General features: G+C 48.4%; 1 protein-coding gene and 2 long non-coding RNA genes across 21 annotated transcripts; 1 reads left to right on the forward strand and 2 right to left on the reverse strand.

The window, feature by feature from the left end:
- Nucleotides 1–22,990: 22,990 nt before the first annotated feature.
- Nucleotides 22,991–28,622, reverse strand: LOC138849187 (uncharacterized). Its single transcript, XR_011387619.2, has 2 exons — nt 28,275–28,622; nt 22,991–24,238 (listed from the first exon to the last, which is right to left on the reverse strand). It is a non-coding gene; the product is annotated as an uncharacterized LOC138849187 (long non-coding RNA).
- Nucleotides 28,623–47,010: 18,388 nt separating this feature from the next.
- LOC149127490 (uncharacterized) lies at nt 47,011–103,448 on the forward strand. Of its 18 annotated transcripts, XR_016230914.1 has the most exons (6): nt 47,011–47,262; nt 49,038–49,107; nt 53,480–53,682; nt 60,389–60,469; nt 79,428–79,716; nt 81,617–91,110. It is a non-coding gene; the product is annotated as an uncharacterized LOC149127490 (long non-coding RNA). The 18 variants fall into 18 exon arrangements; XR_016230911.1 differs by having other exon boundaries at nt 47,015–47,262; nt 79,428–91,110; XR_016230913.1 differs by lacking the exons at nt 79,428–79,716; nt 81,617–91,110 and adding an exon at nt 63,039–63,968 and having other exon boundaries at nt 47,015–47,262.
- On the reverse strand, nt 78,320–115,233 carry GYPC (glycophorin C (Gerbich blood group)). 2 transcript variants are annotated; one of them, XM_089328408.1, is made up of 4 exons: nt 115,107–115,233; nt 113,965–114,316; nt 79,542–79,592; nt 78,320–78,980 (listed from the first exon to the last, which is right to left on the reverse strand). In XM_089328408.1, the coding sequence occupies exons 2-4, from the start codon at nt 114,002–114,004 to the stop codon at nt 78,784–78,786; spliced, it is 288 nt and encodes a 95-aa protein (XP_089184534.1). In that variant the 5' UTR covers nt 114,005–114,316; nt 115,107–115,233; the 3' UTR covers nt 78,320–78,783. The 2 variants fall into 2 exon arrangements, with proteins under 2 accessions (XP_089184534.1, XP_051704033.3); XM_051848073.3 differs by lacking the exon at nt 115,107–115,233 and having other exon boundaries at nt 113,965–115,096.
- Nucleotides 115,234–143,093: the final 27,860 nt, after the last annotated feature.

Genomic DNA, 143,093 nt, shown 5'->3' on the forward strand with positions numbered 1-143,093 from the left:
GTAGGTCAGCTCAGACCTCTGGGCATGAGCAGGAGACTTCAAGCTGCAGGCCTCCTTGCCTAGGCACTGCGTGGGAGTGACGGGATTGCCTGAAGGTGTGGGAGGAACAAAGGAGCTGAGTGTCATGGCAACATCTGAGCTGATCACTCCCTGGTTGTCCTTTGCCACTTTTAGTGGTCACTGTGCTGCATGTCCCTCGCGTGGGCTCTTCGTGTCCCCTGGTGGTACCCATTGGCCCAGAGACGGCCATTGCCTCTCTACATAGTAACAACTGCCTTTAGGGAGGCATTCTTCAGTGTCTGACACTTCTGGCCACGTTAAGAGTCGTCCACTGCTGTTGCACCTGTGTGGACACTGCGATGCAGGGTGGTCCCCCAACTTGCCTGAGTGGTAGAGCTGCGAGTTGAGCTTTGGCCATATAGTTTCCTCTCTGCGCCTCTCTTCAAGGTTTGGTTTTTGTTTTTTAACTCTCCTAAAGAGGGGCAGGCATTTGACCTGGTGGTTAACATGCAGCCTTCTACAGAGTTGTGCTCTGTACCCAGTTCTACCTTCCCGCATGTGCACACCCTAAAGGCCATGGTGATAGCTCAAGTAATTGGGTCTCAGTCATCCAAATGGGAGAACTGGATTGAGCTACCAGCTCTTGGCTCTGGCCTGGCCCAGATTCCAGTTGTTTTGGGAATTTGGCGAGTGAATTAGCATCTCTGTCTCTCTCTGTCTCTTTGTCTCTCTCTTTCTCAAAAAAAGAATAACCGTCCTGTACAAGTGCTGAGTACTCCAGGACACTATAAGAGGTGCTGGGGTCCAGGATGGGCCAGCTCCTGCCTTGGATCCTGCTGGCCTGCAACAGAGGAGGCCCCAAGAGAGGCATTCTCTGGTTACCAACTCCCCACCCCCAGCTCCATGAAGACTGCCCCAGAAGAGGGAAAGAGAGAAGAGGGAGGAGGGAAGTGAGCAGGGAGGGAGGGGAGAGGCGAGGAAGGACAGGGGAGTGGGAATGAATCTCTCTTTCCCTCTTTAAAGGGGCAATCACTTGAGTAACCTTGGGTCAGGTGAGGGCAGGGATGGAGGAAAACATTTCTGGTGCTCGTTCATCCTGAAATACCTGGGTCACTCCATTGCCTCTGTGGATGCCACCAGAATTCATCTCAGAAAGAGGCAGGTGCAGGGAGATATTCCAGCTGAGTGGAGCCATCAAGATAACTGTGCTCTGAGTCAGGGCTCTGGGGTGTGTGTTGTGTGTGTGTATGCATACATGTATATGTGCTTGCATGCCTGTATGTATGTGCATGCCGGTGCATTCGTGTGTGTATGTGTGCATGTGCACACATGTGTTTGCATGCATGTTTTTATTCATGTGGTTGCATGCACACATGCATATTTGTGTGCATGTGTAAGCGCAAGCGTGCATATGTGTGTGTATGTGTGCAGGTTTGTGTGCACGTGCGTGTGTGTGTATTTTTGTGAGTGCATGCAGGTGTAGATGTGTGTGTGTGTGATTCCCCTCAGTGGCAGAGCAGCCCTGAGCTTTGCCCCCTCCTGTCTTCCAAATGCCCACCTTGCACAGGTGCAGCAGGCACCCCTTGCTTAGACTGGCTGCTTGCTGAGCCAGAGCTACCTCACCTGGTCCTCTTCCCACCTGCAGGACTAATGCTGTGAGCTTCTCTTTACAGATGAAGAAACTACGGCTTTGAGAGGTAAAGGAGCCTGTCCAGGGTCACATTTAGTTGGCTGGGCAGCCAGGCTTGGAGCCCAGACATTTTATGTAAAATTCATGGGATTCCTACTGCCTCAGACTTGTCCTAAAGATGCAGTATCAAGACCTCAAGACTGTGTGTACACATGCAACCTTAAAAGGACTGCATAGGTATAAAGGAGGGGAGCAACCCTCCTTCCTCAGGTCCTGGCTCAGAAGCCCACGCAGTGTTGTCCTGTAGGAGCTGGGGCCAGCAAGGGCAAGGACATTGTGCCTGGCTGTGCTCTGGCAGTGTAGCCTGGCTCACATCAGTGGCTGCTGTGACCCCGGGCTGTGTTTTACATCACCCAAGGGCAGGTGAGAGGGCTCGGCTGGGGGGAGTGGAGTCCCCGGTGGCTTGCAGGGGGCACTGAGCCAGGCCCTCCCTGGGCTGCTAGCGTAGGAGAGCATGGAGGGCTCATTTCACAGCTGATAAAGCTCCCCGAACAAGAGGCTCCCAGACAAATGAGAGCGCTGCTCTTCTCCTTTCCACAGTGACATTGATTTTCTGCTTTCATTGAAAGACGTGTATGCTCCAGCCTTCCCTGGCCCTGGCCACTGCCACCCTGCAGGGGAGGCTCAGGGCTTTTGTGATGAGAGATTAGACACGCCGAGATGGGCAGGAGCAGCTCAAGGACCCCTGGCCCTGTGGGCTGCCTGCTGGGAGCAGAGGGGGCTGTGTGGTGCTGATGGGAGATGCCTGTCCGGTCATCTGTGAGGTGGCTGACTCCTGATAGGGGCTGAAGCGATCTCATTTCTCCTACCTACAGCCTTCCCGTGCCATTTCCTGCTTTCCAGTGAATTCTTCTGGATCCAGCTCAACGTGGCTTGATCCAGGAGCAGTGCTCAACTCCCAGAACCTACCTATTTCCCCCGGAATTCATGCCTAAGGCCAACTCTCCCCTCCCTCCGGCTGTCTCTGTGGACTGGACTCTGCGTTCCTGGGTTCCTGGATGTTCTCACTGGGGTCCTCCCACTTTTGGCCTCAGAGACTGGGGAGCTGAGGCTGAGGTGCTGAGTCCACTAAGCTGTGATCTCCATGAGATCCCCGGCACACCTGATCCGAGTCCAGCACCAGTTTCCAGGCTGTGGCTCATGACTTACCTTGTCACAAGCCACCTTTGGCCGAATGCCTGGTGCATTTTGTTTTTCTTCCCATTGACACCCAAAGTTTCATGGGCGTAGGCACTGTGTATTTCTCCCTCCAGTGCCTTCCCCCCCAGGAATGAAACATAGACACAGACACACACACAGGCACACATACATGCAGACACACATGTGCACTCACACATACTTTCAGCGTCACCACCCAAACATGCATATACCATACACAGAACACATACACAACTCCACAGCACAGAGCGTGCACCTGCTCACCTGTGTCCATGTACAACATTGTGTGTACAGTGCCTGCACAAAGCACGCCCAGAGATGCATGCTGTGTGCACCTGCGCACCTGGGTCCCTGTGCAGTGCTGGGTGCATGGCGCCCCCCACAGACAATGCCCAGAGGTACTTGTCTACCTACACTTCTTGAGGACAAAGGTGAACTGAGGAAGCACAGCTAGAAAAGGATTTTGGCAGAAAGCGGGACTGACAGCTGCCTTGTGTGACCTGTGTTCAGCTCACTGTGACTCTCCTTGAGCCCCTTTTACCTCTGGGTCTGCCTGTGCCATGGGGCCCGGCTCTGATGTCACCACTTGCTGCTCTCAGCCTCGGTTTCTGCTTTGGTTGACTGCGGCCAGCCTGCTTTGTTGTGAGGGTTGAATGAGAGAGAAGACACCACAAGAAATGCACTTGTTGCTTCACTGTAAACAGGTGCATTTTCCTGTAGAGAGCAGTGGGGGAGGTCCACAAGGGGCAGCTGGCACACAACAAAGGATTTTGTTGGCTGCAGGATGGACAAACATGGTTAAGAAAGGGAGGGAAATGAAAATTGTGTCATTTATCACATTTCTTTCTTATTTTATAAGCTAGGATCCATATCAAAGTTTTTTGGAAGACGCAGAGAAAATACTGAGAATACATCAATTTAAAAAATTTACTAGACAGACAGATACACACACACACACACACACAGGGGAAGAAGAGAGAGAGAGAGAGAGCGAGAGAGAGAGGACTCCTATCCACTGATTCACTCAACAAATGCCTGCCATGCAGGAGCCCAGAGCTGATAATGCAATCCAGGTGTCTCACATGGGTGGCAGGAACCCAATTACTTGAGCCATCATCTGCTGCCTTCCAGGGTTTGCCCTAGTGAGAAGCTGGATCAGGAAATGAGTCGGTACCAAAACCAGGCACCCTGATGTGGGAGGCAGGCATCTTAGTTCTGGTTAAATACATGCACCAGAATAATTTATAAAAAAACATTTAAAATATATCTTACTTGAAAAGCAGAGACAGAGAGATTTTCCCTCAGATGGTAGACTCCCCAGATGGCTGCAGGAGCCAGGCCAAAGCCAGGAGCTGGGAAGTCTATCCAGTGTCCCGCCAGAAGCTGGGGCCCAAGCACTTGAACCACCATCTGCTTTGTGCCAGGATGCAAGCACAGGAAGAAAGCTGGAGCAGAAGCAGAGTAGCCAGAACTGTGCTCCTCAGTGAGAGGTGGGCCTCCCAAACAGTGGCTTAACCTGCTGCAGCACAACGCCACTCTAGGAGAATAGGATTTTTTAAGACTTATTTATTTATTTGAGAGGCAGAGTTACGGGGCGGGGGGTCTTCCATCTGCTGGTTCACTCCCCAAATGGCCCTCAATGGCAGGAGCTGGGCTGATCCAAAGCCAGGAGCCAGGGGCCTCTTTTGGGCCTCCTACATGGGTGCAAGGGCCCAAGCACTTGGGCCATCTTCCACTGCTTTCTCAGGGAGCTGAATTGGAAGAGGAGCAGCTGAGACAAGAACTGGTACCCATATGGGATGCTGGCGCCTCAGGCAGGGGCTTAGCCTGCTGTGCCACAGCACTTAGAACACTTTTAAGAACTGTCAGGGTCCCACCACCCTGTTGTGCTCATCCAGTCACTCACTCAACAAACCTTTCCTGGGTGCCTCCACTTCTGCCCGCTGGACCCAGGCCAGGATCTGGGGTCCAGCAGTGAGGCTCCTGCAGATGGGGGCTGTGGGTCCAGCTGAGAGGGAGGCAGACAAAGGTCCCAAAGACTGACCTGGAGAAATGCATCTCTGCCTGAAGACTCAAAGTCACACCGGGACTCTTGCTAGAGAGGAGTGAGGGCTCAGGGCGGGTGTGCAGGACTCCATGGGCCTCTGGAGTGTTGGATGCGTCCTTAGATTTATGGATTATGTGACACAGAGCAGAGACGTCCAAAGCAGGCTTCTGAGCCTGGCTCAGCAAGGAAGGAGAGAGCTCTGCAGATTGGAGACCCATCCCAGGAGCGGTGCAGCCATGGGCCTGGTGAGCCCGCATAGCACACGGGTGCACCAAGTCCCCACCCAGACCTCCTGCTGCTCTCTCAGGGCCACACTTGTCATGGCGGCGTAGGCTCAGGTTACACAAACACCTGCTTCCAGAAAGTACTATGCTCTCTCTCAATCTCCAGCCTCTTTGTCCATGCCAGTCCCTCCCCCAGGACACCCTCTCCACCATCCCCATCCTCCTCAGTTTTCCCCCTCCCCTTTTCCATGCTGTCCAACTCCACTGGGTCTAAGAGCTTATGTCCATGCCACATCTGTACTGAAAGTGTTGTTGGAACCTGGGTGACCCTCACTGTCTCCCCTGAGTCTAGTGTGTGTTTACTATAGGTCTGTAAAAATTTATTAAATACATAGATAGATAGATAGATAGATAGATAGAATGATTGATAAATAGGGTGCTTCCATCTGCTATTTCATTGCCCCAAATGTCTGCAACAGCCATAGCTGAATCAGGCCAAACCTGGGAGCCAGGAACTCAATCCAGGTCTCCCACGTGGGTGGCAGGCACTGAGTACTTGAGCCATCTCTGTTGCCTCCCAGGATCTGCATTAGCAGGAAGCTGGAGCCAGGAGCCAGAGTGGGGGACTGAACCCTAGCACTCTGATGTGGGACTTCTTCCATGGTGTCTTAATAGCCAAGCCACATGCCACCCCTACACTCTGAGTCTTATCATCCTGTTTAACAGTTTTGTAATCTTTTTGGCTTAAAAGATGCACATATCCAAATGTAACTAGTGAGCATCTTGAGGACAGGAGCTGAAGAGCAGTGGACAAATGGTCTTCTCTACACAGGAGAAGCTGCAGCAGACTCCCTGGCCAGCCGGTTCTCACTGACACCTGCTTATGCATTTCCAGCCACTGCAGGTACACCTGTGCTTGCTGTTCAGTGGCACCCCAGAGGGACAACAAGTGGTGTTACTTGTCAGCAGCTCTGACAAGTTCTTTTTGATTTGAGAAGCCCTGTGTGTGTGTGTGTGTGTGTGTGTGTGATTGACAGCTGGTTCTCTCTCCAGATGCCTTCAATGGCTGGGGCTGGGCCAGGCTGGGAGCTGGGAACTCAATCCAGTCTTCCCGCATAGGTGGCAGGGATCCAACTACTTGAACCATTAGTTGCTGTCTCTCAGGGTGTACCTTAGCAGGACTCTGGAGTCAGGAACTGAGACTCAAATTCAGACACTCCATGTGAGATGTGGGCATCTTAACTGGCACTTTAGCCACTAAGCCAAATGCCACCAATGCCTGAGGATTTGACAGCAAGCCTACTTTAGGGAGCATCAGGAGGCAGGTGCATGCCCTATTGGAGCCTGCACCTACTCTCGGACCTCTCCATAGTTTTCTTGTTTTTCTTTTCCTTTTTGCAAAGAACACTGACTGTGACCCACTCAATCAATTTCAGAGTCACTAATGGATGAGCTGCATTAACTGGCAGATACCTCCCTGTGTCCACCTACAGTCCTGGGCTTGGTGTCTATGACTAAGCAGCCTCTCCAGAATCTGTGGTATGTATGTGTGGGGGGCATTTCTCTACATGTGCATGCATAAGAATTTGTGAGTGTGTATGAGTGTTTCAGAGAGTGTGTTTGTGTGTTGGCTGATGAATGTAAAGGTTAATGTTTCTCTTGTGGCAGAATGGGCTAGAATCCATCCATCCATCCATACAACTATCTGTCCATCCATCCATGTGTTCATCTGTCCATCCATCCCTCCATCTAGAACTATTTGTACATTCATCCACCCACCCATCCATCCATCAATCCACACACCTATCCATTCATCCATACACCTATCCATCCATCCATCCATCCATCCATCCATCATCCATCATCCATCCAACCATCCATCCATCATTAGTTGAGCCCCTGAGATGTGCCTGGCAATGTGTTGGTCACTAGGAATCATGCAGTGCACAAGCAGAATGTCTTTAACACAGTTTGCCATCTGGGCCACTTTCCCATTCTAGGCTTATTTGTGTGGTTGGCTGAGGCTGGGGAGAGGCTGCCACCTAACGTGAGATCTGCACTTCTCCACCTCAGCACTTTGCAGCCCATCCTCAACTCCTGATGCCAGGAGGGAAGGCAGTGAGTGGACCAGAACCCCTGCCAGGAACATGGCACCCACCAGTCAGTGGCTTCATCACCAAGGGGACTGAGCACCAGAACTCATACCAACAGTCTTGGCCCCTGAGAGCCATACACACCCAGCATCACCTGCTCTGAGCTTCTCACCATTCCCCCTGTTGCTAGGTGGGCTCTTCTCCATGATGCCATCACTCTGCCATCTCTGTGTCTGCTTCCCACTTCTGTGCATCCTTGGAAGCCTCATACTGTTTCCTTCTGCTTAGATGGTCCAGCTTGTCTGGGTCCTGCCTCCAGGAAACCTTGCCTTCTCCTCCACCTCCCCTCAAGATAACTCTTTTTCTCCCTTTGCTGAACACACTTCATGGTGCATGGCTGTGCCACCTGGTAGCCACCCTGTGTCTAGGAATCTGAGGCAGCCACAGTTGTGCAAGTCCACATCCACTGGCTGGCACAGAGAATATGCTCGGTACAAACAGCTGTTCTCACCCATCGATGTCCACTGTGATGACATCAGTGCTAAGGCTGGGGCTATGGCTGCTCTCATAGGGGTGTGTGTGTGTGTGTGTGTGTGTGTGTGTTGTATTGGAGGGCAGATCACGGCCTTAGCAGACTGCAAGTCACACCATGCAATGTTGTGGCACAGTCTCAAGTCTTCGTGGATGTAGGAGTACAGGTGGGTCATCCCTGGGCCCCATCTCATCTCCAGCATGCATTTGCTGTACAAGCTCATGTGAGATAGTCAACTACCCTGCACCTAGTTTTCTCATCTGGGAAATGGATGCAATGCCTGTCCTCACAGAGATGTGTGGTGTAGGGACATTCTGCAGGTAATAAGGTGCTACATGCCAATGCTCAACAGCCACAGCCACAGCCACCAAGAGAGGCGTGCGTCTGGTCTCCTAGCTCCTCAAGTGTCCAGCAAGTCCCTTCTTGTCACCTACTCTCACCCATCCTCGCCCCGCCTTCCACACAAGTCACCAGCTCACTTGGAATTCTGTTTCTCCTTGGGCAGAAAGGACAAAGTTGATTTAAGTGCAGGCAGCTGTCAGCAGAGCAGAAGTGGGAAATGAGGGCGGGAACCATGACAAATGAAAGCCTGGCACTCGTGCAGGGGCTGCTCTGCCCTCTCATCTAAATTCCAGCAGCTCCCTTTGCACGCTCTCCTAGGGGCTCAGGGCTATAGCCTGGGCCTTAGCACAGCACTCCCCTCCCCTGCACGACTTACCTCGTGGTGTTCGTTCATCCACTCGTTTGTCCCATCATTCATTCATTTATTCACTTACAAGAACGTGTCTGGCAGTGTCCCGGGGCCACGCTGATGGCTGTCTCTGTGCTTTGGCTTGACTGGGGATGGTGACAAGCAGGCCCCACAACACCCAGGTGTTAGGGCAGTCCTGGCCGATGGAAGAGCAGAAAGGGGCACAACTCATCCACCCGCAGAGACTGGTGTGGAGAGAAGGATGGTAGCTCCTGAAAGGCCCAGAGACCGGGGACCCTGGCAGGGACCAGTGCAGAGAGGGGCAGCTAGGAGGAGGGCTCCCAGGGGTGTGTCAGGTAGATAGTGTTGGGAGGACAGAAGATCTGTCAGGGAGCAGCACTTGTGGAAGGAAAAGAGAGGAGCATGGCTGGGCAGGGCAGCCTCAGACCACGGTGTGAGATCTGCCTGCTCACTGCAGGGGTTTGCAGCAATGACTATCTGTCCTGGGTTCCCTTTGTCCTAGGTCCCTCCCCTGCTGGGTCCCACCTCTTCAGGGTCCCACCTGTCCTGGGTCCTACCTGACCTGGGGCCAACCTGTCCCGGGTCTCACCTCTTCAGGGTCCCACCTGTCCTGGGTCCTACCTGACCTGGGGCCAACCAGTCCCAGGTCTCACCTCTTCAGGGTCCCACCTGTCCTGGGTCCTACCTGACCTGGGGCCAACCTGTCCCAGGTCTCACCTCTTTAGGGTCCCACCTGTCCTGGGTCCTACCTGACCTGGGGCCAATCTGTCCCAGGGTCCCACCTGTCCTGGGTCCTACTTGTCCTGGGTCCTACTTGTCCTGAGGCCCACCTGTCCCAGGTCCTACCTGTCTTGTGTCCTGCCTGACCTAGAGTCCCTCCTGCCCTCAGATCTTGCCACGGGAAAGGGGGTGGAAGACAGGGGCTGTGTCACCTACCATTACTGTTGGATGGGTGACCTGGGATGTTGCAGTAACACACACTGATCCACCAGGCCATCTAGAGCCAAGGCCAGATCATAAGAAGGCAATTTCTAATTCACAGTGGCTGCAGGTCCTCCTAATGCCCGGGGCTTAGCTGTTCCTGTTAAACCGGCCCTGCCCATGGTGTGGAAGAATGCAAGCTGAGCATTACCCTCCCCCCAGCTGGAGATTGACAGCTGTGTGCACCCAAAACAGGATGTGAAAGCTGCAAGAGGAAACCCAGACATCACTGGCTCCAAGAGCTGGGGCAGGTGCAGCTGTCCCCCTGGGAGCTCATAGAGAGCAGAGCCTGGAAGGGGGAGCCCCGCACTCTGTGGGTCAGCCACCCCATTTTCCCTCAGTCCCCTGCCAGCCAGGAGTCCAGGTTAGGCTAAAGCAGCTGGACAGTCTGCAGGCACCCACCGTAGGGCGATGGCTCTCTCAGTCTGATAGCAGCCAGGCTGCCTGCTTGCCCGGAAAACTCTGATATCTGGGGAAGCAGAGGAGGATGAAATGTCATCCCTGGGGAGCCCCGGAAGGGGCTCGGGGTGCTGAGCCTGGGGAGCAGCAGGGCAACAGAGGAGAACAGCAGCTGAACACTACCTGCAGGTTCACTGTGCATGACAGAAGCAGATGCACTGTGCTGTCTCCAGGGTGCAAAGGGCTGGGTTGATATAGCAAGCAGACAGTGCCCACAGCAAGAAGCACTTAGAAATACAGAGTGCTACCCACAGGACCACTGATGGAAGGCACTGCCCCCTCACCGGGTTGCTAAAGGAATCCAAGGAGAGAGCCAGGGGCATTGTATGTGGGGGGCCGTATTTTGGTGGCGCGGTGGCAGGAGGAACTGGAGACCCACACCAGAAAGGCAGGGCTCTGGGTTCAGGCAGCCCTGGCCTCCAGTCCCAACCCAGCTGCAGATCCTTCGTCCTTAAAAGCGAGACGATTTCCTCCTGGGAACATTGCTTTCCAAAGCCTGGCATAGACAAGGGGGCTCTGTTAGGGGCTGAATGTACGGGCAGCCTGCAGTCCTGCAGCGCAATGCTGTCCCTGTTGTGGCTCTGTCTGGGAACTGCTTCCCCAACCAGCTGGTGGGACCCAACTCTCGGGGCCTGTCTGGGATTGGGGAAGGTTGCTCTGAGCATCTGAGCCAGGCAGGGGACCTGCGTCTTTAGCCTCCTGGGCAGTTTACTTGCTCTGCCCCATAGGATTTGTGGGGCTGCTCAGAAGCTGGCCCACCCAAGGCACCGCCCCTCCTGGTTAAAGGGAGTAAGCATTGGAGCATGCCCTGCCCCTCCGTGTGCAAACTCAGAAAGGGAGGCCCGAGTGCAAGCTCCGTGTGCAAAATCAGAAAGGGCAACACTGTGGTGGCTGGGGGTGCCCGGCAGACCACGGAGGAGATAAAACAGCTGTGGAGGCACAGACGGGGCAGAGCAGAGGCGCTGTGGGGGCCTGCTTGCCCCTGCTTTGATCAGCAGCGACACTGTGAGTTCACAGGGAAGCAGCCCCCTGGAAGCTGACACTGTCGGAGCCCCTTTAATTGGACTGTGTGGAAATCTGCCAGGGGGCTCCTTAGAACAAACGGAGTGGGGAAGTGGCTGGCAGGGGAGGAAGGAGGTCACGTTGTCAGCACTGGAGCAGCCGGCAGCCGCCCTGGCTGGTGTCCTGGGGTTACCATCAAAGCTAATTAACACAGCTCCTTGAACCGCTGTCCCAGGTGAGACCAAGGGGAGGCATGGGCTGGTGTTTAATAACCTGCCGTGGGCAGAGCTGCCGGCCCCCTGAGCCCCGCTGGACACTGCCCGCCCCCAGCTCCTTCCTTCCATCTCCCCCACCTCTGGAGCCAGGGGCTCTAGCTGTCACTCCAGGGCAGGTGCATGGGCAAACTGCCCGCTCTCCTTCATCTGTCTCTCTGCTACATCCATCAGTGACTGCATGGCAGACTCTGGGGACCGTGTGGGGATTCAGACGGGTCCCAGAGCTCACAAGGCCTGCAGGGGAGAAGCACTCCCTTAGATAGTGGCGGGAAGGGGTGCGGTAGCTGGACATACAAGGCTGGGCAAGCATGGGAACCCCCATCAAGCACAAGAAGGGGGAGCCTCATAGGAGCTCAGCTGGGGGTCTCTGTCATAGGAAGAGGAGGAGCAGGGGAACAGGGGACCTTAGAACTGCAGACTTGGGGTGCCCGAAGCCCAAGCCGAGCAGTCAACATGGGGACTGGCGGGATTTCATGTCATCCGTGCACAAGACCTTGTCTGCAGCCTGACTTCTTATTCCCAGTAACAAGTGGATAGTCACACCCAAGACCCCTCAATGACTGTTCCGCTGCCACTGACTCAGCGAGTGCGTGCATTTCGTGTGTCCTTACACTCATTACCACTCACCCGTTATTCCTTCGCTCTGAGGTTTATTGACCCACTGCCTTCCCTATCCAGTCTCCTATCTTCAGTTCACAGGAGTGACCACGGAGCATCCTCCCCGTCCAGTGAGGACCATGAGTTCTCCGGACACCAGGGGGCGCGCGTGGCACGCGCATCTCAGCGGCCGCGTCCCGGCTGCGCGGCGCATAGCAGACCGGAGCCAGTCGGCGCTCAGGGAAGCCTCGCCTTCCGGGTCCGCAGGATCACCGGGCGACGAGGAAGGGGCCGAGCCGGAGACAAGGGTGCTGCTGGGAGGGGGCAGTGGCGTGGGTGGCCTTCCCGCAGATCCCGGGGTGGCTTAACGCAGGGACTGAGAAGGGCTCCCCTCCTGTGCCTGCCTCCTGGAGCGTCGGCGCGGGGTCGCGCAGCAAATCCGTCTTGAGGCCCCGGAGAGGGGGCTGGTCCTGCCTCTCCCCCGGCGAGCCCACCGGCTCCCGCAGTGCTGCCCTCCCCGGCCGCCCTGCTCCTGGTGGCATCCGCCTACCCCCGTGGGGTGCCTCCTGACCTGCACGCGTCCCTGCTCCCGCCGCGTTCCTGAGGATGCCATGGCCCCCCACGCCACCGCTCCAACATTGCCCCCACCTCCGCACCGCCTGTCGGTGGCCCACACCCGGCCGGGCCTCATTGCAGCCCAGGGCAAAGCGGGAAGTGGTGGTGGTGGTGGGGTGGTGTCGTGGACACTCCCGTCTAAGCCTTGCAAGTGGAAAGAAAATTCCTTCTGAAGAAGTTAGTCCAAGGGACACCCCAAAGCGAGGCTGTCCTCAGAGTGCTCGGGAGATTCAGCGGTGCCTGCCGCAGGACCGATGGACCTGCGGGGGTGAGGACCAGTTAGTTTAGGGGGTGGCCAGGGTGTCTGCACTGACTAGCGGCTTAGGATGCAGGCGGTTCTTCTCACTCGCTGTTCAGGTTCATCGTGCGTGGCGGTGGTGGCGCTGCGTCCCACAGCGGCACCCCACTGCCTGCCAGGGCTGTGGTGGAGCGGAGGTCTGCAGGGGCTCACCCTGGCCTGCCTGGGACTTCTACTCACTGCTCCTCCGCCAGAGGGAGTCACCTGGCCCACCAGGAAGTGCCACCCCCACCACGTGCTGGGAACCATGGCAATCTGGAAAACTGGCCTGTGCACAGGGCAGCGTGGGGCACGGAGAAAGGGGCTTTGAGAAGATTCTGAAGTCACGTGAGCCCGTCTCACACGGCACTCCTGCCTTTGCGTTCCCCTCCTCCCACCCAGTAAGCCAAGTACCGTGACCAACTGGAGTGCCAGCATGTCATCATAAAGAACAGATCCGGGACCTAGGACACAGATTCTACTGGAGCGTGTGTGAGTGTGCATGCAGGTGTGTGCATGCATGTGTGTGTACAGTGTGAAGTGAGTGCGTGTGTGTGTATGCGTGTGTACATACAGGGGTGTATGTATGAGTGCAGACAGGTATGTGAAATGAATGAATGAGTGCTAGTGCTTGCAGGTGTGTGAAGTGAATGCATGTGTGTGTGAGTGAGTATGAGTGTGTACATGCAGGTGTGTGGATGAACATGTGTGTAAAAGTGAGTGCATGCAGGTGTGTGTGTGTGCACGTGTGTGTGTTCTTACAGGTGTGTGAAGTGAATTCATGTGTGTGTGTGTGTGCATGCAGGTGCCCATCTGTGCCCATGTGCACGTGTGAGTTTGTGTGTGTGTGTGTGTGTGTGTGTTGCTGGGAGCAGAACAAGTGTATGCAATATGTCAGGAGTTCCCCTTCCTTATGTGCAGGCTCTGCTCCAGATGTTGGACACTCATTCTCTCTTAATCCTCCCTTGGCTTTGCTAAGGTCGGCATCGATATCCGTGTGCAGACTCAAGGCGACTGACCGGCTTGCCCTCCAGCACTGGGGTCCCAGATCCAGGCTAGCAGCAGATCTTGGCCTTTGTCTGTAGCTACGACCTGCACTTCCTGTATCGTGCTGAAGTGTACCAGTTCTTGCCCTTGCTCTTGATTTCCAGGCTAAGCATTTCCAGAGTTGCTGTCTTGAATGCGGCTTTCACACAGCCTCCAGCTCTCCCCTCCGACTTTGGGAGCCCTTGAGGGAGGCTCCTTACTTCTGCTTCTCTGCCCAGACTGAGCCCCAGGCTTGCCCTCACCCCGTGGAGCTGGAGGGTTCATGATGTGAGCAGGTTTTCTTCCCCTGCTTTCATTTAGGGATGAAATCTCCTGCTCCCTCTGCAGCCTCCTGGTGCAACAGTAAGAGTCCAAGCTCTGGTGTTAGAGCTTTCTCACTTCTGGACTTACTAACTGTGTGCTATTTCCCCTCCCCTTAGCCTCAGTTTCCTGGGAGAGATGCGTACTCTGGCACGCAAGCCGTGGGAGCTGCCTGGCACAGACCCTGCATGTCCCCAGGGCACACACAAGCCAGTTCTTTTCATTTTTAGGACCACTGTTGCATGGTAACTTTCCAGGCTGCTGCTGAGGGCTGGCATGGGGAATTGGGCACTGCACATTGGCACAGCAGGTGGATACAATGGAGGGGCTGGGTTTTGCTGGCCAAATATCAGTAAGTCTTCATACGTTTCATGGATGTCTGGGATTTGGCCCTCTGCATAGGAGCAGGGGTCCATGGAGGAAAAGGAGCCAAGCCCAGAGGGAGAACAGCCCTCTCCTCTCACCTGAGGCAGGGCAGGGTAGCTCAGCAGGTGAAGGCAGGCGGAGTCCAGTGCGATCAGCAGAGCAGCTGCGATTTCAACCCACGTGGTCCTGGACCGGGAGCTCCTGGTTCTTCCCTGGCCACTTGAGGATCCCCAGGCACGGCCCTTTGCACTTGTCTTGAGCTCAAGGCTCTCACACATTTCTTATGGCCACTCAGAGCCCAGCCCCCGAAGTGCTACAGTCACCTTTGTCTGCACAGCCCAAGAGTACTCACTGGTTCCCTTTGCTTGTTTGATGGACTGAAACCCCTCCGCCTGCTTTTCATAGCCAGGTCTTCCTGTCCTAGGGAGTGCTCCACTGAAGAAGGGGCTTTGGTTCTGACCAGAGAGCCCTGCATCATAGCAAGGGGACCTGGGCATGAGCCCACTGCAGCCTGAGCTTGCTGAGAGCTCCTTTATAGTTAAAGGTGGGCAGTTCAGAGCCTGCTGGGGCATGACCTGGGTCCTTTGTGGGCATGGCCTGGGCCCTTTGTGGGTGTGGCCTGAGCCCTTTGTGGATGTGGCCTGGTGCCTTTGTGGGCAGGTGCACACAGACCATAGCTGACTGGTTCCCTTCCAAAAAGATACCCAGTGCAGAAGTGGTGCCATCCTTGAATCCCCAGTCTCTGTCACCTTCCAGTTCAAATCGCAGTGATTTATTGCTGCTCATCACACCTGGCCTCTGTGCCTTAGTTTCCTTACTGTGGTGCTTCCTGCTTTGCACGATGATCTGTGTCCTAACTGACCCCCCCACAGCCACCCCAGCCACCCTCACACTCCCCTCTCTGCAAGCTCATCAAGGGATCACTATCAATTTCTTTGCTGAACGCTTGTTTAGAAAACCTTATTAGCTGTGTCTTATCTGCCAGGCTTGGGGGCTCACCTATAGAATGAAGCCCGACCCCCTGAGGCCTCAGCACGGATCCTGCAGGCCCTAACCCCTGCCCACCCCCCAGGCTCTTCTGCCAGTCCCTGCCTCCCTGCCATGGGTTCCAGCCTTACCCAGGGTCACTTTTGACCTTTGCTCACACTATGTCCCTCATGGAAATACCTCTCCCCTCCTGCCATGGGCTGTGTGCATCACCCCAGCAACCTTGGGTAGGGATGAGGTTGGAGTCCTTGTGGCACTGTTACCATCTGGCCGTGTGCCCTCTTCTCTAACCTTGCTCCTCTGAGGTCTTGGCTGCCCTTCTGGTGGCTGTAACCTCTGGTTGCCCAACTTGTTCTTTGATGCCTCTTGACACATGCACCTGCCTTGCACCTGCTATCTGTGGAATCAGCTTTCAGCGTGATGGCTCACCCAGAACATGCAGCCCTCTGGCTTCCTGATCTCTTCCTCTCTGGGGCTCCAGGGCTGCCATTCATGCCCCTGGCTCCTCCATAGCCTCAGCTATCCACCATGGCTCCTGTCCTCCCCCATGGCTGCCCCTCAGCTGCCTTGGGAGCTTATGTTCTGCCCCTGCCTTTGCTTCCTTCAGGGCAGCAGCTCCTTTCTGCCTAACCCAGCTCAGGTTTCTGGGGGGCATCACTTGGTTTCCCAAACCCCGAGCTTCCCCATCCCCATTCTCCTGCAGCCCGTCTGGCAATGCTTCACTCCTGGGAGACCCCTGCCTGTGCTCGGCTCTCTCCCTAACTGCTTCTGTGCAGCCCTACACTGCTGGGAAAGAGACATGAATGGGACAGGTGAGTTCTGACCTCGAGTGGGGCCCTGCCCCAGGCCAGTGAGTGTGAAGGTACAGGGGATGCTGGCTAGGTTCCTATCCTCTATGACTTTCAGGCCTTTAGCCCCTTGTGACTCTGACACCAGACAGGCAAAGCAGGATGGCAGCAGAAGGTAACAGATTTGTCACAGTAGGGAAACAATAGCTCCATTGGAAAATCATGCAGTTGGGGGGTTCCATTTGCTAAGTCTCTGTGGTCCCAGAAGAGGTAGCACAAGGAAAAGCAGGCCTAGGGGGATTAAGGGAGCCACAGAGGCAGTTAACGCTAAGTGGCCCTAATGGGCCAGCAGCCGGAGGTCAAGGCACTGAGAGCCACTGTCAGAAGCTTCAGGAAGGACATGAGAGAGATGGGGGGGGGGGCGGGGAGTGATGAGCAGATAGAAGAGAAGTGGGTCAATCAATCCTCAGTACTGGAGGAGGGGGCAGAGGGGCAGGGCCAGAGGGTACAGAGACAGTAGAGAAGCCCCCGGAGAATGGAGGTACCTAGCAGTTAACAATAACCTCAGGTGGAAAACCACATCTCCCAGCTTCCCAGCCTGCAGGGGTGAATAACAAAGTATCAGCAGAAGGCATTAGCTAAGGTTTCTGGGAAAATCTTTTGCCTTTCTTCCTTAATGTTCCTTGGAACTTAGATGTGACGCCTGGAGCGCCTGCGGTCATCTTGGACCAAATAGAGGAGTGAAACCATATGCCAAGGGGTGCTGAGCAGATAGGCAGAAAGAAGCCGGGCCTTTAATTTTCAGGAAATCACCCCAGCACCTTCGGAGAGCTCAACTCTGAGACTTCATTGATAAGAAACAAGGCCAGTTGCTTTGTTGACACCAGAGTAGCTGGACTGTGTTCAGCAGTTGATGGAATGGCAGGGTGGCTGGGCTGATGGACTGTGTAGGTCAGCAGACCCTAGGGAGGGCAGTGATCTGAGGGCTGAATGAGGGCAGGGCAGCTGGAGGCCCCACGTTGTCATGGAGCAGGATGCAGAGGTGCAGGGAGCTAGACAGGCACGGTGGGAGCCTCACGTTTCCATGGCAAACACAACCACAGGCGCGCCCGTTACCTGCAAGGTGCATGTGTGGCTGTGGGCAGGTACCGCTTCTGGGAGGCTGAACATCTCTCAGAGGCCAGGCCAGCTGGAGGGCGCTTTTGTGCTGAGCAATGCCAGGGCGATTGCCTTCTGCCCTTCCCTCCCCCAGCCCTGGAAGCAGGAGAGGGGCTTCTCCTGACTCCCACTTTGGCCGTGTAACCGAGATGTCCCTCCGTCTCCTAACACGTGAACTGGGGCACACCTGCTGCCAGGGTAGTCCAGGATCATACCCAGGGAAGGCTCGTCTCCGTGCCTGCTGCTGGCTCTTCTCTGTCCCTGACCTGGCCCGGGAGGGCCAGTTGCAGACAGGTGCAAGGCCACAGGAATGATCCTGGTGGCTGTTCTATGCACAGGCTTTAGCCCTACCTCTTCTGCTTACTCTCCCAGCTACCTTGGGCCAACATTTTCACCCTCTGACCCCGGATCCACCTTTGTAAGATTGCAGTGGAATCTCAAAAATAGCTGTTCTGGGACTGGTGCCGTGGCTCACTTGGTTAATCCTCTGCCTGCGGCGCTGGTATCCCATATGGGTGCCGAGTTCTAATCCCGGTTGCTCCTCTTCCAGTCCAGCCCTCTGCTGTGGCCTGGGAGGGCAGTGGAGGATGGCCCAAGTGCTTGGGCCCTGCACTCCATGGGAGACCAGGAGGAAGCACCTGGCTCCTGGCTTCGGATCGGTACAGCACCGGCCGTGGTGGCCATTTGGGGGGTGAATCAACGGAAGGAAGACCTTTCTCTCTGTCTCTTTCTCACTGTCTAACTCTATCTGTCAAATAAATAAAAAAATAGCTGTTCTGGGCTGGCACCGTGGTGTAGCGAGTAAAGCCTCCGCCTGCAGTGCCGGCATCCCATATGGGTGCCAGTTCAAGACCCGGCTGCTTCACTTTTGATCCAGCTCTCTGCTGTGGCCTGGGAAAGCAGTAGAAGATGGCCCAAGTCCTTGGGCCCCTGCACCCACATGGGAAGACCGGGAGGAAGCTCCTGACTCCTGGCTTCAGTTGGTGGAGCTCCAGCCACTGCAGCCAATTGAGGAGTGAACGAGCGGATGGAAGACCTCTCTCTCTCTCTCTCTCTCTGACTCTCCTTCTCTCTCTGTGTAACTTGGACTTTCAAATAAATAAATAAATCTTTTTTTTTTTTTAAATAGCTGTTCCACTATTGATTGAAGCAACACAGATCACATCTGCCGCTGAGAACTGGGCTGGCTGTGGGGGCCAGAGAGACCCGCCCCATGGACTGTCACTCACTCCCAGCACAGCTTGCTCCAGGCTCCACTGAGCTCCCGACAGATGGCTGCTCCTGATAATCTGATGGTGCAAGCTCTAAAGTGGTCATTGAGGCCTTTTTCAAAGGGAACTCGTTTAATCCATTTTTGGGAAAAGACCCAGATTCTCAACACAGGAAAATACTCTGGAAATTGCCATGTATTTCCAAATGTCCCATCCTTGGGAGTTGGGAAGCAGAAAGGCACAGGGTGTGGGGCCGAGGCAAGCCTGGCTCACTGGGGAAGGAGTGGGCCGCAGAAAGGATGGTGATTTCCCTTGGCAGGGGCGGGAGGGGTCGGGTCAGTGGGACCATGTCTGGAATGTTCCAGAATGTTCCAGAATGGGGAGGAGGCATCCACAGGGTACCAGAAGTGGGGTGGGAGTTTAGAAAAACATGGCCAGGCCCTTCATGTCTTCTTCTTCTTCCAAAACAAAGGGCTGAGCAAGAGGGGAGGGCAAGATAGGGCGGGAAGCAGGTTCTCTTTCTCCTCCAGTTGCCTTGCTGACCCTGAGAGGAGAGTGGAGGCTGACTTCCTTCCGTGAAGCTGTCAGAGCACACGGAGCAAGCTTCTAGAAGGACTGGGGTCTGAGACCTCGTCTGAGCCCCGGTCTGTGTCTGCCTCAGTCCTGCCAAGTGCTGCTGTCCAGGGGAAAACACCCAGGGGGAACTTGGTGGGCGTCTCAGGTCTGTGGGCCCTGGGAAGAGCTTCAGGCTCAAGACCGGCATCCCCGGTAGGAAGACAAAGGTGTGGATAATTGAGATCCAACGGAGGGAAAGCCAGAGCCGGCAACGCAGGGGCTACCATTGCTGCAAATGCAAGAGTTTCCGTTGGAGGCTGCTGGCTCTGGGTGCTGTTTCCAGGTGCAGCTCCTCCCTCGGCACCCTCAGGGCTCCTCGTGACTCCACACTGGCTGGTTGTGTGCCCAGGGACAAGCACGGAGCGCAGCATCTGGACGCTCTCCCAGGGCCCCTGCATCAGGCAGTTAAATTCTGAGAGCTTCACCATCTACATCAGGGAGGATAGTGGATCCTGAGCACCTGGCCCGCAGGGAGAAGTGGAGAGCAGCCCCAAGGGGGACCCTAAAAACTAAAGCCCAGAGGTGCATCTGTGCCTGGGTGTGTTTGTCGGCCGTCATAGACTTTGTACTCCAGGCCTTGGCAATAGCGCGCAACATTTTACATTTAGAACATGGGGACAGGTGTTTGCTGTAGCACTAAAGACGCTGATTGGGATGCTTGTGTCCTTCATCAGAGTACCTGGGTTCGAGTCCCAGCTCCCCACTAATGCATTCTAGAGGCATCAGATAATGCCTCAAATATTTGGCTGGTGCCACCAACGTGGGAGACCTGGATGAAGTTCCTGGCTCCTGGCTGTACCTTGGCTCTGCCCCAGCTGTTGCAGGTATTGGGGGAGAGAATTTGTGGATGGAAGATCTCTGTCTCTGTCTCTTCCTCTTAAACAGGTAAAATATAATATGCTGCCTTCATCCCATTACAACTAGTCCTTCAAGCTAAAGCATTTTGGACTCTCCCTGGGAGAAGAGAGGACTCTGTAGACCAAAGGAAGCAGGGCCTGGCTGTGGGTGTCTAAGGGAAGAGGAGCCACAGCCATGTCAGGGGGAGTGGGAGACCCTGGACGGACTCCTCCTGGGGCTGGAGCAGGAAGAGGCTTGGGTGGCAACCCCTTCTTCATGCCACCTCTCGTCAGTTACAACAGAATGGACCCTGAAGTGAGATGAGTTTCTTCTAAAGCTCTGGAATGTTCCAGAATGGCAAGGCGGCATCCACAGGCTTGTGGGCTTTCTGAGAGGCTCTGGTCAGGGAGAGAAGTGCTGGGGTGGAGCCTGATGCTGGGAGGGTACTTGAGTGTGGTCTCGAGCATCCAGGCTGGGCACTGGACATTGCAGCAGCTGCCCATGGACAATGGTGGGCCGCAGATGAGGACCTGACACCCAGGTCGGTGTTTGCTGCCCTTCACAGCCCAGGTGCTACCCCATGAGACCTGCAGGAAGGAAACTCAACAGATCGGGGAAAGAATCTCATACATGTGAAGTGCAGATGAATTAATTTTCTGGAATCAGCAGAATGGGGACTTGAGATAAAAATAATGAAAAAGCATAGAAAAAGTTAGAAAATGTAAACATTTTTGTACACTCAGATTTGTACACCAAAAGAAAAAAATACCTTCCTCATTATTGGGATGACATCTGTGATGCCAGGGGAAGCTCTGTGAGCTCTGAAGTCCAGGTAAATCCAGCTTAACCTCCAACCCCCACTCCCAGTTCTACAGCCTGGCAGTTCAGTGAGCACTGTTTGAACTTCTCTGGATATCAGAAGTTCATATTTCACTCTTAGTTGTATGTGGAAGCATTTACTTAAATGAAAACAGTGTTGGCCATTAGAATTTCTTTTTTCAAATATTTTTAGATTTATTTAATTATTTGAAAAGCAGAATTAGAGAGAGAGGGGGGAAGAGAGAGAGAGAGAGAGAGAGAGAGAGAGATTGAAAGATCTATCCACTGGTTCACTCCTCAAATAGCTGCCATAGCCAAAGCCAGGAGCCTAGATCTCCATCCAGGTCTCCCATGTGGTTGCAGGGACCCAAGCACTTGGGCCATCCTCTGCTGCTTTCTCAGGTGCATTAGCAGGGAACTCGATCAGAAGTAGAGCAGCAGGGACTCAAACCCACACCCATATGGTATGGTGGCATCACAGGAGGTGGCTTAACCTGCTACACCACAGCGTCGGTCTCTGCCGTTGGAATTTTAAACATACATTTTCTACCTTTTCTATATACTTGTTCCTTTACACTGTGCACTGCTGTCATGCAGTACCTAACAATGTTTTGGTCAACAGTAGACTACACGTATGACGGTGGTCCTGTTCTGAATCTGCAGTGTTCGTACCACCTGGTATTTTTACTGTACTTCCCATGATTCCATAGTTATCTACAGTATTCAGCACAGGATTCACATGCTGTTCAGGTTTGTATCCCAGCATCAATAGGCTATACCACATAACCTAGCTACGTTGTGGGCTACACCATGTAGGTTTGTGCAAACATGCTCCCTAATGTTTGCACACCGGCAGCATTGACTAACAACACATTTTTCAGAATGTGGCAAATGAGTGCAGTGTTACCTGGAAGGATTTTGAAAAGTGCATCCCTGGGGCTGGCGTTAACCAAGGTGCAGCAGGTTAAGCCACTGCGTACAGTGCTGGCATCCCATATGAGCATTGTTTCCAGTCCTGACTATTCATCTCTGATCCAGCTCCCTGCTAATGAACTTGGGAAAACTATGGAAGATGGCCCAAGTTCTTGGTTCCATGCCACACACAGATAGAGTTTAGGGCTCAGTCCCGGCTGTTGCTGCCATTTGGGGAGTGAACCAGCGGATGGAAGATCTTTCTGTCTGCCTCTTCTCTCTCTGTAAATCTGCCTTTCAAATAAATAAAAAAATGCTAAAAATATTTGCATACAGGAGCCAGCGTTTTGGCATAGGACTTAAGCCACCCTCTACACTGCCAGCATCCCATATGGGTGCTGGTTCTCATCCTGGCTGCTGCACTTCTGATCCAGATCCCTGCTAATGCACCTGGGAAAGCAGCAGAAGATGGACCAAGTGCTTGGGCCCCTGCCTCTTGTAGGAGACCCAGAAGAAGCTCTGGGCTCTTAGCTTTGGGCTGGCCCAGCCCTGACCACTGCAGTCATCTGGGGAGTGAACCAGCAGATGGAAGATTTCTTCCTCTCTCTCTCTCTCTCTCTCTCTCTCTCTCTCTCTGTAACTCTGCCTTGCAAATAAATGGATGCATCTTGAAAAAGAATGCATCCTGTTCTTCCTAGTTCAACTAACTGAGCTGATTGAGTGCTTACTGCTCTGCTCACTGCTGGCCTGTGTTCCTGGCTGCCTGCTCTCAGATGGAACTTCTTGCTGCTTCAGCCCGGTTAAGAGTAAAGAGAGCACTGAGCCTGCAGCCCAGCTATGGCTTCAGAGCCACTGGCTCTGCCGCCGCGCTTGGGTTCAGCCCCCTCCACCCTACCCGTCCCACCCTGGCCTTACAGCCTGGTGCAGAGTGACTACTCAAATGTGATGGCTCTCATTTTAATATTATTCTTTGCAGCCCAGGAATTAGTGAGCCTGTCAGTGGGAACAAAAGAAGCCAGAGTTCTTCAGGTTTAGCAAAGCGAGAAATTATGAAAACGACCAAGAGTCTGAAATCGCTTGTGCCATGTTATCTGGCACTGGATTGACTCCCGACACTGGAAGACGAGAGGACCAGTCCATACAAAACTAACCTCCTAATGCCTTCCATTATTGTTTGATTTGGGGGTCTCCGCACATCCAACACCCACATCTGTCCTATAAGCAGAGTCCCTGTAGTGGCTCAGTACTGGTTATAATTAGAAAAAAAAAGTCCTTGGTCATCACCAGATTTTCTTTTCTTTCTTTTTAAAAAGATTTATTTATTTATTTGAGAGGCAGAGTTGCAGACGGAGAGAGGAAGAGACAGGGAGAGAGGTCTTCCATCTGTTGATTTACTCCCCAAATGGCCGCAATGGCTGGAGCTAGACTGATCTGATGGCAGCAGCTGGGAGCGTCTTCCACATTTCCTTCTTGGGTGCAGGGGCCCAAGAGCTTGGGCCATCTTCCACTGCTTTCCCAGGACATTAGCAGGGAGCTGAATCGGAAGAGGAATAGCTGGGACTCGAACCTTCACCCATATAGGATGCCGGCCCCATGGACAGAGGCTTAACCTACTATGCTAAGCATCAGCCCCCATCACCAGGTTTTCTAAGTCATCATTTGTCCCTGTTTGGATTATTTACTTTGATTCCTCTCTTGCATGTTGAGCATTTTTTGGTAAAAATCCATTTTTTAGGGAAAGGCTCCTGGATGAGGTGGTTGGCCTCTGAGCATTTTTGCTTGTGTTTGTATCCATCAACCTTAGACGGTGTGAGGCTAAAGACGAATGACTGGGCACCTAGAGGGTGTCCCGTGGATGTTGTCACCCTTGCCTCCCCCAGGACCTGCAGGCGTTGCTCCTCTGTCTTTGAACTTGCTGATGGTGTAGGAGAAACCAGAAGCTAAGTTGATTATTTTCCACCATTCCAGGCAATCTTTTCAGTGAGGAATTCTTTCTTTACCCTTACATTCCAGTGGTGATCTTAGAAGTAAGGCATTTCAGTATTATGCACTAAATGTACAAATTTCCATGATTGGGTTGTGCTTGCTTTTAACTGACAGCCTACGTTCCCCTTCTCTGTTTCAGAGACTTTCGTTTTCGGAAGACATTAGCCATTCTGTGCTTTAGGACATAGTTTGATTCCTTTTGTCTGTTTCTCCTTCCTATCATCCCTTCTGTTCTCTTTCTCTTCTCCTCCTGTGTTCTTCTTCCAATCACTTAACCCCAGGGTGCCTCAGTGTGTGCACCACAGAGTCAGGATAATATACCAATCCCACAGGGCAGCTCCCAGGGTTAAATGACTCCAAACTCAGCCAAGAGTAAGTCATACAGGTGATTGTGATTTTCATCACGATTATCATTCCTCTTTCTGGAGTGGCTAATTACAAGTACTGAAGGCCAGACAGTCACATAATTAGCTGGGTGGTCTTGGGCAAGATACGGAACCTCTCTGTGCCTTGCTCTCCTCCTTTGTAAAATGGAGATAATCTGAGGGAGCTGAAAAAGATGGTGAACAATAGAATTAAAAGATGTTTATTTTGGTACAAAAAGATTAAAATTCATGTGTCTGCATGCATCAAAACTGTCGCTCTCCCAGTATTATTATGAGGATTAATAGGCCGTATTAGTAAGGTGCTTAGAACACTGTGTGCGTGCAGGGAGTGCTGTCTGTGTTGTTAAATAAACATCCCGGGCCTCTCCTGCAGGCAAGCAATTATTTTCAGGAGTGTTTATTCTGTCTCTTGCTGTTTCTAATGTATTATTAGAACTGCAATGGTGTTGTTTGGATATTAGTTTGCTCCCATATGCCTATAACCTCTTTTTTCACTTCATTCTACTCTGTCTGTCTCTCCCTGTGCATTCTGCTAATAGCCTTTATACCCCTGTAAGTAAGGTGTTCTTTGTAACACTTGAGGAGCATTTCTTTTCAGTCCTTGAGTTACATTTTCTTCTAGGCTGGGTTCTTTGCCTCATTATTTGTGTATGCGTGATGTGTATGTGTGTTTTAAGTGTGTGTATGTTTGTGAGAAGTGTGTGTGATGTTCACATTGCGTGTGATGTGCATGTGTGTAATATATGTGTGTATGAAGTGCATTGTGTGATGTGTGATATATGTGTGACATGCATGTGAGTTGAGTATATGTGTATGACATGTCTGTGATGTGTGTGATTTGTGTGTGTGAGGTGTGTAACATACATGTGTGATGTGTATGTGGTGTGTTTGTGTGTAGTGGGTGATGTATATGTGCGTGATGTGTGTGTATGATTTGTGTATGTGTGGAGTATAAGTGTGTGATGTGTATGTGTGTGAAGTTCACATGTGATGTGCGTGTGTTTGGGTGTGATGTGTATGTATGTGTGTGCATATTATTTGTATGTGTGTGAAGTGCATATGTGTGATGTGTATGTGTGGGATACACATGCATGTGTTCTATGCATGTGTGATGTGTATGTTCATGTATGAAGTACATGCCTGTGGTGTGTGATGGACAGGTGACGTGTATGTGTGATGAGTATATGTGTGTGATTTATAGTGTGTGATACGCATATGTGGTGTAGTGTTTGTGATGTGTGTGTATTATTTGTATGTGTGTGGTGTATATGTGTATGTGAAATGTGTGCACATGACAGGTGTGTGTGTTGGGTATGTGTGATGAGTATGTGCATATGTGCATGTGTGATGTGTGTGTATTGTTTGTATGTGTGTGTGGTATATATGTGTATGTGAAATGTGTGCATGTGGCAGGTGTGTGTGTTGGGTATGTGTGATGAGTATGTGTGTGTGTGCGTGTGTGATGTGTGTGTATTGTTGGTGCAGTTGAATCTGCTCATCTTGGCCTCTGCTCAGGAGGCAGGGCCCAGACCTTCCCTCTGCCCAGTACCACGCTGACACTGCTCCATCTTCAGAGCCTCTGTTTTACTGGGTTCCTGGAGCCTGAGGGTGTGAGGCAGTGATGCGGGGAATGCAGTCTCTCTGAGAAGCCTCAGGCCAGTGGCTGCCTCAGTGGGCAAAGGGATTGATGTAGGAGCCAACACCCAAGATGGCTCCCCATTAATGTGAGGGGGTTCAGACCCCTTCTCACAGCCGTGTAGTCAACAACCACTTCTGCTTTCCCTTGGTAAGACTAGCTAAGGCCTAGAGCAGGCACCTGACCCAGCAGTGAAGACACCAGTTATTAGATGCCCCGTCCCATACCTGTGTGCCTGGGTTCCATCCCCAGTTCTGGCTCTGAATTCCAGCTTCCTGCTAATGTGCACTCTGGGAGACAGCAGTTATGGCTCAAGGACTAGGGTCCCTGCGTGCAGAGACCTGGGTTGGGTCCCTGGCTCCTGACTTTGGCTTGGCCTAGTCCCTGCTGCTATAAGCTTTTGTGGTATAAACAAAGGATAGGTTCTTGCTCCTCTCTCTCTCTGCTACTCAGAATCAATAAATCAATAAAAATTTACAAAAGCAAGGGATAAGACCTGCACCCTCTCAGGCCCAGTCCCCTTCACTGTGGGTGTCAGGGTGTTTGTGAGAATTCTCAGGACTCTACAGCCTGGCTAGTGTGGTTTTCAGGGAGGCAGATTAGAAGCATTGTTGTGGGTGGCATCTCATTTGGGGCATGCAGAACCCCAGTGTGTGTGTCACTCCTCTTTCTATTGTTTTTGGGGAGACTTTTGAGGGGGTGGAATTTAATTGATGCTTCCATGTTTTAAAAATGGCACATTACTTTTTTTAAAAATTGATTTGACAGGTAGAGCTATAGACAGTGAAAGAGAGAGACAGAGAGAAAGGTCTTCCTTCCGTTGGTTCACTCCCCAAATGGCCGCAATGGCCGGTGCCGTGCCGATCGGAAGCCAGGAGCCAGGTGATTCTTCCTGGTCTCCTAAGGGGGTGCAGGATCCCAAGCACTTGGGCCATCCTCCACTGCCCTCTCGGGCCACAGCAGAGAGCTGGACTGGAAGAAGAGCAGCTAGGACTAGAACCCAGTGCCTATATGGAGGATTAACCAAGTGAGCCATGGCGCTGGCCCCAAGGCAAATTACTCTTATTTTGCTCTTTCCAAGCTTTATGAGATACTATTCACGGCTAAAAATTGTGCACTGATGGCCTTGAGATCTGTAGGTTCCATGTCCATGGATTCAATCAATTTAAGATAGTAAATATTTGGGAAAAATCTTAAACCTGTACAGTCTTTTTCTTGTCACCATTCCCTAAATAATATAGCACAATGACTATTTGCATCTTGTCTACATAGTGTTGGGTATTGTAAATAATCTGAGGATGACAAAGTAGGCAGGAGGACATGTGCAATGTCTATATGAATGCTACACAATTTTATATAAGGGATTGAGCATCTGTAGGTTTTGGTAGCTACAAGGGTCCTTGAACCAATTCCTTATGGATACCAGAGGATGATTGTACTTTTTTGAATTGTGCAACTTGATGATTTGATCTATATCTACATTGAATGTTCAGCAGTTTCTTTAAAGATAAAGTATTTTATTTATTTTTGGGAAAGACAGACTGACAGAGAATAAGACACACGCAGAGAGAGAGAGAGAGAGAGAGAGAGAGAGAGAGAGAGATCATCCATATAATGGCTCACTCCCCAAGTGATCACAATGACCAAGACTGGACCAGGAGCCAGGAACTCCATCCAGGTCTCCCATGTGGGGGTCCAAGCCCTTGGGCCATCTTCTGCTGCTTTCCCAGGAGCATTAGAAGGAAGCAGCTGGGACTCAACTGACACTCTGATATAGGATGCTGGCGTTCCAAGCCCAACCCGCTGCCCCACGTTCAGCAATGGGTGTTAGGCAGTGGGCAGGATCCCCACCAGTGACTTAGCTGGAAACCCTGAACTGTCATCTGATTAATCTCCTTCTTTATGTGCTGTGGCCTCCCCAGCAATCTTACCAAGACTGCCGTGTTGTCAAATCTGCAGCGTAAGCCCGGAAAATGTCTCTGAAACTTGAGTAAAGGCTTTGAAATGCAGCTAATATATGCCCTTCCCTCCTCCTCCTCCTCTGACTGAAGACAGCCAAACCGTTTCCCTGAAACTGGGCGGACTCCAAAGCACTCCCAAGTTTGCAGAGAAATATAAATTCTCTCCACTGTCTTGCAGGCGTGAGGACAGCGAGGGTCAGGTTGGCTAATTTTAATTATATTCGGTTAGCACGTCTTGAAGCCCATAAATCTAAATGCCAATAAATTAATATGTCATTCTGAGGGCCTCCTGGCCATAGCATTAAATCAACTGTGCAGGGAGTGCTGTGTGCAATAGGGCAAACTCCCAGAAGCCCAAGCAGCCCAACTTCACCGTATTAATCTGTCATTAACAGGCCCCTCAAGTCCTCTTGTCCACACGCATGACCATGTGCCATGGCAGCTTGCTGAGTTCCAACTCAGACCACTGTACCCATGGCTTTGCACAAGAGCCAGCCCCAGGAGCCCCCATGAGCCTGATCTGGGTTTCTTTCTGTGTAGAATGTTAGCGTTAAGCTGAGCTAAGGTGCTTCTGCCTTAGGTGTCAAGGATTTAAAGCCCTACCTTTCGCATCCAGAGCCTTGGGTTGGAGCAGGGCTGGGATCAGGCTGTGAGGCAGGTGGTATGCTGAGTCTTGCCCTTGCCACTTCCCATTGTGGACGGGGTGCTGCCGTGCCTGCCCAGAATTACTGCAGGATGGCTCCGACAGCAGGTGGCAGTTCATGATCAGTGGCCGAGCTTTCCTGGTAGCTTGATGATGATGGTTAATTGTTCCATCCTCACCAAGAACTCCTCTGTAAAAAGAGAGTCGTTATCTGCAGACGATGACAAGGTTTTGCTCCTGAATACACTGATTCCTGTATCATCTGCTAGGAGTGCATACGGCACCCTTGTCTGCCACTGCTACCCCAGGCCAGATCCCGTGGCCCAGCTGGCACAGCAGTGTGCACCTGTTGCAGAACCTTCTCCTGTCCTGGGCTCCACTCAGAGCTAGCGGCTTGCCATAGTGATCATTCAACCTTGTGAGAGTTTGCCATCTGCCCGAGGAATATCTTGCTCCCAAAATCCGAGTCCCCACAAGGAACTGGGTGCTGCACTTTTTGTTTGGCTGAAGGAGGGACTACATGCAGGGAGACAGCCTTGGCACTGGAAGGGCCTTCTTGACATGCTCTAGACCCCTGGGCCTCTGCAAGTCTGGCTGAAGTGGAAGGACCCTGGATTTCCGTGGGATTTCTCACCCTCTTGCATGTGAGTGCTGTACCAGAGTGTCTAGCTGGTTCAGATAGCATGATGTCATCAATGCTGTGGACTTGCTTGATGATCCTTGACACTGCAGAGGAAGCTCTGAGATAAGGCCAGAGAGCTGAGAATGGCCCTCTGGTAGGACAGTGATGCATACTACTGGCCTTGCTAGCTGACAACAAACTGCTTCTGGTGGTCTTCACTTACTGATAGGGAAACAAAGCAAAGCAAATCAAAGCAAAACAAAGCAACATTTACCAGGGTTATAGCCGTGTAGCAGGCCCAGAGGATGTGTTCATCTACCTAAACCATGAGAACCCATCAGGAACAACAGCTGCAATGGGGTTGCCTCCTGGCTAAGCTTGGGATAATTTTGTGTCTTCCTCCAGGATGCATCGGTCTTCTGCACAGGCCCAGTGGCTGAGATGAATGGGGTGGTGGCAGGAATCATTGTGTCTGCCTGCTGAGAGTCCTCCTCTCTGGGTGTGGGGACTTGCTTTTTTTAAAGATTTATTTATTTACCTGAAAGTCAGAGTTACACAGAGAGAGAAAGAGAGGCAGAGAGACAGAGAGAGGTTGATCTTCCATCCACTGGTTCACTCCCCAATTGGACGCAACAGCTGGAGCTGCGCTGATCTGCAGCCAGGAGCCAGGAGCTTCTTCTGGGTCTCCCACGCAGGCACAGGAACCCATGGCCTTGGGCCATCTTCTACTGCTTTCCCAGGCCATAGCAGAGAGCTGGATCGGAAGAGGTGCAGTTGGGACTTGAACCGGTGCCCATATGGGATGCCGGCGTTTCAGGCTGGGGCTTCAACCAGCTGTGCCACAGTGTTGGCCCCCAGTAGTCTTTTCAAAGCCTGGCTATTTCCTTTTCCCCAATGCAGAGACACCTTGGTAAAAGGCCACAAATTTCTTTGGGAGAGGCACATTTCTGGTAGTCTAGTAGGGGTCCATCCTCCAGGACAGCCTGACCTCCCTTACATTCAAGTTACACCAAAGCCAAGTTCAGCCCTGTTGCAGTCATTTGTGGCTTGGCTACTGTGAGAATTGACTGATGGAGATGCTTTCTGTTTGGTGATTTGAGTCAGATCTGTCCACCAGACCTAGAATTGAGCACCCAGATCAAGTGAGAATTTGGGAGGCTGCACAGCTGTTTCTAGTCCAGGGACACCCAGATCAACCAGCCAACATCAGGTTTGCTGGAGCCGAACCCTTCGGGTTGATGCTTTGTCTTGTTACCCAATACTGTTCTCCTGGATGAGAATCTGGGTCTCTACCTCCCTTTTCAGCCTCTGCTCTCTCCTTGAACTCTGGGCTCTGACAATACTAAGGTGTGTGTCCCATCCATTCTCCTCCACTCAGGCCATTTGTCACTCCTGAGTCGTGACTGGCCCAGAACATTCCATCATTCTTTCTGAGATTTGCCTGAGTCTCTACACTTTACCTGGTGCTCCATTTCCTCATCAGCTCCCCAATTGCGGATGAGGTCCTCAGTCAGGGAGAGGGCTGTGTGTGTGTGTGTGTGTGTGTGGCTTGTCTTTGCATCTCCATATACAGGACTGGGTGCACACTCCTTTAGTGGATGTGCGATTTTTAAACTCAGATGCTCAAAGTGTCTGAAAGATGCATTTGATCAGAGACTGAAGAACCTGTCCAGGAAAGAAACGCAGATGTTCCAATGCCTTCCTGTGAGTTTAACTGAGATGTGAAGGGGCATCTTCCAGTGTCACTTGATACTCTCTAGATTTTACATATCCCATCAGCCAGGCTGGGAACTTGCTTTGCCTGCACCACTTTTCTGTGTGTGTGTGTGTGTGTGTGTGTGTGCGTGTGTATTTCGATAGTCTTTGCTGTCTATCAACATGACTCCTCATAAATTGTTCTAATTTATCAGGCATTCCACACTCACGAAGCCAGCACAGGCAGGAGAGAGGGGGCTGCAGGTGCCTGCTCTGGGCTCTGTAAAGCTGCTGTGTTCACATAGAGTGTCGAGGAGGTGCTGCTCCCTCAGCTGGGGCACGGGATCCGTGCTGGGCAGAACTTTAATTAAAGGCAAAAAATTGGCGCTTCTGGGATTCACAGCTTCTTCCAGCTCTCCACTCTGCTCTACAGCCCCTGGAACCGCTGCATGAAGCAGTGAATTATTCAACATGATGCGGCGAGTAAACACAGAGGTGGAGGTACTCACCTTAGCCCCAGAATGAGGAGGCGAGCGAAGAGACACCTCAGTGGCAGGAGGCAGAAACTCAGTGTAGAAAGGAGATTATTTACAATGCAAATGGCAGCCAGCCATATATAACCAGAAGCAAAAAAAAAAATTAGTGTCTGCTTTTCCTAGGACTTTTGTTTTTTTTTACTCTTTTATTTACCTACCTGTCCCTCATTAGGAGCTATACTTGTGGCATAAATATTTGCTTCCAGTCCAATTTTTTAAAGATTTACTTATTTTATTTGAAAGGCAGAGTTACAGAGAGGCAGAGACAGAGAGACAGAGAGGGAGAAAGAGAGAGAGAGGTCTTCTGTCTGCTGATTCACTCCCCAGATGGCCGCAATGGTTGGAGCTGTGTCGATCTAAAGCCAGGAGCCAGGAGCTTATTCTGGGTCTCCCAAGCAGGTGCAGGGGCCTAAGGACATGGGCCATCTTCTACTGCTTTCCCAGGCCATAGCAGAGAGCTGGATCAGAAATGGAGCAGCTGGGACTCGAACAGGTGCCCATATGGGATGCTGGCACTGCAGGGGGCAGCTTTACTTATTATGCCACAGCACTGGCTCCCTGTACAAATTCTTAAGATAAATTTAGAAATTTATCATTTTTAAGTTTATATACTGAATGTCACTTCACAAAATCCTTATGGTTTTTTTCGATTTATATATTGACTCAGAAATTGGACTTCTGAAATGTGTTCATCTTATGAAGTTGCTTTCTTTTTTTTTTAAACTTTTTTTTTATTTGACAGGTAGAGTTAGTCAGTGAGAGAGAGAGAGAGAGTGAAAGGTCTTCCTTCCGTTGGTTCACCCCCCAAATGGCCGCTATGGCCAGAGTTACGCTGATCCGAAGCCAGGAGCCATGTGCTTCCTCCTGGTCTCCCATGAGTGTGCAGGGGCCCAAGCACTTGGTCCATCCTCCACTGCCCTCCCGGGCCACAGCAGAGAGCTGGACTGGAAGAGGAGTAACCGGGACTAGAACCCAGTGCCCATAGGGGATGCCTGCACTGCAGGCAGAGGATTAACCAAGTGAGCCACGGTGCCGGCCCCTGAGGTTGCTTTCAATATTTAACCCTCCATCAATGTTGGAGAAATCATTTATCTTAGGCTGTTGGAGGAAAGTTGATATTATTACTTAGGAGCTTTAAAAAGGCAGGAAATTTGTTTCTGAGGTCCGTTTGATGAGGGGATATGTTAGGCTGTGGAAGGGGAGAACTGCACCCTCTCCCTCCACCTCCTCTGCTGCTCCCAGCTTTGCCTCCTCCCAGACCCCTGCTTGGTGCTGGGTTGTGATGTGAATGAGTGACGTCACCAAAGACCGGGGACAAAAGAGCCTTGCATCATGGGTGGGACCTTCTGCAGAGGGCCATTGGATATTTATGACATCATTCGTGGGCTGTACAAGAATCTCGCCTGTGGTTGCCTTGGCAGGATCCAATGATTTCACGATCCTGATACGGCCTATGGGCTGGACATTCCCCATCCCTGGGATGTTGGAGGGCTTTGGAGAACTTAGATTTCTCTGTCTCTAACTCTCCATCAGTTAACATAAACTTTCACCCCCTCCCTTTCATTCTGTGTCTGTCTGTATCTTACTACCTGTGCTTCCAAATGAATGAGGCACAAGCTTTTCTTGAGCACTTTATTTGTATCATACACAGTTGATCTCATTCTCCACTGTGTCTGCTATTGCTTTAAAGACATCATCTCTCCTGATAGGCCATGCGCTACTGGACTGCAGGAGTCAGGATTGATTGTGTTTGTATTACTTGTGTACTTACCACTAATGATAAGAAAGATGTGCTTATTTAATGAGTAAGTGAATGAATAGATAGAATCTCAGATCTTAATGTTCTGTAAAAAATGCTATTTGTTACATGTTTCTTTATTGTTAATTGCACATTACAGTTGTACATATTGGAAGTGGGTGTGTCGCCTAGTAGTTAAGATGCTGATTAAAACACCAGTGTCCCACACTGGGTGGCCTGGGTGTGATCCACAGCTCTGGCTCCTGACTCCAGCTTCCTGTCAATGGAGATCCTGGGAGGCGGTGCTGATGACTCAAGTAATTGGATTCCTGCCATCTACAAGAGAGACCTAGATTGAGTTCCTAGATTCTGGCTTCTGCCAAGCCCCGTCCTAGTTGGTGCAGGCATTTAGGGAACAAATCAGCAGATGAGGGCTCACTCTATCTGTCTCCATTTTTTATGTCTCTCAAATATATAAAATGTAAATTTTATGCATTTATAGGGTATAGTGTGATAATTCCATATGTATGTGAAAAGTGCAATGATGAAATCAGGGCAATTGGCATAGAGACTGATTTTTAACCTAACAATTGGCTCAGAGACAAAGAAGCAGAGGTAGACCTGTTAGTTTTTCAGGAGTAAGCAATGTTGCTATAACAGAGAAAGAGCCTTTTGCAGGGATTATCCACCTCTGCTGACTGCAGAAAGCATCATGTTGAGATGTGGAGAGTGAGCAAGTTTGCCTTTGCTCCTCTGGTCACAGGACATACTGGGAGCCAAGACAAGAGATCAGAGAACTAAGAGCTTGTGATAGGTCCACTGTGAGTCAGGCTCTGCAACAACCCAAAGGCCCAACTAGATGTGAATGAGAAGTCTGTATACAGTAAACGGAACTTGCAAGATGTTGGAGGGGCTGTGATGCTCCAGGAAGGAATGCAGCAATTATTTGCAATTAGAATAGATTTAACCAAGACATTAATGACCTCAGGAATAAGATGCATTCTGTGGTCAATGGGAGCTGAGCCCACAAGTTTCACAAGGTGGCTGGAAGTGATCCTGTGGCTGCAGAGACAGGGGGCCATGTCCTGAAGTCCTGGAGCTCAGAGCCAGCACGGGGGCATCAGGGCTGGCTTTCCAGCAACAGCAGCATTTGAATGAAAGGTTGAAGGGCAGGCGGTGTTAGCTGGGAATGTTAGGGAGGAGCGCATCCTGGGGGAACAGCACAAGGTGAGCCAGGCAGTGTGTGTGTGTGGGGGGGGAGGGGGGACAGACAGGGAATAGGAGAGGTAGGGAGATAGAGAAAATGACCCAAGCGAGACCTAGTCTCATTTTGTTGGAGGATGAGATGTGTATGTTCTGCCTTTAAGGAGAACTCACTGATGCACCACCTCTGGCTCTGGAAGGGATGGTTTTGGATCTACCAGGACGTAGCGCCCATAGCAGTATCTGTTGCTCACCATATCTATCACATGGTCACCACAGGCAAAGGCCCTGTTCCAGGGGCAAGGCACACAAAAGTGGACACATGGATGTCTCTCTCGTGTGGGACTGCATTTTGTCTGGGAGAAGCAGACAATGAAAACAACTCAGTGAAAGCTGTACCAGATCAGGGAGTGCTAGGTGACAAGAAGAAGTGTGAAGTGAGAGAAGAGGACAGGAGGAGTGAGGGATGGCTAGGGAGCCGCAGCTGTGAGCAGGGCAGCCGCAGAGGGACCATGGGGCTGAGGGCCGAAAGAGGTGGCACTTGTCAGGGCACATGCAACTGGCTCCAAGCCCACAGCCCCACGGGCTCCCTGAGGAGCTCACAATCTTCCACACACCATTGGGAAAACCCACTCTAAGCCCCAGAACTTGATCTCCCCCAGCGACCACAAGGAGGTCCTGTGGACACATTCCTCCCATCCTGAGCTACTCAGTGCAGAATGGCACGGTACCATTGAGCCCCATGTAGTCACACCTGTGCACTCACACCTGTGCCATGTTCTTGATGTATAATGCACCTAAGCATCTGGGGGGGGGAGAGAGAGAGAGAGAGAGAGAGAGAGAGAGAGAGAGATCTTCCATCCTTGCATCTGGTTCACTCTCAAACGGCCGTGAGCCTGGAACTCCACCTGGGTTTTCAGATGAGGAAGCTGGAGCTGAGCTAAATTCACTGTCTACCCATAGGTCATCACTTGGTAAGGAGATTCCAAAGTCAATGCTCAGTCCATGAGCAAGACTTCCTGGAATTTGGAGGTGGGACGTGGTGATCAGATTGGTGCACACCAGTCATTCTCAATGTCTGGAGAGAGACATGAGAGCTCTATTCACACTCAGGAAGATATTAAGTCCTGCATCTAGAACATTCCATAAAGCAATGATATCTCCCTTGCTGCTGTGAGAGTGCCTTGGCCAGAGGCTGGGTGACCAGGTATGAGAGGCACACAAGAAGGGCACTATGTGGGCGTTGAGTCTGGGAGGCAACTAGACCCACTCAGCTCTTCCTGTCTCAGTGAAAATTTACTTTTCAGGCCAGAATTCCTGCCAATTTCTTTTAGAAGGAATTCTAAAAGTCTCCCAAGCCCTATCCATTTTTTCTGTTTATCTGAGTGCCAGTGCACTGTGGCTATTGTACCCTAATTGATCCCCTAGTAGTCTATTTGTCTCTTTATATGTATCTTTCCCTGGCCTGAAGCCAGTGTTTTTGTCCCATCTGAAACTGTCAGTATCCCTGCCCTGTGTAGCCCTTTTCTGTCACTCTTAAAGTCTGCTGACTTCAGTGTCAGGCCCTCATGGTCTGCACCTGCTGCCCAGCCTCACCTGTCCTTCCCTCCCATGTCCTCCATACTGGCCACAGTTGCATCTGGTGCTGCCTCACCCACCACGAGGTCTCTGCACCTGCTGCTACATCACCTTGGATCTCTGTCCATTGCCTTCTTCCCCTTCCATTTCTGCCAGGTAACACCTCTCTAAATGGCGATGGTTTGAGTATTTACCCCCAGAACTCAGTGGCGTGCTCCCCACACACCCCACACACTCCAACATGAATACACTAACTGGGGCAGCCTCATGACACCGGGATCTAGCAGGGAGGATTTTGACAGATGAAGGGCTGGCCTGCCCCAGCTGACAGCAAGGCTGTCCAGGGTGAGTAGGCCAGCTTCCTCCTATGATGGCTGAAGGGCCCTGGCATGAGAGCCTTTCACCTGGGTTCCCTGTCCTTCAGTACAGGGATCTGTGACCTGTGGGGTAGGGTATGGATGGGAGGGGAAGGCACCCAGGCAGGACCACTACAGACTACAGAGCCCCAAGTGGCTGCAGGGACAACCAGAGGAAGATTTTCCTGATACTTGAGCCAGCTTCCACCCTTGCCCTGACTGCCTTCAACACTGTGAAATCATCCATTCCCTTGCTTGGTCACTGGTTACTCCTGTATTTTCCGAGCACAGTGTAGATGACCAGGAGGGAAGAACCATGTCTGTTGAGACAACTGCTCTGCAAGAAATTTTCAGTTGGATGTATCTTACTCTTTCCCTGTAAGAACAAAAATGAGAGCTTGTCCTTTCTGAGGATGGGTCAGTATTCAGCTGTCATCTACACGTTCACTGTGTGTCCAGTTCATGTTATCTACTGAGATCTGAGCTGGGTTACCCCCATCACAATCCAATCCCAGCCACCCCCCACCCCTTCTTCACAGGGGCTTTCTTACAGTGCTGAACACTTGAGGGAATTAAATAAGATACAGTAGTTCTATCCAGCTCAAGCATCTTTTATATAAAATATTTTGTAACACCACCTTTTCTATATAGGAATGAAATTCATAGAAAGCATTGCTAGGCCGGCGCCGCGGCTCACTAGGCTAATCCTCCGCCTTGCGGCGCCGGCACACCGGGTTCTAGTCCCGGTCAGGGCGCTGGATTCTGTCCCGGTTGCCCCCCTTCCAGGCCAGCTCTCTGCTGTGGCCAGGGAGTGCAGTGGAGGATGGCCCAAGTGCTTGGGCCCTGCACCCCATGGGAGACCAGGAGAAGTACCTGGCTCCTGCCATCGGATCACGGCGGCCATTGGAGGGTGAACCAACGGCAAAGGAAGACCTTTCTCTCTGTCTCTCTCTCTCTCTCTCTCTCTCTCTCTCACTATCCACTCTGCCTGCCAAAAAAAAAAAAAAAAAAAGAAAGCATTGCTTATATGTCTATAAATGCTGAAAAAGGTTAGTAAAATTATGAATGTGATAATCATAGCAAAAAGGAGAAATAACTGAAAAAGCAATGCATAGTAAATGCTACACAGTGTAATATTGTAAATGCTCAGGTCAGACTTTATTAGACTGCATAAGAGGAAGTAAGCAGATGTTTTAAGGAACTTAAATGAAATCATGTGGATGAAAAGATAATGATTTTGCTGAAGAATTTTCTGCAGGTCTGACACTTTGAGCAGGGCTGTGGAAGTGTAACTTTTACCTGGTGTGGACACTGTCTTGTTGAGCACCATGACAATCACAGGTGCAGCTCTATCCAGGTTATTTGGGCTGAAGAGGACCCAAACTCCTGGCAGAGCACTGTCACTATGACACAGACTTGTCCCAAAGGAAGAGCAATTCTTGGTAAGAAAGCAATTTCCCCCTTCAGTCACCTGATTGTTGTTTTTGAAACTTCAGTGGGGAGTGGAATGGAAGAAGTATACTTTGTGTTTATAGGATGTGAAGTTCAAGTAATGAACGTGCTTATCACCTCCGTGAATGTTAGGTTGCAAGCCTTCCACATATGACAGAAGTGCCGCTCATCATGGTGATGGCCCCAAGCACTACCCAGGGGACAATACCACCAGATGTTTAGAACTGCTGGTGGACAGCTTTGGAGGCCAGTGTGGCCTAGAGGAAAAGATGCCTGCTTCTGCTCCTGCCTCCTCCAATGGTCACACAAACAGTGGACACCATTCTGAGTGCTCAGTCTCTGCCAGTCACAGTGGGACCCACCCACCTGCGTGATTAAAGCACATCAACACCCCTAGGTTGGTTCTATTGCTCCTATTTTAAAGCCAGAGACACTGAGAGTCCCTTGTTGAGCAACCTTAACTTCCTAATGCCTTACTTTTCTAATATGTCCTAAGAGGAGAATACCATCTATGCATTTTTGGTAGAGTAGGTAAAAATGTAGCCAATGTGAAGTATTTACATTATGATGAGCTGTGGAGATCGCAGCACAGATTGATCAATGTTAACCACTAAATAATTATAGAGCAAATCCCCGTTGGGTGCAGCCAGAGGAGATGTGCAATGGTGATCAACAGGAAGCGTAACAGGACTTATATTCTCATTTTACTGCTAGGAAATGGTTCTGTTGCCCTTTGGGATTTAAAACATCGGTTATGGTTTTTTTCCCTAATTTTGATTTATTTATTTGAGATGGAGACACACACGCACACACACACACACAGAGAGAGAGAAATGGAGAGAGAGAGAAATAGGGAGGGGGAGAAATAGCATCCACTGGTCACTCCTCAGATGTATGTGTGTATATATATATATGTGTGTGTGTGTGTGTGTGTGTGTGTGAGAGAGAGAGAGAGAGAGAGAGAGAGAGAGAGAGACTTTCATCAAAGCAGAGGACCGTCTTTGCTGGAATTAAAGAAGATCCGTTGCTAGGGGATTAGGTGTGTTTGGTTTCCCTCTACTTACTACTCTCTTGGTTCCACCTAGGTAGCTAGTCCAGAAGAATCACAGCTAGAAGGGAAAGCAAACATTTTTATGAGAAGTTTTACAGCCCTCTGTTTTCTGCTTGTACAGTGCTTTTGGTTATCGGGAACCAAGCACAAGAGTTGTGGAGGACAAAGCCACCAGCAGGGAAAGCAAGCGCTCTGAACAGGGGCTTCTGGTGAGTGCCGTGTCCATCACATGGGAATCCCAGGTGCACTGTGTGTGGAACGCTCAGAGCTGTGATGCCCTGAATGAAGGGACATGCCCTTCCAGCTGCCTCTAGGACACGAGGGAATGCACAACCCAGGCAGCCCTGGCCACACCCCAGTTCCAAATCAGCCTGCATTTGAGGAGGCTTGAGGATGCCCTGGAGTGTCAGCACAGCTCCAGGGCTAACCTTAGGTGGCCAAGCTTTGCCTTTTGGATGAGAATGAGCAGCAGCCTTGTATTTTGGGGACTCAAAGGCAGGCGTATTGAGGAGGGGATGGCCATGCATAGCTGGGCTGCCTCCTAATATGGGCTTGCAGAGATTATGTGTTCTGTAGAGTGCCATGTGGTATGCAGTGACACTGTTGGGACAGTAGCCTGGGAAAGCAGGATAAGCTAATTGCACAGAGAAAATTCCATATGATCTTCATGATAAAGCTTGGGCTTCATTATTCTTTGTTATCTTAATAAGTTCTGAATTAAAGAGCCTTTGCAGGTATTGTTGCATACTGATTGCTCAGATCTTATCTTTTCCCTTGATTTAAACTCTAGAATTCCAAGGTGTCTTCATGAGGCTGAGTTGGTCTCGGTGCTTGTACTGTTGTCATCAGTGTCGCTGGGAGGGAGGGATTGCTGGGGTCCCCATCTCTTCTGTTCAGGAAACTCTCAATGAAATTCTCATTGATTGGAAGGATGCACTTTAAGTCCTCCTTTTAGGAGACATAGCCTTGGGTTTCTTCTTGGGAAGGGACTTCCCATCTAAGCCATGGGAGAAACCTTCTTAGGTAAAGTCTAGTCTAGTTAACCCAGAAAAGTAATAAAATGAAATAAAGGCATCCAGATTTGTGGGGAGCAACTGGGAGCAACTCGGACTAGACTGTTACTGGAATTAAGACTTATTCTATGCATCTGCTCTCCCACAATATGGCGCTGGGAGAGGAGGAAACAGCTTCTACACAGCTGCCTCCAGTTCAACCAATAAACAGCAGGACCTGCTCCTGATTGCAGGAGAGCAGCGTACTCGGCGTGTGGGTAGCAGAGTTGGGATTGGTGGAAGAGGACTATAAAGGAGGAGAGAGACAACATGCACCAGGAACATCTAAAAGGAACATCTAAAGGGAACACCTGAGCAGCCCCCGAGAGAGCCGGCTGGTGGTGTGCCGCTCCCCCGCGGAAGTGGGGAAAGTGGCAGGGGGAACCGCCCTTCCACGGAGGTGGAAGGGTCGGTAACCAACCTGGGAAGAACCAGCAGCAAACCTGGGAAGGGCCGAGCAGACAAAAGAACAGCGCAGGGTTTAGTGTCGTCCCTCCATGAAGAGGGGGAGCGACATAATGGTGCCGTGACTCGGATAGGAAACCTAGGCAGGGTTTAGTGTCGTTCCTCCATGAAGAGGGGGAGCGACAAGATTGGATAAGAAGAATGGAACTACCCCTTTTTTTCTTATGAAGCTAACAAATCCATCTACAAATCCTGTACTCCTCAGTGAACAAAGAACTAATAGCTGAGTTTAGCAAGTTTTCAGAAAACAGGATCAATATGCAAAAACTAATTGTACCTCTGTAGACTAGGAATAAGCAATCACAAATTGAAATAACTTCTGAATAATAATAATTTTGAATAGTACATATTAAATACCTTAGATGAACCACCAAGACCCTCTAGACATTTCCCCAGAAAATGACAAATATGTTAAAAGATTAGAACGGATCTAAACACATTTGGAGATACATGGTGTGTGTGAGTTAGAAAAAAATAGCATGATGATGTCATTTGACCCAAAGCTGATGTGCAGATTCTCTGCAATCCCTGCCAACCCTCCAGCAGCTTTACTTACTGGTTCATTTTGTAGTATTCTGTACACCCGGATATGCTGTCATCCGGGGCTCACAGGGGTTAAGCCAGTGAGTGGCAGAGCTGGGATTCGTAACCACAGACAACAAGAATCAGAGGGCTTTAGAGCTGGAAGGGGCTTTCATAGAGGACCAATTTACCTTACTCAGAGTATAAACGAGAGAAGCAAGGTCAGGAGAGAAGAAGTGGGGTCCCAAGGTCTCCCTGCAGCTAAATGGCAGCCCTCCTGACACTCAGATGAGAGCAGGAGCCAGGACCCTCGGAGGGCATTAAATGCTGAGACAGCCACTGAGCAGCTAGCCTGCCTTTACTTCTCTTTTAAAAAAAAAATGTCCCCAAATGGATTCCCTTCATGGCTTTATTTTTCTCTGGGTGGGGAATTGAAATAATAACATAAGAAAATTGTACTCTTCCTTTCTCTCCCCAAACGCCAAGAGTGAATGTGGCAGATGCATTGTCACTCCAGCTGAGATGGGCCATATTAAGCTGGAATATCGAATCATATTAAAATAGTTGAGTTTGAAAGAGGAAATAATATCATGAGCCTGGGCTAATCCCCATGCATAGAGCAAAAATGCAAAGTATGGCAATTGGAGAAGAACTGAATAGAACAGGCACCAGTCCAGTGGGCAATGACTCATAAGAGGCTTCTGAAATTTGCTGGGGACCTGGTCAGGAGATCTGCTGGGCATTTCATGGTGAGATATGATGGCCAGGCTGTTTCTGTGACATTCTCCACATCCCCCAAGGTGCATGTCATGAAAGCTTGGCAGAAGGGATGTTTTACAATGCAACTTTTAATTTTCAGATAATTGTAGATTCACATGCAGCTTAAGAAATAATATAGACAAATGCTATGTGCCTTTTCCCCAGTTTACTCCGAAGGAACATCTTGAAAAATTATAGTTCAGTGTCATAGCCAGATTGCTTACAAGGGTGCAACTGGCAGGTCTTTTTCAAATTGTCCCAGTTTTACTTGTGTGTGTGTGTGTGTGTGTGTGTGTGTATTTAGCTCTATTCAGTGTAGGCTTGGGTGTAGGTCTCTGTACCTATGACTACAATTAGCTTAAAGAGAAGCTCCATCAGCACAAGGATCTACCCTGTCGCCCTATAAAAAATTAATTGAGGGTGGGCATCATGGCTCAATAGGTTAAGCCAATGTTTGTGATGGACACATCCTTTTTAAAGTGCTAGCTCAAATTCCAGTTACTCCACTTCCGACCTGTCTGGGAAAGCAGCAGAAGATGGCCTAAGTACTTGGACCCCTGCCACCATGTAGGAGACCCATAAAGAGTTCCTGGCTCCTGGCCGCAGTCTGGCCCATCCTTGGCTGTTGTGACCATTTTGGGAGTGAATGGTGGATGGAAAATCTCTCTCCATCTGTATCTCTTTCTGTCACTCTGCCTTTCAAATAAATAAACCTTTAAAGCGGTTAATTGATATAAAATTGGCAGGAAATAAAATCAACTATTTGAAAGGGAACCATTGAGTGGCATGCAATGCCTTCACAATGTTGTGTAACCTTTACCTCCATCAATTTCTAAGCCACCTCTATCCAAAAGAAAATCCCTCACCCATCAAACAGTTTCTGCCCAGGACACTCTATCCCTAGAGCCTTACACCAGCAATGCACCTCTGTCTGCCTTTGTAGATCTATCTATTCCAGATATTGTACATAAATGGTATCATGCAATTGAAGGTCCTTTGTGCCTGGCTGCCTTCACTTACATGATGTTTTCAAAGTTTCTAAATGTTGTAGTTTCAGTGCTTCATTAATGGATACTATCAGTATCTCATTCACTTTTGTGACTGGAAAATATTCTATTGTATGTATGTGTATGCCGTGAACTCTTTACCCATTCATCAGAGGTGGATGCTCAGGCTGCTTCCATGTTTCGTCTATGTGAATAGTAGTACTATGAATGTATTTATGTGTGCACTAGCAGGAGTATTCCAATTCTTTGGATGCATAACTGGCAGTAAAATTTGGGGATTATGGGTATTTTTCATCAAAAATTTATTTTATTGAGAGAGAGAGGAAGAGAGAGAGATAAAGGTAGGCACTCCCTGGCCGGCGCCCTGGCTCACTAGGCTAATCCTCCGCTTGCGGGGCTGGCACACCGGGTTCTAGTCCCGGTCAGGGTGCCGGTTCTGTCCTGGTTGCTCCTCTTCCAGTCCAGCTCTCTGCTATGGCCTGGGAATGCAGTGGAGGAGGGCCCAAGTGCTTGGGTGCCTGCACCCGCATGGGAGACCAGGAGGAAGCACCTGGTTCCTAGCTTCGGATCAGCGCGGTGCGCCGGCTGCAGCACGAACGAAAAAAGGAAGGAAGACCTTTAAAAAAAAAAAGATAGGCGCTCCCATCTATTGGTTTACTTCCTAAATGCTGGGGCTGGGTCAGGCCAAAACTGAAAGCTGGGGACTCAGCCAGGTCTACCATGAGCATGGCAGGAACCCAGTTACTTGAGTCATCACCGCTGCCTCTCAGGATCCGAATTATCATGAAGAATCCAGGTTTCAGTCCCAGCTACCCTGACCTGGGCAAGAGCTGCCTTAACTTTTAGGCTAAACACGGGCTTCAATTACGAGTGATTTCATCCTTAACTTTTTAAGGAAAGGTGAAACTGCTTTTCACATAGGCTGAACCATTTTGTGTTCTCATCAGAAATGGGTGAGGCTTCCAAGTTTTCCACATTCTTGTTCAGACTCTGGGAGATTATTCCATCACTGATCTAGTCTCTTGTTATGTTTTGGATTACTCTGATAGCACTGCCAAGGCGAAATATCCAGACCAGGAGACTTGAACATGGAAACCCTGCTCCTACACAACTCTTCCTTCCCCTTACGTTGTTATTATCATCACAAATAGCATTTTTACATATTTTGTCCAGTAACAGATTCAAATTATTTTTTATTCAACTTTTTGCCTTCAATGTATTGTCCTTGTCTCTTAGAGACAGCATAGAATTGGGTCACAATTTGTTCTCAACATCTGCCTTTTTTTTTTTTTGAAGATTTTAATCCCTTTACATGTTAAGTCATTACGGAAAGGGCATTTACTGTGTTGCTATTTGTTTTCTGTAAGTCTGAGAAGTATTTTGCACTCATTTCCTCCTTCACTCTCTGTGCACCATGTCCCGTGGGCTTTGCCACCATATTTAAGCTGTTCATCCACCACATCAGCATGGATCTCCAGCTGAACTTCCTAAAACCAAATAACCCAGAACCAGTGCCAACTGTACATGAGATCAAAGGCAGCTTGGCCATCCAACTCTAGTAGAGTCACTTGATGACTGCAGTCATATACCTGACACAGGCAAGACAAGCGGAAGAACCCCGACGCGAGCCCAGGCCAAACAACTGACTCAGAATTTTGAGTCAAAGTGACAGCATTTTTAAAAAATTAGGCCACCGAGTTTTAGAGTTTTTGATATGCAACAAGAGATAACTGAAATATGGGAAATCTGAGCAAAACTTTAGTACTCAACATGGTGCAGTACAGGTTTGGGGAGTTTGGCAAATGTGCTCACTCAAGTGTGATCAGTGCACCTGTGCCACGTGAGCCACGTTGCATTTTTTATTCAAGGGCGGATCTGCTTCATTATCTTCTTTTCTTTTGATTTTGTGAAGTCTGCAGAATTCCTTCCTGTACCACTTGGGACAGGCTTCCAAAACCCCAGCGTGTGAACCTGCTGGGGTTAATGTGTCCACAGAGGTCCCTAAGGGCCAGTGTGTGGGTGGAATGGGGGCAAGAGTGAGGGAGTCCAATAGGAGAGCCACAGAGTTCAGCCACTGAGCTGCTGGCTCTTTCATCAGAGAGCCAACCTCTGAATGTCTAAGGACTTTTCTTACTGGTGATGTTTCTCCCTTTCTAGTTCCCCTTTTAGCTCTTATGCTCCTCTTCCAGGCATTGGCCCGGTTCCTCTAACTCATCATTTATTCATTCAACAAACAGCTATTGAGCTTTTCCCTAGGGGCAGACTTGTAGACCAAACATTCCACACACAAAGGACTTAATTTCAGCCCTGAGGAGCAAACTAATTTGATAATATGCATTTAGTAGTATCTAATTCACAGAATAGAAACATGAATGGCTATGTTGGAGACCTAGAGGAGGGGACAGTTGACTACCTCAGGAGTGCATAATGAGGACATATTCCCCATGGTTATGGCACCTGAGTGAGTGCAGAATGAAAGTAGGAACACAAAGGGGGAAGTTGTCCATCTTTCCAGGATACTCCAGTCTGATGAGGAAGGCTCACAGTAAAGGATGGAGCAGCAAGGCGGGGCTGGGGGTCCTGACCTGTAGCAGACTCTACCAGGGCTGTGGCAGGGAGCTGCAGCTTGCCGATTCTTTCTGCTAGCAACCCCATGGTGTGAACACACAGTGAACACATTCATTCTCCTGTTGATGCACACTGGGTTGCTGCATTTGGAGACACTACAGATGGTCTGTGTCGCTCCCCCTCTTCATGGAGGAACGACACTAAACCCTGCCTAGGCTTCATATCCGAGTCACGGCACCATTATGTCACTCCCCCTCTTCATGGGGGAACGACACAGGACCCTGCACTGTTCTTTCGTCTGCTCGGCCCTTCCCGGGTTTGCTGCTGGTTCTTCCCGGGTTGGCTACCGACCCTTCCACCTACGTGGAAGGGCGGTTCCCCCTATCCACTTTCCCCACTTCCGCGGGGGAGCGGCACACCACCAGCCGGCTCTCTCGGGGGCTGCTCAGATGTTCCTCAGGTGTTCCTGGTGCATGTTGTCTCTCTCCTCCTTTATAGTCCTCTTCCACCAATCCCAACTCTGCTACCCACACGCCGAGTACACTGCTCTCCTCCAATCAGGAGCAGGTCCTACAGTTCATTGGTTGAACTGGAGGCAGCTGTGTAGAAGCTGTTTCCTCCTCTCCCAGCGCCATATTGTGGGAAAGCAGATGCATAGAATAAGTCTTAATTCGAGTAACAGTCTATTCCGAGTTGCTCCCAGTTGCTCCCCACAGTCTGGAATAAACGTATTTGAATACAACACCGAGTGTGTCTATATACTCATTTCTGTTGGGAAAATACTGACCGGTGACCCAGGTATGTTCAGCCTCAGCAGATTTGGCTGAGCAGTCCTCCAAGACAAGATTTTATCTATGGCTGGCGCCGCGGCTCACTAGGCTAATCCTTCGCCTGATGCGCCTGCACCCCGGGTTCTAGTCCCAGTCGGGGTGCCGGATTCTGTCCCGGTCGCTCCTCTTCCAGTTCAGCTCTCTGCTGTGGCCCGGGAGTGCAGTGGAGGATGGCCCAAGTCCTTGGGCCTTGCACCCGCATGGGAGACAAGGAGAAGCACCTGGCTCCTGGCTTCAGATCGGCATGGTGCGCCGGCTGCAGCGGCCATTGGAGGGTGAACCAACGGTAAAGGAAGACCTTTCTCTCTGTCTCTCTCTCTCACTGTCCACTCTCCCTGTCAAAAAAAAGATTTTATATTTATGTGTAATAAGTATTCATTTTTCCCCTGAGCCACAGTGCTGTCAGAGGGCCAAGGGCATGGGACAATCTGATGAGAGTATTTCCTCTAAGAGAATTTAAAGAGCAAAAGGTTTTGAGTTATAAAAAACCCCATGTTTTTATTATTTGGCTTCCATTAAGTCATACCTGATATTGAAAGGGAAAATGTTTTGAAATATCAGGACCTGCAGGAGCTCACAGGGTTAGTCCGCATGGCTGGACCCCAGAGACTGTCCTCAGCCCAGGAACCCCATGGCTGCCCAGAAAGGATGTCCTCCAAGCTGGAACAGACTGTGAGTACGTGCAAGCACAGGTGGATGTGAAAAGAACTCAGCCCTCCCCTCCCCCCAACCCTCATCCTCATTCTGTGTCTGGGAATTCAACCAACCACAGGTAGAACATATTAGAAAAATATTGCATCAATACAGAGCATATACAAACTTTTCTCCTTGTCATTATGTCCTAAACAATATAATAGCTGCTTATATTACCTTAAGTATTATAAAGTAATTTTGGGATGATTTTAAGTATACGGGAGGATTTGTATAGGTTCTGTGCATATCCTGTGCCATTCTATATAACAGATGTAAACACCTGCAGACTGATGGCCAAAGAGGGCCCGGGAGCCAATGCCTTTCAGAAACAGAGGGACCATGGGATAATGTGTAGGGACCCTGGTGCTGCAGCTGTCCCCAGATCCTGAAGGAGCAAGGGCTGTGTGTCTCAGGAGCTGGAGCTGCAGGTGGCTGGGGACAGGTTGGTCAGGAGTCCTTTGAGCGTGATAACCCCAGGGTGCAGGCTGGGGGGTGAAATCTGGTCCAATTAAGAGGTCCAGAGGCCACACCATCTGGTAAATTCCTCATCAGTGCACCACAGGTTAAGTGCATTATTGAGAAGGTGAACAAGCTAATCAAGGCAATTGAAGTTATTTGGGTTGCAGCACGCAGGCCCATGTATAGGCAGCTCAGCCCTGGTCAGGGAGCCTTCCTGGACTGCCCCACTCCTGCTCCACAGTTTCTGGGTCTTTTCCTATGAGTGCAGTGGATGCTGTCCTGCTCCCTGCAGGTCCACTGCCGAGAGACCCATGGCCTTGAGCCGCGCATGCTTCCAAGGAAACCCGCCATCTGCTCCTAAGGTATCAGGCTGTGTGTGTGCGTGTGTGTTTCAGAGACCAATGAAAAAAAAATTTTTTTTTTTTGACAGGCAGAGTGGACAGTGAGAGAGAGAGACAGAGAGAAAGGTCTTCCTTTTTCCGTTGTTTCACCCCCCCAATAGCCGCTGTGGCCGGCGCGCTGTGGCCGGCGCACCGTGCTGATCTGAAGCCAGGAGCCAGGTGCTTCTCCTTGTCTCCCATGCGGGTGCAAGGCCCAAGGACTTGGGCCATCCTCCACTGCACTCCCGGGCCACAGCAGAGAGCTGGCCTGGAAGAGGGGCAACCGGGACAGAATCTGGAGCCCCGACCGGGACTAGAACCCGGTGTGCTGGCACCACAGGCGGAATATTAGCCCACTGAGCCACGGCACTGGCCTGCGACCAATGAAATTTTAAGAAATGGGTAGATCTGTCCGGCGCCACGGCTCAATAGGCTAATCCTCTGTCTTGCGGCGCCAGCACACCAGGTTCTAGTCCCGGTCGGGGCGCCGGATTCTGTCCCGGTTGCCCCTCTTCCAGGCCAGCTCTCTGCTGTGGCCAGAGATTGCAGTGGAGGATGGCCCATGTACTTGGGCCCTGCACCCCATGGGAGACCAGGATAAGTACCTGGCTCCTGCCATCAGATCAGTGCGGTGCACTGGCAGCAGCATGCAGGCCGCGGCAGCCATTAGAGGGTGAACCAATGGCAAAGGAAGACCTTTCTCTCTGTCTCTCTCTCTCACTGTCCACTCTGCCTGTCAAAAAGAAAAAAGAAATGGGTAGATCTAAAGAATTTTCTCCAGTTAAGTTTTTCAAATTAGGATATTTAAAAGAATCAATTATTGCTAACTATAGCTAAGCACTTCTCCAAAGAGAGGGCATTTTTGACACTGAGAGAAATAATAAAAGATAATCATTTATGTTGATGAAATAAACTAAATTTCTGGTTTCCTTCCTTCCTTCTTTCCTTTATTTTTTTTCATGATTTTCTAAGGATCAGTGGAAAGTTCACCATGGCCCAAAAGGGTTGGAGCTGTCTCGTCTTCAAACCTCCCAATCTCAGAGAATTTACCTTTCTTTGGGTACAGGATGCAGCCTGTTTGAGGCACTAGGAAGTTCTCCAGAGAGTCAACAAGATGTGTGTGAAAACACAGGTTATTCATAAAATATATGGAAAAATGGACCTAAAAGTTTAGTTTAGCACAAACATTTTTCAAATGCATGCATCATGTTTTTTTTTTTTAAAGATTTGTTTATTTATTTGAAATGCAGAGTTACAGAGAGGCAGAGAGAGAGAGAGAAAGAGAGAGAGAGAGGTCTTACATCCACTGATTTACTCCCCAAATAGCCTCAACGGCTGGCTGGAACTGAGCTGATTTGAAATCAGGAGTCAGGAGCTTCTTCCAGGCCTCCCATGTGGGTGCATTGGGCCAGCAGAGAGCTGGATCAGAAGTGGAGCAGCTAGGATTTGAACTGGTGCCCATATGGGCTGCTGGTGCTGCAGGTGGCATCTTTACCTGCTATGCCACAGCACCAGCTCCACATTAAATTTTCATAACATGCATTGTCATGAACTTTTGAAAACCTCCTGTGTATCCATGTGTCTGTCAATACACATGAACACACACATACAGATGTTGAAGAATTGGCTCATGTTATTGTGGAGATTTGATATCTGCAAGGTGGGCTAGCAGGCTGAAGTCCCAGGGACTTGAGCCTGAAGCATCTGCTGGCAGAATTCCTTCTTGCTCAAAGGAGATCCATCTTTGTTCTGTTAAGGTCATCAGTTGACTGGATGAAGCCCATCCACTTTATGGAGGACAATCTGCCTTACTCAGTGTCTACCCATGTAAGTGTTCATCTTATCCAAAAAACTACCCATGTATTTGGAAACTGTGGCCAAGCCAAGTTGACAAATGGAACTTGCTCTTACTCTGAGCCTTGTTACCTTGATTTCTGAATGCAAATGATAATCCTTTCCTTGCAGAATGCTTGAAAGGACTTCAGTCCTGGCATCGGCTTCTGTTCCTCTCCTAATTCCTGCATTCCCTTGAGGGTAGTCATCCTGGAGCTGTGTCTTCCTGCCTGTGAGCACTCCCAGAGGCCAGCTTGGAGTGAGGGTGTTCAGAAAGCCATGAATCATGACTTTGCCACAGCTCCAGTACTGGATCTGAAGTCCCTCTTCCCCACCAGAGGTCCTTGGGCTTGGGCAGTGTCCTGTTCATGTCTGCAGCCAGTGGCCAGCACACACCCTGCCTGAACAATCTTGAGTTGAGAGCTTTTAGATAGATGGGACTTTGGGAATCAGTGACCTTCCCAAGCTCAGCTCTCCTATTCCAGCCACTGCTTGTAAGCGTCTTACCTTCCTCACTGCCCAAAAGTAGGATTCAAGCTCTCTGTCCTCGGCAATTGCACGCACTTGTCCCACTCCCCTTCCTCTGGGACATGGCAGCTTTCTGTGACCTGAAAACCCTCCATTCTGACCTTCTGCCAACATCCTTCTGACTTCAGGAGGCCCATACAATCTGCCTGCCCCATGTGCAGGGGCAGGGTCTTGTGGAGGTGCATGACCTGCTTCATCTTGGGGGAACTTCCCCAGTTCTCCAGAATCTTCAGGAACCTCCTCACACTCCCAGGTGACGGTTGTGCATTGAGACACCACTTGGTTTCCTGGTATTTTGCTTTCCATCTGGCTTCTCTCTGTCACCATAAACCTTCTCATCATCTTGTGGATCAAGTGAATTCACCCATCCCATTCCTACACTTTCCCAGACATTGGCCCAACTGACCTTACTGGGAAGATGGAGGCAGACTCATCATCTGTTGGTCTCTCTATGTAGACATTGGTGGACGCCACCATCCTGTTTCTCCTCCATGTTCTTGGGTCAGCAGCCACTAGTTTGAGGCAATCTCCAATCCTTTCCCACTGACCTGAGCCTTGACTGACTTGCTGAGCATGGTGATATGAAGAAAAGAATGTCGATGGATCTATGGAGTCAGATGGGACCAATTCTCTGGAACTTTGGGCAATCCATCCACTTGTTTGAAGCCCAGAGTGCTTGTCTTCCATTTCTGTCATTTAGTGCATATTCTACTAGCAAAACATGACTCACTGGACATTCAAGCACCTGGCATGGAAAAGGTGCAGGAAATGGATCCCTCCACTGGCCAGGCCATGAGAAATGCCCAATTCTGCTCCCACTGGTGAGAAAACTATCCATAGTTTCTAGTCCCCTGTGCCTCCGCCTCTTCCCCCTACTCCAGCCATATACCCAGCCTGAGCAAGGGACAAAGCTGTCCTGCTCTTCTCTCTTATTTCATTTCTAAGCTTATTTATTTCACTCTTCTCTCTTTTTTTCTTAGTCTCAGTTAGGGTTTGCTAATTTTGTTTGTATTTTTTTAAAGCATCCCAGTCTCATTGACTTTTTTCCAATTTCTACATCATTTGTTTCTGCTGTGATCTTTGTTATTTCTTCCCCCTTTTTCTTTTTCTAGCTCTCTGAGGTAAAGTTAGAATTTAAAAATCTAGTTATATATTTGAGAGAGAGGGAAGAGAGATAGAGATAGAGATAAGATAGGTAGGTAGAGAGGAGAGAGAGTGAATTTTCCCACCCTCTAGTTCACTTCCTAAATGCTCACAATGGTCTGAGCTGGGCCAGACCCATGTCAGAAGATGGAAACTCAATCTGGGTCTCCCAAGTGAGACCCAAGTAGGGATCCAACCACTTCCGCTCCACAGTTCCTTTCGTCTTTCTTCACTCTTTCATTTCTTTTTCCTGAATGATTTCCACTGACCTGCCTTCCATTTCACCAATCCTTTCTTCTGCCTAGACAAGTCTGCTCTTGAACACTCTAGTGGACTTTTCAGCTCAGTTATCACATTTTTCAGTTCTGTGGTTTCTATCATCCCACTGGAAACTCAAGCATTGCCAAAGTGATAATTATCAATGGAGGGGGGAGAGGAGAGCTTTAGGAAATGATTAAGTCATTAGGGGTCCTCCCTTGGGAGGTACGTTATTATAGCATCATGAGTGGGCTGTGGATAATACTTTTATCTCTGTTGAAATTCTTTTGTTGTGCATGCATTGTTCTCTGGACTTTGATGGGTATCTCTCGGATAGTTATTTTTAGTTCTATGCCAAGTAAATATATAATATGGTTCCTTAGGGTCAGTTTCTGAAGATTTCTCGTCTTCCTTTGTTTGGAACACTTTTTCCTGGTTCTTTATTTTTCCTAGGCTCTCTGTGTTTTTACTTGTGCATTTAATGAATAAGCATCTCCCACACAGGGCCTGCCCAGTAGAAGACCCCACACACCAGCCTTATCTGCATTTTGGGGGACTCTATAAACTTTTTCTCTCCCCAGGGAGAAACAGACAACTGAAGCTCTGTTCTATTTGCTCTGTGCTGAGCAGAAAGGGGGAGAACTATGGTGTTTTTGAGTCCAAGCTGCTGTCTTTGTTTTTTTGCCAGGCATCTAGGCTGGAAAACCACCCATTCCAGCATGATTTTTGTACAGTTTCCTGAGCATTGCCTTGAGGTTCCAGACCCCTTGATGCACAAGGAAGGCCTTGAATGCAACTAAGCCAAGGCCATGTTCTGCTGGCATCTGTCCTTCCAGCCTGTCCTGGTTCAGCAGGTGTTTGTAGGGCCCCCTTGTAGGGATTGCATGAGGAGCTGAAGTCGGGACTTTTTCTTGTGGGAAACAGGAGTTGCTGAAGGAATTTAAGTGGAAAGGGGTATTCACAAGAGTCTCTTTCTCTCATTGGCAACAGCCCTTATAGAGTTGTTCTTACTTGTTGCTCTGATCTTTATACATTTGGGTACTGAGATTTTTGTGATGGGCAGGAAGGGGACAAGTTGGGAGGGCAGGGATTGAGTCCCTGGTGAGGAAGAAGCAGAGGAGAAGGCCAATCCTGTGGTATCTTTCAGCAGGGGGCTGGAATTGTGGTATAGTGGGTTAGGCTGCCACTTGCAATGCCAGCATCCCATGTTAAAGTGCCGGTTTGATTCCTGGCTGTTCTACTTCTGATCCAGCTTCCTGATGATGCACCTGAAAAGGAAGCAGACAATGGCATAGTTACTTGGGTCCCTGACACCCATGTGGGAAACCAGGATGGAGTTCCTGGCTCCTGGCTTCAGACTGGCCTAGTCATGGCTGTTACAGCTATCTGGGGGTGGGAACAAACAGATCTCTCTTTAGCCCTGCCTTTCTAATAAATAAATCTTTATAAATGCAAAAAAGATTAGGAGGGTGGCTCTGGAAACGTTAAAAAAAAATGTTCAGGATGCTTTAGTCTGAAAATGGCTTTAATAAGAAGGATATGTGTGATGAACCTCAGTAAAACACAAAAACACAGCTGGGGTGGCCCCACAGGTTCTTATGGACCCCAAATCTCAGGTTGTTCATTGTCTTCCTGGCTCCTGCCCACAGTGATGCCACTGTCAGTGGTGCAGGAAGATGGGTTTTGTGCTAGTGCCCTTTATCACCTCCCCAGGTGTCCATGGCTGAATTCCTATCAGTGTCATTGGCCAGGGCTGGCTCCTGTGGCCAAGGCTAAGCAGGTGGGCTGAGCTGGTAGGGGTGTGGTAACCCCAGCCTCAAAGCAGAGGGAGAGCTGAGCTTCCAGTCCAAGGCAGGGAAGGGCTGCTGGATAGATGACGTCTGCAGCATCCCACATGCCACACAATCCCCCAGGGCTCATTTTCTTTCTGTTGGCATTCCAGTGTGTCAATTTGGAAGCAGATTTTTATAGGAATGGGGATTCTAAGAGTAGTCATTCTGTATTATGGTCAGACATGGGGACCCCCCCCCAGGGGACCATGGGACCACTGAGTGTCTGTTCCATTGACAGTGAGGCCAGCTGGTTTCATGGTAGAAAGCAAGGGGACCCTGAGGGAATCAGGAGCTCAACTGCTGCTGCGGTTTGATGCAAGTTTTGTCTCCATAATAACTCATGTCAAAGCTTGGTCCTCAGTGTCACCCTATTGAAAGTGGTGGGGCTTAATGGGTGGGGCTATTGGGTCACAACTGACCTCATGCAGCAATTAATGCAAGTCTCAGGGGAGTGGATTAGTTACTGAGAAAGTGGATTGATCTGAAAGATCAAGCCAGGCCCCTTCAGTCTCTTGGCTCCTCCCCTGGCCTCTAACATCTCTCTCTCTCCCTCTCTCTTTCTCTCTCTCTCTTCCCTCCGCCTTGCTATGCCATCCAACACAAAGTCCTCTCAGAAGCTTATGCCAGCACCATGTCTTTGGATCTCCAGAACTGAAGGCTGAAGAAATCTTTCTGCTCTACCCAATGTCAGATTTGTTACACAAAACAGACAGGCAGTCACCAGGGGGCAGTCTGACGCAGATAAGGAAGAGCTAATGGTCCAAGGAAGAATCCGATTTTGAGAGACTGCTCTGTGCTGAACAGTGTGGTGAGTTCTCTGCACACATTATCCCTTGTTCTAATCTTGCCAGGTACAAATTATAACAGGGTTGCCAATAGAACCAAGATTTTCCTGTTATCACCTGTTGATCCATGGCCTCTACTGCCATCACCCTTGCAACTATTTGAATTTGCACAGATTCCTGCAATCCCAGGAGAGGATGCTCTCTCTGCAGCTTCTTCCTAGTCTAGAAGCTCAGCACGGAGCCCCATAGGTGCCATAGATTGTGATTTTCCCTCTGTCACCACCGGTATTTTCTGCCAGCGTTTGACCCATGCTCATCTGAAGCACTCCTTGTCAGGCTGCCATGAGGGGAGGCAGAGTGTGAAGGCCTCCTGAAGGCCTCAGCCCAGCATTGCTGAGTTATTACGTCTCTTTTCTGAACACGGAAATAGACCCCTCTTTGGTTAACCCAACACACAACTGATTTTACAAGACAGGAAACTCGGCCTCACAGAGGAGATGACAAGGCAGAAGTGGACACCTTCCCACCAGTGAGGTGCCTATGCAGACTGTCTCAGGGAGGACCACAGATCCCAGGGTCTGCAGTGTGGGAGGAAATTTCCAGAGACAAGGTTTGAGGGATACTCGCTTCTTGGTCTGCACTGTCTCAAAATTTTGCTCTTAAAATGTGTGTATATTCCATTATCCAGCTCTATCAGTCACTCAACTGATCATAAACAACAATGAGACCAGGCATCTCTGTTCCTCTAATCTAGAATACCTTAACTATGGCTTAACTATGGCCTTCTTTTTTCTTAAAAAAAGATATATTTATTTGTCTGGAAGGCAGGGTTACAGAAAGAGAGAGAGGAGAGACAGAGAGGGAGGGAGGGAGGGAGGGAGGGAGAGAGAGAGAGAGAAAGAAAGAAAAAGATCCTCCATTCACTGGTTCACTCCTCAATGGTCACAATGACCAGAGCTGGGCTGGTCCATAGCCAGGAGCCAGGAGACCCTTCCAGGTCTTCCACATGGGTGGCAGTGGTCCAAGCAGTTGGATCATCTTCTGCTGCTTTCCCAGGAACATTAGCAGGCAGCTGAATCAGATGTGAAGTAGCCAGGACTTGAACCAGTGCCCATATGGGATGCTGGCACTGCAGGCATATGCTTTACCCACTATGCCACAGTGCCAACCACCATAATGGCCTTCTTATGTCATTATATTGCTTCCTTCTTATTCTCTTGTTATTTCGCAGAGGTCAGCTTGTTGCCATGACGCCGAGTCCTTCATGGTCCTGAACCCTCTCCCTGAGTCTCCAGGGCCCCCAACACATTGTCAGGCCAATAGGAAGAGGAAGCCAAGGCACTTCTAGGCCCCGGCTTCTCTTGCAAACCTTTTGGTCATCTCCTAAAATGCTCTTGACTCCTGGGCGACACTCTCCTCACCTCCATGTCTTCTTTCTGGAGAGAGAATTAAAGCTTTGCCTGCATCACCACCAGCCCCATTGAAGAGTCTGCTCTTGTTTGAAGAGGCCAAAAGCTGAAGGAGGAAGGTAGACTGCCTCTTGCCTCTTTAGAGAGTGCTTGAGATTGGGAGTGAGTTTGTGTGATTTGATTCGACCGGCTCAGTTCTCTCTGGCTGAATCGAGCCAGCTGCAAACAGGCCTGTTGAAGAAGCCCCTCCTTTTACCACGTTCACCCCCTACGTTGCTCACAGACGACCCCGTCACCCCTTAGGTGTTTGGTGCTCTTCAGGCACTCAGGGGTGACTGCTCAGGCTTGAGATTCCACTGTCAGATTATCCCCGGCCTCTGCCCTCTCTTTCCGGCCGGCTGTTGTCAGGGCCCGCTGAGCTATTTATACTTTGCCGGTCAGCTGCTTTGGAACAGTGCACAGTAAGCAGTTTCACCCCTGGGCTGCTTCTGTAGAAGCTGGCAGTGTTAAGAATGCCTGAGAGGAGGTGGGCTTGCTGGAGCCCTAGTGGGCTGGCACCTGCATCTGTGGGCACCTGATCCGCCCAGCACCTCGCTAAGTCACATGTTTCCACATCTACATTTTATGGGTCCCTTGATCGAGGCATCCTGAGTCAGTGTACTAAGGAGTGGCATGATGACCAATAGCCTTGGTGTTGAGGGTATCCTTGGGTTATCCCAATTGGGTAGTAATTTAAGTTAAAATCCTATGAATGAGACTCAGGCAGTTCTATCTATGCAATGACCCAAGATAGATGCAAATAGTCCAGATGTGATGTCCACCATTTAAAAAACAAAGATTTATTTATTTGCATGGCAGAGTGAAAGAGAATGAGAGAGAGGGAGAGAACCACTACCTGGTGACTCACTCCCACCTGGTCACAACATCCAGTGTTGGGCCAGACTGAAACCAGGAACCAAGAACTCCATCTGGGTCCCCCACATGGGTAGCAGGGGCCCAAGCCATCATCTACTGTCTTCCCAGGTGCATCAGTAGGGAAATGGACTGGAAGTGGAACAAACAGGACTCAAACCAGTACTGGCATCACAAATGGCAGCTTAACCCTCTAGACCATGACATCTGCTCTACCATTTCTGTTACTCCATCTTGTCCCCACTGCCACCTCTGCCACCACCAAGCACCACCATCACCATATTCCAGCCTCAAAACTATCACTACCACCATCCCAACCCCAACAAGCAAATCACCACCCTCCCATCACCACCAGCAGCCCCCACCTTAAGCCCACTACCATTCCTACTGCCACTACTACTGGGCTGACTTCACTTCCATTGCCATCTTGGCGACTGAAGATCTGGACTGTCCCCTCCCGCAGACCACACCTGTGTGGGCTCCCTTTTTGTTCCTAAAGTTCCTGGAAGTCTCTTTAAGAACCATGCCATTTGTATGGCGTGGTGGGGGTAGCTGAGTAGATTGACTGGATGATGACAACACTGGAAGGGGTAGTTGGCTCCAGGCTGTGAAACACCCTGCCAGCTACCCCGGTGAGATCAGTGCTCCCTCAAGATCCATGAGGGCCTTGTTTCAGGATTCTCCTCACGGACACCAAAGTCAGAATGCTCAAGTGCATTGTGTAAAAAAGGTGTAGTATTTACGTGTAACCCGTGCACATCCACCTGTATACTTTATATAATATTTAGATGGCTTATAATGCCCACTATAAAGTAAATGCTATGGTACTTTTACACCATAATGTTTGAGGGATGGCAAGAAAAAAATTCCTACATGCATTTGGTGTGGATGCAAATATCATAGGCCTAACTTCAGAGAATGCAACTGGATGCAAGGCAAACAGTGCTCAGGCACCAAGAGCTGGACAGAGGCTGAGAATCTGCAAACGTCTGGAGGCTACAGCACTTCACTGGCACGGATCCAGTGCAGCAGAGAAAATTCAAGGTTTGCTTTTTGGAAACCTCTGAAATTTTTGTTTCTTAGTATATTCAATCCCTGTTTTATTGAACCCATGGAAGTGAAAATTGTAGACATGGAGGGTCCCCTGTGTGAACTTGATCTTGAGATTATCTGTGGGGCGATCGGTGGAAGTTTCTGAGCAGAAACGTACATGAAAAGCCACTGAGAGAGGCTGTTCCATGAAAGAACACTTACTGGATGCATATGATGGAGTAACATGATAACCTGAGCAGAAGGTTGGGAGGAGGCTGATGTGGTGAGGAGATGCCATCAGGGTAAGGTGGAGCCTGTCACTTGAAGATGAGAGAGCACAGAATGTCTGGAGAGAGTGGAGACAGCAGATGCAGCAACCCTGCAGTGACTACTCATGGTTTCTGTGGGCTTTACTAACCTGCTCTTGGCCTGCCACCCAGAACCAAACTTCTGAAAGCCCACCTACTTCCCAGTCTAGCTCACTGTTTTTCCTAAGGAAAATAGTGCCAAGACAATGACCAGTGGCAGCTGGCATATGGCTGCAGGTAGCAGTGACGGAGCTGGGGGAAAGTTGTGGTCAGAGAGAATGGGTGCAGCCTAAAGCAGGCAGCCCACCAAGTACTCTCAGTGTATTTTGGCCAGCAGGGATGAGAGTCTCATCTTTCTGTCTTCTTTTTTTTAATGCAGAAATACAGATTTTTATTGGATGTCTCTTAATTTTAAGTGTGGACAAATATTCTAATGTTTTAAGAATCCCAGTGCAGGACAGCACTGTGTGATCCAAATCCTACATAATGTGAGTGGATTGTGAAATTCTGTTCAAGAGAATTGGAGCAGAATGCTGCCAGTCCCCGCCCCCAAGCATCTTCAAGTGTTATCTGTGAGAGGGGAGCATGTGAGTCCCTCATATGTGGGCCAGGGGACCCTGATCTTCCACAGAGTCTAATTTAGAGAAACATTACTTTCTCCACTCAGCCCAGGGTGGGGACCAAGCCTACCAAGAAGTTGGGCAGGTCACTTGGCATCACCTTGCATTGCCCACAAACACAGGGGGATTGAGGCATATGTTTTAAAAATCCCACCAAAAGGCTCAGAGTTAGCCCAGCTTGAGTCAAATCCCCTCTTCTGGATAAGTCAACCATAACAAGGGCTTGAGTTTGGGGTGCTGTGATTGGTTCAGCTTGGGGCTGGTGCTTCTTCCTGGACCAATCAACTGAGGCTTGAGTATGAGTCTCCATGAACATGATGCATTTTGTGTCATTCTCAGCCAAGGGGAGGAGGAGGGCTTGTCCTTGGAGAGGAGAGGTGTGCCGGGATACACCTGACTGTAGGATTGTAGAAACAGAGGGACTGCTTGGAGTGCACTGAGTGCTTGTGTTCCAAGTTCAGGCATTGAAGTCCTAACTCCCAATGTGATGCTGTTTGGAGGTGGGGATTTGGGGAACTGATCAGGTTCAGATGGAGTCCTCAGGCTGGGGCCTTAAAACTGATGGGATCAGTGCCTTTACAAGAAGACAGCACAGCTCGTTCTCTCTCCCTCTCTCCCTCTCTCTCTTTTTGTCTCTCCCCATCATTGAGGACACTATAAGAAAGCAACAGGCTACAATTCTAGAAGATAGCCTTCATCAGAGGCTAGGATCTTGGCCAGCCAGTCCTGTTGTTTCCTTGTTGCTTGCTAGTGGTCACTTTGGGGGCTTTTTTGGTTTGTTTGGTTGTTTACTCTCCTGTCTCAGAGCTTTCATCTCTTCAGTGAGGCTGGTTATCTATATCTCCTGGTGCTATTGTAAGGATTAAATGAGATAATACTTTCCAAGTGTCTACTACAGATGTCCCTCCATTTGGTACACCTGTAACAATTTGAACCTACTGAAAGTGAAACACGCATTTGTTACACATAGCCTACTGCACATCATAGCTCATCTTAGCCTACCTTAAATGTGCTGAGAACACTAACACCAGCCTACAACTGTGCACTATGAGCAAGCACTGTACAGTATATTCAGCAGTGTATAAGAAAACTTACAGATCACGACCCTGTAGGGTCAATTCTTGGAAAGTAAAGTTGATTTAACACCCCCCCAACAAAATCAATGATAGAAAGTCATATATTCACAGATCAAAGGGGAAAATCATAGGTCTATATATTAGTTTCAGGAAAAGTGTTTAATAAGACTTAACATGTATTCATTACAAAAATTCTTAGCAAGCTAGAAATAGAAGGAAAATTCCTCCACTCCCTAATGCAAACGTTGCATACCAGGGTAAGAGTGACAAGCTGAAAGCATTTCATTAAGAACAGGTAAATGAAACATACATTTAACTGAAAAGTGATCCCTGTTAAATATAAGAGTGGGAATAAGAGAGAGAGGAGATGTACAATCTGAGACATGCTCAATCGGACTTGCTCCAAATGGTGGAGTTAGAAATGTGCCACGGGAATTCCAATACAATCCCATCAAGGTTGCATGTACCAATGCCATCTCACTAGTCCAAGTGATCAATTTCAGTTCACAATTGATCATACTGATAGGTCTAAGAGTCAAAGGGATCACACAAATAAGACTAGTGTCTGCTAACACTAACTGATAGAACAAAAAAGGGAGAGAACGATCCAACATGGGAAGCAGGATACACAGCAGACTCATAGAATGGCAGATGTCCTAAACAGCACTCTGGCCTCAGAATCAGCCCTTTAGGCATTTGGATCTGGCTGAAGAGCCCATGAGAGTATTTTAGGAATGGAAAGCCAAGACACTCTGGCAAAAAACAAACAAACAAACAAACAACAAAGAAACCCCAAAAACCTAAATGAAAGATCTCTGCGAGTGAGATCCCAGTAGAAAGAACGGACCATCAAAGAAGGAGGTACCTTTCTCTGAAGGGAGGAGAGAACTTCCACTTTGACTATGACCTTGTCTAAATATCTAAATAAGATGGAAGTTGGCGAACTCAAAAGGCTTCCATAGCCTTGGTAACTCATGACAAGAGCCTAGGGAGATTACTGACGCCATAAACAAGAGTGTCAAATTGTTAAGTGAACAACAGGAGTCACTGTGTACTTACTCCTCATGTAGGATCTCTGTCCTTAATGTGTTGTTCAATGTGAATTAATGCTATAACTAGTACCGAAACAGTATTTTACACTTTGTGTTCTGCGTGGGTGCAAACTGATGAAATTTTGACTTAATATATACTAAATCGATCTTCTGTATATAAAGATAATTGAAAATGAATCTTGATGTGAATGGAATGGGAGAGGGAGTGGGAGATGGGAGGGTTGTGGGTGGGAGGGAAGGTATGGGGGGGAATCCATTGTAATCCATAAACTGTACTTTGGAATTTATATTTACTAAATAAAAGTTTTTTAAAAAAAAAGAACAGGTAAATTGCCCACTGTCACCACCTTCACTGAACATCATCCTGAAGGTCTCAGCTGATGCAGAAAGGCAAAGATCAGGTAAGAAGAGCCAACCCTCAGTACTTGGAGATTCTGTGACCTGTCTAAACTGAAAATGCAGACTCTATAAATGAAATACTGAATTAATGAGAGTTCATGGGGAGCCCCGAGATCAGCAGGCTAGAGGTTCATTACCAGGGATCAGAGGTAAAAGGTAAGGGCCTTGCTGCATGACCATTCCCACTAGGTATTAGGTCAGCCCAGATGGCTGGGGATGAATAAAACTCCAAGTTTTTTTCTAGCTGCACAGTGGATAAGAGCTGTCCTGACACTGCTCCATCAAAAACGCCATGTCACTGACACACGGGTTCCCATCAAGCCTTGTAAACCTAAACAACTCTCTCCCCTGGTGTCTACCATCCCAAAGAGCCACAGGACCATTAGCACAATGACTAATACCACATTCATACCAAAGTAGAATTGAGTTAGGAAATGAAGCAAAACAAGCAAATGAAATAGATGTCAGTGGTCCTTGTTGCCATTGTAGATCCCAAACCCCAGTTGGCTTCAGTTCACCCAGGTGATTGAAGGATTTCTTACATCTAGATTTAAGAAAGGTAGAAGGCCTGTGGTTTTGTCTGAGACTATGATTGGATTTTGGTATCCAGGGTACGTGGACCTCATGCTGTGAGCTCATTGCCTATTCTCAGGAGGCCTCAGAGTGAGACTCGAGTTGATTATCTCCCAGATGTGGTCCAGCTCTCTCTGGACTGATGGTCTCTCCATGGCAAGAGAGCTTTTTAATGACTGCTCTACTTTCTTTAACAGTTACAGGGCCATTCAGAATCTCTGGTTTGTATTTTTCCTTAGTAAGGGTAAATTATATTTTTTACAAATTTGTACAATTCATCTAAGTTTTGAAGTTTATTGGTATATATTATAAAGTGTCTTCATGTTCTTGTATATCCTTTTTAATATCTAGCATTTACATTGATCTTTTCTGTTCTACACCTAAATTATTTATTCATGCCTTCTTTCATGTTTTTTCTTGATTACTTTTGCCTGAAGTTTTAAAATTGGCCTTTTTAAAGAGCCAATCTTTCTCTCTGTTGTATATGCTTGTTTTTCATTAATTTTTGTGCACCCTCCTTTCCATCTTTTTTTGGCATATTCTATTGTTCTTCTTAAGTCAGATGCTTAACCTACCAAATTATAGCCTTTCTTGTTTCTAATGTGTGCATTAATATTTAAGGCTATAAATTTCCATCTATATATAAAATTGACATTCCATTTCTTTTTGAAACTCATTCTCTTATGATCTTGCAGTTGCAAGTATTTTCTACTTTTCATTATGGATTATTCTTTGACTCATGTGTTACATAGAAGCATGTTGTTGAATATACATGCACATCAAAACTATCTTTAAGTTATTGATTTTAACTTAATTATATTATAGGCAAAGAATGGAGTTAGTAAGATACTAAGATACCAATCTTTTGAAAGTAGTTGAGGGGCCAGCCTTGTGGTGTAGTGGATAAAGCTGCTGTCTGCAGTGCTCGCATCCCATAGGGGCACTGGTTTGAGTCCTGGCTGCTCAACTTCTGATCCAGCTCTCTGCTATGACCTGGGAAAGCAGTGGAAGATGGCCCAAGACCTTAAGTCCCTGCATTCATGTGGGAGAGCTGGAAGAAGCTCCTGGCTTCTAGTTTTGGATCGGTACAGCTCCGGCTGTTGTGGCCAATTGGGGAGTGAACCAGCAGATGGAAGACCTTTCTCTCTCTCTCTGCCTCCCCTTCTCTCCTTGTGTAACTCTGACTTTCAAATAAATAAATAAATAAATAATCTTTTTAAAAAAAGTAGTTGAATCTTTCTTTTCTTCTTTTTCTTAGTATGTAGACAAATGTTTTAAAACTTATTCCATGTTATATTTGCTTTGCTCTACTGTTGGATGTTATGAATATCTATCTGTCTATCTATCTATCTATCTATCTAGGGAGGAGAATGAAGTGCTGAAGTTCCATTGCATAGCAGAAGGACTATAGACACTTTTAATGTACTGTGCATTTCTCTCTAAAACAAACCAAAAACAGGACAAAGAAAGACTAGTGTGTTTTCCAAATAGTTTATATCTCTTTTTCTCCCTCCATATCTCTATCTTTCCATCTCTCTCTCTCTCACTGACAATTGTGCCAGGCATGTTGGGTTTGTGTATTTCTCCTTATGGCTCTGTCAATTTTTTTTTTTTTTATATATTCTGAGACAACATTCTTAGAAGAAGACAAGGTTATAACTGTTTTATTGCATTTGGGGGAATTAGTATTAGCATAGTGCTTTTTTTAAAAAAAATGTTTTGCTTTTATTCATTCTGTGTTGATATATTCTAGACCCATTTCTTATAAATAGCAGGCTTACTTTTGTATTATAATTTCTGTCTTTTACATAAGAAACTTATAACATATTTGTTAAATTTCTGGTATAATCAGCTTGACATTAAATAATTTACTCTGTACTTTTTGTTTAATATTTTATATGTTGGGGCCGGCACCATGGCTTACTTGGTTAATCTTCTGTCTGTGGCGCTGGCATCCCATATGGGCACCGGTTCTAGTCCCGGCTGTTCCTCTTCCAGTCCAGCTCTGCTGTGGCCTGGGAAAGCAGTGGAGGATGGTCCAAGTGCTTGGGCCCTGCACCCGCATGGGAGACCAGGAAGAAGCACCTGGTTCCTGGCTTCGGACTGGCGAAGCGCAGGCCATTGCAGCCATTTGGGGAGTGAACCAACAGAAGGAAGACCTTTCTCTCTGTCTCTCTCTCTCACTGTCTGTAACTCTACCTGTCAAATAAATTTTAAAAAATATTTTATACGTCCAACTCCACCACTTGGGGCAAGTCAGCCTGAGCATGTCCCAAATTATACATCTCTTCCCTCTCCCATTCCCACTCCCATGTTCAACAGGGATCACATTTCAGTTAATTTTCAACACTTAAGAATAACTGTGCATCAATTACAGAACTAAACCAGTCATATTAAGTAGAACAGATAAAAAAAACTACTAAGAGGGATAATGTATTAAGTTGTTCATTAACAGTCAGGGCTATGCTGATCAAGCCACCGTTTCCCATAGTGTCCACCTCACTCCAACAGGTTTCCCTCTTGGTGTTCAGTCAGTCGTCACCGATCAGGGAGAATATATGGTATTTGTCCCTTTGGGACTGGCTTATTTCACTCAGCATAATGTGTTCCAGATTCCTCCATTTTGTTGCAAATGACTGGATTTCGAGGTGGCATGTACCAATGCCATCTCACTGTTCCAGGTGATCAGTTTCAGTTCACAGTTGGTCATGGTGGAGGGACTGGGAGTCAAAGGGAGCACATAGACAAGTCTAGTACCTGCTAACGCTAACCAATGGAGTAAATAAAGGGGAGAGTGATCCAACATGGGAAGTGAGATACTCAGCAGACTCATAGAATGGCAGATGTCCTAAATAGCACTCTGGCCTCAGAATCAGCCCTAAAGGCATTCGGAGCTGGCTGAAAAGCTCATGAGAGTATTTCAGGCATGGAAAGCCAAGACACTCTGGCAAAAGATCTCTGCGAGTGAGATCCCAGTGGAAAGAACAGGTCATCAAAGAAGGAGGTACCTTTCTCTGAAGGGAGGAGAGAACCTCCACTTTGACTATGACCTTGTCTAAACAAGATAAGAGTCGGAGAACTCAGAGGGCTTCCATAGCCTTGGAAACTCATGACTGGTGCATAGGGAGATTACTGATGCCATAGACAGGAGTGTCAATTGGTAAAGTCAACAACAGGAGTCACTGTGCACTTACTCCTCATGTAGGATCTCTATCCTTAATGTGCTGTACATTGAGATTTAATGCTATAACGAGTACTCAAACAATATATTTCACTTTGTGTTTAATGGGGTTGCAAACTGTTGAAATCCTTACTTAATGCATACTAAACTGATCCTCTGTAAAAAAAAAAAAAAAGAAATTATCAATTCCCAACTTGACTCTCACTGGGATTAAACATGACAATAGGTCTGCTCTGATTTCATCATCATTTAAAAAAAAATCATCTATTATTTTTCACTTTATGTTTCTGTGTGGGAGCAAACTGTTGAAATCCATACTTGATGTATACTAAGCTGATCTTCTGTATATTAAGATAATCGAAAATGAATCTTGATGTGAATGGAAGGGGAGAGGGAGTGGGAAAGGGGAGGGTTGTGGGTGGGAAGGACGGTATGGGGGGGAAGCCATTGTAATCCATAAGTCGTACTTTGGAAATTTATATTCATTAAATAAAAGTTTAAAAAAATAAAAAAAATAAAAAAAATATTTTATACGTTTATTTTTCTTGTCTTATTTTTTAATAAACATTTTTCTTATTCTATTTCTTGGCTCTGGTTTAGAATTTATACATTTTTTTCTATCATTTTTAACATGTATGTTTAACTTACCAATGTCAAAATTTTTAATGGATATCATTGTTATTTTCCCAAACAGTCCATGATCCAGAGACATTCTAATTTCTCTTTTTTTTACTTTTATTTAATAAATATAAATTTCCAAAGTACAGTTTATGAATTACAATGGCTTTCCCCCCCATAAGTTCTTTTTTTTTATTTAGTAAATATGAATTTACAAAGTGCAACTTTTGTATTGTTGTGCCCCCCCCCCAACCTCCCTCCCTCCCACGGCCCTCCCTTCTCCCACTCCCTCTCCCATCCCGCCCTTCATCGAGTTTCATTTTCAATTACCTTCATATACAGAAGATCAACTTAGTATACACTAAGCAAGGATTTCAACAGGCTGCACTCACACAACCGCACAAGGTATAGGGCATTGTTCGACTAGTAGTGTTGTTTTTAAGTTTCATAGTAGAACACATTAAGGACAGAGATCCTACGTGGGGAGCCTGTACTCAGTGACTCCCGTTGTTGATTTAACAATTGGCACTCTTATTTATTTATTTTGACAGGCAGAATGGACAGTGAGAGAGAGAGAGACAGAGACAAAGGTCTTCTTTTGCCGTTGGTTCACCTTCCAATGGCCGCCACGGCCGGTGCGCTGCAGCCGGCACACTGCGCTGATCCGATGGCAGGAGCCAGGTACTTATCCTGGTCTCCCATGGGGTGCAGGGCCCAAGCACTTGGGCCATCCTCCACTGCACTCCCTGGCCACAGCAGAGAGCTGGCCTGGAAGAGGGGCAACCGGGACAGAATCCGGCGCCCCGACCGGGACTAGAACCCCGTGTGCTGGCGCCACAAGGAGGAGGATTAACCTAGTGAGCCGCGGCGCTGGCCACTCTTATTTATGACATCAGCAATCACCCAAAACTCTTGCTATGAGCTGTCTAGGCTATGGAAGCCCCTTGAGTTCACCAACTCTGAACTTATTTAGTCAAGGCCATATCACAGTGGAGATTCCTTCCTCCCTTCAGAGAAAGGCGCCTCCCTCCTTGATGGCCTGTTCCTTCTGCTGGGGTCTTGTTCACCAGGATCTTTCATTTAGATTGTTTTTTCTAATTTTTTTCATTTAGATTGTTATTTCTAATTTTTCTAATTTCTCTTTTTAAATATGGTGTTGATTCCAGGATTTTAGCTTTATCATATTGTTTTTTCCTTATAAGACATAATAATTCTTGTTTCATAAATCAGTATTGGTTTAGACTTATATTTTTGTTTATCATTTCCTCTTGCCTCATACTTTCCATCTGTGACCATCTTCCTCTCTGTGAATGAATTCTAAAATAAGAATTTCCTTTAGTGAAAATTCTTTGAAAATATCATTCTTTGGTCATATTCTTAGAAGTCTGTTTGGATAACAATTCCAGTTTGACCATTTTTTTTAACTTCCTCCTTGCAAGTATTATTTCAGTTTTTATGGCTTCCTTTGTTGCTGTTGAGAAGTTATTTGTCCAAATAATCTTTGAAACGTCACAATCTAACCTGCATTTCACCTCTTGTTACTTCTGGTGCATTCTCATTGCAGTCACTGCTCAGCGGTGTCACTGCGGTGTTCTGGGGAGTGGCTGCTTTGTGTTTAGCCTGCTTGGGAATCTCTGAGATTCCCATGTTTGGTGTCTTTAATTAATTTTGGAAAATTCTTGGCTCTGTTGTCTCTCTCCATTTCCCTTTCCTTTCTAGACTGATTAGCTATGTACTAGAGAGAGAGAGAGAGAGAGAGATCTTCCATTTGTTGGTTCACTCCACAAATGGCCTTAACAGCCAGGGCTGAGCCAGGCTGAAGCCAGGAGCCAGGAACTCCAACCTGGTTACCCACGTTGGTGGCAGGGGCCTAAGTACTTGGGCCTTCCTCTGCTGCCTTTCCAGGTGCATTAGCAGGGAGCGCTATTGGACTCTAACCAGTACTCCTAAATGGAATGAAGCATTGCAGGCAGTGGCTTAACCGGCTATGCCACGCTGGATTCACTCTGCATTCTTTTAAAGATAACTGTTCTTTATTATCATCGTTGTTGTTGATGCTAAGAGGCAGAGAGACACAGAAGGATAGCTTGCTTCCATGAGTTCACTTCCCAAATGTCTGCAATGGCCGGGGGTGGACCAGGCTGAAGCCAAGAGCCAGAGAGCCTCAACTGATGTTTCTCCTGTGGGTAGCAAGAAACTAAATATTTGAGCTCTCAACTGCTGCCTCCCAGGGTGCACAGTTGCAGGAAGCTGGAATCTGGAACAGAGCTGGGACTTGAATCCATGCACTCCCATATGGGATGCAGGTAACCCAGGCAGTGTCCCAACTGCTAGGTCACCTGCCCATCTCCAACAGACTGCTTTTTTACAGCAGTGCCAATTCTTAATGAGCCTCATAGAACTGTTGATTATTTTTTTCTGATTATTAAAGGGTACCTCAAAAAATACATGGGGAATGCATATTAGAACAAAAAACTATGCATGGATTTCAAACTATTTTTGTGCACCAAATCAAATATGTTTTAATTTCATTTTACCATGAACATTTTTAAGGTACCCTAATATGTTTTTGGAAGATCATTTGAAAAAGCACTTTGTAGGAGAAAGTAGCGGAAAGCAATGACTCCTACCCGGCTGCTATGGAACCCTGGCTCCAGGGCCTAGGGCCTCTGTAGAATCGCTGGCATACCAATGGTCAGGTCTGCAGAATCCCAGGGACAAAGGACTGACAGTGCAGTGGTGCTGGGCAGACCACTGTGCCAGGAGGCAGACAACAGGATGTGGGAACCCAGGAAGGCGACTCTCAGGCGTACACGGAACTCCAGTCTTCAGCCTCCACACAGGACGGAGTCTCAGGAAGGCTTTCCTGACTCTCTTGTAAACTTTTAATGGTCTTAGCATCCTGGGAACTTCCCATTAACATTTAGGTGGACTTTTCTAACCATTTCTGTGTTTTTTTTTTTTTTTTTTAAAGCAGGCTTGAGTTTTCTAGAGGGATTACTGCATATTTTCGCTTAACACTGTATCATAAACATTTCCCGAGCTTATTAAAAAATTCTTTGTAGAATCATTTTCTTGCTGTGGAATAATTAGCTGCAGGTGGGCACTGTGGTGCTTGTAACATTCCCTGGATGGACACTTAGGCGGGTCTGTATTTTTCCTACCATAAAAAGCCCAGTTGCAAGCCCTCTTTTGATGGGAATGTGGGCCTGTATTTCAGGATATTTTTTCAGGATAGACTTTTGGAGACAGACATTCTGGACCAAAGAATGTGAACGTTTACAAGGTTCTGGGCACATTGCCAAATATAATGCCAGAGATGGAACGCTGAAGTCTGTACTCCCCAGCCAGTGTGAATCCGTTTAGCCCTTGCTGGCTTGGGTAGCCTTAAATGATCTATTTCTTAACTTGTTAAAATGTGATGCGCCTGTACATATATGAAGACACTTCAAAAAGTTTCATAGAAAATGCATATTATGAAACTACTATGCATGGATTTAATTTTTTTGCAAGAACATAAACTGATCAATTACATTTTTCCTTTAATTTTTTGAAGTGCGCTATTACAAACACACACACACACACACACACACATACATTTATACCTGCGTAGGCATCAGGGATTGTATACAATTGCATTTCTTTGATTAGCAATGCAGCTGCACATTTTTTCCTGTTAGAATCACTTTCCAATGGCAAGTGGTTAATAGCAGTTGAAATAAACAAGTTAGAGAACTTCCTTCTGCCTCCCTGGAGGACAGCTGCAGTTGGCTTGCCAAGAATTCCAGTTCAGCTTGGCTGTTTGCAATCTCCAGTCCCTTTGGAAAAATCAGACACGTTTGTGAGAGGAAAAACCTCTCCACATAAACACCCAAAAATAGATCTTTCTCATAGTATGTTTCAACTAGGGACTGGAGGAAGTGGAGATATACTCGTGGTGGAACATTGCACATCGTCTTCACACCTTTGTGTCTTATGACCTTGACTAATTCTTTTTTTTTTTTTTTAAGATTTATTTATTTATTTATTTGAGAGGCAGAGATACAGACAGAGGGAGATAGAGAGGAATCTTCCATCTGCTGGTTTACTCCCCAAATGGCCAGCATGGTCAGAGCTGGGCCAGTCTGAAGCCAGGAGCCAGGAGCTTCTTCTGGGTCTCCCACATGGGTGCAGGGGCCCAAGTACTTGGGCTACCCTCCACTGCCTTCCCAGGCCATTAGCGGGGAGCTGGATCAGAAATGGAGCATTCAGGACTCGAACTGATGCTCATATGGAATGCTGGTATTGCAGGCGGAGGCTTAGCCTACTACGCCACAGCACTGGCCCTGGTGTTTGACTAATTCTAGGAGTTCCATGTAGAAGAAAGGGGCATAGCTTGCCATTTCCTCTCTCCTAAGGAGGAGATTAAAACTCCAGGATGACAGTGCCCCAACTCTGCTCCGTGTTCTCACCTAGGAACCAACTAGGGACAGTCAAGTGCAAAGCCACTAACAAGCTCATTTCACTGTCCGGGGCGTACCTGGTGCCAGGATTGCTCAGGTGTGCAACATTGCGTATCAGCCTGGGGTTTCTCAGGGGCTCAGGGTTGCACAGGTCCCAGTATTCAAATATATGAGGGTGCTTTCAAAAATTTGTGGTCACATGGAACAAAAAAAATCCATTTCTTTTGGTGCAAAACTAAAATTGAATCCATACAGCTTTTCTTCGTAATACACATTTCCTGTAAACTGTAGGAAGATCACTCGTTTGTGGAGCCTGCTCTGGCTGGAATCTGCAGGACTCCTTTTCTTCCCCTCTCAGGAACGTGAAGGGTTCGATGTGCTTGTCTAGAGCACTTCTGGGTACTTTGCCTGACTTTGAGCACAGATAGTTTCTGTATTGCGCTCCCACATGGGTCGGGCAGGCGTTCTGATCTGAGACAGGTGTCGGAGCTGAGCCTTGCCAGAGCAGCTAGCTACGTCAGAATCTTCAGTGCCCCGTGTCTGCCCCTCCCACAGTGCACGGGCCTCAGCACCCGCTCTGCTCTCCCCCTTCTTGGCTCTCACACCCTAAGTTGCTCATCCCCCTGCTTCCCATTTGCGTTGCCAAGAGCTTTGCCGTACTCATCCTACAGAAGAGCACTCGAATCGTGGAATTTCTGACTCCCTTGGGGTTGAAGCTTTAGGTAGAGCGGGCTTCCCTTATTATCTCTGAGCCCTCCTGAATCCGCTTTTATTTCCCCTCTGGGATCCTAGCTCTGTCTTTTCATCCCAGGAGAGCTGCAGGTGTGTCCATAGGATTCTGAATTTGGTACTTTCATAAAGATTTTAGTTGCAAAGCAGGTGAGTAGGCTTCATTCACATTCTATTGTGATTGCACCAAGGGCTGCAGTGCCCTGTGCCCAGGGTGTCCCAAAACTAGTACAGGGTGAGGTGTGCTCATTGTTGTGTCAAAAGAGAATTTTCCCTCCATCCTGAGAGATCTATGCTAAGGTGCTTTCCCCTGTTCAGCCCTCAGTCATTTATTTCTCTGCTATCTTTATCCCCAACGTATTCTTTCTCATTCACCTTCAACCCTGCTTGCCAAAATGATTTTCAAATCCTGTCATTTCTGGGCCTGCTTCTGGCCCATAAATCCTTCCAAGGGATGTGGCCACCTACAAAGCAATGCCCAAGTTCCACAGGGCAGTGGCCAGGGCCCTCCTGACCTGGTTCCATGCAGTGTCTGGGCCCAGCATCCTCTGCAGTCACCTCAATGCCTGGTGCTCCAGGATTCAGAACAGCACATGTGCGATCTCCAACTTCACCTGTGTTTCTCTGCATTTGTGAAGGGGTTGCCACTGGCAGAACCCAGCTCAGGACTCTGTCCCCAGCCTCTTTTCCCTGCTCCTCCCGCAGGACTTCATGCACAGCCTTAGGTGTGCTTGCTGGAAGCCTGATAACCCAAGCCATTTTCACACATTTCCTGTTGTAGTGAGCATTGTGCGGCGTAGGGGCAAAGTTTGCTCAGCTCTGAATTCCTGGCACTGGGCCTGCTGTATGATGTTTTTGGAATGAACGGAGGTGTCCTCCTTGCCTGGGTGCTGAGATCTGGTGTCCGCCCCCCCCCCCCATTCCTCCTTCTTTGGTCCCAAGGTTTCCGTTGTAATCTTAAGAACACAGAGCAGGAGGCACAGCAGCTGGGAACCAGGGCGTCTTCTCTGGAGGGAGGGACTGTCTGATTCTGGGGTAGCTCACAGGGCCAGAGGATGCTTTATCTTGAGAGGACTGAAGAAGGAACGATTTTTTCAACCCAGAGAGAAAAAGAATTTCAGCTCTTTGGAAAAATAAAAGGGGGCCAGTGTATTTGACTCCAAGTTGAAGATTGGGAGTTCTACCTAGATTAAGCATGGAAAGTCTCTGAGGTCTGTAGTGTTGGACAGTTCTCGGTCACAGGATGATCTTAGAGGTTGAAAGTCCCTCCCATCCTCATTGTCCAATCATCCAGAGGTCATGGATCCACCCTTTGACTGGACACTCCCATAGCGGCACACCAGCTTGTCCCCGTGACGTCACACAGAGAACATCAAGCACATTCCCAGCTCAATCTCTCATACCCTAGGCAAGGGATGGAGAAGAGTCTCCTCCTTTAGATTCTCCCATGTGGCTGAAGAAGCAGATGCTTTTAATTTTCGGATGATAATGCTGGGATTTATTTATTTGAAAGGCAGAGTCACACACACACAGAGGGAGAAGGTAAAGAGAGAGCTCATTTGCTGATTCACTCCCCAAATAGCCACAACAACTGGGTTGGGCCAGGCCAAAGCCTGGAGCCAATAGCTTCCTCCAAGTCTCCCACATGGGTGGCAGAGGCCCAAATATTTGGGCCATTCCTGCTGCTTTCTCTAGGCTATCAGCAGGGAGTGAATAGGAACTGGAACAGCTGGGACATGAACTGGTTCCCATATGGGATGCCAGCATCTCAGGCAGCAGCTTTACTCACTACAGCACAATGCCAGCCCCTCTATATCAGTCTTACAGGACAGAGATGGTACCTCCCTTTGGAATAAAGGGCAGGCACATGCTTGTCCATCAGGAGAAATTCTGCTTTTCTTAGGTCAAGTTTCTATTGAGTACTTAGTCCACCATGTGGGTAAGCATCCTCTGAGACCATCTACATCACCAACATGGCACTGGGAACAAGGACGCGTGACAATGACACAATGAAGTTCATGCTGTTTGTTGGGCAGTGAGTAACAAAGTCCCATTGTCTCTTACTGGGGAGTCTCCTGTCTTCTATCAGCATCCAGGACACTGTCACAAGCCAACTTGCTCATTTGAAAGCAGGGGTGACTTCTCTGATAATATATGCTTCTTGCCAAGCTTTAGCTTATTGTTCAAACCACCACCCTAAAACTAAAATATTTTGGTTTTCATGTTGTTGATAAGGACATTGGAGTATGGAGAGTAACTCTTTCTAGGTTGCAGAGCCTGTGAGTGCCTGAAGAGATTTTTATTCAACTCTGTCCAACTGCAGAACCACTCTCTTTCTATAACATCTGTTGATGTGTTAAAATTGCAAACATTAAAATGCCTGGATATCTATTTGTGGCACCGGGCCAAGAAAAATCCTGTTGGCCCCCAAATCATCTCTGGGTGTTGTGATGATAAATGTTCAGGCGAGCAATGGAAAACAGCAGCCTCTCCTCCAAGAAGTATAAACAAGATAAAACTGTCAGTTCTTTCCATCTAAAAAGAAGAAAAAGAGGCCGGCGCCATGACACAGTAGGTTAATCTTGTCTGGCGCCAGCATCCCGTATAGGCGCTGGTTCTAGTCCCGGCTGCTCCTCTTCCAATCCAGCTCTCTGCTATGGCCTGGGAAAGCAGTAGAAGATGGCCCAAGTCCTTGGGCCCCTGCACCCACATGGGAGACCAGGAAGAAGCACCTGGCTCCTGGCTTCGGATTGGCACAGCTTCAGTCATTGCCATTTGGGAAGAGAACCAACGGAAGGAAGACCTTTCTCTCTGTCTCTTCTTACTGTCTATAACTCTACCTCTCAAATATCTTAAAATCTTAAAAAAATAAGGAAAAAATCTCTCTTCTGCTGCTTGTGGAGCAGTTCGCTCAAATTCCTGGCATGCTGCCCTTCCTTTGCTGGTTGATGGAGGAGATCCACCTCTCACCAGGCATGATGGATTGAGTCAAGTGCTCAGCATAGGCGAGAAGGGGTCTTGCTTCCATAGGTCTCCAGCTCTGGGAGCAGAATTCTCGGAGACTTGGTCAGCCTGTTAAAAACCCCCTTGTGAATTTCCATGGTGCATGTCCTGTTCATTTGATAAGTGTCTTACCTTTAGGAGACCTACCTGTTCCTTCAGTGCTCCCTAATGCCTGTGTAGCAAAGTCCAAATCTCCTAGCTCAGCTTCTGTGGCCCAGCCTTCATGTACTGTGCACCTGACTGAAGTCACCTTTCTGCTTGGAAGACTTTCCTGAGTCCTTCTCACTCTCCCAGTAGAACTGGTCCCTTCCTTGTTGCTTTCCAAATTTATCTGTGTCTCTTCTGTCTCAGCATTGATAACATTTTGGTGCTATCGACATTTGCACTTCTGTCATCTTTGCTAAGCCACGGTCTCCTTAAGGTAGCAAGTGTTATCCCCCACTCTCACATGGGTACCTAATAAATGTGTGAGGATTGCCAACTCCAAGTTCAAACGCACACACATGTATTATCTGTCTGTATCCGGGTCTGAAATGTCATTGCTAACTACAGATGGTCCCCAAAAGAATGGTTTGACTAAATGATTTTTTCGACTATATGATGCTGCAAAAGTATGTACACACAACTTTTCTGTTTTTTTTTTTTCATGTTCACTACAGTATTCAATTAATTACATGAGACACCAAGTTTTTTTTTTTTTTAAATAAAAATACGCTTTGTGTTAGATGGTTTTGCCAAATCACAGGCTAGTGTAAGTGCGCCGGGTATGTTTAAGGCAGGCCAGGGTAAACTGGGTGTTCTATGAGTTGTATGCATTAAATGCATTTGCAATGTCATTTGCAGCTTATGGTGGATTTATGGGGAGTCACTGCAAATTGAGAAGCACTCGCACCCTTATTAGGAGTACAAATCACCCAAGAGGGATTCGTGCAGGTGCTCTGCTGGGATGTAACTTAGCTAGTCACTTTATTTTGACAAGAGAGGATTGAGTGACAAGCTTCCTTGAGGTCTTGAGGTGTGGTTGAGGGGTGAATGGCTCAACAGCACTTGCTAAATTCATCTCCTTAATCATCCTGCCAAGACAGGTGGGTTGATTCTCCATTCAACCCTCTCTGCCTACCACTTGGAATGAGCTCTCATCCTAGGCTAGCTCTCTCCAGGGATGGAGGGGCAGCCTAGTACCATCTCAGCTCAGAGGCTTGGCCTGGGGCACTCTAGTTCCAGCGCTGATGAGTCACTCGAGGATCCAGAATCCTGCTGCCACCATGCTGCCCCCCAAGGTCCTCTTGCTGACCAGCCACCACTGCTGAAGAGAAGAGGGCCAGGCAGGCCTGGGCTCAATTGCTCCTCCTTTCCTTAGGAGCTATGTAACCTCCAGCAAGCTGTAACAGCTTTCTGAGCCTCGGCCTCTGCAAAGCTGAAGATTAGAGGATATCCACCAGCTAGGTTATTATGGGAGGGCTGAAGGTGTCACCTGTGGAGAGACGCTGGGATTTCCTTAAGTGCCCTGTTCCTTTCCAGCTTCTTCCAGCCCTCCTCTCTGGACCTGGTCCTTTTTTGAATTGCCTCCCTCTTCCTGTCCTCACCCTCACTCCCTCCTCCTGAAACAGTGTGTGGGAACTTCACTGGATGCATTTGTGCCTGTTGGCCCCAACCAGAGTTAGTTGCGGGCCTGCTGCATAGTTCAGTGCACAGTTTGGGGAGGAATCACAGATAAAGCAAGCCGGTCCCTGGCTTGAAGGATTGGATGCATTTGCCCAAACCAGTGTGCACTGGAACCACATGGGTGGGTGCATCATCTTAACAGGTTGCCCTAGTCTTGGGCGTGGCTGTCTCACTTCTCCAGCTTGCCTGAGATAGCTCTCTCCCTAGAGGTTCTGGACAGGATTGCCTTGAAGAGCCCAGCTGGGTAGCTTCCACATCCCCACCACTGCAAGTGCTGGGGCTGAGCTTGAGCCTGGCACCAGCTCAATAGATCATCTCCCACACTTAACTGCACAAGAAACACTCTTTTGGTTTGGACTTTTCTTTCTTTTTTTTTTGACAGGCAGAGTGGACAGTGAGAGAGAGAGACAGAGAGAAAGGTCTTCCTTTTGCCGTTGGTTCACCCTCCAATGGGCGCCGCGGCTGGCGCGCTGCGGCCGGCGCACCGCACTGATCCGATGGCAGGAGCCAGGAGACAGGTGCTTTTCCTGGTCTCCCATGGGGTGCAGGGCCCAAGCACTTGGGCCATCCTCCACTGCACTCCTGGGCCACAGCAGAGAGCTGGCCTGGAAGAGGGGCAACTGGGACAGAATCCGGCGCCCCAACCGGGACTAGAACCTGGTGTGCCGGCGCCGCTAGGCGGAGGATTAGCCCAGTGAGCCGCGGCGCCGGCCTTGGACTTTTCTTTCTTTTTAAAGGTTTGTTTATTTATTTGAAAGTCAGAGTGACAGAGAGGGAAAGACCGAGAGAGAGAGAGAGAAAGAGCTTCCACCTGCTGGTTCACTCTCCAGATGGCTGCAATGGCCAGAGCTCGGGCAGGCCAAAGCTAGTAGCTTTAGCCAGGTCTCCCTTGTGGATTCAGGGGCCCAAACATTTGGGCCATCTTCTGCTGCTTTTCCCAGGTGCTTTAGCAGGGAGATGGACAGGAAGTGGAATGGCCAGGACTTGAACCACTACCCATAAGGGATGCTGGCATCATAGGCGGTGGCTTTACCAGCTGTGCCATGAATGCTGGTCCCTCATTTGGACTTTGCTATGATCATGTTGCCAGCCGGCTGTTCTATGGATCATGGTTTGGGAAACTATGACAAGAGTTTCCCCTTAACAAGAGTTTCTGTTGCCGGAAATCAATCAGAGTGAAAATTTTAAAAGGAAATTTCTAGGAATAAATAACTGAAAAATTTTAAGTAACTTTTATTGCATTGTATCCTTTAAAATTTTTTTTTTTATTTGAGAGGCACAGTTACAGACAGAAAGGGAAAGACAGAGTGAAGAGAGGTCTTCCATCTGCTAGTTCACTCCTCCAGTGGCTGCAACGGCCAGAGCTGGGGTGATCCAAAGCTAGGAGTAGAAGCTTCTTCCAGCTCTCTATGCAGGTGCAGGGGCTCAAGCATCTGGGCCATCTTCTACTGCTTTCCCAGGTTATTAGCAGAGAGCTGGATCAGAAGTTGAGCAGCTGAGACTCAAACCGGCTCTAGCTCATCCCTTATGGGTAGTGGTTCAAGTCCTGGTTCAAGCCCAAATGGGATGCCGGCTCCGGAGGTGGAGGTTTAACCTACTACACCACAGTGCCAGCCCCACGTTGTAGTCTTGACAATTGTTTTGCTATCCATTATTGCTGCTAATCTCTTACATGCCTAATTTATAAATTAAACTTTATCACAAGCATGTGTATACAGGACAGAAACATAGTACATATATCTGAGTTATCAAAAAGTTCAAGGAAAACACACGTTATACAAAAACTACGCATGAATTTCAAAACAGTTTCCTATCAAACTAAACTTATTGTTTAATTCCACTTTCCATAGACTTTTTGAAGTCCTCTTATTATGGGTTGAGCAGAACTTGGCTCCCCAAACTCAAGCAGATGTGTAGACTGAATTCTCAGGTTAGAGGGTGACAGGTGAAGAAAGGAGATTTGATCTGATTATGGCATCTGGTGGGAGGTCCTTAGGTCACTTTGTGGTTCCCATGAGATGGTTGTGCACTGAAGCCGAGTTTGGCCTAGCTTCTCTCTGCTTCCTGGCTCACCATGTGATCTTTCCTCCACTTCTGCTCTGCCAGGCACCAGGCTAATGGGGCCTCCACACTGTAAAGCTAAAAATAAATCTCTTCTTTCCCATGAAACTCCCCCTGAGTATTTAAAAGTAATGAAAATCAGGCAAACACACCACGGCTCGTATAGGCTTCAGTACTCTCTGTGGTTGGGCATCTGCTGGGATTCTTGGACTCTGTCCTCTGGGGCTAAGAAGGGACTTGCTATTGCCCAGCCCTTCATTTTGGAGTCGAGAGGGTGGAGGGACAGTCAGCTCAGGTCACCAGGGAAATCCTGCCTTTGAGTAGCCTCTTGCCATCACCAGCTTCCACCAACTCTCTCTGCCTCTGTCTCCGTGACAGCCCCAGGACCTGTGGCTGGTGGCCATTGCTCACTGAGCTTGGAGTCCTGTGATCCTCCCAGAGTGAGTGACAGGAGACCTTTCTGCTCCCTCCCAGGGGGAGATGGTGTAGCTTCCATAACTCAGGGCTGATGGGGATCCAGAGGGGACCCTGGCACCCAGGCACAGTCCTTGGACTGCTGGTCCCTCAGTTATTAAAGAGCTGGGAATCTCAGCCAGCCTCACCGGAAGGGAGTGGTGAATCAGCTCATCCTGTTATTCGTGGCTACTGCTAAGAAAGCATTCAGAAGTGGTGCAACAAGGGTTTTTCATTAACCAAAGCATCTATACTATCTACCCAGCTCCAGTTACTGACAGTGCAAGAGAGGGCTGAACCGGTCCCATTTGTTCCAGCCCTTGGTGCTGTGATACATTATTATGGGTTGAATATCCCTGATCTAAAATCTTTGGGACCAACAGTGTTTCACATTCTGGATTTTTTTTTGATCTTAGGATATTTGTATACACAAAATGAGGTATCTTGGCAGGGTGAGAGACAAGTCTAAACATAAGTTCACTTTTGTTTCACAGGCACTTTACACACATAGCCTCATGCTAGCTCTATACAATATTTTAAGTGCACCTGCATTTTGATGGTGACCTGTAACGTGAGATCTGGTGTGACATTTTCCACTTGTGACATTGTGTCCATGCTCAGTTTCAGATTTGGAGCATTCTGGATTTCAGATTAACGATGAGAACATTGGGGTCAGGGAGGTGTAAGAAGTAGCCCCACAGTCCCAGGACCACAAAGGGGAGCCGGGAACAAGCCAGGGAGCGAGGCTCTGTGGTCTGTGCTCCTGGCACTGGGTGTCATTGTCCCTGGGACTGGAGAAGGATGGGACTCCCTCATAATTAAGATGCCACATCAAGACGGCAATGCTTCAGCCGCTGCCCTCCCTGACTGCTGGGACGACCAGTTTCTAGAGGGCTGTTTCATGTTAATGGTTGTTTCCTGCAGCTGCTGCCTGTGTGGGCAAAAGATGCCAGTCACTTCTGCCTGCCTTGTGCCAGCCAGAGACCCACTGGAGAACACACACCCCACAGAACACACAATCACACTGGGGGAAAGCAGGCTTGGTGGGGGGTGGTGGTGGTGCTGGGAGGGAGGGGCTTTTGTCTTCCCCAGAACACTTAGAGTTCATGCTGTTGGACTCTGAATGCTTGGTTACATGTCAAATTTATTTCCAATCGTTTTGAGCTGAATCGATGGGTACAAAGGTACCTCTGCACTCCGGCACCTGCTGTTCCTTGCAAATGTCAAGGACTGACAAGTGCTGCCATTAGCTCAGGTCAGTGCAAGGATGTCTCACTTCCTGGCTTTCCCCGTGCCCACCCACCCCACGTGCACCCAGGAAGGACATCCTGCACTGCCTGGGGACACCTGGCTGGCCAGATTTTCAGAGCAAAGGCTGGCCTCTACAGTGGCCCCTGTGCCCCTTGGAGAGGCCTATCCTGGCTTGAACCCTCCCTGCTCTGCCCTGGGTTGGCACCCACAGTCCTGAGGTCTGTGTTTTGGGAAGAGGCCTGCCTGGTGGGGCGGGTCACGCAGGGCAGTGCTGGTTGGTAGGGTGCATTGTCTGTCCTGCTGTGGGAAGAGGCACTGGGGAGGTGCGGTCCGGCGGCCCTCAGATGAAGTACTCCTTCCTGCTGCTATCACCGGCGTCCTGGAGGCCAGCGTCGTCCTGCAGGGCTGCGTCGGCGCTTTCAGCAAACTCTGTGCCCTTGGCCTCGTTGGTGTGGTACGTGCCTTTGTGCCGGTACATGTAGTGTAGCATGACGAGGAGGAGGCAGACCAGGACGAAGGCCACAGCAGCGATCACGCCTGCAGGAGGAGAGAAATGCAAGGGCCGGGCTGTGACAGGTGTCTGGGGGACCTGGCTCAGGAGGCGGGGGCTGGTCTCACACGACTGTAACCACAGCAACCCCAGACGGGCTGCTGGCTCTTTGCTTCCTATGTCTCTTCCTCCCTGGGGTTTGCTGCCATTCATCTAAAATGGCCCCTTCTCCTCCCCTCTTCCCCACTATCCCTCACTTTCCCCTCCTTTCGTGGATCCCTGCCCCCTGCAGCAATCCATCATTGCATCAGGCAGGTATGGGGGAGCTGCTCAAAACTGAGGGGTTCATGGGATGCAGAAATTTCATTTTTCAAACCAGAACAATCCCAGCGGAGGGGCTCCCTGGGACCAGACAAAGCTCCTCTGTCCTCCTGCCCCACCTCCTCCACCTGGACACTCTGCCCTGACTGGACTCCTCTCGTCCTTGTTCACAGTCCTCCCTGACAGTGGGAAAGCACTGGCTGCAGCCACGTCCCGCCTGAGTCCCCAGCTCTGCTTCCTTCTGGGCGTGTCCTGGCTCTAGGAGGGCCCCTGGCATGCCAGCTCACCTGCAATGATGGCAATGTCTGTCACGGAGAACGCCATCCCTGGGTCCGCCTCTGTGAGTGGGAGAGAAGAGCCTGAGGTGAGAGAGGCAGGTTCTGCACGCTCCGCAGCACCCCAGCCTGAGCCTGCACCCTCTGCACATGTGTGAGCAGCTCTGGAACCAGCAGGAACAGCGAGGTACTTGCACAGTGCCCAGGCTTGACCCAGGCTCAGCTGGGCCACTGGGTGGGTTGGGGAGCACCATACAACCACAAGGTCAGGCCCAGGCGAGCTCTCTACCATATCCCAGCACCAACGCCAGAGCCAGCACTGGTAGATGCTCACCAGGAATCTGGGGTGTGCATGCAGTTGTGCCCTCATTGTGCTTAGCACAGAACATTTGTGGAGTGTCCCTGCCTGCCTGGTGTTCCATCTGCCATCTCATGTGGTCTTCCCAGCTGTGTTTTGGATGATTGGTGCTGTTAACCCATTTCACAGGTATGACACTAGGGCTCAGAGATGTGATGGGCTCGCCCAGTGGCTGGCTGGTTCCCAGCGGGTGCTGTCACCTCTTGAAGTAGCCCCTTGACCAGCCTTTGAATCCATGCTCCTAGGGAATATTGCCCCTCCCCCAGGCACTGGCTAAATCACTGAGCCTCACGGTCTGGCTGGAGGGCCAGGATCACAAGGAGAGCAGGCACCTGCCCGTTACCTCTAGCTGCTGCCCCACAGAAGGTCATCCTCCAGGGTGCAGGGATGGGTGAGGAGCAGGATTTATCAGACCATGGAAGTATCAGTGTTAACATGGAAAATCCCACATTCCCATTACAACGGCTATGCATATTAACAGAGAGGGATAACAGTCATTTCCGCCCAGATAATCACTTTAATCACAGTGCTATGAGGTCATTCTCCCCAGCAAAGCTGCCAGATGCCTCTTGCTGATAAGAATCAGGCTGTGGGTATCAGGAGGGATGGTGGTGGGGAGCAAGAGACTCCAGAGATCCTGAGCAGGGAGCAGGAGAGAGCTGAGCTAGGGGTCTGGGGTGAGCACGGGGCCTGGAGGGGGGAAGGGGGGAAGGGGGTAAGCCAGCCACCAAGTCAGCAAGCACACAGTCAGGGCACACACACCAGGAGTCAGGCAGCGAAGGCTCACAGAGCAAAAGTGCTTCCCAGCAGCAGAGGAGCAGCAAATCCAAGTGAATGCTGGACGCTGCGATCCAGTGGGGACAAGTGCAGACCCCGGGGCTGGGCGTCAGGCACTGAAGGATAATCACCGAATGTCTGGAAGCCCAGTCCCTTCTGGGTTCCCGGGAACCGACTGCACAGCACCCTCCACTATTCACATTCTCTGTGGAGCTGGGATGGATTTTCTCCCCAGGCATTCTGTCATTGGCTGTAGCCAATCACTACCCATTCTACAAGCTCTCTGCAGGGGTGGGGAGTGAGATCACGTATGCTGCCCTGCAATGCTGGGGACACTCTGCTTCAATAACGCGGTGTAGGACAACTGCAACTGGATTCCTGGGGGCCGGCTACACGTCTCAGATGTTGAGGGACAGCTGTTACTGGGCACCAACTCTGGGGATGGAAGCCATGTTCTTCTGTAGCTACCAAGAGCATCTCTTCATTTGCATTTTCTAATGACATCAAGTCGGAGTTTTAGTCCAATTTCTGTTGCTGTAACAGAGTGCTACAGACCAAGTGCTACAAAGGTTTATTTGGCTCCCAGTCCTGAAGGATAGGAATCCCAAGAGTATGGCACTGGCATCTGGGATGGGCTAACTAATGCATTATGACACAGTGGGGGGCATCGCATGGGAAGACAGAGTGAGCATGCTAACAAAATCACTTCCCCTGTAACCCATTAATCCATGAATAGATTAATCCATCCGTGGAGGTAAAGGCCTCATCACCCCATCACCTCCCCAAAGATCCCCACCTTTCAAATACCATTGACATGTGACTTTGGGGGTGAAGTTTCCTGTGCCTGAAATTTTGGGAACAACCATTCTAACTGCTGAGAAACTTTGTATCATGCCAGGCTTTGTCTTTGCATCTCCTGGCTTCTCTCTCATGGTCTCTCCCTCTGCCTTAGGGATACCCAGGGAGCTCCCACTTCCTGTCTTTCATCGTCCATCTGGTCCAGTAAAGGAAGAATTCAGGCACAGAGGCCAGGACTCAAGGCAGTGAGTTCCCTTAAGAGCTGAGAGTGAGGATGACTTCCCACCAGGCGGAAGATTGCTTTAGCTTTAAGATCCCAAAGGGAGTCACCGGGAAGCCAGAGGGCCAGTTTCAGGATGACCAATCGTGCTGAAGGCCAGCAGCATCTACGTCTTGATAGTTTGCTCAGTGTCGTGTTAGTCACCGGAAGTACTGGATTTCAGGGAACCTACACGACAGGCTGAAAAAAATACAATTTACCAAGAGCTCTGAAACAGTGAGGGCTTTGCGAACATCTTATTTAGGGCTCAGGCTTAGGACATCTGTTGAGGGGAGCAGGAACCTCTGCAGGTATGGGACATTCTCCTTGGCTTGTGTTGGGTTTTTTTTTTTTTTCTTCCCACTCTTAGATCCTTCAATGTCCTTGTGTAAGTGCAGCATAAATCATCTGACAGCCGAAGTTCATTAACTAACTTTTCTTTTTGGTAGGAAAGGTCAAGTACATTGACCTTTCTTTGATGATTTGCTTTATTGTTCCCTGAAAGGATGTAGCATTCAGGCTCTGGGTCTTAGCACATAAGCATCCCAAGGAAATAAATGAATAACGTATGACCCATCCATCAATTTCCCCTAAGCACTTAGCCAGTCCCAGGTTTGAAAGGGAAAAAGCAGAGGGTATCTGTCCCCTGCTAGTCTGCCAACACCCTCTAGGAGGCTACTTGGAATAGTTTGTGGAAAACAGAATTAAAAGATGAGGTCATTTGGGTGCAAACATTTTGAAATTCACAGATATGAAGGGTCTTCAAAAAGTTCGTGGAAAATGTGTATTAGGAAAAAAATCTATGTATGGATTTGAAAATATTTTGTACCCAAATAAAGTTTACCTTTTATTTCTACTTTCCATGAACTTTTTTAGAGTCCTGTGTGATACAGGGTCCAGTAAACAGGTGCAGGGCTAGGACTCTGTAGAGAGGACTCAGCCATCAGAGTTGGTTCCAGGACTCTTGGATTCTGTGAGCAAGCTCACATTTCTCCCATTTAAGGCCAGGCCCCTGCCATCAGCAGCTCACAGTGTAACCAGTGGGGATAAATCCAGAAAGAGCTGTTCTCTGATGGACCCTGTGTTCCCTAGTGTTCTCAGGAAAGGCTTCCTGGAGGAGGTAGGCCTAAGCCTGGCCTGCTAGACTGCCTGGGTAGCAATGCCAGCCTGGGACAAAGATGGGCAGAAAGGGCAGGCGTGGAGGGGGTCAGTGCAGCTACTGGGGTGGGCAACAGGGCTTCCTTGGAATGGGGTCCAATTGCCACAATGCCTGATCACTGTGTGTTTTAGGCCAGGCTCCAGGCAGCTGCTGGATGAAGGCTGTGGGGGCATCCCCTGCCTGCCCCACCCCTCCCATCCCTGCAGAAAGCACATGTGTTCTCCATTGGGCTTGCAAACCCAACTCTCAGGTCAGGGAGGGACAGCGTCATCTTGACCACCCTGGTTAGGACACGCCTGCCCATCTCAAGGTCAGCATGAAGGCCATAAAGACCAGCATGGAGCACCTCGTGGGTGGTCTTCCCCAACCCAGGGCTGAGAAAGCATCATGTGAAGTTGTTACACTGCTCCAACCCGCCCAGTGAAACAGCCTGATCACATCTCTCCGTCTTGTCGTGTCATATACAACGTGACCGGTGTGCTAGTACTGAAGCCTTGTAGGCTGCCCTCCACCATCCACATCAGAACTCGGTGTTGTGGTCCAGCCCCCAGCCCCTCCCCCCCACCCCGGCAGCCAGACTCAGGCCAGGCTGTAGGCAGCTTCCTAATCAGACACTCACTTCTCAAGAGCCAGACCCGGGAGCCTGACCGAGCCTTCTCCTCCCCCTCCTGCTGTCTCTTTGCCATCTGACCTCCCTAGAAACCCCTCAGAAGCCCTGTTAGGGGGTGGCGGAGGGCACAGTGGACCCCTGCCCTTCACTCTGTGCCACAGATTGGACTAAGGGTCTGCTGCCTCCTTAATCCCCCACAAACCCCATGCAATATGCGAAGGTGACAATGTCCTCTCTAGAGAATTCTGTGTGGACAGTGTCACGTCATCCAGCTCAGACAACACCTTTATCTTGAGTTCTGTCTTCCCTGTAGGGTTTCTTGTTAATTACAGTTACTGTCACCTTCCTGGACTGGGGAGGGGGAGGCTCCCTTTTTATATATTTGTTAAAAGATTTATTTGAAAGGCAGAGTGACTGAGAGAGTGAGTGAGAGCGAAAGAGATACTTTTCCATCTGCAGGTTCATTCCCCAAATAGCCACAACAGCCAGGGCTGAGCCAGGTGGAGGCCAGGAGCCAGGAGCTCCATCCAGAGATCTCTTTGAGAATAGTGAGGCTGTATAGGGAGGCACGGGGAAGCTCAGGGATGGGCATTTGTCCCACGTCCATGTGAGCAGTGACAGCTCAGCCCCCACCCCCACCTGCCCACACACCTAGACTATCCTGGGGGGTGATGTGGCCTTTCAACCTAAGGGCTCCCTCCTGCAAGATGTGGCCGGATTACTGTGTAGACTCATTGTTATATGGGGTAAGCACCTAGTGCAGCACTTGGCACAGGAAAGGGTGTTTGATCATTTGGTTACTGCCACCATCGATTAGGCTGGGCTGGCTCAAAACAGGGCTCCATTCAATGCTCTTACACACTATTAGGCACATGTATCACCCCAGGACTCACACAATCCACTTCCCGTCATGGATCCCAGAGAAAGAGTCTGGAATGGCAGCAAACATCCACACTTGGGAAAGTGTATTACCATGCTGTTTAAAGGGGAAACTAAAAGACGAGGATGATCTCACCGTTCTACAATCGGAGTTGGTTATGTAGATTATGATGCACCCATGTGTTAGGATGTCACGCAGGCATTTAAGGTGACGCCTGGGGATTCTTAGTGACAGGAGGAGGTGCTTACAGTGTGATGACAAGTGAAAGGAACACGGCTGCACATAGCAAGGATGCCAGACAGTTCAAAAAGGAATAAAAAGAAACACACTTAAAATGTTGGGGGCAGACTTTGATGGTGAATGGGGGTTGATGGGTGGTTTCGTTTTCTTCTCGTATGATGGTACTTCCAAAAGTTCATGGAAATGTAATTAAAAATAAGTTTACTTTGGTGCAAAAGGATATTTCTAAAATCCTATGCACCGTTTTCTCACAAAATGTATTTTTTCATGAATTTTTGAGGCCCCCCTAGCACACACGAATTTCTACTGTTTTGCACCAAAGTAAGCTCATCCTTTCTGTTTTGCATGAACTTTTTTTTTGGGATTTGTCTTCTTCTGTAGTTTTCTGCCCTTTCCAAATCATCTCAGATAAACATGTGCTACTTTTACAATCAAGAAACATGGTGGCTCTATCTTTAGAATTAGCTCTCCTCTTGCGGCATCTGCAAAGTTTCAGGCTAGGAGAGCTGTGAAGGACGCTTTCCTCTGTCTCCACCCACCTGCCTCTCTCCACGCCTCCACTGAGTGCCTGCAACCCTCCAACTGTCTCCCACCAGCTGCCATGGGGTTGCTGTGAGCACGACCCCAATCACCCTCTCTGAACAACTTTGCATCTCGCGTTCACACATCCTTTGGGTAACCCATGACGGGAGGCTTCAAGCAGACATTTTCATTTCCAAGGAAGAAGTGCGTGAGTGCCAAGAGCCAGGGCAGCCGGTAGTCAGAGCCCCTCCCACCGTTGCTCTGGGATGCAGGATCGATGGAGCAGGGCGAGCTGGGGCTTGAATGCATGAGTTCTCACCCCTGCCTCTCACTTCTGCAGGGGGAAACACAGGCCAGCGCTGGCCTCTCAGGGAGCAGCGTGGAGGCTGGATTGAGACGTCGTGGGGCTTGCTTCTTGGGAGTTTCTCAGGTTTTGTTTCTGTCCCAGACAATTTCCTTGCAACCAGTGGAGCCAGCACACACAGCCTGGGCTCCTACTCAGCCGAGTGCCCAGGGGTGCCTTGCTTTGATTGTCTCTGAAGACTCCAGAGAGGTTCTCTTCACTTTCTAGACTGGATGAGAATCCTCAGGGGGAAGGCTCAGCTGTCCTGATTGCAGTCTCACGGGAATGAACCTTCCAGTGAATTCGGCAGCCTCAGCTTCTCCTCCTTCTCCATCTCCTTTTCTTTGGCTCTCTGTGCACACCTCTTACTTCCTTGTGCAGAGTGTAGCCAGTCTTCCACCCACGACTCTGCTCCAAGCTTTCGTCTCTACATTTATGCAGAAGTAGTGGGGTTTGGCAGTGACTCCCTCTGGATCCCCTGGCAGGCGCAGAACACACAGTGAGGGAGCGACATGATGAACAATGGCATGGAAGCTGCATAGGGAAGAGGTGAGGAAGCGAAGTGGGATGAAGTCAGGTTCTGAACTGGAGGAGCCCATGGAGTGAAGAGGGAGCAGGAGCTGGTAGTGGCGCAGGTTGGCTGGAGAGGAGACCTGGGAACCTGCATGAGGGCAGGTGCATGTGGCTGAGGTGGGATGGACAGTGCAGTCAGAATGGAGATGAGTCACCTGCGTGTGTGTGCTGACAGCACAGAGGAGCCATCCTTGAGAGACTGCTGCAAGATGACCACCTCGAGGAGGAGAGGATGAAGGAGGAACTGAGGGCAGCAAGAAGAGAGCCCCCTGCACTGGGATCTGGGTGTTCTGTTGTCTTCCTTTCCTTTCTCCATGTCACTCAGTCCCCTGCTGGGTCCCTGTGGTCACACAAGGGCTATAGTCATGGACCCTGAGGCCAGAGGCAGCCTGGGAAGCTGGCTGTGTGTCCCTGCACCCCCGCCTTGGTGCTGGTGACCCGTCTGCTAAGGGTGACGTGTCAGCACCTCCAGACTCTTCTAGCCCTTATTCCAGGTTTGAATCCTCTAAATCAGCTTTTGATGGTAGTTTCTTCTGAGTGCATATTGGGGGAGGGAGATGGTGACAAGGAGGCCCCCTGGGAGGTTGAGGCTCTGTACCACCCTAGCGAGACTCTAGGCCTTTGCAAACTCCTGCTCAACCTCTGAGTTCAGATCACTACCACCTCCTCCTGGAAGTCTTCCCTGACCGCTGCACAAGAATCGTGAGCTCCTCCCTCAACCTCTGCGGGGAGCAGGGAGCTTTCTCCTAAAGGGCCACAAAGTAAACAATTTTGGAGTTGCAAGCCACACACGGTTTCTGCTACATGTGCTTCCTTTTTATTAACAACTCTTCAAAAACGTCAAAGCTGTTTTGAGTCAGTTGACTACACAAAAACGGGCCAAGGCTGTAGTTCGCTGCAGAACTTGTTCACATCACCATGAAAACGCCCCGCAGTTGTCTGTGTGAAGTCACACAGAGGACCGGAACTGCATTTTAGGCCTCAGCATCTGACACAATGCAAGGCGAATAAACAGGTACTACTACATAAAACAGCCTCTGGCATGTCCAGGCTGACTCCTCTGTCCTAACTAGTGTTTTTCTCTATACACCTGCTCCTCACAGGCTGGATATAGAACCTCCCTATGCTTCTCTGTCATTCCACGTTTGTACACTAAGCTTCCAGAGACGTGCGTGGCTGTCATTTATGAACTTCCTGGTGTGCGACCATTCTCTGTAGACTCCTGGGGGGCATCGGGGTGTGAGCCAGGCATCCTCTGTGTGCCTGTATGTGCCCGTATGCCCACGTATGCACTCACACGTGCTCACATATGTGATTCAAAGTCCAGCTCACTGGGTCCTGAGCTCCCAGCGCCCCCTCACCCCCACCCATGTGCCCTGATCTCCAGCTGGGCCATGTCTACGAATTGTTACTCCTCCGGAGGACTTAATTCACTTAAACAGTCACATAATTGTATTTTCAGCATAATTAAGTACCTAATTACACGGCTAAATGGCCTCCATCGGGCTGCATGTGTAAATAATGATGATTCGGTTAGCCACGCTTTGTCACTGAGTTTCCAGGGGGCTCAGCAGCCAGCGGGTGAGCAGGACGCAGAAAGTTCATCCTCTTCCCTTCACCTGGGGTGACGGGCGGGAGCCAGGGAGCCCGTGTCTGGGGGAGACCTAGCCCCAGCCCAGCCCTTGGTAGCCATCTTTCTTCTCTTCACATCTATGAGTTTGTCTTTCGTAGATGGCACACCCAAGAGAGCTTGCTCTGTCTCTCTGTGCCCGCCTTATTTCATCTCACACCGTCTTCTCTAGGTGCACCCATGTCCTCACACATGGCAGGACTTCTGTGTTTTGAAAATTTTGTTCCTTTTTTATACAATGCACAGAAATTATACATATGTATGGAGTACCCTGTGATGTCTTGATAAATGTACACAACGTACAATGTTTAAATCAGGGTAAAAATCTATTGCCTGAAACATTTATCACTTTTCTATAGCGAAAACATTCAAAGTCTTCTCTTTCACCCTTTGTTCTTTTCAGATAAATACAGAGTATACTATCATCTGTCACCTTGCAACAGAGCACCAGAACCACTTAATCCCACGTAACAATAACTTAGTTATCAGTCTTTCCTCAACATGCCCCCGCCCTCGGCCTTTGGTAATCACTGTACCCTCAACTCCAATGACAGCAGCTTTTTAAGATTCCACAGCTGAGTGAGAGTACGTGGTATTTGTCTTCTGTGCTTGGCCCGATTCACTTAAAATAATGATCTCTCGTTCCATCCATGTGGTTGCAAAGGACAAGAGCGCATCCTTTTTGATGGCAGAGTAGTAGTCTCCTGTGTGTATTGCACCTCATTTGCTTTATCCACTCATCAGTGGGTGGACACCTGGGTTGTTCCCAGCTTTTGGCTGGTGTGACTAGTGCTGCAATAATCATGGAGTGCAGATGTCTCTTTGATAGAATGATTTTATTGCCCTTGGATTTACACCCAGAAGTGGGATTGCTGGATCATAAGGTAGTTCTATTTTTAGTTTTTTTGAGGAACCTCATACTTTCTTTTTTGCACAACAGTTGCACCAATTTGCACTTCCACCAGTGTGCAAGGCTCCCTCTTCTCCACATCTTTGCCTGGCCCTGTTATCTTTGTTTCTTTATTTTAACCATTCTAACAGGTGTGAGGCGTGTCCCAGGTGATTTTAATTTACATTTCTCTGATGATTGGTGGTGATGAGTGTTCTTCCACATTCCTACTGGCTGCTGGTGTGTCTTCACTTGAGCGATATCTATTCAAGTCCTCTGCCCATTTTTAAGATAGATTTACATGTTTTCTTTAATTAAATAGTTGGAGTTTCTTGTATACCTTGGATATTAGCTTCTTACCACCTGTATGTTTGCAAACATTTTCTCCCAGTCTGTGGGCTGTCTCTGCATTCTTGTTTCCTTTGCTGAGCAGACGCTTTTCAGTCTGATGCAATTCCACTTGTCTACTTTATGTCTCTTGTTTCTTTTGGGTTCATATCTAAATGTAAGCTAAAAGAGGATTTTAAGTGTTCTCATCTGAAATGAGTGATAAATAGTCAAGGTGATGGATATGCTCTTACTCTAATTTGGTCGTTCCACAATGTGTTCATGTGCCAAAATATCCCATGGTAACCCATAAATACAATTACTGTTTGTCAATTATTGATAAAAATGAAACAGAGGCTGGCGCTGAGGCATAGCAGGTTCAGCCACTGCCTATGACACCAGGCATCCCATATCGGCGCCAGTTCAAGTCCCGGCTGCTCCAACTCCAATCCAGTTCCCTGCTAATGTGTCTGGGAAAGCAGTGAAGGATGACCCAGGTGTTTGGATCCATGCACCCATGTGGGAGACACAGAAGAAGCTGCTGGCTCCTGGCTTCAATCAGCCCAGTTTCAACCATTATGACCTTTGAGGAGTGAACCAGCAGATGGAAAATCAATCTATTCTTTCCCCCTCCTCTACTTCCCCTCCCACTCTCGTTCCCTCTCCTGGTCCAGTCCTGATGGTTGTGGCTATTTGAGGAGTGAACCAGCACATGGAAGATCTCCCCCCCACTCCTCTCTGTAACCCTGCTTTTCAAATAAATAAATCTCTAAACAAATAAAGTAAAACAAAAGAAGATCCTGGTGGAGATGCTCTGAGTGGGGAGGGAGGGGTTAAGTGTGTCATGCCAAGCCAGAGGTCAGGGCTTCCTTGCAGATGTGCTGAGGAGGGAGCAGTGACACGGCCCCAGGCCAGCTGCTTGCACAGTCATGGGAGAAGCGTGGAGACGCAGTGGTGAAGAATGTGGAAAGGAGGGAAAGCGCGGGAGCTGGGAGAGCTGGGAGCAGGGCACCCTGTCTCCTGGTCCTTAGACAGAATGTGCCTCCTCCCCACCAGCCAGGAAGTGGTCCCCAGGGAGCTCCCAGAGCTGCAGAACAGGTGCTGAGCCTCCCACTGCTCCATGTGCAGTGGGATCTGCACCAAGAGGGTGCTCAGGCTCACAGGAGACGGTGCCTATGAAGGCCTGGGGGAGGGGGTCCATGCCAACAGGTGTCATTACTGATGCCACTGAGAGGTGACTTTCATGCCAAGGGGGCCAGGGAGATGGGTACATTTGTATCTGAAGATTGGGAATACAAAGACAAGGACACATGCACGCCTACCAACTTCTCAGTGTCAGAATCCCGGGAGCTGTGCTCCAAGGGGGTGTTGTTGATGGTGGGGTGGGGCACAAGAACTGTGAGTTTTGATGCACAGAGAATTGGCGCTGAGTCCTGGCTCCCTTGTGTCCCAGCTATACACATTGTTCTAAGACCCTCCACGCCCTCCTCTGTAGACAAGGGGACTGGGATGAATGTGGGGATGGACGTAAAGCATGGCAGATGGTTCCCAGAGGAGTAGTGCTCTTATCCTCATCCCATGTCCACAGACTTAACCAGCCTCAGATGGAAAGTGTTTAAAAATTACAGCTGTTTTGAACACCCACGTTTATCTTGTCACTACCCCTAAACAATATCTGCAGAGCATGTGCACAGGCTACACGCTACGCTAGTCTACAGAGGGCACTTCAGCATCCTTGGATTTCAGCACCACAGGGGGTCCTGGCCCCACCCAGGAGGATAAGACTGGCTCCTTCACACACATGCACACAAGCATGGCGCCTCAGGGGCCCAAAGCCTACACTGGTTCCATGGGCGGTAGGCTCAGGGGGCCAGCAGTGAGCCAAGCAGGCAGGGCCAGGGTGTGCTGGTTTATCTCCTGGAACAGTCAGGCTTCCTGTGTCCTTCCCGCTGGGAGGCTGGCTGGCCCTCTTTTGTCCTCCAAATCCTGTCTTCCGCATACCAGAGCAGGAAAGGGACTTCAGGAAGCCCAGGCCTCATTTCCTCAGTTTGCCTCTGCAGCACAGCCAGGAAGCTGTCCGCCCTGGTTCAAGTCTCCTCTCTGGGCCTGGACCACTGTCCTCCGCCCCATCCTCCCACGGCACTGACTCCTGATGAAAACGCTCCACAGCACCTCTCAATCCATCACCCCACAAGCCCCTGCTCTGTCTTCCCAGCCCCTGTCCAGGGTTGGTGATTTGTATTCACCCAACATTAATCTCCGGAAAGCAAAGAAGCCGTAAATGCATACATAACTTTGCCTCTTGTCAGCTGAACTCCTGTGACACAAATCAACTGCCATCGAAATTAAATGTTGCTTTCATAGAGAGTGACAGATGCCCTGGAGATTAATCAAAGGAAGCCAACAGACTTAGACCGTGTTCCACTTCAGACACTGGCAAGGTGCTGGGTTGCAGTGGGACAACCCATTGCCAGGAACAGCTGGACTGGCACAGCCCTACCCGGACAAACAGGATACTCTGCTCAGGTGTTCCATCGGGGGGTTAGCATCTCAAACACAAGTCTTCACAGACATAGGGTAAGCACAGACATAAGGGAGTCTTCTGTCAGACTGATGCACTAATTTCTTTTACCAACAAAAGAAGATAGACCAAGCAGAATCACCCCAAAAAGACAGTAGTCCTGGGGTTGGATGTGTTTGAACAGTCAGGATTAGGGGCTACTGTGTAAGCCAGATTGTCTAAAACAGAACAGACCTCAATAACAGTGCCCCTTTAATGAAAGAATAGTTTCATACTAAAACAAATACAGTTCTAGAATGTTCCACCTTTCAGATAACTACTTTTGAATTGTTTGGGAGACCCAAAAGCTGCGAGTTTTAAGAGAGCAGTAGGAGAAGACGTCCAGTGTACATGCCCTTTTCCTTATCTTATTACTTTGTTCACCATCACTATCATGTTCATGGTCATTAATAAGTGCTGTCGTTCACCTGCTTGAGTGAACAGTGGACCACGGATGGTTTTGAGGACCCTGCTAAGGAAAGGGAGTGAGCAGGTGAGATGGTACAGACAAGGGGAGTCTCCCAAAATCTTGAGGCGGAACAGTAAGAGCCCACAGTGTAGACAGGCACGTGGAAGTTTCAGCATGGCACGGTGAGAGGGCACCTGGTGTGAGCAGGGTGGACAATGGACAAGGAGGCCTGGGGGTGAGGTCAGGGCTGCAGGGAAGCAAACCTGACAGGGATAAGAATCTAGGTTTCTGGGCTGGGGCGTGACTGGAAATTAGTAATGGGGACCTCAGTGTGGTGGGAAAGGGAGGAGAGTTATGAATAATAGTGTACTCTGCTGCATCTCCATATGTGCGTACTACTCACTATCATAATGACATTATTCAGAATTCTAAACATGCAGGTATATTTTGTGTTTTAGATGTTTAAGTTCACATAAGAGGATTTTTTTAAAGTTTTCTTTATATTTATTTGAAAGGCAGAGTTACATGGTGGTGGAGTGAGAGGGAGGGGAGAGGGAGAGGGGAAGGAGGAAGGAGAGGGGGAGGTAGAGGGAGAGGGAGGGGAGGGGAGGAAAAGAGAGGGGGAGGGAGAAGGGTGAGAGAGGAGGAAGGGGAGGAGGAAAGGGAGGGGGAGGGAGAGAGGCAGGGAGAGGGGGAGGGAGAGGGAGGGAGAGGGGGAGGAAGAGGGCGAGGGGGAAGGGAAGGGAGAAGGGGAGGGAAAGGAGGAGGTAGAGTGGGAGGGAGAGGAGGAGGGAGAGGGAATCGATCTTCCATCCACTGGTTCACTCCCCAAAGGCCACAATGGCTGGCACTGGGCCGATTGAAGCCAGGAGCCAGGAGCTTCTTCCAGGTCTCCTACATGGATGTAGGGGCCCAAGGACTTGGGCCATCTTCTGCTGCTTTCCCAGGCACATTAGCGGGGAGCTGCATCAGATGTGGAGCAGCTGGGACTCAAACCAGAGCCCATATGGGATTCCAGCACCACAGACGGCGCCTTAACGTGCTACACCACAGTGCTGGCCTCACATGAGAGGATTTCTAAGCACTGTGGGAGGCATCTGGGAGACGGATGGAGGGATGGCTAAGAAGAAAATCTGTCAGGATTTCCCCGGGTGCCTCCTAAAGACTGAGAATGCTTCATCCAGCTGGAGGCTCTGCGGCTGGAACTTGGACTGGGGGCCCCCTGCAGGTGAGTCTTCATGGTGGATTCACTCATAGCAGCAGCCCTTGCTCCTGGTTCTGCACTCTGGCTGCACTTCAGACTCATTGGGACCATTCAAAAGCACCTGTGTCCAGGCCTCATCCTACCAGGGTTGCCAGATAAAAAGCAGTTAAGTTTGAATTTCAGCCAGACCATGAAGAAATGTTTTGGGATGAGTGTGGCCCAAACATGGCCAGTTCCTTGTCTGCTGCTCTCACCAGATAGGCAGCAGGTTTAACAGGGATAGCAAAATGAAGTTGGGAAGGTGGAATGTGCTGTCTGTAGACAGGGTGTGTGTGGGGGACGGGCAATGAGCCCCACCAGTCCCAGCTCCCAGGAAGGCTGCAGGCCACCTGCGCCTGTGCCATCAGCAAGCCTGGCTTCCAATGTGGCCCAGACACGTTTGAGGAAAGACTTGAACACCTTCCTTTTCTGAGACTCAGTAGTGAAACAGGAACAGCAGCAGCTCCTCGAAGGGGATCCTGGGTGGGCTCTGCCACGTGGGGAGCCCACGGGCCTGTCTGGTGCTCCTATGCACTGCCCTCCTCGCCGGTAGTCATCCCTGTGTTCTCAATCAGATCCTGTGGCCAGCAGATGCCCGCCCTGCTCTGGTGGCAAAAAGAAATGTCTGGGCCTCATTGCTCCTCATTGCTCTTGCTTCCAAGAGGCGAGACTGTGGGATGCTGGGGGAGCCGGCAGCTGGGGCTGTTGGCGGGGGGAGGGCAAGCCCTGCCCGCATTATCAGTGCCAGCAGGGGCAGCAGCCCAGTGCAGGCCCCAGGTCCCCTGCTAACGCCTGATAGGAGGCCGGCTAAGCTTCCGCCACCACTGAGGAGGCTTATCTGTGGGACAGGCCTGGGTGGAGGCTTCATTTCCAACAGGTTGAAGACAGGGAGGGGAAAAGGCCCCCTGAAGAAACAGAGCGCCCCCGCCTACTCAGAGCCCCTGACCTGCTGGTGCCACCCAGACACAGAGTCCCCATGGCCCTTCTCAGGACCACACACCAAACACCCCCTTCTTAGAAAACAAACAAACACAGACTGCTTACATTACCTGGGGCCTGGAACTCAGTGAGAGCTGAACTTAAATCCTAGAGGTGGTGCCATCTGCATCTCCTTGAGTGTGTTATGGGGGGGGCAGGCAGTGCTTAAGCATTTAGCATTTGTCCCCTCAACATTACGGCACCTGAAGCACACCGAGAGGCTGGGAAGGGCATGCTACCTGCCTGCCGCTGAGCCTGGGGGTGTCCTCAGCTGGGGAGATGCTGGGAGCAGAGCTGCTCTGTTGTACTCTTGGGACCTTCACGTTCTGTCTTTCCAAACCCTATGCATTTGGGGGCATGCAGGCCACCAAGCGGCCCCTGGTGCTCAGCCCTGTGTTCCGAGCAGGTGCATAATCCACTCCCTTCCTGGGTGCTTGGGGGATGCAAAGGCCCCCCTCAGCCCCTCTACTCTGCAGTGTCCCAAGGGAAAGGTGACGTCCCGGCAGTCCTCCTAGTTGGGGCTGCTCCTCCTATGCGAGTCTAGTGATGGGGTGATACTGAGGAGGCTGAATCCTGGTCTGCACTTGACTGGGGAGAGGCTGGGCAGCCGGCTTCACCTCTCTGGTCTTGGGAAGAGGAGGAGAGACACTAGGATGGGCTCTCACTGTGTGTGTGTGTGTGTGTGTGTGTGTGTGGTGGGGTGTAAGACCGTGGAGGCTGAGTGTGGTGAGAGGCCGTCCTCGCCCGGGGAACATGGCAGCCTGGATGCAGGAACAGTGATCTCAGGCCTCCCTTGTCCACAGCCTGCTTGCTCTTCTGTCCCTTGTCCTGCTCTATGTGCTGCTGGGCCAGGTGCTGCACCCCAAGAAGGAGGAGGTGATCACTGCTCTGTGCTGTCTCTGGGCTGGCTCACATCAGCAGGGGACTGCCGTCGGGGGACCTGCTGGGGCTGGCTCGGTGTCCTCACTCACCCGTGGCCTGCTCTCCCAGGGCCCTGCATGCTCTGTGGTCTGACAGGGCCCCCCGCACCGTGCTCATGCTCAGGCTCTGCAGGGCACTGTGGTCCCTGGGACTGGGCAAAGGCTTTCTCCAGATGGGACCTCCAGCAATGTCACATGAGCTCTGAAAGCTGGCTTGTGTGGGTGTGCACGTATGGGCACAGGTGTGTACATGTGTGCCTGTGTGAGACAGAGCAAGAGTGAGACAGAGCTAGAACTCATGCTGTTTGGAAATGGAGACGGGATGCCCTCCTACCCCATCCCCTACTTCGGGACTCTTAGGGTCCTTTATTCCTCCTTCCCTGCCCCCACCACAGGCCTTGCTCCCAGCCCTCCGCCAGCTGAGGTCCTGTCTGTCAGTGGTGAGCTCCCCAGCAGGGACCTGACGGCTGCAGGATTTGTGGATGGGGGAGCTCCGGGTTCTGCAGCAGGTGCTGAGGGATGGTGCTGTCCTCCCCCTGCCATCTCACCTGTCTGACTTCATTCATAGCTACCTCTTCCCACCTTGCTCTCCAGCTCTCCGCACAGCTGGGGGCTCCTTGTTCAGGTCAGGCCTGCTCTTACCTCAGGGCCTTTGCACTTGCTGTGCTCTCTGCCTCCTCTTGGATAACACCATGAATGGCTCTCTCACTTCCGCAAGGTCTTTCCCAAGTAACACTTCCCTGAGTAAAGTTCTCCTGGTCTGACTTCCACCTTCCCTGTTGCCTTCCCTGGCTTCACTGTTTTCCCTAGCCCCACATGCCATCTGCCTCACTAGGCGCTCCACCTGGGGGCCTCATGGCCATCTGTCTACCCCCACCAGAACGTCAGCTCCCCTCGAGGACGGTGACGGCTTCTCAGCAGTCACAGCCCCAGGGCCTGGCACACAGCTGGTGCTCAATGTGTGCCCATGGAATGTGATCCAAGAGACACAGGCTCGCAGGTGCAGCTGGCAGGAGCAAAGAGCTCAAGCATAGATGTGGGAGATCACAACTGGGCTTGGGAGCCATGACTTTATAACCTTGTTTGATGTGGTCGCCTGGGTCTCTACCTCCACATCAGGTGGCAGCCCCCTGAGCAAGGGACAGGTCTCAGAGAAGCATGTGATGCTCCTGGCCTGCCACTTGCCATGTGGACAGGCCGCTCCCCTCCTGCTGAAATGCAACAGTGAGCTGGCTGGATCCTGGTTGCACGGCCAAGAGCCTGTCTGACACTCTGTGTACCTGTCCCGGCTCTTCCTCCTGCACCTGTCCAGGGGAAGTGAGGATTCCCCCCAGGGCTGCAGCAGAGCTCTGGGTGCCTGTGTTGATAGAGGGGTAACAGGTGGCAGGATGAAGGGGCGGCTATAGGAGGGCTGCACCCCCAGCAGTGTGGCTAGTAGCAGATCAGGTAATGGCGACCAAGGTGCTCCCTATAGAGGCTGACCTTGGATGCAGTCCATCCTTTCTTCCGTGGCTTCCCTGCCATGGGGCCACGGGGGCTCTAAGCCTAGAAAGTGCATCATTACGGACTCCCCTGTTGCTTTAAGTCAGCAGTTGGCAAACTTTGTTTTATAAAGGACCAGCCAGTAGATAATGAACCTTCCTTCTGCCCCACTCCCACACACCCCAGGACACTCAGGGCTAGGGGTGGCTGGGGACCCCCAGGAATGGTGTCCCCCAAGAAGGCACAAACTCAGAGGGGCTCCAGCTGTGAGGACCACCAAGTCTCCATGCCAGTGACTCCACTTTCCCATCGCAGCCAAAAACAGCCATGGGCGCTACTAGGGCTAGGGACTTTTTTCCCCTGCCCAGGGCCATTTGGGGGTATTAATAACCTCATTCATAGGTCATACAAAATTAGTGAATTAGAAATTAGCCTGCTGGGGGCTGGCGCTGTGGCACAGCTGTTAAAGCCTCGGTCTTCAATGCCAGCATCCCATATGGGTGCCAGTTTGAGTCCCGGCTGCTCCACTTCTGATCCAGCTCTCTGCTATGGCCTAGGAAAGCAGTAGAAGATGGTCCAAGTCTTTGGGCCCCCACACCCACTTGGAAGACCTGGAAGAAGCTCCTAGCTCCTGGCTTCAGATAGGTGCAGCTCTGTCTGTTGTGGCCAATTGGGTAGTGAGCCAGCGGATTGAAGACCTTTCTCTCTCTCTCTGCCTCTCCTTCTCTCTCTGTGTAACTCTGACTTTCAAATAAATAAATATATCTTTAAAAAAATTAACCTGCTGCAAATTTATTGAATTACCAGCCCCACCTGCAGCTGCCTTGGCTGAGCCAGATCAATTTTGTAGGCCTTATATGGCCCATGGGCCAGACGTTCCCCACCCCTGATAGACAAATGGGCACAGTGGTGTCCCAGTAAAATTTTATTTATAAAGAAAGGCAGAGGCAGGATTGGGCCCATGGGCCTTAGTTCGCAGACCTGCATCTGAGTATGTGTCTGCCCTCTCGGGTTGACGGTTATGAGGGTGTGCCCAAGCTCACACAGAGCTTTTACCACAATGGCTCATTTGTGGCACCCGGGGCCACAGTGATACTGAGGGGCTGTGTTGTGTCTTTATCCCAGGTCTGGCACTTGAAGCCTCAGCTCCTCCTGCAGATGGGAGTCTGCCTGCCCCAGGTCTCACATCATCCTTTGTCGCTCCCCCATTCGCGGAGGAACAACACAGGACCCTGTGCTGTTCTTTCGTCTGCTCGGCCCTTCCCGGGTTTGCTGCTGGTCCTACCCGGGTTGGCTGCCGATCCCTTCCACCTCCGTGGAAGGGCGGCTCCCCCTGCCACTTTCCCCACTTCCGCGGGGGAGCGGCACACCGCCGGCCGGCTCTCTCAGGGGCTGCTCAGATGTTATCTGGATGTTCCCTTTAGATGTTCCTGGTTCATGTTGCCTCTCTCCTCCTTTATAGTCCTCTTCCACCAATCCCAACTCTGCTACCCACACGCCGAGTACGCTGCTCTCCTCCAATCAGGAGCAGGATCAGCTCCTGCAGGTTATTGGTCGAACTGGAGGCAGCTGTGTAGAAGTTGTTTACTCCTCTCCCAGCGCCATATTGTGGGAGAGCAGATGCATAGAATAAGTCTTTTTTTTTTTTTTTTTTTTTTTTTTTGACAGGCAGAGTGGACAGTGAGAGAGAGAGACAGAGAGAAAGGTCTTCCTTTTTGCCGTTGGTTCACCCTCCAATGGCCGCCGCGGCCGGCGCACCGCGCTGATCCGATGGCAGGAGCCAGGAGCCAGGTGCTTTTCCTGGTCTCCCATGGGGTGCAGGGCCCAAGCACCTGGGCCATCCTCCACTGCACTCCCTGGCCACAGCAGAGAGCTGGCCTGGAAGAGGAGCAACCGGGACAGAATCCGGCGCCCCAACCGGGACTAGAACCCGGTGTGCCGGCGCCGCTAGGCGGAGGATTAGCCTAGTGAGCCGCGGCGCCGGCGAATAAGTCTTAATTTCAGTAACTTAGTCTAGTCCGAGTTGCTCCCCACAATCCTTGAACATGCTTAAAGTATAGGACACAGGGAGCAGAGGACAAAGCAAGGGGAACTAATGCCCCAAGGCTACCCTCACTCGCTGGTGCTGTGGTCGCACTTACAGCTGCTGGGGTGCCTGGTGCTGGCTGTGACTGGGCTCTGGGTGCCCCTCTGGCTGGAGCACAGGTTGACAAGGTCCTGCCACAGAGCGTCTTTCCAGGATGTCCTGAGCCCCAGAGGTGCTATGGTCCCAGAAACATGGGTGCACAAGTGGCTCCGGCCGGGCTACACTAAGGGCTTGGTGGATGGTGGCCGAGGAGCTCTGGGCAGCGTCCAGCTGCAACACGAGGATCCTGAGTGGCAGCTCCCGGCCCACGTGGAGACATCGTGAAGTGGGCCACACGGGGGCCCTTCACCCTCACGGAGCGCAAGGGAGCAGCGTCTTGGAGAACCAACCCCCACAGGGGCTCCTGGGGCTGGAGGAAGGGCAGCGAGAGGCCAGCCATGCACCTGCCCTTGTTCCATAGCCCAGCAGCCAAGGAGAGCAAGAGGTGGCCAGGGACACCAGGAGAGCAGAGCCTCCGACGTAGCTTTTCTCTGAACACAGGGAGGAAAGACAGAGTCACGCAGAGACCAAAAGCCTCCAGACGATAGCAAGGACAATAACAAGGCTCAGCAGTGCCCTTTAGCGGGAGCCCTGGCTCACAGGGCATCCGGACCATGAAAGGGACACCGTGGATGCCATCCGCCTCCAACCGCAAGGTCCTCAGAGACGAATCTTCACGTCCCCTTGCATTATTTGTCTCCTCGGTGAATGACAAACACCATTTCACTCCAATGAACCGCATAAAAACAGCATGTTCCAAGAGAGCTTTTCAGAGACTCTGGGATTCTTAAGTCGGAAATGACCCTGGGGTTAATTGCCCAAGCCCGATAGAAATAAAAGCACTCAGCCTATTGAACCAACTTCCTTTCAGTCCCCCACTGAAAGACGACTTTCTCTTCCCTGGAAACTACCCATTTCCTGCACCCAGGGGTGTGTGGGGGGGAGCAGGGGTCAGGCTACTGGCAATGGTGTCCCATGCCCCGAACCAGGGAGGCTGCTCACAGCACCCACCTTGCCACACAGGATGTCAGCCAACCACAAACGCTGCTAGAACACACCAGCCTGCACACAGCCTGGTCCTGCACTCTGCCGCGGTTCCTTCCAGTTCCCATCCTTGCTAACTTCTCTCTGCTTCAGCTGTTCCCCAGACTTGGGACATTGTCAGGCACCAACAGTGAGCCCTGGAGACTTGTCTCAAGCCCCAGATGCCAGTTCAACAAGACAAATCCATACCTCGTTGAGTAGAAATCCACCACAATTTAATATAGAAAGGGAAAGGTTTAAACTGACCTCAGGGGAGTTCTATTACTCGAAGTTATCCTTTTAATACCCAGATTACTGACGTCATAAATAAGAGTATCAATTGTTAAATCAACAACAGGAGTCACTGTGCACCTACTCCCCATGTAGGATCTCTGTCCTTAATGTGTTGTACTATGAGAATTACGGTAAAACTACTGCTCAAACAAACAGGACTCTATACTTTGTGTGTCTGTGTGAATGTATTCTGTTGAAATCTTTACTTAGTATAAAGTTGATCTTCTGTATATAAAGATAATTGAAAATGAATCTTGATGAAGAATGGGATGGGAGGCTGGCGCCGTGGCTCAATAGGCTAATCCTCTGCCTAGCGGCGCCGGCACACCAGGTTCTAGTCCCGGTCGGGGCGCCGGATTCTGTCCCGGTTGCTCCTCTTCCAGGCCAGCTCTCTGCTATGGCCAGGGAGTGCAGTGGAGGATGGCCCAGGTGCTTGGGCCCTGCACCCCATGGGAGACCAGGAAAAAGCACCTGGATCCTGGCTCCTGCCATCGGATCAGCGCGGTGCGCCGGCTGCAGCGGCAGCCATTGGAGGGTGAACCAACGGCAAAGGAAGACCTTTCTCTCTCTGTCTCTCTCTCTCACTGTCCACTCTGCCTGTCAAAAAAAAAAAAAAAAAAAAAAGAATGGGATGGGAGAGGGAGTGGGAGATGGGATGGTTGTGGGGGGAAAAGCCGCTATAATTCAAAAGTTGTACTTTGGAAATTTATATTTATTAAATAAAAGTTGAAAAAAAGGAAAAAAAATTCCTTTTTTATAAATAGATTGGAACATGAAATACACTCTCTTAACAACAACAACAAAATACCCAGATACCCATTTAGTGATTTCTGGGAAGGATCCATCTGAGCCGCAGGCAATCCCATCTGAAACCTGAAATCGTGTGATAGGAAACGTCTCACGGGAAGGACTGTTTGTCTTTGTGTACCCTGCCTCAGGATGCTCTGCTGCAATGCTCCAAGGACAAGATTTCCCTGGGTCTCCTCCTCACTCTTGAGGACGGGTGACAGGGTGATCCCACCACGGCCCCACGTTTTTCCAGTGAAGATGGAACCAGGGACGCAGAAGGTGATGAGCACACTGGTGTATGTGAATTCCTACCCAGTTTCTTCTCCAGCTTTTCAGAGTTGCTTCACAGAGTTTGAGCACAACATTCCTAAACTTGAAAAGACCACCTCCTGTGGAATAAATATGGAATGTGATAAGCAACTATGGTTGCATCTTATAGTCTGGCTATAGGAAAACTTTTTCTTAAGATTTTATTTTATTTATTTGAAAGGCAGAGTGAGTGTGTGGGGTGTGTGTGTGTGTGAGAAAGAGAGAGAAGGGAGAGAGGTAGGAGAGAGAGAGAGTAGAGAGGAGAGAGATATCTTCCATCTGCTGGTTCACTCCCCATATGGCTGCAATGGCCAGGGCTGGGCCACGCTGAAGCCAGGAGCTCTATCAGGGTCTCCCATGTGAGTGGCAAGGGTCCAAGGACTCAGACCATCCTCCACTGCCTTCCCAGGAGCATTAGCAGGGAGATGGATCAAAAGTGGAGCAACCAGATCATGAAACAGTACCCATAATGGGATGCTGGCATCCCAGGCAGCAGCTTAACCCACTCTTCCACCAAGCTGGCCTCCAGGCTTTTCCTTTAAATTTGAGAGAGCGATAGCGTTCCCATCTGCAGGTGCACTCCCTAAATACTTGCAATGACTAAGTAAGAGCTGGGCCAGAGTCAAAGCAATCACTGCTGCCTGCCAGGGCTAGAGCTGGGACTCACACCTAGGTGTGCAGATGTGGGATGCAGGGGTTTTAACCACTAGGCTAAGTGACCGCTCCCTAAGTAAACATTTAACCCCAGGGACAGCATCTTTACAGCTTCAAGTGGGGGAAATCTCTAATAAGCAAGCATCTTCTGAGATCCAAGCCTCAGAAGACTGCTACTGACAGCAACAGTCACTGGACATCAGGTAAATGCTCTGGCCCTGGAGGGCAGGAGTTTGGAAACCTATCGGGGGCGGGGGCACTACAAAGGACCTTGGGATGTGGTCACCAACTTCTTACTTCCTGCTCACCTGGATCAGATGGCCTTTTAACTCTTCTGTATTTGGGGCATCATCTAAGAATTGTATAGAATTGTCACTGCCCCCAAATATAATCAAAAACAAAATTACAACAAATATTTGTAGTTGTGATGTCATTGTATGTGTGTGTGTGTGTGCTTTGGGGGCAGGTGGGAAATCACACCTTTTGAAGGTTCAGGGATATGAGGGCACTGGCACTGCCCCATGTGTGTAAGCCAGGTAGGGTTGGATGTCTCTCAACAGCATTCTGACTTGCTTTGTTCTTTGATGCTCCCTAATGAGACTGAAGACCCTTTGAAGACAGGGTATGTCTTCCCCATATAGCATCTTGCACACAGTGAGGTCTCATCTGATTAAAATCAATGTGTAGGGGTCAGCACTGTGGCATTACAGATAAAACCATTGCCTGCAATGCTAGCATCTCATATGGGTACCCATTCATGTCCCTGCTACCCCATTTTTGATCTAGCTCCCTGATAATGGCCAGAAGATGACCCAAGTGTTTGGGCTCCTGCCATCCACGTGGGAGATCTGGAAGAAGCTCCTGGCTCCTGGATTTGGCCTGGCCCAGTGTTGGCTGCTGTGGCCGTCTGGGGAGTGAACCTGCAGATGAAAGACCTCTCTCTTCCCCGCTTGTTCTCTGTAACTTTGATTTTCAAAATAAATAAATAAATCATTTTTAAAAATAAAATAAGATCAATATGTATGTATGGGAAGTTACTGTGATGATTAAGACACTCAGGACACCTACTTCCCATATCAAAGTGTATGGGCTCAAATCCCAGCTCTGCTTCCAATCCCAGCTTCCTGCTAATGCGTACCATGCGGAGCTACAGCTGATGGCTCAAGTACTTAAGTCCCTACCACTCGTGTGGGAGACCCATATTGAATACTGGGCTCCTGGCTTCAACGTGGCCCATCCTTGGCTGTCGTGGGCATTTGGAAGACTGAACCAGTGGGTGAGAGATCTGTCTCTGTCTTTTCCTTTCTGTGTCTCTTGCCTTTCCTACAAAAATAAGTAAATAAATAAAATGCACGTGCTTGATGGGATAGTGGGTGCTCCAGGCTAGGTTCCCTGCAGGTGAACTTAAAGCTAAAGGCTCAGGGCCCATGGCACCTGCCACCCAAGGGGTAGACTTGCAATTTATGAAAGGGTTCTGGACCATGTCCTAGGCTGAAAACAAACTGGGATGCCTGCAGGAGTCACGACTTGAAACTGACCCAGGAATTTACTGCTGGGCCAAGGCTGTGGGCACAGATCACCTGGCAGAGGGAAGGCGCCGCTCCTGTCTTTATTAATAGACTTGGTGTGGGTGTGGGGGGTGGGGAGTGGTTCAACTGAGGAGGGCATGGGAGAGACCATGCTGAACCCAACAAAAATATAAAGAACAGACATACTGAGCACTCTAAATCTGCATGCCACTCCTTTGCCAGGGAGGATCTGATTCCCACACTGACCCGGGGTGAGATCACAGACAGAAAAGGCTCTGGGGAGTGGGGCACACACTGAAAGGGGGGCCTAGTGTCCACCCCGGGACAGAGAAGAAAGCAAAACGCATTAAGGACCATGGCCAACAGGTGCTCTCGGTAGCAATTCTGCAGGAGGTCACTCACACCCACGGGCCAAACGCTGTCTCATCTCAGGCCAAACCAGCTTCTCCAGAGAGTTCCCTTTTGCTTCAGGCCTAGGGCTGACACCTGTCTGTTGCTCAGGACTGTAAGGAGGAGCTGTGAGGGAATGAATGTGTATGTGTACATTTCTGCATGTGTGTGCAGGGGAGGGAGGGAGAAGGGACAGGAGAATGTGAGGCCAGCACCACAGGTCCCCCCCCCCCCCCCCCCGTGACCCTCAGCTCCAGCTCCAGCTCCTCCCACTTAGCAGGCTGGTGAATGACATTCCGGAGGCACAAACAGCTCATTCAGAAGCTCCCACCTACGACCTGGTTGTGTGAATTCTGCCAGGTCACTTGACCTCTCTGCATTTTGCTTTAGTTTCCCATGAAAGAGGAACAGCAAGGAGGGAACCTTCAGAACAAAGAGAGGAGACGGACATGGAGATGCCCAGCACAAAGCATCACAAAATGCAAGCATGGGACGGCCATGGTGGCACATGGCTTGCTGTGTTTCAACACAAGACAAAGCTGCCAGCTCAGGGGTGGTTCTGGGGTGGAGGCATTCCAGCAGCTGGTGGGGGCATTCTTGTTTCTTGGTGTCCTTGTAGTGACCCTGACAGGCAGCTGCCCACTGCTTCCTTGGTGGTGGGGATAGTGGGTTGCCTGGGCTGGCAGGACTCCCACAGCCACAAGCTGGCCCTTGTGCAGCCTTGGGAAGGTTGCATCAGCAGCTGCTCAGCCACCAGGTGGGTGCCGCCCCGGAGGGTGGTGGGACCACAAATGGTCTAGGATGAGGCAGACAAAGAAAGGCCTTTTCTTCGAAGGTGGGGAGAGATCTTGGGACTGCATGGAGTGCAGCAGAAAGACCAGGGCCCTGACAGCCCCCTCCCAGCACGGCAGCACTAGAGGGAGACACAGTAGGCCTCTGGGCTGCAGTGTCACCGACAAGCAGCAAGGGCCTGAGGACACCACTGCGTTGGACTTCAGTGTCCATTTGTTTTTGACAGGCAGAGTTAGACAGTGAGAGAGAGAGACAGAGAGAAAGGTCTTCCTTCCGTTGATTCACCCCCCAAATGGCCACCACGGCCGGCGCACTGCACCAATCTGAAGCCAGGAGCCAGGTGCTTCCTCCCGGTCTCCCATGCAGGTGCAGGGCCCAAGCACTTGGGCCATCCTCCACTGCACTCCCGGGCCACAGCAGAGCTGGACTGGAAGAGGAGCAACTGGGACAGAATCCAGCGCCCCAACCGGGACTAGAACCCCGGGAGCTGCACCGCAGGTGGAGGATTGGCCTATTGAGCCGCGGCGCCGGCCTTTCAGTGTCCATTTTGTATTTACTGGAATTAATACTTGCAGCCGTGGAACCTCTTCAGGATTGTATGTGTGTGTATATGCATGTATATGTGCATATGTGTATGTATGCTTATGCATGCATGCATATGTATGTATATGTGTGCTTTGTGTATGTGTACACGTGTGCTTATATGTACAGGTGTGCACATGTATGAGCATGTGTGTACCATTTGTGCATTATACATGTGCATGTATATATGTGTGTATGTATATGTACATGTGTGTATGTATATTTGTATATGTGTGTGCTTATGTGTATGTATATTTGTGTGCATATATATGTGCACATGTGTATGTATTTGAGTGTGTGTGTGTGTACTTATACCTACCTTCTGGCTGGGTACAGAGTGGAACAGAGTGGCCTTTGCTACGTGCTGTCCACTGCCCGTCCTTTTGTACAGCAGTAGGGAGTGATCAGTGCAACCTTGAAAGTGTCCCAACACCCTCTTGGGCTCCACACTTGGGGGACCCTTAACACTGATGTCCCTCATCTTTATCTGCTCAGAGCTCACAGTCTTTCAGTTGTTACTTGCTTTATCTCCAAGTCACCCCTTTTCTCCATCCTTCCTCTTGTCTTGTGCCTGCATGAGATGTTTCTAGGGTAATGCAACAGAGCAAAGAAGATGTATACTTCTATTAGGTCCTTATTTCACGGCTTAAAAGGCCAGAAGAGTTAAGAGGAAGACGAAGAGGGACAGAGATAGAAAACATGAGAGGGGAGAGGAGAGTGAGAGCGAAATCTCTGTCTGGGTCTCCCAAGAATTTCCTTCTGGCTCTGTGCAGGACGGCGAGGGAAGCAGGGCTGCCATGCAGAGAAGGCTCAGAGCGCTGGGAGCCAGGGACAGAGCTGGTTATGGGGGGACGGACCCTCAACCTCAGCTGGCCTGGGCCAGGGCCAGTGTGACTTCTGTGGGCCCAGTTGCTGTGGTTTTATGAGCTCCTCCTCTCAAATATCAATTGTATTTTGGGGTGGATGTTTGGCTCCACTGTTAAGCCACCCTTTGGGCTGTCCACATCCCATATGGAAATGCTTGGGTTTGAGTCCTGCCTCCTCTCTCCATTCCATCTTCTTGCAAATGCACACCCTGGGAAGCAGCAGGCAATGGCTCATGTGGTTGATTTCTGATCATCTACATGGGAAACCCAGATGGAGTTCTTGACCCCTGGCTTTGGCCTGGTCTAGTCCTGGCTGTAACAGGCATTTGGGGAGTAAACCAGTGGATGGAGAAAATCAGTCTTTCTCTCTCTCTCTCTCTTTCTCTTTTTCTCCCTTCCTTCCTCCCTCCCTCCCTCCCTCCCTCTCTCACTGCTCCCATCACTCTATACTCCAAGTAAATAAAATAAATAAATCTTAGATCGTATGATTGCATTGGAATACAGACAAATGCATTTGTTGACCTTAAAGGTTCATTTTCTTCCTTCTGATAGGAAGAGAAACCAAGGCATATTTGTGGGCTTCTCACAGCACTGGGGCTCTGAGCCTGGCAGATGGACCTGCTTGGGATGCCCCTTATTAACTCTGTGGTTGGTGGGCGGGGAGAAAGGGGGCATGAGGGGCCCACAGGGATCCTCTGGAAGTCACATCTAGTCTGGTTTCGGCAGCATCACATGCAAAGGGCAGATAAAAATACCTCCCCGGGCTGCCTGAGGGTGAACTGAGACAAGTTACGTGGCATAAAGCCTGCGTCTGACTACTCCGAGTCGCCCCAAGATGGGGAGGGGCCAGAATAAAGTAGCGTTTGTGAGAAAGCAAAGGTTGTGATCCAGGCGTGGTAGTGGGTGGTGCGCGCCTGTAGTCCCAGCTACTCGGGAGGCTGAGGCCGGATGATCCCTTGAGTCCAAGAGTTCTGGGCTGTCGTGCGCTATGCTGATCGGGTGTCCGCACTAAGTTCAGCTTCAATATGGTGACCTTCTGGGAGCGGGGGACCACCAGGTTGCCTAAGAAGGGGTGAACCGGCCCAGGTCAGAGAAAGCAAAGATTGTGAATTAAAAAAAAAGGGGAATACTCTGGATTTTCCACTCTAACTGAAATTTAACTTTACTAAAATAAGAAGTTTTTCCAGAAGTTCAAGAGAGGTGATTTAAAGGACAACACCAGTCTCAAGGCATGACCCAAAGAGGTAAGGTCTGCTACTCTGGCAGGTGTTTGGGGCCCAGAGTATGGGCTGGAAATGAGTCCTCCCCAGGGAGAGGGGATAAAGCCTTAAGGAGTAGCCCAGAGAGTCCGGGGTGTGAGCTGTTCAAAGGCAAGCGTAGACGAATAGAATGACAGGTGCAAGAAGACAGAGAAAGGGAGAGTGAGTCAGGGTCAGGGTGTGGACAGGGACCTGCACAGCACACAAGGTGTGTGAGGAGCAGTGCACAGAGACAGCAAGGGGATGAGAGTGTAGCAGACACTGGGGCTGTGGGCATGCTGTGTAGACAGCCCTGTCTATCCTGGCTGAATTTTCACACCATCCACCATTCATCCACCCATCTATCCATCTTCCCCCATCCATCCCATCCATCCATCTATCCATCCACTCACTCACCCATTATTCATGGATGTTTTTAAAGACCCCACTTTTAGAACAAGGCAGCCACAACTCCTGCAGTTAAGCACCAGATGAGGCAGGGGACCCTGAGTCCCTCCATAGTGTAACATGTGAAGAGACTGAGGTTCAGAGGGTTAGAAGTTTGCTCCAAGTTGCACAGCTGGTGTGGGAGCAGGCTGCCGGCCTGCATACCCAGCCCACAGCTTTGATGCACACATGAAAGAGCAGTGTGGGAGGAGGTGATCACCGGCCAGCTCACCAGAGCCATGGGGGAGGAAGCACCTGTGCTGGGCAGAGGGCCTTGCCCTGGGCACATTGGCTCCTGTCCTTGGGTGTGATTTTAGTGCTAGAGGGGCAAGCAGAGGCAAGGCTGAGATGAGGAAGAAGCTGAGCAGTGTGCCTGAACCAGGCAGTGATGAAGCTTAGTGAGGGATGTGTACTGAGCCCTGTGCCAGGTATGTCATCCAGGGAAGGCACCTAGTATCAGAGCAAACCCTAGGCAGCAACTATTGGTAGCCCCATTTACAGGCATCAGGCTGGTCATCAACTTTGGGGGTCTCCATGTGAGATGAAAACTCTTGAGGCTCTTGTTCAAAAATGAAGGATCTGAAGACGGGGCAGCACAGCAGGAAACCAAAGCAGTGACGGGTCTGCTGGGCACTGGTCTCACACCCGCGAAGCCAGCCCTGTCCTGGACCATGAACTGTGACACAGCGAGGCCAGGGAAATCACCTAAGGTCACAACCAGCGAATGGTAGGTCTGGATTCTAAACCAAACCTCTAGACTCCAAATATCACTTGGAGCTGGTATGACGAAGGTTTGCAACAAGCAAATTGATGCAAAGTTTGAACTAAAAGGATTTTCAAAAAATCCAGGAGGGGAACCTGACCTTGGCCTCTAGCTTGGCTCAGGGATGTGTGTAGGTTTCGTTGAGAGCATTGGGCAGCAGCGTCCTGAGTGGAAGACGATTCCCAGCCAGTGGACTCTGCTGCCTGGTGAATCCAGGAGTTGTCACTGGTGGGGCCCAGTGCACAAGGCACACAGGCAGGATTGTCCCATTGGTTTGAACTCAGCAAACCACAAGTATCTCCCCCTTAACACTACTAAGGATACGTGCATGCGACGGCTACTGATAAAATGAGAAGATTCTCAATTCTCTATTCCTTGAGGAGGAGTGGCCATGCTGGAACCTGGAGTCAGCTGAAGCCCCTACTCCAGCCACTCATAAACATGCACTCTGCACGCAGCAGCAGGAGGTATGAGGGCTCTAGGGGGCAGCTCTCTATACGAGATGTGTCCATCCATGCCATCCCGTGCAGAGCAGAGATAAGGAGCTGTGTTAGGGTGTGCCAGGGGTGCAGGAAGATAACTGGGGCAGCCTTGCCCAGGGCTCATCCTACACAAGGGCCCTGAAAAGGAAGTTTCCCTCCCTCAGTGTTCTGGAAAGGGGCCAGTGGTTTGCCTGCTGAGCTCCAAACTGTAGGTGACCATGACAGTCTGGCAATAAGAGGAGCGGTGTGTGGCTTTAACATGGAAGCAGTTTGTGGGATGATCAGACACAAGTGATAGTATCACAAACAGCTGTCAGGAGTTATGAATGGGGGGTTGGCACTGTAGTGGCAAGGTAGATGTCCTGGCTTGCAGCATTGGCATCCCACATCAGAGTGCCGGGTGGAGCCCCGGATTCTCTGTTTCCGATCCAGCTCCCTGCTAATGCCCCTGGGAAAGCAACAGAAGATGGCCCAAGGACTTGAATTTCTGCCACCCATGTGGGAGACCTGGGTGGAGCTTGTGGCTCCTGCCTCCAGCCTGGCCCTAACCTGACTATTGCGGGCATTTGGGGAATGAACCAGTGGATGGAAGACCTCACTGTTTTTCCCTCTCTCTGCTGCTCTTTCAAATAAATAAAAGGATGTGCCTTTAAACAGAGTTATGAATGGGAGGATGAGGATCTGAAGATGTCTGGGTGGGAGATAAGGCAGGGGCCTTGGAGCCAGGCCGATGAGCAAGCACACTCCTCTAGGGCCCAGGGTTTCACTGTGAAGCCACAGCAAGTGGCAGTAACCACCAGGCTGCCTGGCAGCCCGGCAGGCATGTGGAGGGGTCCTGGAAGGCCCTCTCCTACCTCTACCCTGCCCTGGATGGCATCCGGTGTCAGTGGGCTGGGCTCGACCCCTCTCGGGGGCGGGGGGTGGAGAATGAACTCCTATCACTCTCTGCTAAGGTCTTGTGCTCAAAGATTGTTCTAGAAGAATGTACAGAAATTAAAATTTATAATAGGCAAGGGTAGGAGCCAGCCTTCTCTCAGAAGGTCAGACTATACAATGATCTGAAGGAAAGCCCAGGCTGAGAAGAGAGGGAGGTGGTGGTGGGAGGGTGGGGGCAGGGACTAGAGACCGGGAGCCGGCATGAAATAGGACTCAGTGAAGGCCTGGGAGTAAATTCCGGGGCCTATCAGCTCTGGCTTGATTTTCTGCCCATTTCAGCTTATTATTTCCTGGCTTCCAAGTAGATGCCAAGTTCCAGCCTAGGAGCTGCTCACTGTGAGTTCTCAAACGGACTGTGGCCCAAAGGGGCGGGCTTTTGGTGCTGGAACCACAGCAGCCCTGCTATCGAGGTCACCTGTGCAATCATCCCCCATTCATGTCATTGTGGCTGGCTCAGCACCTCTCCATGCAGGGTGCCTGGGAGCAACTAGGTGGGGGTTACAGAATTCTGGGACCCGGGACCCATCACGGCTGCCCAGTGCCCCTGGGCCACGGAGGGTGGTTCTTCTGGGTTTGGGGGAATCTTCTGTGGTGTGGGATTATGTAAAGGAGGCCTTGACAGACAAGCAGGTGTGTGTGTTAGGTGGCGGGGGGAGGGGTAGTTACCCCAAAAGCCTGACCCGGACAGCTGTGAGAGGTGAAGCCAGACAGTCAAGCAGGCTTGGGGGAGGGGTGCAGGAGGAGCCCAGCCTGCTGGCCAAGGCAGGGTGAAGGGAGGCAGCCCAGAGTAGGGCAGTCCTGATCATACAAAAGAGAGCCCCAGTGGGCTGTGGTGGGAGTGGGTTGGACCACAAGCATAGCTGGGGATCTGTGGCATGGCTGGCAGGTTCCCAGTGCCCGTGCCTATGCAGTCCAGCAGTGCATCCTGCTACTGTGTGCTTCTCCCGTGCTCCTCTCTGCCTGGCCCGCCCAGCAGCTCCCCCTGCCCTTCCAAGGCTCTCCTCTGCAGCCACCAACAGGTGCACAACAGTCCCTCTCACTAGGATGGAGGAGGGGCCCAGGCCCGCCCCCAAGAAGGATGAACGTTGCTGCTGCTGCATAGCGAAAAACAAAACAACAGCAGGTGTGCATAGGTTCCCTCCTGAGCCTACCGCACCCACAGGCCACGCTTCCCTGATCAGTTCGCACTGGGCGTGTGGCCCACTAATGTGGCTGAGGCACAGTAGCTCAACTTATTGCCACTGACAGATGGGGAGACAGAGGCTCTGAGGCATCTGCGTCTCCCCCAAAGCTGGCAGATGCCGCAGAGGGAATCAAACCCAGGCCTGGCTCCAAAGCCGTCACTAACTGGCCATGGGACCTTGGGCCATGCCCCCTGCTGCAGAGGAGGGGCTGATGGGAATCGCACAAAAGCGTTCATTCAAATGTTCCGCCTAATTCAGACTCTGCAGACATGAGAATAACTAGTCAGTACAGCTATGTTGACAAGGTATAGTCTTTAAGATGTATTCTAGGGACCGCTATTGAGGTGTGGTGAGTTACACCTTCCATATCACTGCGCCAGTTGGAATCCAAGGTGCTCCACTTCCCATCCAGCTCCCTGCTGATGCACCTGGAAAGTAGCAGAGGATGGCCAGAGAACTTAGAGCTCTGCCTCCCAGGAAGGCCTGGATGGAGCCTGGCTTTGGCCTGGCCATTGCAGCCATTTGGGGAAGTAAGCCAGTAGATGGAAGATTTTCTCTCTCTCTCTCTCTCTCTCTCTCTCTCTCTCTCTCTCTCTTTCAAATCAATCAGTCCTGGGACCAACACTGTGATGTACCAGGTAAAGCTGCTATCTGCAACACTGGCATCCCATCTGGGTGCCAGTTCAAGTCCAAGATGCTCCTCTTTTGATCCAGCTCCCAGTTAAAGCACCTGAGAGAGCAGCGGAATGCCCAAGTGCTTGGATCTCCCCAGAAGAAGCTCCAGGCTCCTGCCTTTGGGTCAGCCTAGCTCTGGCCATTGCAGCCATTTGGGGAGTGAATTAGCAGATGGATGGTCTCTCTAACCCTGTCTTTCAAATAAATAAATAAATCTTTTAAAAAAATCCTTTTACTTATATAAAAAGATGTTTATTTTGGTGCAAGATAATTGAAATCCATGCAATGTTTTTCATGTACATTTTCCATGAAGTTTCTGAGTATCTGCCACTCAGAGGCAAGCTGGCTTGGCTTCCTCAATCTCCCTGGGCTGCTGGGGGCCCTTCCTACCCACTGTAGAAGTGTTTATGCCTTCCAGCTGCAAACACAGATCGTCTCCGACCCCACACCCTCTGCTTCCCAGGATGCTTTGCAAGTCCCCGGAAACACTTGCCCCACCTTAGATTCCCTTGGAAAGCTCCAGCTGCTGACTGTGCCAGCTCCATGTGACTCCCACCGCCACCGGTATCTGGGAGAGATTGAGCAACCGCTGAGATGGAATTTCATTTGGCACTGAATGCAACCCCCTCTCGCAGCTTCTGCCAGAGGCAGCAGATTCTATATAAAGCTGCCCAACCTGGCCATCTCCTCGTGGACACTTGACCCCTTGCATCCAAGGGTACAGCCATGGAGGGCCATTCATGACTCACTGGCAGTCACCGTGGTGCTCAGACCTGGGAGCAGGGAGTGCTGGCTGGCCAGGGCGGCCCCAGCCCCCAGAAGCGGGTCCTCTCCATGCTAACGTCTGGTTCAGAGCAGAAGCTGTGTAAACACACTGAGACAGGATGTAGACACATCCTGCCACAGCTAACACAAGGAGGGCCACCCCCACCCCCACCGCTGTTCTCCCGCTCCTGCCGTAAATCACATCGGAAGGGGGATCTGGGATGATGTGCAAGCAAGGGCTGCATCCTCGCCACTGCCGAAGGGAGGTGCCTGCGGTCCTGGGCCAAGGTCTGCTTGGGGCGTGGGCCAGGCTTTCCAGACACCGGAAAGACGAAGCCTGCACTTCCTCAGTGCCTTCTGTCTCTTGACCTGGCCCTGCCACACAGGCACACAGATCCCTGAGCTGGAGTCAGACACACATGTAAACACACATGAACTCAGGGACCCGCAGTCCCCTGGGGAATGAACACAGAGGCGCCTGCTGTGTATTGAACACCCTGCATGTCTGTCTCTGAGCCACATTTCATTCTCACAGCCCGACTAGACTTCCATTTTTGCAGATGTTGAAACGAGCACAGAGACTGTCTTCAGGCCCCTGTTTAGTAACTGTCACAGATGCTTTGAGGACGGACGCCGAGCCCTGAGCCCTTGCCCTGTGCACACTTGGCTGACTCAGGGAAGTGCACGAACTGTTGCACTGTTGCATGCATACGCAGGGGCACTGCACTCACCTGCCGTCCCAAGTCAGCCTTGCTCACCAGTGCTCAAGCTTGGCCAGGGCCGGTCCTCTCTGCCACTACAACTTCAAAACTTCCCAAAGCGTCTGCTGCTCCCACCCTCATTTCATTATCCTATTAATTATTTAAGGTCAACATACTATAGGACTTGCAGCATCTCCTCTCCAACAGACCCTAAAGAATGGCCCCAGCCAGGGTGGGAGATGAAAGGGAGAAACATCCATCTGAAAAAAGTAAAATAATATTTTCTTTTGGACCTTTTAAAGCCCAACAGCAGAGAAGGAGGAGGAGGAGGAGAGGGAGGGTGGGGACAGTCCTGCCATGTTTCTGACCATCTACCAAGAATCTCAAAGCGTACGATTTCCTGCCCGCAAGAAAGCAAGTGCTGGCTCTACAAAGAAAGAAATCAGGTAGCTAGGGAGGTACAAGCCCATCAAGGGCCGAAGCCAGCGGGGGGTCCTGCACCTCGTGGGGCACCCTAGGCGCCCTGGAGGGCCATCCCCGCGGGCTTGGAGCAGACCCAGGGCCCTGCCCTACACCCGCCAGCAGAGAAGGCAACTTCTCCGTAGCCTCTGTAGGCTGCGTGGCCGAACGCTGCCGGAGACGAGCTCTGGCCAGAAGTTTCCCGCACCAAGAAAGAGAAAGCGAGCCGCGGTCGCGACCGCGCGCGCGCGCGCGCGGGATTGAACGGGAGGCGGGTGTCCGGCGGCCTCCCCAGGCTTCGCAGCGCGCAGACCTCGCGCGTCGGGTCCGGACGCCGGGCGGGCTCCATGCTGGCTTGGGGGCTGCACTCAGGCTCCTGGTTCAACCCGCCCAGCGCCAGGCAAAGCGTCAGGGTCTCTTCGGCGCGGCCCGCTGTGGGCCCCCGAAGAGGCCCCTGCCCAGAGCGGGTACTCACCGTTGGGCGGGAGCTGCGAGGTGTCGTTGCCGCTGCTCATCGCTGACGGGTCGCGGGCGCCGGCCCCGGGCGCAGCGGCGGGCGGCGAGGGTCGCGCGCGCGCGCGGGCTCCGGACCCTCGGCGGCCAGGAGGGCGCGGAGCTGGGTCACGGTCCCCGGGCGCGGGCCGAGGGGAGGGGCTCCAGGCCGGAGATAGGCACACTTCATTTGTTTTTTCTGCAGACTTGGCTTGGTGGGGTTTCCACCCTTTTTTTTTTTTTTTTTTTTAAACACACACACCCGCCCACTTCTGAACTCCGCGGTGCTCCAACTCTCCGGCGGCTTTTCTCGCTGTTTCGGTTTCCATCTGCGACTGCCAGATACAGAGCCTGTGGTTGAGAAGTCCCCCCCAACCTTGTGCTCCTAAATACTTCTCCGCGGATGGCCCGGCTAGGGGGCCTGCCCGGCAAGGCTATGAAATGAGGGACAGACCAGCTCTGGTCCCGCTTGGTAGGGAAATATTATTATAGGGAAAAAAGAAGTAGGACTGTCAGACAAAGCCAGACACACTGGAGTTTGTGGAGAATTCACTCTGCTTGGTTAAAACCTGGACCTGACTTCTGAGCCTGTAGTTACTCAAATTGGAGAACCCCATCCCCGCCTCGCCTTTCCACAGGAGCAGGAGGCGCTTGAGACCAGGCCACCTGGTTTGAAATCCCAGCCGGGGGCGGGGGACTTTTCATGTCTGATGTCTGACCTTTTTGTGCTTTTCTTTGTTTAAAAAACAATATTTGGGGTCAGCGCTGTGCTACAGTAGGTTAATCCCCTGTCCGCCCCCTGCCCGCACGCCATCATCCCATATGGGCGCTGGTTCTGGTCACTGCTGCTCTGCTTCCAATCCAGTTCTCTGCTGTGGCCTGAGAAAGCAGGAGAAGATGGTCCAAGTTCTTGGGCTCCTGCACCCACATGGGAGACCCACAAGAAGCTCCTGATTCCTGGCTTTGGATCAGCACAACTCTAGATGTTGCGGCCAATCTGGGAATGAACCAGTGGATGGAAGACCTTTATCTCCCTCTTTCCCTCTCACTATACGTAACTCTACCTCTCAAATAGATAAATAAAATCTTTAAAATTTTTTTAAAAAATAAAAAAACAATATTTACTTGTATATTTGAAATGCAGAAAGACAGGGAGAACTCCTGCCTGCTGATTCACTCCCCGGATGCCTGCAGTGGCTCCTGGTGGAAGCCAGGAGCCAGGAACTCTGTCCAGGTCGCCTCCACTCCGTGTGTGTGTGTGTGTGTGTGTGTGTGTATGTATGTGGCAGGAACCCAGTCACTTGGCTCATCCCCTGCTGCCTCTCAGTTTCCTCATTGGAAGGAAGCTAGAGTTGGGAACAGAGCTGAATGTGCAACCCATGCACACCGATGCTGGGTGCCAGGCCAAATGCCAGGCCCCTGGGCTGCTCCTCATCGCTGTTTCCTTGACAGTTGTCCAAAACAGGACTATGGTCGCCCCCACCCCCAAATATTATGTCGCGTCTGTTTTCCTGCTTAAAATGGAAAAGCTCTTTAGTTCATCTTAATGATTTGGTTGTTGCATTTTGCAAATAGTGCTCTGATATCTGTATGTGCGTGAATACCAGCGTTTCCTATTTTCCCCTTCGTTTGTACTTCCACAAGTGGAATGACCAGATTCAAGCTTGGGAGTACGTTTAAGGCTGGAACCCTCAGGAGGCGTGGCTGCAGCAATCTGTGTACTCCCCGGTCGAGAGCGCCAGTGCTCATTTCAGAGCCTCTGGCCAGAATGAAGCAGGACGTTTAAATCATTGTGAATCCTGTCGTGGAGAAGCATGTGCTTGCATTTTCCTGATTACCAGTGATGTTGTATGCACTGTCACATTTTCATTGGTAAACCTTCATTGTTGAATTTTTATTCATGTATTTGTTCTATGGATTACAAAAGCAGAGAGCACCATTGAGACAGACAGGAAGTGAGAGATCTCCCTTCTACTGGTTTGCTCCCCAAATGCCTACAACAGCGGGGATGGGCCAGGCCTCAGACAGGAGCAAGAACTCCATCTGGATCTCTCACAGTGCTGTCAGAGGCCCAACTACTTGTGTCATCATCACCTTCTGCCTTCCAGGATGCACATTAGCAGGAAGCTGTATCAGAAATAGTCATGGACTTGAACCTGGGCCCTATGATCCTGGGTGGAGGTACCTGAGGCACTGTGCTAAGTGCACACCCCCAAACCTCATGGTCTTTAGGTGGACTATTTATTCCTGCTGTTTTCTCAACTTGGGGAGTTGGCTGACATTTTTCCTACTGATCTATTTGAACTCCCTATAACAACAACACTTTTTTACATGTATTCCATGTCTTGTCTCTTTTTACCCTGTTCTGTTAGCACAGAAACATAGTTTTACTGAAATGATTGGCAAGCTGGTTGATGCTTAAGAAGCCCCAAATGTGGTGAAGCCTATTTTAAGAGGAATGGAAAGAAAATAACCAGGGTTCCTGTTATATATTAATATTAGCCGTCGCAAAACACACTGAACACCGGAGTAAGGGAAAGGGTTTATTGGAGAACACCCTACAGACCAGAGTGAAGGGGCGGCGAAGGAAAAAGAGATAGAGAGTATAAGAGAAACAGAGAGGAGAGGAGCTAGCAAGAAGAGAAGAGAGCAGAGAGGAGCCAGAGAGAGCCAAGAGACCAGAGGAGGAGGCTAGAGAGAGGAACCGAGAGAGAAGGACCAAGAGCCAAGAGAGTACTTGTTCAGGAACAGGCCCTTTTAAAACTTTGCCTGAGGGCAGGCAGGGAAGCAGGGGCAGTGAATTCCATTAGGATGGGGGTGGAGCCTGGCTCAGGTAGCTGGGCCATGCGGCCACCTGGCTAAAACTGCGCCAGTTTCCTAACAGTTCCACTGTTCGTGCTGTCCCAAGCTCCTCATCATGACAGAGTAGGGAACAGGGGGTACAAGAGGCAATCTGATTGGCACAGAGAGGTCAGTGGCCTCCAGTCCCACAGCCCTCCCCAGGAAAATCTCCCTTTCCCCAGAAGAACATTCTTTCCAAGAACCCTTTGCAGAGGGGTGTAAAAGCTCAGAGGAGACCTTCGCTGGGACTGAGCTGCCAGGTTCTGTTTTTTCTCCTGGAGGCTGCTAAAGGCTGGCTCTTATAGTGCAAGCTAGAGGGGAGAGTGGGGCTGTGGGACTCATAGCCACAGCTGCAGTCTTGCCCTGAACTTACAGCAGTGCGACAGCTATGGGTACCTGGTTAGGCATCCAGAATGGCCATACATCCTCATGGTTCTCTAAGAGAAGTGCAACAATACAGAAACCCGGTGGAACCAGGTGGTCTGGGGGGTGTGAAGTGACACAAAGGTGGGTTCTCATCTGTGGGTTCACTGATAAAAGACAAGCTGTGGGGCTGGTGTTGTGGTATAGTGGTTTAAGCGACCTACTACAGTGCCAGCATCCTGTACTGGGCACTGGTTCTAGTCCCGGCTGCTCCACTTCCAATCTAGTTCCCTGCTAATGTACCTGGGAAAGCAGCAGAAGATGACCCAAGTCCTTGGGCTTCTGCCACCCATATGTGAGATCAATATAGACTTATGGGCTTCTGGCTTTGGCCTGGCCCAGCCCCAACTGTTGTAGCCACTTGGGGAGTGGACCATCAAATGGAGGATCTCTCTCTTCCCCCTCCTCCTCCTCTGTAACTGCCTTTCAAATAAATAATTACATCATTAAATAAATAGCCAACATTATTGTGCAACAGGTTAAGCCACCACTTGGCACACCAGCATTATGAATTGGAGTGCCCATCTGAGTCCCAGGTATTCTGTTTCTGACCCAGCTTCCTGCTAATGCACCTGGGAAGGCAGCAGAAGCTGGCCCTAGTACTCAGATGGTTGCCATCCACAAGGGAGACCAGGATGGACTTCCAGGCTCCTACCTTCTGCCTGGCCCAGCTCTGGCTGTTATAGCCACTTGCAGAGTGAACCAGGGCATGGAAGATGTCTCTGTCTGTCTTGCCCAGTCTCTGTCATTCTGCCTTTCAAACAGGTAGCTAGATAAATATTAATAAACAAAGAAAACCAATCTGTTTAGAGCAGGGCTGAGAAAATTTGGGAAGCTTCAGACTGGGGGAAAAGGAGGAAAGTGCCCCGAGATGGATCAGGGGGAGTGCAAATCTCTAGCAGAAGAGTTGAGAAAAGGAAAAGAGGGCAAAGAGGTCAGCTTGGTGGCTCAGATGCTCTCCAGGTTGTGTAACGTTCCATAAGACGTGCATCATAGCAGGCGTGGGATTATACACACGGGGCAATTTCCTGGGCACCCAGCATGTGCCAGGCCTGGTGCTGTGCTCTCCCACACGTGGTCATTATTAACTGTCCTTGTGGGTGGTGCTTGCTTTGAGTTTGCTTTTCCTTTTCCCTCTTCTTCAAAGAAAGAGAACCTGAGGACCACAGAGATGTTGTAGCTGCTCATGCCCCGCAGTGACTGAGCAGGTGCCCTGCAGGCCTATCCATGGAGAGGTCCGTGCCTGGGGTGGGGGATGGGGCCACCAGTTCCTTGTTCGTGGTGGCCCCACCCTGCCTGGCACACCCCAGGGTCCCAGGTGGACTTCTGGTGCCACTACACAGACATCTGTGACCGTGCATGCTGGATGCCCCTGGAGACAGGCGGGAAAGAGGCAGGAATGTGCTGAACAAGCTCCCAGAGCTCCCATCAGAAATGAGGATGTGGTGAGGAAGCGCCTTGCTAACTTTCAGGAAGCCGAATTTGGCTCACAGCCCCCTTCCTTTGGGCCTAAGCCGTTGGTGTGAAACAGAACTGAATGTCTGCATCTCCACCTGCTCCCCGTGAACTCCTGAGCCCACCAAAGAGAGGAGGGAGCTCCTCTTACACCATGTGGGGGGCTTTGCTCTCTCTTTAGCTAAGAGGAGGGAGAAGTTTGGGATACTTAGTCTTGTGACTAAGAAAAGGAGAACAGGAATTGTAATTCTTCACAAACTTTTCTTAAGAGCTTTGCATGTTTTATCTCCTTTAATTTCTAGAACTAGCTCACAAGCAAGGACAGAGTGGGACCTGGCAGGCAGCCAGTGTGGCCTCTCTGCCTCTCATTCCTGGTTGACTGTTTGCCAATTCGCTCAGTGACTTCACTTCCAAACAAGAGAATGATACTCAAGTCTACTGTGCTCTGAAAGGTGGGTGTACATCTCCTGGAAGTTCTGTGCATTTAGTAACCATGATACAGACAGAAGATGCATAATACAGTAGAGAAAATGATAAATTCGTGTTGGGGTGGGTGTCGTGGTGCAGCAGGTTAAGTTGCCACTTGAAATGCCTATGTCCTATATTGGTGAGCTGGGTCAAGTCTCAGCAGCTCTGCTTCCAACCCAGCTTCTTGCTAACACATCCTGGAAGGTGGCAGAGGATGGCTCAAGTACTTGGGCCCCTGCCACCCATGTGGGAGACCTGGGTGAAGTTCCAGACTCCTGGTTTCAGCCTGGCTCAGCCCTGGCTGTTGTGGCCATCTGGGGAATGAACCAGCAGATGGAAACTTTCTCTCTCTCAAGTTCTATCATTGTCATTCTTTCAAGTAGAAGAAAATAAATACATAAAAATTTAAAAAAATGACTAAAAATCATGCAAACGAACTAGGCATGTAAGGACATAAGTGTGTCATGATCACAGCAGCTGTAACTGTCACAGATGGGAATGGTCACAGGAAGCCACGGGGACATGGTCACTGATCGCTTCTCCAGTACTCTCATGTATAAGTTCCTTCCTGTGTTTGGCTCAAGACGGTAGACTTAGCTTGTTTTGCACACTCTCCCTTTGCAGAGCTGCTTACTGTTGGGTAAAGGAATTGTGCAAAGTGAAGAGGGTGTTGGGGTGAAGTTCCAAGATTCCAAGGGTGGGTGGGGCATGGGGCATGCAGAGGGCAGCAGCCGTGACCTGGAGACAGGGGACCTCTGGAGTGAGTGGAAGAGCATGTGGCTAAGCACAAGGAGACTGACTGGAGACCTGTCCAGGATGGGGCAGATCCTTTTCATTCCCCCTGCTTTGGGTACAAAATGTCAGGGAAAGTAGGATTGTCAAGGGAAAGTAGGATTGTCTCAGGAAGAGAGTGGGGATACTCCCAAGAAAATGAAGCATCTGCATAAGAGAGCCATGATTTCCATCATGGAAAGTAACACCCTGTTCTTCATGCCAGGCTGCCCCCTGCCCTCCCCCATAGTACACGCAGCCCTGTCCAGAGAGCCAGAACTCACAGCCAGATCTCAGCAGAGAACCTGACAGGACACAAGTAGATTTACATCACAGGGGAGGAAAAAGCCTTGACAACCCCTCAGAATAATCCACCTGGCCTTTTCATTTTTAAACTTTGATGGACAGCTATACATGACAGCCAAGTCATAGAGGGAAACCGGGATGTGGAAGGAAAAGGTCAAGCTAAACGAAAGGAAAAACTAACCTCAGGGAAAGAAACTGAGATGTGAGGAAGAGACTATAAAGAAAAGGAAGGGACAAAGAGGAGCTGTGATGTGCTCGGAGATTTGAGAAAATAATAATATAACTGTTGGAGGAAGATGTCATGAAAAAGGAAACACAAGGAATAAGAATCTTCAGGGGCTGGCACTGTGGCACAGCGGGTAAAGCCGCTGCCTGCAGTGCTGGCATCCCGTATGGGCGCCAGTTCAAGTCCCATCTGCTCCGCTTCTGATCCAGCTCTCTGCTATGGCCTGGGAAAGCAGTAGAAGATGACCCAAGTGCTTGGGCCCCTGCAACCACATGGGAGACCTGGAGGAGGCTCCTGGCTCCAGTCATTGCAGCCATTTGGGGAGTGAACCAGTGGATGGAAGACCTCTCTTTCTCTCTCTGCCTCTGCCTCTCTGTAACTTCGCCTTTCAAATAAATAAATAGATCTGTAAAAAAAATTTTTGGACATTGAGAATAAAATGGCTAAAATGAAAGACATAGGTCTTCAAATTGAAAAGGCTAAATTAAAAAAATGCATGTGTCCATATATTATGCAATCACAGAGCAGTAATGAAAAGAAGTTTTTTGCAGACTTTCATAGACAAATGGGAGGAGGTGAGGGGCAGAAAGTGCACCTTCTGCAGAAGAATGAAGTGAGACTGGCATAGGACTCACATCAGTAATCCTGAAGACAACAGAACAGGGCTTTCGAAGTTCAAGGGGTGAAGATGGCTTTGAAGCTTAAATCTTACACCTGCCTTAAAGATCAATTGACCACGAGAGAAGAATGAAGACACGTTTTGGAGATCGAAGGCTGAAAATGTCCCTTTCTCACACAGAAAAAAGCTACTGGGGAATAAGATCCTTCACTGCAAAGGAGAATGCAGAGGAAGAGCCCCCAGAGCCAGGGCTGCAGGGCATACGCCTCGCAAGGACAGTGCAGGGAGGTCCCAGGGCTTCCGCTGAGTCCGAAAGAGTGGTGAACAACAGTGGGATATCAAAAAGACGAGACAGGATGATTGAGTGGCTGCTTACTCCTAAAAATGGGATGGGAACTCACACATTGCTTTTCCGCAAGGAAACACATGTTGGCTACAATCCTAGAGGCAAACAAACAAAGAGCTATACAAATAAGCCATGGTCCAAATCGGAAGCTCACTGAGAGAGCTTCACTTCAGGCCCTGGTTGGAGAATGAGAAAGGATCATCTGTCGTGACTTAAGCCCCGGGCCTATTCTTTGTTGAGCAACTCAGAAACCAAGGAATTGGAGTGCATGAACAGGAGACATCACTTGTCATGACACCTGCTCCATAGCTTTGCTGGCAGTCAGCAATAATTGGGGTTCTGTTTTATTCTATGGGGAAACCAACAAATGCAGAAGACAATTGGCATCAGTGAATAGTGGGTGAGTCCTGACAGTGTTGACCTGTGAAAGTCCAGGGACGGAGGTGGCAGGAGGAAGGCTGAGGATGCTACTGGGCTCACTTTACACAGAGTTATTGAGGTGCAGGTGGCCTGAGGCGACACTAGAGGGTTTGCTCTGCCCTGCTGTTTACAGGGACAGGGCCCAAATAGAATAATCTGAAGAAAGAGGAGGAAAGGAGGTAGGATGGACTCCAAAGGGCTGAACCTTCACTGCTCCCACACTGGCACAATACACATGCAAGAGGTCAGTGTGCAAGGAGCTTGAGGGGACTCATGTCAGAGGCGTGGGCCAGAGTAAGGGTCACACATCCTGGGAGGAGCACCCCCTTGGGTTTCCAGGGGCAGGCGGACTGGTGTTATCAGAGGTGGCCAGGAGCTGATGTGAGGGGCTTCTCATAGAGGAGCATGGCTCTACATCCACAGAGGACAGGAGAGACCTGGTTGGGCTGTGGAGGGAGGGACCACTCCATTCCCGTCTCCTCCTGTCCAGTACTGAGGCCCACTTTGGCCCCACCTCCTTGGATGTCTAGCTGATGAAGCCATGCCAGCTAGTTTCCCTTGCCCTGGGCACAGAGTAGGCTGGGGGTGGATCTGAGAAGAACCAGCCCCAGAAGTCACTAGACATTGTGTACAGTTGCTGAGTCAAAAATTAAGCTCACATACAGAAGTACCAGGAACTGTGAATCAACATACTAGAGATCTATAGTCATAGTGAGAGGGACCCTTGCAGATGGGGCTGTGTGAGGGGATGGGTGTTGAGGTGAGGGTTGACTGGAAAACAGGAGCTCATGTACTATTTGGGTTATTGTTCTTCTTAATTTTTGAAGAAAATTTGTGAATCACAGGGAAAGCATACAGTATCAAAATTCTCATCTGGCAGAGAAAATGGGCTTTAAATTAAGATGAATTTTAGCAACAGTTAATTTAAATCTTTGATTTAATATCTATTTATTTGAAATAAATGTGACAAAGTGGCAAAGTGACAGAGAGAGAGAGAGAGAGAGAGAGAGAGAGAGAGATCATTTATCTGCTGGCTCTGCAGCAGCCAGGGCTTAGCAATCAGGAAACCAGGAACCAGGAACTCCATCTGAATCTCCTACATGGGTAGCAATGGTCCAAGTACCTGGGCTGCCATCTGCTGCCTTCCCAGGCACATTAGCAGGAACCTGTACCAGAAGCAGAGTGGCCAAGATTTGAACTGATGGTCTGATACAACGGCTTAACTTGCACAGCCACAGTGCCAGTCCCTTTATTTTTTTATTGTTTTTCTTTTTTTCTTTTAAATGCACATGGACAATATCCATTCCAGCTGAGGCTCCAAGTAGAAATGAAATCATACTTTCCCCCCATGCACCATTCAGATTAATACTATTAACTACAACATCAAACCAACCAATCAACCGACAAATTAACTAATCCAACCAATCAACCAACCAACATGATTGATTCAAAAGTCAAAGGAAATAGCCTTGATTTGGGAAACAAAGACTTGGAATTCAGGCACACAGAATCAGGGCAGCCCTGAAGAGTGTTCCCTATGGCAAACACAGGGAAGGTTTTCATCGGGGCTTTCCACAGTAGCTGTATTTGGAGGCGATCCATTGGCTGGGCAGAAATACTAAATTGCAAGCTGGTTAGTTCATTTAGGATACTCCCAACTGAGATGTTACAGGCCGGTCCGTGCTGACTTCAGTTGTTCAACCAAACCTACTGGAACATTCTGTGGCTTTAGCCTTCACCAGATGTGAGTGCAATCCTCTCGCAACCTCCCTACCTTTGGAAAGTCTCCTCCATCCTTGCTTAATTCTCTTTCACAAGATCATCCCTCATCTCTGGTTACTTGAGGCGCCATCCAAAGTTCCAAGCCTCCCAGATTCTTCTTATATCCCCATTACTTCAGCCTCTGCAAGTTCTTCCCCTGGGCACACTGGATTACATAGTCCTTCCAGCCTCTTTCTCCTGGAATCTGTAACATTTTATTAAATGTGGCCTTAGTGTTCTTGCTCTTTTAGGAGCATGGCTTTCCCCAAGGACATGGCTTCCTCTTCAGTGGGGACTGTTTTTTCTTTCTTTTTTTTTGTTTTGTTTTGCTCACCTCAAATACCACTGACACCAGCAGAGGAGCAGGTGTCCCTCACTTCCTCTTTCTTCTGTTGAGATCACTTCTCAGTCTTCTTGCAAAAGCCCAGATAGTTGCAATGCCCTCCATTAGATTTCTTTAATGATTTCTATCTTTATTTGAAAGGCAGAGTGATAGAGAGGGAAATATATATATATATTTAAAAAATATAAATATGTATAAAATATATATATTTTCCAGGTAACCCCCTCCCCATAGGATTCTGGAATCCCATCTGGATTTCCCACATGGGTGGCAGGGGCCCAAGCACTTGGGGCCATCTTCCACTGCTTTCCCAGGCCACATTATCAGGGAGCTGGTTTGGAAGCAGAGCCACTGGACCTTGAAGCACTGTTCCTTTATGGGATGCTGGCATTGCAAGTGGCACCTTAACTCACTGCACTACAGCACCAGCCCTCACTAGATTTTGAACCCTACTTCCCTACCCTGCTGTCATTCTCTTTTGCTTCCTGAAATAGTACATGCTAACCCTTTTCTCTCCAGCACTACTTCTTTAATAATCCTTAGTGATTTCAGTATCTGCAAAATGCTGGTCTGGTTTCCTCCTTGGCCTGTTCACCACCATCACCTTCCCTCTCCCTTCCCCCACTCCCCTTAGGCCCCACTCCAATGGCTGCACTACACACCTCATCATTCTCCCTCTAGATCTGATGCCAACTATCCTCCATTCTGGTTGGAATCTGCAGCCCATTGACCCCCAACTGTTTTACTGTCTGTCTCTCTGCTCATCTCACAACTGTTTGCTTAGCCTGAAGGAAGCTTCTAGAGTCCAGGGTGGTACACACCTCCTCCTCCCTCTGTGGCAATTGTGTCCCTTTGTCCTTGAGATTCATTGTCTTGATGAAGCTGAACCTAATTTAGCCCAATTTGCCTCCTACTCTGCACTTTCACCCTGGAAACTCCATGTGTGCTTGCTGTTCTCACCTGCAATTTATAAGCACAAAACTTAATTATACCCCCAACTCTGCCAGGTGGCCTATTATATTTGCCAGTCAATTTAATCTCCCTCTCATTGAACAGTACCGCGTTTTTGGTTTTTCAGAACTCTGAGACCCTTTCCCCTCTCATTGTTGGCTGGCAATCATGTATGATAATCTTGTTATTCTCAAGATAGAATCAACTTGAGCAGACCTACTTCCTCTTCCCATCACGAAATCCAGAATTCTGTAGGCCTGGAAAGACAGTCTATTGCTGGCTTTTTACAGGTGTATGCATGCCATTGCTTCTTATTTTCTTAAGAATTTTGATCCCCCTCCTTCCTGAGTCATCTGAAAAAGTACACAAATATCCATCAACTTGAGCTTAAACCCCTTCCATATCGCCCCCTCTCTCTCCCAGCTACCATTCCATTTGTTTTCTGTTACAGCAAAAACTCTTTATAAAGCTCTTTAGGGGCAGGGCTCTGTCTTCACCTCCTTGTCACCCATTCTATCTTCTCTTTTGACTATATTTTTTAAAATGATGTAGCATTGTATGCATACAAAACATGCACAAAGCCAAATGTACAGCTCATTGAATTGGTGCAGTGTGAACACCCACAAATTCCCACCCAGAGTGTGAACCAGAAGCCTCCTCATGAGTTGAGATAGTTACTTTTCCCCTTCGATCTGGACCTTCCCTTTCCCATGCAAAGGCGAGTGCCAAGCTAACTTTACTGTGCTTTTTTGTTCTTCCATCTACGCTGGACATGGTTTGGTTTGCCTTTGGAGCATTGCAGAAATGGAATGATATAGGACATACTCATTGGAGGCTGACTTTTTGTTAAGTCACCTGTGTCTATGACATTAATACATTTTGTTGTTGTCCATAATTGTAGTTCATTCATTCTTATTGTTGTATAGTACTGAAAGACTTCAATAGATTAGAGTTAATTTGATTCATTCTATCCTCAATGGACATTTGGATTATTTCTAGTTTGTAGCAAATATAAGTACTATTGCTATGAAAATTCTTGTGCATGTGTGTCCAGGTGCATATATTTCTACTGGAAGTACACACACACATTTACATAAACATGCATATGTATACAAATTATACATAAAATATTTACACTATCCATACATAATATATGTGTACATATTATGCATAATATATACACAATGTATAACATGTATAATACCATAAATACTATATACAATACCATTATATTATATATATACATACTCTATGTAATGTTTCTACTCTATGCATAATATAGACTATATGTCATGTTCATATTGATATACCTATTACACTACAAACAGGAAGATTAGGCTTGTTGGGTTATACAGTATCAATTTGATGTCATTAGATAATGCCAAATTGTTTTCCAAAGTATAAATTTTCCTTGCCACCAGCAGTGCATACTTATACTGTACATCTACCAAATATTTGATATTTTGGGTCCTTAAATTTTGTTAGTCTGTTTGGTGTGCCAGAGTCTTTTATTGTGGTCTTAATTGACTTAGATAAATACATCAGAGGAGATGGCCAATAATGTTGAACACCCAGAGGAACAAGAATGAACTCATGGGAAATTAGATGGAGTGAAAGCACTGGGCTCAGGTCTATTTCTGGAATGGATAATTTAGGAACATTGGGATAGTTGGTTTCTCCCTTTGATCTGTACCTCCTTCTTATGCCATGTGGGCAGGACAACTCCTGCCTTACAGATTTGTGGTGAGGGTTAACAATAATATATATAATGTGTCTGGGACATAGTAAGTACTCAATGAATGGCGATTCAGCACTTGTTGAGCAGTAAAACCATGAAAGCAAAAGAGTTGGGCAGAGTTCCAGGGGACTCTGAGGATGCAATGGGAGCTTAGGGGTCATCTGCTGCATACTCCCCGCCATGACAGCTTGTATTAGTATCCAATAGATACTTTCCTTTCTCCAGCTCAAACCCAGTGTCATACCTTTCCTGGAAACCCTGGGATTCACTTTAGCTAAAGGGATGTGAATGGACACGATCTGAACTGTATCCCAGCAGAAGCTTCAGGTGTACTTGCACAGTTTAACCTGGCCCTGTCCTCTAGAACTCCCCCTTGGGAAGAGCATGCCCTGGGAAGTCTCTGTTTCTTCCACCTCAGTCACGCTCCTGTAAAGGTGGATGGCCCTTATTAAGCCATCTTCAAGCCCGGACTCAGCTGTGTCTGACTATGTTGAGAATTGCTGGAAATAATCACAGTCTGAAGCATATCAGAGTTTTATTGTGCATGGCAACAATAAAAAATAATAAGCATGAAATAGATTTTCTTTTCAGATAGGAATAAATATGACAGTGGCCAGATATTTTGATATTCATCCCTGAAGCTGTGAGTATTCGTCTTCTCAGAAATGCGAAGTGATAGGTACAAAAGGTCTTTTCTGCTTTGAAGAGAGAAAATGCAGGTAAAGGAAACTGGGCCATTTTAAGTCACATTTTTCTCTGGAGAGGTGCAGCTTGAAGGATGGAAATAAACTCCTAAAAACTGGAACCTTGAAGATTTTTGTAAGCTAGATCGGAATACAGAAGTATTTGCAGAACAGTAGGCTTATACATCATTTAGTGCAACTGTCTCACCTGCATATAATGAGAGGGCTAACATTAAATATGCAGTGTCTGTTCATCTTCCAATCCACCTACTCACTCACCTATAAATCCACATCACTAGTCAGTCATTCAACAGACCTTCACTGATTGCTCCAATGCTAGATGTGGATGAAGCAGAGAGGAAGCACCTATAGAGTTGCTCTCAAGAATAGTCAAGCAGTGGGGACCAGGGCTGTGGTGTAGTAGGCTAAGCCTCTTCCTGTGGCACTGACATCCGGTGTGGGCACTGGGTGGTGTCCCAGCTGCTCCTCTTCTGATCCAGCTCTCTGCTAATGGCCTGGGAAGCAGTAGAAGATGGTCCAAGTGCTTGGACCCTTGTACCCATGTGGGAGACCCGGGAGAAGCTCCTGGCTCCTGGCTTCAGATCAGCCCCACTCCAGCCATTGTGGCCATCTGGAGAAGTCAACTGCAGATGGAAGACATCTCTCTCTGTCTCTCTCTCTCTACCTGTAATTCTACCTCTCAAATAACTAAATGAATCTTAAAAAGAAAAGAACAAAGCAGTGAAGATAATCTCAGAAAATCCCACACAGTGCTGTAGGAGCCACCTAGATGCCTGGACATGGTCCTTCCTTGGGATGCTGGAGCAGTGGACACAGTTTTCCTACAATGGGGTCTGGACCTGTTGAGATAGAGACCTGACCTTGTGCTTCCCACCCAAACTGTACAGCCATTGGTACCATGGAGTGAAGGAGGTGCAGATGATTGCTAGCACTCAGTGAGGAGTTAGTGAAGTCTTTTCCCAGGGTTGGCAAATTTTAAGGGTATGGCTAGCCCAGCCCAGCTATCCGCTGGGTTCCACATCATAGTTCATGGATTCACCTGTACAACAATTTCTGATCCATTTCTACCCTCTAAAAGAATGCCTGGTAGTCAACATTCAGTCATTTTATTTAAAAAAAAAAAAGGTTTCTATAACCTAGTATTTTACACAACAGCCAATTATTTTACAATTTATAGCAATTTGTTCTAACCCCATTCTGACTAGGTTTCTTTCTTTTTTTTTTTAAAGATTTATTTATTTGAAAGTCAGTGTTACACACAGAGAGAAAGAGAGACACAAAAAGAGAGGTCTTCCAAGCTGGTTCACTCCCCAATTGGCTGCAATGGACAGAGCTGTACCTATCCGAGCTTCTTCCAGGTCTCCCATGCAGGTGCAGGGGCCCAAAGACTTGGGCCATCTTCTACTGCTTTCCCAGGTCATAGCAGAGAGCTGAATAGGAAGCAGAGTAGCCGGGATTCCAACCGGCACCCATATGGGATAGCGACACTGTAGGCGGCGGCTTTATGCCACAGCGCCAGCCCCCCAACTAGTTTTCTGTGTCAACTACTGTTCAGACTGAGATCCATCTATTGTGTCTGTGTTGTGAGAATTAGGAGTTATTTCATGTAAGGCACTGAGGACTATCTGGTAAACAGTGGACTTTCAACAGAAGATTTATTATTTAGTATATCACTGTTTCATTTTAGGATCATTTCTGAATGCTGAATCTTAAATATGGAATTGCTAAGACAAAGGGTAGATAAGTGTGAAATATTTACACTTACAGAGGTATCTGCTATTTGGCAATTTCACCACTATGGATCAGTGACGTATTCATTTGTAAAATTTTTAATTTTTATGTATTTTCATTTTCTTTTTTAAAAATGTATTTGAAAGTCAGAGTTAGAGAGAGAGAGAGAGAGAGAGAGAGAGGTCTTCCACGTGCTGGTTCACTCTCCAAGTGGGCACAACAGTCAGAGAGCCAGAGCTGGGGCAATCCAAAGCCAGGCACCTCTTCTGGGTCTCTCACATGGGTGCAGGGGCCCAAGCATTTGGAGCATCCTCCACTGCCCTCCCAGGCCATCAGCAGCAAGCTGGAGCAGAAGTGGAGCAACCAGGACACAAATGGACACCCACTTGGGATGAAGGTGCCACAGGCAGAGGCTCAACCTACTACAACATAGTGCTGGCTCTGTATTTTCAGTTTCCTTGAAAAGCAGAGCAATACAGTGAGGAATACACAGGCAGGGAGGAAGGGGGTGAAAGAGAGAGAAAGAGAAAGAGAGAGAGAAGAAGAAGGAGGAGGAGGAGGAAGAAGAGGGAGAGTGAGGGAGGGAGAGGAGGGAGAGAGAGTTGGGGGGAGACAGAGAGAGAAGAAGGAGGAGGAGGAGGAGAGGGAGAGGGGTGAGAGGGAGGGAGAAGGGGGGAGAGGGAGGGAGAAGAGGGAGAGAATGAGGGGGAGAGAGAGAGAGAGAGAGAGAGGGAATCTTCCATCTGCTTATTCACTCCACAAATGCCTACAACAGCAGGGCTGGGCCAGAAAGAAGACAGGAATCTAGAATTCATTCCAGCTCTTCCACATGGGTGGCAGAGACCCAAATGCAAGTACTTCCCACATTAACAGGATATACATTAACAGGAATCTGGAATCAGAAATATAGTAGCTGGGACTTGAACCAGCACTCTGTATGGGATACAGTTGTTACAAGCTGCAAATTAACTGTTGAGACTAATGCCTGACCCTAAAATTTTAAATCCAATGTATAAAAGCAGCATCTTGTAATTGTCTTAATGCTCATCCTCTTGTTAACAAGTGGGCCTGCCCCCCATTAGATCTATAAATAACTTCTGTATAGCCTTCTTATTTATGCTGTTTCTATGAATTGCCTGTTTAAATCCTTTGTCCATTTGACTTCCTCTATTCTTACTGATGTATTAGAACTTTCTACTGTATTGTGAACACCTATTTAACTGTCACATGTGAAAATATTCCCTTCCTTTCATGGTCTTTTAACTATGTCCCACCAATCTCATCACTCTGCTTCCAAAATTAGGATAGAGTGGGTTACCAACTCTCCAGCCAAGAGCAAGTATAAAACTTGGATGTAACATTGATAGGTGATATGTGAGCTAGTTTACTGAGGCTGGAGGACTTGGAGGGCTTAGCATCCAGAGAAAGGAGAAGCACAGGGAAGGAGATGTAACATCTGGTACCACGTTTTCTCCAGAAGTATTTGCTCATATGAAGTTGTGGTGGAGAATTCAGACTCATCAGCAACCTTCTGAGGCTGAGGAGAAAGCAGAGTTCAGGGCTTACCGAGAAGGACAGGCTGCGGTAAACATGAAGTCTCTGACATTACTCCCTTGTGTGAGTATGATGAACTTGTTATAACCAATGAATGAATGTGGATGCTTTACTATTAACTAGAAAACATAGTTGACATAAAAGTTCACCCTTTGTATTGTACTGCTCTACAGATTTTGACAGATGTATAATGTCAGAAGCCATCATTATGGTGTTGTAAAGATCAGTCTCATTGCCTTACTAACCCCTCATGTTTCACTCTTCATCGCCCCCTACCCCAAGTGTGGGACACCCTCGATCCCTTCACTTGTTTCTGTAGTTTTGCCCTTTCCAGGATGTCATTCAGTTGGAATGATACAGAGTGTAGCCATTTTATTTTATTATTTATTTTTTATAAATATTTTATTTAATAAATATAAATTTCATGGGTGCAGCTTTTGGATTATAGCAGTTCTTCCCCCTATACCCGCCCTCACACCCCCACTCTCATCCCACCTCCTACTTCCTTTCTCATCCCATTCTTCATTAAGATTCATTTTTAATTATCTTTATATACAGAAGATCAACTCTATACTAAGTAAAGATGTCGACAGTTTGTACCCACACAGACACACCAAGTATAAAGTACTGTTTGAAGACTAGTTTTACCGTTAATTCTCATAGTACAACACATTAAGTACAGAGGTCCTACATGGGGAGCAAGTGCACAGTGACTCCTGTTGTTGATTTAACAATTGACGCTGTTATTTATGATGTCAGTGATCACCCGAGGCTCTTGTCATGAGCTAGTACAGCCATTTGAAACTAGCTTCTTATGCTTAGTAATAGGCATACCCTTGATGTTCTTTTACATATTAATGTGGCTTGTCAGCTCATGTTTAAAAATCACTCAACAACATTCAACTGTATGGATTTTCTTGGTTGGTATATCTTGGGTGCTTTCAGTTTTTGGCAATTATGAGAAAAGCTGCTACAAACACTTGTGTGCAGCATTACAAGCATTCATGTGGGCACAGTTTTTAGTTCGATGGGTAAATACTATGATTCTGATTGTTACATTGTATGGCAAGACTTTAAGTTTAAGAAAATGTGAAACTCTTTTCAGTACTGCTGTACTATTTTGCATCCCAATCAAAGTGCTCTTCATCCTTATCAGGACTTGCTGGTGCCATTTTTTTTTTTTTTTGTATTTTAGTAATTCTAATAGGCATGTGGTAGTATTATGTCATTACTATAATTTGCAATTCCCTAATGAAATAAGAGGTTGAACATCTGTTCCTATGATTATTTGACATCTGTATACGTTCTTGGGTAAGGTTCTTTCTTGGCTGTTTTATTGTTATGAGTTCTTTGTAGATTTTGGATACCAGTACTTTATCAGATGTGGGTGGGGAGTTTTAAGATGCTGATGCAAAATGTGCATTATGAAACAAAATATGCCTGGACTCCCAGCATTTTTGAACCAAAATAAATGTATCTTTTAATTTCATTTTCATGAATCTATTTAAAATGAAAAATGCAAAATGTAAAACCCACTCATATGTGTTTTAGAGTTTTTTTTTTCCCACAGTCTATGGTTACCTTTTCTGTTTGTTAACACTGCCTTTTCCAGAGCAGAAGATTTAATTTCAAAAAAGTGTAACTTAACCAATTTTTTCACTCATGGATGTTAGCATTGTAAAGACATCACAAAATCCAAGATCACTAGGATTTTTTCTATGTTACCTTCTAGAAATATTTTTAAGAAAGATTTATTTGTTTAAAAGGCAGTGTGATGGAGAGGGAGAGAGACCCAGATTTTCCATCTGCTGGTTCACTCCCCAATGGGCTATGAACAGCCAAGTCTGGGCCAGGATGAAACCAGAAGCCAGGAACTCCATCCTGGTCCCCCACATAGCTGGCAGGTGCCCAAGGACTTGGGCCATGTTTTGTTGTCATCCCAGACACATTAGCAGGGAGCTGGATTGGAAGTAGAGTAGCTGGGACTTGAACTGGTGCTCAGATATGGGACACCAGCATTCCAAGTGGTAGCTTAACCCACTGACTCGCCATGCTGGTACCACCTCTAGAAGTTTTTAAATTTTGGGTTTTTAATTAGGCATATTGTCTATTTTGGATAAATTTTTGTGAAAGATGTAAAATTTTTTGAAAGATGTAAAATTTTTGTGAAAGATGGCCAGTTGTTTTAGCAACATTTGTGGTAAATATTTTTCCCCTTCAATTACATTATCTATGCTACTTTGTCAAAGATCAGTTGATAATATTTATGTCTACTTTGGGGTTCTCTGTTCCATTGATCTATTTTCCAATTGTTCTTTGCCATCCTCACACTGTTTTATTAGTATAACATTATTGTATCTCTTGAAATCAATTGTTGTTAGTTGTATAACTTCTTCAGTATTATGTGTGCTATTGTAGGCCTTTTGATATAAAATTTACAAAGAGTTTTATTGGATTTGGATTAATGTATAGATCAAGTTAGGAAGAATTGACATGTTAGCATGTTAGATTTTTCTATACAATAACATGGAATACCTCTCTATTTATTTAGTTCTTTGACTTCTTTGTACTTTTCTTTTATCAAAGTTTTCTACTTTTCTTCATATTGAGCTCCTGCATATTTTGTTATATTTATACCTAAGCATTTCATTTTTTGGTGCTAGTGAAAATTGGTATTGTGTTTCTAATTGCAAATTCTTATTGTACAAGCTGACACATAGGAAAGCAATGGACTTTTTTATATTAATAGTGTATTTTGCAAGCATACTGTTTTTATTTATTAGTTCCAGGGAAACAAATAGAATTTTATTTCTTACTAACAAGTATGTATATTTTCCCACATTTGTAATGTTATTGCATTAGTAGAACTTCAAATATGAGAGTGGGTAGGAGTAGAGAGAAGCATCCTTGCCTTGTTCCTGTTCTTCAAGGAAAGCCATCTATTTTATCACCACTCAAGGTCTGTGAGCTGTAAGGTGTTTGTTTGGTAAGAGTTTTTATCAGGCTTAAAAAATTCTCTCTATGATCCTGCGGGGGATACAGGACACACAGCAGACTCATAGAATAGCAGCACTCCTGCCTCAGAATCAACCCTTGGGACATTCGGATCTGGCTAAAAGGTCCATGAGAGTCTCACAGGCATGGAAAGCCATTACACGGTGGCAAAAAAACAATCTAAATGAAAGATCCTGGTGAACAAGACCCCAGCAGAAGGAACAGGCCATCAAGGAGGGAGGCGCCTTTCTCTGAACGGAGGAAGGAACCTCCACTGTGATACGGCCTTGACTAAACAAGTACAGAGTTGGTGAACTCAAGGGGCTTCCATTGCCTAGACAGCTCATAGCAAGAGTCTAGGGTGATTGCTGACATCATAAATAAGAGTGCCAATTGTTAAATCAACAACGGGAGTCACTGGGTACTGCTCCCCAGGATCTCTGTCCTTAATGTGTTCTACTATGAAACTTAAAAACAACACTACTAGTTGAACAATACCCTATACCTGGTTCGGTTGTGTGAGTGCAGCCTGTTGAAATCCCTGCTTAGTATATACTAAGTTGATCTTCAATATATGAAGGTAATTGAAAATGAAACGTGATGAAGGGCGGGATGGGAGAGGGAGTGGGAGAGGGGAGGGCCATGGGAGGGAGGGAGGTTGGAGGGGGGAAGCCACAACAATACACAAGTTGCACTTTGTAAATTCACATTTATTAAATAAAAAAAAACTATATAACCAACAAAAAAAAAGAAAAAGAAAAAAAAGAACTTAATACTTTACCCTTTTAGTATTTTTTATGTTCTACTTAAAACTATTGGTTGAACTCTGTAATCAATACACAATTACTCTTAGGTGTTTAATTAATGCTATAACTAGTACTCAAATAGTATTTTACACTTTGTGTTTCTGTGTGGGTGCAAACTGTTGAAATCTTTACTTAATATATGCTAAATTGATCTTCTGTATATAAAGATAATTGAAAACTAATCTTGATGTGAATGGAAGGGGAGAGGGAGTGGGAGATGGGAGTATTGTGGGTGGGAGGAAAGTTATGGGGGGGAAGCTATTGTAATCCATAAGCTGTACTTTGGAAATTTATGTTCATAAAATAAAATAAAATATAAAAAATTCTCTCTAAACAGGAATGAATGCTAAGCTTTGCCAATTGATTTTCTGCAGATATTGATATTATCCTATGATTTTCCTTTTTTGGTCTACTAATGTAATGAATTTTTTTTTTCAAATGATTGAACAGTCTTGCATGTTTGGAATAACTATCACTTGGTTATGGTATATAATTTTCTTTTTTTTCCCAAAGAAATTTTTTATTTAATGAGTATAATTTCAGAAGTAAAAGTTCAGGAATATAGTGATTCTTCCCGCCATACCCACCCTCCCACCCCTACTCCTAGTCCCAGTTCCATTCTCCATTAAGATTCATTTTCAATTAACTTTGTACCCAGAAGAACAACTCTGTACTAAGTAAAGATTTCAACAATTTGCACACAAACACACACATACACACAACTATTTGTGAACAAGTTTTACAGTTAATTCTCATAATACAACTTATTGAGGACAGAAGTCTTGCATGGGAAATAAGTGCACAGTGATTCCTGTCGTTAATTTAACAACTAACACTCTTATGTATGATGTCAGTGATCACTCGGGGCTCTTGTCATGAGCTGCAAGGCTATGGAAGCCTTCTGAATCCATAATCTGTCAGTATTTAGACAAGGCCATAAGCAAATTGAAAGTTCTCCCCTCTCTTCAGGGAAAAGTACATCATTCTTTGATGCCCACTTCTTGCCACTGGGGTCTCACTCACAGAGATCCTTCATGTAGGACATTTTTTTGCTATAGTGTCTTGGCTTTCCATGCCTGAAATGCTCTCATGGGCTTTTCAGCCAGACCAGAATGCTTTAAGGGTTGATTCTGAGGTCAGAATTCTATTTAAAGACACAAATCAATAAAATCAGAGATGAAAAAGGGAATGTAACAAGACACCACAGAAATAAAAAGAATCATCAGAAATTACTACAAGGACTTGTATGCCAGCAAATAGGGAAACCTGTCATATGGTAGGTCTATATTCAGATTTGTGAGGTATCTACAAACTGTCTTCCATAGTGATTTTACCAGTTTACATTCCCACCAATAGTGGATTAGGGTACCTTTTGCCTCATATCCTTGCCAGCAGATAACATGATTCTATATATAGGGGATCCAAAAGACTCCACCAAGAGACTATTGGAACTCATAGAAGAGTTTGGTAAAGTAGCAGGATATAAAATGAATACACAAACTCAACAGTCTTTGTATACAAAGACAATGCCATGGCTGAGAAGGAACTTCTAAGATCAATCCCATTCTCTATAGCTACAAAAAAAAAATCAAATACCTTAAAATTTAACCAAGGATGTCAAAGCTCTCTATGATGAGAATTACAGAACATTAAGGAAAGAAATAGAATAAGATATAAAAAAAGAAAGAATTTTCCATGTTCATGGATTAGAAGAATTAATATCATCAAAATGTCCATTCTTCCAAAAGCAATTTACAGATTCAATGCTATATCAATCAAATACCAAAGACATTCTTCTCAGATCTAGAAAAAATGATGCTGAAATTCATATGGATGCACAAGAGAACTTGAATAGTTAAAGCAATCTTATACAACAAAAACAAAGCCAGAGGCATCACAATATCAGATTTCAAGACATACTACAAGAAGTTATAATCAAAACAGTCTGGTACTGGTACAAAAAAAGATGGATAGACCAATGGAACAAAATAGAAATGCCACACATCAATCCAAGCATCTACAACTAACAAATTTGACCAAGGTGCTAAAACCAATCCCTAGAGCAAGGAAGTCTCTTCAACAAATAGTGCTGGGAAAACTGGATTTCTACATGCATAAGTATGAAGCAGGACCACTACCTTACACCTTACACAAAAATGCATTTACAATGAATTAAAAACCTAAATCTATGATCTAATATCATCAAATTATTACAGAACATTGGGGAAACCCTGCAAGATATTGGCACAGGCAAAGAGTTCTTGAAAAAGACCCCAGAGGCACAGGCAGTCAAAGCCAAAATTAACAAATTGGATTACATCAAATTGAGAAGTTTATGTACTGCACAATAAACACTCAGGAAAGTAAAGAGGCAACTGATAGAATGTGAGAAAATATTTGCAAACTATGCAACTGATAACAGATCAATAACGAGAATATATAAAGGCATCAAGAAATTCAACAACAAAAAAACAAACAACCTAGTTAAGAAATGGGCAAAGGACTTAAATGGCATCTTTCAACAAACACTTGAACAAATGTTCAGGATCACTAGCTGTCAGGGAAAAACCACAATGGGGTTTTTGCTACATCCCAGTTAGAATGGCTTTCATACAGAAATCAACAAACAACAAATGCTGGTGAGGATGTGGGGGAAAAGGTATATAATTTTCTTTATATATTTTATTTGGTATTTATTGAGGAATTTTGCATGTATGTTCACAAAAAGTATTAATATATAATTTTCTTGTAATATCTTTATCTGATTTTGGTATTAAGATAAATTTCATTTCAGAGAAAATGGTAGAAAGAATTCTCTATTATCCTGTTTTCTAGAACAACTAGAGAATTGGTTCCATTTTTTTTCTCCAGTATTTGGTAGAATTCTACAGCAGAACAATCTAGGCCAAGAGTTTTTTGTTTTGTTATAGAGCTATTGTATTTCTTTTTTTTTTTGCCACTAAAAATGAGTTTATTTTACATTACAGTTTTCAAAAAACATGCTTGTAAACTACTCACATATAGAGTAATTCTGTAACATTATTTAACTATTAAAATACATAGATTTAAAATGTGTTAGAAGAGAAAATGTTAAGTCTTGATGAATGTGTGGAAGAGCATTAATACATATTAAATCTGCAAGATACCACTAATGGATTAAGCCTTGAAAACATTTTCCTTTCAGAAAACTTCAAGCTTAAATGATGTTTGCTAAGAAATATATAGTGCATACCATGAAAATAATGATCAAAATTTATCTAATTGCTTCATAAATGAATCAGAGGGGAAACCATAAAAACTGCTTTTAAATACATGTTTTAACTCCTTAATTTTCCTGATAAAATACAAATGAAAAACTTTCCCTTCCAATTAAAAAATACAAATTATTCTTATTAGTATGATAGTATTGTATTTTTAACATCATAAAATTTCAAGCAATTTCCATAAGCACAAACTATGTACTAAAATGAAAAAGAAGGAAAAAACCAAAAAAAAAACCATTTATCTAATCAATGTTTTTAGAAATTTGGTTTATTTACATACTTTATAACGCTGTGGAAATCTTTGGTGGTGACAACATGGAGTAAGATTCCCTGACAACACTTCCATTTTGTTCCATCAATCAGCGTAGTCAAGTATTTATATTTGGTAATGCTGGTGGTATCAGTTTTTAGCCAAATACACACACATATAGTGAGGTGTGATGAGGGGATCTTATGTAGAACCTGGATGGGTTTACAAAATTAATAAATTAACAATAGGCTTATTTCTGGCTCCTTTCTATATTAGAGAAAAAAAATTGCAAACTGAAGAATAAATTAATCCTTACTCCTGAACAAACTCTGGAAATAGTTAAATATTAATGAACAAGGCCAGCGCCGTGGTTCAATAGGCTAATCCTCTGCCTGCGGCACTGGCACCCCGGGTTCTAGTCCCTGTTAGGGCACTGGATTCTGTCCCTGTTGCTCCTCTTCCAGTCCAGCTCTCTGCTGTGGCCTGGGAGTGCAGTGGAGGATGGCCCAGGTCCTTGGGCCCTGCACCCGCATGGGAGACCAGGAAGAAGCACCTGGCTCCTGGCTTCGGATCGGCACAGCGCGTCGGCCGCAGCGGCCATTGGAGGGTGAATCAACGGTAAAGGAACACCTTTCTCTCTGTCTTTCTCTCTCTCTCTCTTACTGTTCACTCTACCTGTCAAAAAAAATATGAATGAACAAGTTGAACAGGTCATCAAAGAAGGAGGTACCTTTCTCTGAAGGGAGGAGAGAACCTCCACTTTGACTATGACCTTGTCTAAACAAGATAAGAGTCGGAGAACTCAGAGGGCTTCCATAGCCTTGGAAACTCATGACTGGAGCATAGGGAGATTACTGATGCCATAGACAGGAGTGTCAATTGGTAAAGTCAACAACAGGAGTCACTGTGCACTTACTCCTCATGTAGGATCTCTATCCTTAATGTGCTGTACATTGAGATTTAATGCTATAACGAGTACTCAAACAATATATTTCACTTTGTGTTTCTATGGGGGTGCAAACTGTTGAAATCCTTACTTAATGCATACTAAACTGATCCTCTGTAAAAAAAAAAAAAAAGAAATTATCAATTCCCAACTTGACTCTCACTGGGATTAAACATGACAATAGGTCTGCTCTGATTTCATCATCATTTAAAAAAAAATCATCTATTATTTTTCACTTTATGTTTCTGTGTAGGAGCAAACTGTTGAAATCCATACTTGATGTATACTAAGCTGATCTTCTGTATATTAAGATAATCGAAAATGAATCTTGATGTGAATGGAAGGGGAGAGGGAGTGGGAAAGGGGAGGGTTGTGGGTGGGAAGGACGGTATGGGGGGAAGCCATTGTAATCCATAAGTCGTACTTTGGAAATTTATATTCATTAAATAAAAGTTAAAAAAAAAAGTTGAATAAATTCAAACAACTACCAAGAGTGTCCTAAAGAGTTCTGTGCATCTAATGCCCATACCCCAGTAGCAGCGAAGGGAAGCAAGGCACTGTGGTCTACAGGTAACATTTACCTCTTTGTTTGTTTGTTTGTTTGTTTTTGACAGGCAGAGTGGAGAGTGAGAGAGAGAGACAGAGAGAAAGGTCTTCCTTTGCCGTTGGTTCACCCTCCAATGGCCGCCACAGCTGGCGCGCTGCGGCCGGCGCACCGCGCTGAGCTGAAGGCAGGAGCCAGGTGCCTCTCCTCGTCTCCCATGCGGGTGCAGGGTCCAAGCACTTGGGGCATCCTCCACTGCACTTCCCTGGCCACAGCAGAGAGCTGGCCTGGAAGAAGTGCAACCGGGACAGAATCCGGTATGCTGGCACCGCAAGGCGGAGGATTAGCCTAGTGAGCCGCGGTGCCGGCCACATTTACCTCTTTGAAAACCAGCAGACTTAAAAGCAGAAAAAAAGGTCTGTTCTGCCTGAAATGACACAAAAATGTATAATCCTAACATACAAATTTCAAAGAAAAGGGCACACTGAAACATATGTAAAGAACCCAAATTTAAGAAATGCAAAAGGAGGGAAAAGAAATGATAGGAGAGCAAGATGGCACCAGCTGTGTGTGAGTATTTAACAATAGAAATATTATCAGAGGCAGTATGTGTGAAGTGATACTGAGTGTGAAGAGATACAATCACACAGAAGAACTTGCATTATCTCATTGAGATTGGTGTGGTCTTTGACCAAGCACTTTCATTTTACAAGTGTAGAAGAATAAATGATTCCTCTAATTTAGGAAAATAGGAGTTTTTTTTTTTTTTAAGTAGATTTAAAATGAAGATTAGACTTGAAAAAGATAAAGTGGTACAAATCAGCCACCAAAGATAATGGTCCTGATAGAACATTACCTGTACCTTGTTAAGGCAATTTGAGATGACACTGCCCTTTGCATAGGACATGCAAGTACATTGTAGCATTTATATTGAGATATCTAGTACCAGCAATATTGACAAAACTGTCTTCCAAGAGTTTGTAATTAGAAGTAAAAGGAATTTTGAACAGAACAAAAAGAGTGCTCTTAGGAACTAGGAGGCTAGAAATTAGTCAAAGTAAGGTAGATGGAAATATATGGTTTTCTTTCTTTCTTTCTTTCTTTCTTTCTTTCTTTCTTTCTTTCTTTCTTTCTTTCTTTCTTTCTTTCTTTCTTTCTTTCTTTCTTTCTTTCTTTTTTTTGACAGGCAGAGTCAGACAGTGAGAGAGAGAGACAGAGAGAAAGGTCTTCCTTTTCCGTTGGTTCACCCCCCAAATGGTCACTATGGCCGGTGCGCTGCGCTGATCCAAAGCCAGGAGCCAAGTGCTTCCTCCTGGTCTCCCATGCAGGTGCAGGGCCCAAGCCTCTTCCTTGGTTTTTCTCTTCTGTGTCTTTCAGTGGAATTCTGTAACCTGCTGCTCCGCTGGGGCCTGCTTTGCTCTTCTTTTTTCCTTCTGGTAGAGGCTCATACGGCCTTTGTCCCACAGGCTCATCACCTTGGAGGGTGCTAAGTCATGCATGCTGATTAAGCGTTGTTACAGCGCCTTGGCTCTGCACTGCTGCAGTGGCAGCAGCAGAAGCTGCGAAGTTTAAGCCTTGCAGTCCAAAATGTGCCACGGCCTCATAGCCTGTTTCCTTTTCTTGGGGGATATAATCACCGATCTCCCTTTCCTTTGCAGAACGAAATGGATGAAGGTAGTTTCTGTATATTAAGCTCACTCCTTAATCACAGGGACTGAGCTGGAGCCCTCAGAGTCGGGCCCAGTGTCAGCTCTATTTCTCCTGGAAAGATAGCAACTTTCAAGGAAAGGTTGCATTTCATCTAAGTTATCAGGCTGAGAGCATATAGGTGCACATAGGGTTCCATTTTATTCATTTAATATTCATATAATCAATAGTCATGGCCTCCTCATTTCTGATATTAGTAATTCGTGTCTTTTTTCTTTCTTGATCAGACGTGGTTAATCAACTTTATTAATCTTTTTAAAACCACAGCTCTTGATGCCATAGATTTTCTCTGTTGATATCTTATTTTCAGTTTTATTGATTTCTGCCATAATTTCAATTATTTTTCCTTCTTAAGGGTTTATATTTTTGCTATAGTTCCTATGGTGGGAATTTATATTATTAACTTCAGATTGTTCTTCTTTTATAATGTATACATTTGATTCTATAAAATTTCCTACAAGTACTACTTTTGCTGTATCCAATAAATGCTGATGTTTTCTTTTGATGTTCATTTTGCTTAAAGTATTTTTAGATTTCTCTTGAGACTTCTTCATTGATCCATGTGTTATTTGGGAGCGTTGCTTAATCTTCAAGTATTTTGGAATTTTCCAGATTTCTTCTTGTAATTGATTTCTAGTTTAATTCCGCTGTCATCTGAAAAGCAGACATGTTATGATTTTTATTCTTATAAATTTGTGAAAGTGTTTTTTATGAGCCATAAAATTATGTGTCTTAGTTAATGTTCAATTGGAGCTTGAGAAGAGTTCTTATATTCTGCTGTGGTTCAATAAACTATTTTATTAATATCAATGAGATCCAGTAAATCAATGGCACTGCTCCGTTCGTCTGTATCCTTGCCATTTTTCTCCCTGCTGGATCTCTCAGCTGGGGATGGGAAATATTTAAATCTCCAAATATAATATAATTTTCTATTTATTTTTCTTTTGTAGTTCTATCAGATTTATCCTCACTATGTTTATGCTTTGTTGTTAGGCACAAATGTTAAGGATTGTTAGATAGTTTTGGAGAGTTAATGCCTTAAACACTATACATTGTTTTCTGTTAATAAATTAATATGAATAATCTGGTTTTCTTTCTGGTAGTACTATCTTGATAAATTTCTCCCCATTTCCTTTCCTTTTAGTCTATCTGTGTCTTCATATTTAAAGTAAGTTTCTTGTGGACAATAGGTAGTTTGGTCACTTTAAAAATACACTTTCACAGTTTCTTTTTTAAAAAATATGTTTAGACTATTCATCTTTGAAATTGTGACTGATTTATTGGATTCCTATCTATGATATTTGTAACCATTTTATTTCCCTTTTCCTTTTGAAGGTCTTTTTCTCATTTTCTTGTTTCTCTGACTTTAATTGAGCATTTTATAGGATTCCATTTCTCTGTCCTCTTAGTATATCAACCATACTTCTTTAATTTTTTAAGTTATCACCTCAAGGTTTGCAATAGACATTCACAACTAATTTAAGTTCAATTTCAAATGACTATACTTCATGGGTAATGGAATCACCTTGTAAGAGGATGCTCCCATTTCTTCCCTCCTTTCCCTTGTAACATTACATAGTCATCTTCCTTAGCCTTAAGCTATAATCCCCCAATGCATGGCTGCCATAATTATTTTGAATAAATAGTTAATGTAACTATTAGAGGGTTAAGAATAAGAAAAATATTTTATTTTAATTTTGTGATCTCATCATATAATAAGAAATGTATATACTGGTCTTTATTCCCATAGTCTGAAACACAGTTCTTAGAACCCTTAGAATTGCTAAAGTGATAAATGAACTTTGTGGGCTAATAAGATGCCAGACCACTGGGGAGATCTGCATCACTGGGCTGGTAGGAGGTTATCTTGTGGTTAGAGGGTTGAAACTCTCAATCCTACTATCCCCTCCCTGTTGGTCCTCCAGTGGTCAATTATCTAATCAGT

This window comes from Oryctolagus cuniculus, chromosome 3, assembly GCF_051225735.1.
Source record: "Oryctolagus cuniculus isolate XC-2025 breed Fujian yellow rabbit chromosome 3, ASM5122573v1, whole genome shotgun sequence".
Lineage (NCBI taxonomy): Eukaryota > Metazoa > Chordata > Mammalia > Lagomorpha > Leporidae > Oryctolagus > Oryctolagus cuniculus.

What these genes read in the sequence shown, in the direction of transcription:
- GYPC (XM_089328408.1), bottom strand. Translation starts at nt 114,004, where the DNA reads ATGAGCAGCGGCAACGACACCTCGCAGCTCCCGCCCAACG. An exon ending in CTCGCAGCTCCCGCCCAACG is followed by an intron (nt 79,593 to 113,964) that starts GTGAGTACCCGC and finishes TCCCACTCACAG; the next exon opens with AGGCGGACCCAGGGATGGCG. An exon ending in AGACATTGCCATCATTGCAG is followed by an intron (nt 78,981 to 79,541) that starts GTGAGCTGGCAT and finishes CTCCTCCTGCAG; the next exon opens with GCGTGATCGCTGCTGTGGCC.